The sequence below is a fragment of the Lemur catta genome, chromosome 10 (assembly GCF_020740605.2).
Source record: "Lemur catta isolate mLemCat1 chromosome 10, mLemCat1.pri, whole genome shotgun sequence".
Classification (NCBI taxonomy): Eukaryota; Metazoa; Chordata; class Mammalia; order Primates; family Lemuridae; genus Lemur; species Lemur catta.
The window spans coordinates 28,834,354-28,978,532 of NC_059137.1; the positions used below are offsets into that span (position 1 = coordinate 28,834,354).

General features: G+C 34.4%; 1 non-coding gene across 1 annotated transcript; it reads left to right on the forward strand.

Moving 5' to 3' along the window:
- The first annotated feature begins 77,254 nt into the window (after positions 1-77,254).
- Positions 77,255-77,364, forward strand: LOC123646729. Its single transcript, XR_006737990.1, has one exon. It is a non-coding gene; the product is annotated as a U6 spliceosomal RNA (small nuclear RNA).
- The last annotated feature ends 66,815 nt before the right edge of the window (positions 77,365-144,179 follow it).

The following is a 144,179-nucleotide window of genomic DNA, read 5'->3' on the forward strand; positions in this document are numbered from 1 at the left end:
TTGTACCAGCTTTTGCTCTTGATGGCACATGAACAGCTTCTTAGTACTGGTGTTCCCATATCAGCAAGTATCCCTCCTGAGTGGATGCTATAAAGACAGCTGAAGCTAGGCTGCTTTTCTCAGAGGCCATTGGGCCCATGTAAATTCCCAAATGTTGGGAGTCTGTTTGCTTCCACTATGGTCCTCTTCCCTCATCCTACCATGATGTAGCTGCTTCAACCAGGCTTTGCCAGAATTTTCCAGGAGGGACAGGGGCAATTTCTTGATGTTCAGGGTCCAAATGCCTACAAACTCCAAGAGACACATGTGTTGCTCACCCAAAGGCTTTCACTGTGAGCTCCCTCTGTTAAAATGGAGAGGGCCTAAGTGTTTCTATAGCCTGTGGAAAGTTGGGCCAAGCTCCCCTGCTTGTATGAACTCCCAGTTTCTCTTGGAGACCCTCCCTGCCCATTTGGCTTGTGGGTAGGGAAGAAGCAGCTCTCCATCCTCACAAGAGGAGGGGGGAAATGCTAAGGTGCCAAGACACTCTCCAGTAAAGATAATTCATGTCTCAGAATACTCTCTTTTAAAACCTCTGCTGTTTACATGAGGTGAAAGATCGAATTATTAAGCTCACATACACTTTGCAGCTTTTATTTATTTCCTTTTATTTTCATCTTCTTCTTTTCCTCCTCCTCAACCTCCTTTTTTTTCTTCTTCTTCTTTTTCTTGATTTTGGTAAGGAGGTAGTTTTCATCTATTGTTTTCAGCTTTGGCACTTTAGCTAATATTTCTGAGACAATTGAAAAATATATCAAACACTGAGTATATATTAACTGTGGATATTGGTTAGCACAGGGGGTAGAGTTAAAGACAAGTAGGATGAAACTATTATTTTTTTACTTAGTGTAACTTGTTTGCATTGTTATAATAATGATATTCTTGTAATTTGAAAAACTATTTTGGGGAAAAATGAAAATAAAATAGACTTAATGGAAAATTATTAACAGCAAGGGCTAGGAAACCTGACAATGCACTATTTCTAAGGGGTTTGTCTTCAGGGAGTCCATGTGATGAAATTATCTGTATGAGACTGTAGGTATGCTTTCACATTTTAACTAATAACTCAAATTCAGGAAACTCTCTGTATTTTGATTCCAGGAGGCAAATGATTCCCTCCTTTATCCCTCCTATTACAAAACACAATCAAATGGAGACTCTAAAATACTCTAATACAAATAGAAATCAACAATCAGTAATATCAAGTTAAAATGGTGAAAACTTCTAAAATACCATTGGCAGAGATTTACCTCTGCATATAGAATGATTAACTAGCTTTGGAAGTTATTTAATTAAATAGAAGGAATACTATTTTTTGAAATGGGAAAACCATTTATTTAAATAAATATGACTTTACTGATAAAAAGTTTTAATATGTGGTTAGAGATTAAAATTAGATGGATTTTTCCTAAATTTTATCTCAGCTTTTTCCATTGTTCTTCACATTACTATAAAATGAAAATCCACTCCTGCTAGTCTTTAGCTTAAAAATATTCACTTTTTGCTATTTGCTTGCCAGACAAAATTAACACTCCGTATTATGATGTGAGGAGTCCTTCATTATTAGGTGTGAGATCTCTTTCCATTTTAATTTCATGGTACTTCTCCTTGTGTACTCTATACACTTTAGTATCATTGAGAGATTTACTATTCCCTGAGTTCACCACAGTCTTTTATGTATTTATTCCTTTGCTCATTTTATTCCTTCTGGCCATCATCCTGAAATGCCCTTCTGCCCATGAGCTCCAAATTATCCTTCTATACCTAGCTGTTTTAATTTAGGATCTTTAAAATCGAGCGTACTCCTTCAATGATTAGGAGAAACACAAGATGGAAATAAAGATTTTATTACTTATAGGCCCTGTGGGTACACAGCATGCCTGAAGGATACACAGAGGTCAGTCAGCACCGAGAGAGGGATACGTGGGCCAATGCCTTTATTGTGGTCTAGAGTGCTAACCAAACAGGTTTACCATAGGGAATTTTAATTGGTGGGTTTAAAGCAGCAGGCATGAGTTCCTGGCGGTCACACGGTGCTTGAAAGGTAGGTACTGTGGCGCATGTACACAGTCCATGCAGGGCTGTGGAGGTCCGTGGGACCAGTCTAGTAGATTGTGTCTAGCTGTCCCATAGGGAGGTGGTCACTAGGAGGCAGTTATACAAGGCAGATAGCTAGACTGATCACCTTGAGGAATTGGGAGGATATGTAGAGCTGGAAACTGTGTCAGGGGTGACTGAGCCCTGCTTCTGGTATGAGAAAGTTAAAGTTATATTTAAAATGGATGCCAAGGCCTAAAATTATAAGAATCTGCTACACCAGCTCATATGTAGTTTCTACAAGGCCTCCCTTTAAAGCCCAAGGCAGTTTAGTCACTCCATTGTCTTGTAATTACTAGCTTACAGTAGTTACTTTCATTTACTGTAACAATTTCTTATTCAACTCTATATCCCAAACTCCTCAGTGAGTTCTTAGAGTAAATACTTGATAAATATTTATCAATTTAGGAATAAATTAAGAAAATTAATAACTGTTCAATTGAATAAACTAAAAAAGTTTCAACAATTAAAATTTAATTTTATAGTTTACTTAGGAAAACCAAGATCATTTTGCACTCTATTTCCTTTTATGGTAAAGTCTATTGCATTGGCTAATTTCATGGCAAAAAGTATTCAATAGCCTGTATATATGCACTGAAATTTTATGCAGACCTGCATAAAATCTGATTTTTAGCAAAAGCTAAAATTCTAATGATTTCACTTCAGGACTTTCTGTCACTCTTTCCAGGAATAAAAAGATACCATATTCCTCAGGAAGATAAATTGAATATACTTTTCTCTCTTAAAAAAAACCAAGCATTTTTTGTTTATTTTTTTAGAAATGTCAACTAGTTGCTCTCTTCCAAGACTTGCATAACATAGTTACCTTATTCTTGAATGTCCATGATTTTTAAGTGTGGAAAGATTGTTTCCATCCTGTGAATGAGTGCACCTGCTTGTGAACCTCTGGTATTAATCTTGTCTTAGCCCAAGAGTGGCTGCCTTAGCCAGCTCTGCTGATTTATTATCTCAGATCACTGCAAAGGTGATTATAGCAGAATGGTAAATGATTAGAGAACCCAGTTTATTGCTCTGGGCTGCACCTGCAGCCTTACAATTACTTCACTGGAGGTTTACTACATTTCCCCAAGCTTGTTTTTTCCTGAGCAGAGGTATGTCTCTTGCTCCTGTGGTTTTTCTATGTGGTAACATGATAAGTACAACTGTTTCAGGTCAAACAGCATATTCTGCCTTTATAGTCATCAGAACACTGAAGTAGCACGGGTATTCTGACAAACTGCCGTTGGTCCAAGCTCAGGAAGCCACTGTGCTCTTAGTTTTGTGGAGTTTGCCTTGATGTGCTCTCTGCTAGAGCACTGTAAGCCTCAGCTGGCTGCTATTGCCAGATGCTGTTACTAAGGCAACTTGCCAGTCTGTTTCCTTGAGGCCTGCTTGTTTTCCCAGAGTTGTCTTAGCAGTCTGTATAAATATTTTAAAGATGAAAAAACATGCAGTAGGGAATTCTGAGAAAGACTGTGGTGTAATAGATGACATAGAAGAAACTGATAAAAACAACTAAAAAGAAATAAGGGGGAAAAAAAAAACCTCTACCAAGTCTGACCTTTAGAAATGATGCCAACCACATGCTCCAGGTAATTCAGACTAAGCCAAATCAGAGAAGACACCAGGAAAAAAATGCACATTTCCCCTTCCTGAGACAGTAGTGCAGTGTTGAAGGATATTATAGGAAGACCTTTCAGCAAACCCCTAAAACATACTCTAATTTGGAGAAATGAGGGTCCTGGTGCCATGGCTAGGGCACAAAATGTGTGTTTGATGCTTTCTTTGACTCAGATGCTTAATAATCATCTGTGATTCTTCTAATATGAGAGAGATGCCTCTCTGGAGGCAGAGGGCGTATGGAGGCAAGGTTGGACCATGAAAAAGATGGGAAACAGCCTACAAGAAGCCACTGTTGTAATGAAGCCCAGCACCAGCAAAGGCAGTTGAAGTGGGAAAGGTGACAACACGCAGACTAACTAAACTCTTTCTCTAACCTGACTCCTCAAGTAATATTGTTGTTTAATTCTAACACAAATGAGAAATTCAGAAATAGAAGAACCTTCATCCACTAAAGGAAGTTTACCAATCCCTCCAACCCTCCTAAAATCAAACTAGTCACAATATGCATGATTAAAATGAAACAGATATAAACTAAAACAAACTTTTTTTAATTTTTTATTTTTTTACAGAAACTACCCAACTTTCCTCAGGCTGCTGCATGACTGCACATGTAAATTCTATGTCTTCAATTAGCTTTCTTACATAAATTACAGGAGGAGTTACAAGAAGAATTCACTTGACACTATTTTTTGGGAAATATAGAAATACTAGCCTCTTTTAGGCTTGTTCTCATATAAACTTTAAGTAACCATAAAATAAAAACTCAAAATTGTGCAAAATATCTAAATCAAAATAAGCCAAATAAACCTAGCTTGTATATTTCATAGTCATAGACTTGAAGTATAAAAACATTAACTTACTTTATTTCTAAAATTGACTATAATATGAATCTGAGTTTCCACCCTCGTTCCATTTAGTTTCACTCTTTCTCATCACCCCTCCTCTGTCACAGGCAGCAAAAACTTTAAGGGGAGCGTTAAAGCCTGCCCTGTGAACCAGTCCCTGTCAGTCTATTTCCTCCCCCCTGAAAATTTCAGTCACTGTTTACTCTGACTTCCCCCCACTTTCTCTTCTTATTTACACATCCCTTTATCTTATTTTAAGAAGGAGGAAAAAATATTAGATATTTTATATATATTTTTTGTTTTGTCTTCCTCTTGGTAATTCTTCTAAATCTAGTAATTAAAAACTGGTCTTTTTTTTTTCCTCAATGATATGTTGGGCAGTTGTTGATGAAAGAATATAAAACGTTTCATTTGTTAAGTCAAGTTACTGATCTGCCATAGATTAATAATCCACATGCTATCTTGACAAACACATAAAAGGTGTCTTAAAAAACATATTGGATAATTTACTTCAGGAAATAGACTATCACAGAAAATTTGAGGCAGCATCAACTTGAACTCTTCAGGAAATTAATGCTTAAATTCTGTAAAATAGGAAATAAAAATATGCTGATAATAGATTGAGAGGAAAAAGTGTCTAGCATGGCTAGGGAATGAATTTGAGAGAACAGAGAACATCATTATATTATAGAACCTAAAACTAAATTAGAAGCAATATAATACAAAACTGAAACTGCTGAAAACAGAATAATTGATGTGGAGCATCAATTTCTGTATTCTGAAAAGTATTCCAGAATACAGAGAAAAAGAACAAAAAGATGAAAGTGATCAGAAAAAATGTATAATTTATATACAACTCATATTAATAATCAGTACAATTAAAAGAAAAAGATCAGGAAAACTAATTAAAAATTTAAGGAAGAAAACAATTACGAAGAAAAGTTAATATCAACATGTACAATTATTTGTGACAGGCACCAATAATGAAAAGCAATCAAGTGGATATTTATTTTGAAAACTTTATTAAATTTTAAAGATAAGGAATCATATGAGTATCTGAGTAAAAAAAAGTTAAATGTAATATAAAAATTACAGAGATTTTGGATGTATCTTCCTCAACATCTTTTTTTACAGAAGCCAGAATAAAATGTAATAATTTATAACAGTATTGGGGAGAAAAATTATGATATAAGAAATTCTAGCCAGTGACATGGGAACACATGTGAAGATATCACAAATATATTCTCCAATACACTAGGGCATAGTGTATTGATATATCACCCAATTAATTATCCTTCTTACATTCTAAAAAAGAGAGAGAAGCTTGGACACAGTAATCACAATATTGAGAATCACAAAACAATCGATACATTCTAGTTTATTTATTAGATACTGTTTGCTTATTAACTTGTTTAAAGAAGAATAATTCCTTAAAAAATGACAGATATAAGATCCAACATCTCATAAATGTAAAAGAAATGAAGACATTTATTAAAAGAAGATGCTCATGTTTGGATTAGGAGAAACCTAGAAACCCGTATATTAGAGACTAATATATGTTGTTTATCAGAGCTCTACCTAAAACAAATGATTGAGAAATGATGAGTGTGGTAGACTGACTAATGCCTCTCCTCTCCAGACTCCAATTCCCAGAAATTTTGAGAATGTTACCTTACCTGGCAAAAGAGAATTTCCAGATGTGGTTAAGGGTATGGACCTTGAGATGGGGATCTTATTCTGTATTATCCTAGTGACTATAATCACATCAGTTCTTAAAAATGGAGAAGCTTTCAGGGCTGTAGAGGGAGAGGGAGATACTTCTGTGGAATAAAGGTCAGAAAGATGCTGTGCTGCTAGATTTGAAAGTGGAGGAATGACATCATCAGCCAAGGAATACAGATGGCCTATCAAACCAGGCAAAGGAAGGCTTGTCCCCTGGAACCCATTTTCCTTCTCTGTATTCATGCCCACTCTGCTGACCAAGGTGCTGAAAACCTAAATTATTATACATTCAAGATTCCAATTGTAGCTGGGCCCTTAGTGCAATCTATAAATTCTTGTCTGCATAAGTGTCTTAATCCATTTAGCCTGCTATAATAAAAATATCATAAACTTGGTGGCTTATAAACAACAGAAATTTATTTCTTACAGTTCTAGAGGCTGATAGGTCCAAGACTGAGGCATCGTCAGATTCAGTGTCTTCTGAGGACCCATTAGATGATGCCTTCCTATTGTGTGATGCCCCTCAAATGGTGGAAGGGCCAAACAAGCTCTCTCAGGCCTCTTTTATAAGGGCACTAACCCCATTCACGAGACCTGTACCCTTATGACCTAGTCACCTCACAAAGGCCCCCTCTCTTAATATCATCAAGTTCAGGATTAGGTTTCAACATAGGGATTTTGAGAAAATACAAAGTTTCAGTCCACAGCACCTACTAAGTTCTCTCTCCCATTTTCTACACTGGCAATGTCAAATGTTGTCACTTTTAGTAGATACTGTTGACTCTGCCTGCCTGTCATCTGTTCTGCTTTTTTCTGAGAACATTACCTTGGTTTTCCAGTAGAAATCTATTTTCCTTTCGTATTCCATCTATACCACTGATTTTGGCCTGACCCACCTCAGAGTACCAGGGATGGGCACATGACCCAGGCTTGGCAAATCTATGCCTTTCATAGCACTGGAAATGTTTGGTTTGGAATGAAACCATGACTCAAGCTGTTCCAATGAAAATTGACTGCAGTACTCTTGTTAACACCATTGAAAAAGAGGTATTTCTTTGATTCTTACAATTCACCTTTTTTCTTGTATATGTGGTTATATAATATTATAATGATCAGAGCCCCTGAGTTTTATAGAACACAATTTGGAAAACATTACTTTAAAATATAGAGTTTTATTTTTTTAAAAGTAAATAGTTGAAGGAATAATTTTAATCATGAAATTTTCTGAACTTAAAATTGAAAAGTAGTTGCATATTTGAGAAATTCTTAATTTTTTGTGACATATATCTTATACTTCACTAACTTAGAATTTAGAAGTAATAAGACTCAGTCATGTACCTTTTTTGTTTTTATTAAACTATCTTTAACTAATTAAATTGCTTAAAGATATCCAGAATTTGTTTTTACCTTTGGCTAAAAATAATAAGAGAATCAAATTAATATTTATTCTGATGTTTATTTCTCAAAAATGAATATTTATCTCCATATTGTTAATAGTCTTTCCTAATATTGCCCATTGAACATGAGGCTATGTAATAAAGTGATTTTATGTAAAAATATGTTCTAGGTTTTCCTCAATGATTATACTAATTTCTATATAAAATATTATTTGTATAAGTACACAAATACATTTCATTGAATATAATTAACATATTATATGGGCTTTATATGAAAATTAAACGTTATATTCTTTAATTCTTTCATTATAAACATAAAAATACATATTTTATTTATTAGCCATTAAACCACATCTTTTAGCATACAACTGAAATGGAAAATAAAATCAGCTTGATTCATTATATGCATGCATAAAAATGATTGATAAGGATTGAATTTATTATATTTATTGATTTTATTTTTCCTCAAATGCATTCATGACAAATATTAATAAAAATAGAAATAAGTTAACAATAGTGAATGTAAAAAGTGTACTCTGGAAAAATCGTTATTTTTCTTTTAGACTGTGTCTACTCAGGGAGGTTTATGGTAATTGCATCAACTCCTAATGTTTACGCTAATTTGTTTTCTGTGGGGGCTTATAAGATTGTTAGCCAAACTGACATACTGCCTATGAAAAACTCCAGTGAAATAGGAAATCTCTTGTTCTTGATTTTATAGAAGGATATTGCTGTTGGATCCTATGTTTTGGGATTTAGAGTGGTCATTGAATAATTAAAATTATTTTTATAACTTATTTTTGAATAAATGTGTTGAGTTACTATTTTTTTTCCCCATATGGATAATGGTCTGGTGCTTTAATTATTAAAAAGCTAGTGAATGCCTTTGGAATATGAATGCTGACTTGAAATGGGAGGAGTGAAAATACAGAAAACTTTCTTATTAAAACTTCTAATTAAAAGCTACACATTCTTCATGTTACCCTCTAAAAGGGAAATATTACCCATTCATTTAATGCACCTAATTTCTTGAAAGGTGGCAGGCAGGTGGTTGGTGGAGCAGCGTGGTGATGCTCTTTAGATTGCTTCTGACCCAGGTGCTGGATCCTGTGCATCTGGGGTTCCTGTTTCCTTAGTTTTCTTTCAGTCAGTGTGAAGTCAGCTTTGTTGTGACCCATATTTCCATGGCAGGGTCCATGAAAACATGGCAAGATACTTACCTGACAGAATTCATGGAGCTTAGGTGAGAGGACTTGTATCAGCAAACTTTGAATTTTTGATTCTAGCTCCATTCACAAACTTAACACTATCAGTGTCTCTGCCCTTTTACACATGGTCAGGATTTACATATGCAAGAGGAGTGGTTTCTTGGTATGTCTCTTAGTAAAAGATATTTTGAGAGATCAAAGTTTCATTCACTCTGATAGGTCTTCTTCCCTTTCAATCTCAAGAAAATGATATTGGCTCAACAATAGTAGAGTAGATTTTATGAGGGCTGGAGTTGTGACTGTTGAGCCTGCCAGGGTAGTGCTGAATAGTGTATCTCAGAAGCACATCTATATTGCCTGTGATAGTCAATGTATGTAATTTCAGAGGAAGGTCTTGAATCAACATGTCTAGGCCTAAAATTTCTCATCTATTATTAGATCATAGGAATCAATTGCCTAGCATACTGAAAGATTGTGAGGCTCAAATGAAATGACTTTTATAAAATTATTTCATGAATTTTGAGAGCAAACTGAAGCCAGTCATAATATCAAATGATTTGGGGATTAGCACACGATTAAATAATAATAATAAAAAGAATGCCTTTAATGCCTTTAGATCAATTCACTTTATCTTTGACCATGCTAACCACTCAATTGTCATCTATCTTTACTGTTTTGTGCATTTATTTTACCTCCTTGCTTGCTGAAAACATTTGAATTAACATCCCCTGATGCAGGCTTTAAAGCTGAATTATTACAATATAGAACCTAAGATGCCTTTTTCAAACAGTAAGTTTGTGGTTTATGCAAAGTATTTCTATGTAATCAGAAGTTATATTAGCAGTGTGGTCTTTAATTTTTCATATAATGGCAAATGTTCAGTTTTGTTTTGTGTTTGCCATAAAAAAACACTAAAGATATCACAAGCTAGTAATGTGTAAGATTTGAGTTTCATAATGACCCTAAGAATGCTAATCACTCTAATATGTGGAAATCTCAGTTTAATAAAATTTTCATAAGATAATTTTGTTCCTTGGCAACAAGGATTTGTAAGATCTATAATATGAACTCTTGTATTTGTAGAATTCTTGTATTTGATATAATATCTTGGGATCAAAAATATTTAAAAAATGCACTGTGAGAGTTTCTTTTTATTACAAAGAAGCAGTAAGCAATCTCTGTATTCCCCAATGATGCAATAGCTATTTGTATGGAAAGAAATCTGACACTGCCTGAAGTTTTATTTTTTATGATATATGTGTATATATGTCTTTATTTGAATAAGTAATTAAATTCCTATATAGATAAATTTTTACAATTTGTATTTTATATATATGCAGAGAAGAAGAAATTTAATTTTGTGTCTCTATGAGAAGTTATTGCACCAGAATAAACTGTTTTATTGATTTGATTTGCAAGCAGCTAGTATCATGGATTGCTATTTAAACCAAATTTGCTTATTAGTAACACTAGATTGTTTTCCTCATACTTTATCTTCATATTAATAACATTTTAAATAAATATATACCATCATTTATTTTGGTTTTGGATAAAACCATATAAACATGCTTAAAATAAATGACTTTGAATTTCATAATCACTAGACTGTGAAAATATTGCCTGCTTTTGGGCATTTTAGCATTGCTTTTATTCACACATAAGCTGTGTGGCCCACAAAAATTAAGTCAGTTAAAAAGGAAACTCTGTAAGGCTTCCTTCTAGATCATGAATTCTATAAATCTGTCAGTCTGTTATCTGCTCCTTTGCCAAGCAGGTCTTAATTTAGGTGTTTAATCTCTCTCTGGATTCAGAGCCATTTTTCTCCCATTAATTGAGTGTTTGCTTTTAGGCCTCTATGGCAAACAGTGGCTCTAAACCAAATGATTATAAAGGTGAAATTCTTATGCTATCATTATGTGTATATTTTAAAAGCTGCTTAAATTCAGAAATAACATGTTAATGTTTTTTTTTTGTTCATTTAATTGAATTAATGTTCATAATTCTGAATCTGTTCACAGTTTGATTTCAGTGCCATTATCCTGATTCCCTATTGCTATAGTTTGGATATTTGATCTCTAATGTTGGATGTGGGGCCTTAATGGGAGGTGTTTGGGTCATGAGGGCAGATCCCCCATGAATGGCTTTCTACCATCATCCTCATGGTATCTAGTTAGTTTTTAAGAGCTGGTAGTTAAAAAGAGCCTGACACCTCTCTCCCCTCTCCCTTGCTTCTACTCTCTCACCATGTGATCTCTGCACACTGGCTCCCCTTCACCTTCTACCATGGATAGAGACTTCCTGAGGCTCTCAATCAGAAGCAGATATTAGCACCATGCTTCTTGTACAGCCTGCCAAAAAAACCTCTTTTGTTTATAAATTACCTAGTCTCAGGTATTTCTTTATAGCAACACAAACAGACTAAGATACCTTTTCTGTCTTTTTTAGATTTTTAAAACACAGCTATTTGTTGCTTAGTTTTCTTGCTTCAATATTATTCTAATATAGGTCGGGGGCCCTATCCTTTTATGAAGAAAATAATGTAAAATAGTCACTTGGCACAATATACAATCATGCAAAGTTGTTTCATTTAGATTTATAATTTTTTAATCAACTATGCAGTTTTCATTATATACTGTTATTGACTCTAACAGAATACCCCCAGACTCCAAGATTTGATCAAGCGTATGATTTAAATCTTCCCATCTATATAGCAAACTAATGTATTATATATTTTAATTTTTTGAAAGAGATTGGTTGGAGGAAAAGTGGTGAGATTTTACAACACTTGACCCTGAGTAGCAAGTTGCTACCCCGGGCCTGTCTAAGCTTATTATATTGTATGTGCAGGGGTAGCAATCTCTTCACAAGGAACTATCTTAAAGATGGCTATTCCTCTCTCTGTTAATGAATTCTAGCCATAGCCACTATTCCATCAAGGATCCAACCTGAACGTGGAGAAACAATATCACACATATAGTCAGTATTGTTTGAGATTGTCGAGATGCCTGGAAAACGATCACACTTTGGATTTAGCAGAAATGAAATGTTGTTCTAAAACTTTCTGAATTATTTGTCAGTATCATATAGATACCACATGAACCTGACACAATAGAGCAGTGTTTTTTTTTTTTTTAATCTTTGGCAACTTCAGCACATTAAAGTTAATAATGCAAATGTGTAACAAGTGAAATATCAGCTCATCTCACCTGACTCTGTTTCTTCAGTCACTTTCTTCTGGCTGACAGCTTGGGGACATTTTTACCTACTAAAAAAAATTAAAGGGAAACTTATCAAAGCTTTTTTCCCAAGGAACTTAACTTTGACATTTTACTTTTTCATTGCTAAATTTATTAAGAATCTATTTTGAACTTTGTGGTTTTCAGATATTTCTCATTTATCCTCTCAGGAGAGCAGTTACTCTTTCTGACTTTCAAAACTTGGACTTTCCAATAAAGCTTATGGTTTAAAGGGAATGATTCTTATTAAGGTGTTCTTCTAGGGCAGTAGAGAAGTTTTCATATTCCCTGTTTCCATGAGAGAGTTTCATTTAAAAAAGATTTTCTTAAAAGAAACTTATTTTCTTCAGCCTTCAAAGTAATTTTCCATGTAAGTTAATTGTTGTCAAAGTTGACCATCCAGATGACAGTGGGAAGAAAATGCTTCAGTATTTAGCATAGGCATACTAATTACCGAAATTAACAGTTGTAAGTTTGGGATCAGAGTATGGAAATTCCTCTAAACATTTTTACTGAGTTCAAGTGTAGTCAGTCAGGTTAAGTGATAAACCTACTGCCAGGCAACATGGTTCTCTTAGTCTTTTTATTCTTAATTAAGCAGACAATATCAGGGTAATACTACAAAAATAAAGAGGAAGAATGGGATTCAGACAGAGAATCATCCTCAAAGAGAAAGTCTGTTTTCTGGAGTATCTTTTCCTCTAAAATTCTGACTCCTGCTATTGCTTAAATTAAAGGACTATTTATAAGCTCTCAACACATTGAGTCAGCATTTACCAGAAAAAAAATCTGCATGTTAGTTATGGGGGCAAATTTGTTGAGTAAATGCATCACAACTATGATACATATATCCAGGAGAGATCATGAATATGGCAACTGTGAACAACACTTAGGAACGCTGGGTGGATGAGTGCTGCTACCTTTTGATCATTTTTCTATTGAGCTAGCTGTTCATCTTTTCTTTATTAATTTATAAGCCTTCTTTAATAAGAAATATAGGAGGCATTTACGTGTCATAAAGTTTACTGAGCAATTCTTACTAAGTAGTGAACACTTGTAAAAATCCAGGATTTATCTTTGCGGAACCTTTTCACAAAGTATACAGCATATATTAGTCAGGGATATTTAAATGCATTAAGCTTTTTCTTTTTTTCTTTTTTTTTTTTTACATTGACCAATGCACCTATTTAAAAATACTAATATGCTCAAACAGGAGAATATCATTATAGAAGTTGAAAATGGGAAATTTTTTTTATTTCAAAATATTACAGGGGTACAAATGTTTTTGGTTACACAGATTGCTTTTTATTATGCTTAAGCCAGGGTTATAAGTGTGCCCATCACCCAGAGAGTGTTCATTGTACCTGTTAGGTTGGGTTTTGTCCATCCCTTCCTTCTCTCTCCCTCCCTCCCTGCTTGATTTTCACTGAGTTTTACGGCCATCTGTGCTCATGTGTGCTCATCAGTTAGTTCCAATTTAATAGCGAGTACATGTGGTGTTTGTTTTTCCATTCTTTAGATACTTCACTTAGGATAATGGTCTCCAGTTCCATACAGATTGTTACAAAAGACCTTAATTCATCCTTCTTCACAGCTGAGTAGTAGTCCATACTATATATATATATATATGTGTGTGTGTGTGTGTGTGTGTGTGTGTGTGTGTGTGTGTGTGTGTGTGTGTATATATATATATACACACCACATTTTGTTAATCCACTCATGAATTGATGGGCACTTGGGTTGATTCCACATCTTTGTGATTATGAATTGTGCTGCAATAAACATTTGAGTGCAGGTGTCTTTTTGATAAAATGACTTCTTTTTCTTTGGGAAAATACTCAGTAGCGGGATTGCTGGATCAAACGGTAGGTCTACTTTTAGTTCTTTGAGCAATCTCCGTACTATTTTCCATAGAGGTTGTACTAATTTGCAGTCTCACCAACAGTGTATAAGCATTTAGCATTTTCTTATTTTTCATAATCTTCATAAATATGCATAATCTTTTTTCTATAGAGAATTAAATGTGATTTTTAAATTTTTACACAATAATTTTGTATTCTTTCTTTGCACACGAAGAAGACTATGTTTAAACAAATATTTATTATACTCTGGTTATTACCTTACTGACCCAACAAATATTTTGATGATAGATATATTAAAAAATTAGAACAGTTTTCATATATCAAATATTACTGGGAGAAAACATTAGTTTGCATTGCACATACCTTATTACCATTCTTAATATTATATTTCAGTCATATTAGAAAGTTATATTTCTTTGCAGAACTAGATGGCCTAAATATATTTTATTTTTCAGTCTTTTCCCAAACTATATTCTGTATTATGGTTTAAGAAATGTGAGCAGTCTGTTCAAATGTAAATTTTAGATTTTTTTGTGAGATGCCTGAATATATAGCACTCAAGTCTATCCAGATAAAGTGAAAAGATCTATCATAAAAAAAAATCATATTGTCTAGAAAAAAGTGGGAAAGGGCCTTACAAATTGAGTCAACTTAAAAATCTTAGGACTGATAGTGGAAACAGAAGCTTGTACTTGGGAGTAGAGGCAGCATATTTGGAACCATTTAGAGTCCTCATATGCAACAGAGATAATAGATCAGGAGAAAAATATATAACTTTTGTTCTATAGTGAGATCTTCATATAATATAAAGAGTACTGATACTTTTGGGTCAAGATGGTTGACACAAAATGTTCCCTTCCTACAACAAAGTCATAATCATTTTGCATTTAAATAGACGTTCAAACACATGTACAAAACCATATTTGAAATTAAAAAAGGCACATCATCGTGTAGCTGAAACAGAAAACCCAGAGTAATAAATGGGAACTGAACATGCATAACCCATAGGGAGTTGGGAAAAGATGAAGCAGGCCTTTGGGCTTGTAGTCTTGCAACACTTATGTGGCAGAGCCTTAAGCTAAGAAGAGAACTGAATGTGGATTGAGGATGGAGCCAGGCTCTCATTTGGATGCAGCAAGCAAGATTGCTCTGAATGGGATCTAAGGTATTTCTTTCCATTCATCTGCATAGATATCAGAAATGAACTACCCACTCTGGTAAGGGTGGATGTAGATTTATCTTTATGAGGCCAAAAGCTGAGTCTAAGCATAACTGCATCATTCCATCCAAAACCCGAGCAAAGAGAATTATTCAGATTGTGGTGATTGCAGTTTCCTTTGGGGCCATGGTAAGGGCAATTGCTAAACCTTTCTCTCTCTCTCTCTCTTTTTCTCTCTCTGTGTGTGTGTTTGTGTGAATTAATGTTTCTGTTGATCATTTTTCTATTGAGCTAGCTGTTCGTCTTTTCTTTATTAATTTATAAACCTTCTTTAATAAGAAATATAAGAGGCATTTACGTGTCATAAAGTTTACATTTTTCCCCCTACTTTGCCTTTTGTTGCTTCTGAAAAAATCTTGTCTAGTATCATACTGCTGTTATTCTTCTTGATGTAGACTTCAAGAACTGAGTCTTCCTAGAATAGTAAATAATTCCTAAAATTATTCCTATCTTCTTCTCTCAGGTTATTAACAGAGAGTCTCTTGTTGTTTAGGGATAAAACTGATACAACTATCAAATTACAAGCTTTGCGTTTGATCATATGGACCCCGTTCTTGTATTAATTAGCTTTAAATACTCTCAAATTCTATATTCTACAGTAGCAAAGATTCTTCAGGTAAATATTCTTTATATTTTTCATATCCTATACTTACCTACAATCTCATACCTCCAAAATTATAGAATTACCCTTAAGGTAAATGAATTACCTTTTATTATTGCAAAGAGGTCATGCTGCCTGCTAGGTTACTTCCTAAAATGATCCAGTCCATATTCTATATTGCAAACATTCCTCACATTTTCTAGAATTCAGGAACTTCTGCTAGCTTTCAGTAGTAATATAAATTTTCCCTTATTTTTCTATTTCCATTTTCATTTTTATCATGAATAATAAGGATCAGGTGGGAAGAATGCAACACCTATAATTATTTGACATCTTTATCTTGAATAGTTTATGTCCCATAAACCACATTTATTAAACTTACTAATTATAGAATTAATCAGAGCACATAAACAATTAAGTAGGAGAATCAATTTAAAACTACTAACATGTTCACACTTTAAAAAATTTTCAGAAAATGTTGTCCTATTATAAATACATTGAAGTAAATATTACTTCCTAAAAGTCATTTTTTGCATTATGAATATTCATTAGGGATAATTTTGTAGGAGGTTCAAATTATATGAAATTAAAAATGCGTTTTCATACATATTGAAAATTTCTCTTGTAGTAGACAATATCTTCCTCTGAGAGTTATTTAATTCTCAAAACCAGGTGTAAATGTGATGGTTAAAATTTTTGTGTCAATTTGGCTAGGCTGTGATGCTCAGTTGTTTGGTAAAACAGTAGTCTAGATATTGCAATGTTCCTGTGAAGGTATGGGTTTAATACATAGAAATCCTGCCTGAGTTTCCAGCCTGCTGGCCTGCCCTACAAATTTTGGACTGTCTAGCCCTCACAATCCGTGTGAGCTAATTTCTTAAAATAAATCTTACACACACATGTGCACACATACACATCTTAATAGTATTGGTTCTGTTTCTCTGGAGAATCTTGAATAACACGATAAGTATCTTAAATTGTAAATTTTATGCAAAATCCTATTCTAAATTGACTCAAAGAAATATAGCTGATAGATATAGAAAACTATGCCAAGGAACTATTGATATAAACTCTGAGAAAGTGGCTTAGATAACACACTAAACTTTCACATTTGATATAGTTCTTTCAATCCTATAATTTCTCTTCTAGGGCATGAAGAAAATACAGAAAACTATCTAATAGTTTTATGATAATGTAAATCTGATAGAAGAATCCTGAAAATAACCCTCCATGTTAAACTATAGATGGTTGTCAAAATTAGCCAATAGGAAATCACATCACAAAATGTATCAAAATAATTTACATAGCAATATCAGTTTAAATATTAGTAAAATAATTTTTAGACTGTCTTTTTTATTTCCAATGTTCTAGGAAATTTTCACAGTGTCTTATGCTTGTCCATATGTTGCCCTTGGTTTGCCAGCACACTAGTTCAGTGACATTTATTGTGGCTTGTGAGTATGGTCCTTTGAGGTGAGATAAGTATGTCTTAGTGTCACATAGAATCCTCTATCTTGAGGCAGGAAAGCAAAAACATATTTGGCAGACCACTGTACTAATTTGTTCTGCAGATGTATATCGTAGGTTTCTGTATGAATTAACTAAACTTCCTCATCTCTTCAGGTACAAGGCTTGTAGATTTTCACAGAAAACAAGTTTAGCCCATCTGTTTCAGTGACTCTCACAAGACTTTCATCACAGAGTAGCATAAATTTAACTTCTCCTGTCTCCTAGAGTAAACCTGAGCATACGTGATTATGGTGTACAGGTGATAACCAGGTCAATGTGTCAAGTTACTTGACATATATATTTACTGGAGAATTTCTTACTTCCAGAAATATATGGCAAATGATGATGATGCTGATGACGATATAATGAAAATTACATTTAATATTTATTTAGAGCTTCCTATTTATTTAGAGTCAGGTACTTCTTTACATATATTAACCCATTTAATTTGCAAAATGATCCTCCCTATAGGGAAGATAGTGTTGTTATCCCCACTTTATAAATGAAGAAACTGAGGCACAAAGATGTCATACAACTTACCTGTCATTATGTAGATTCTATCATCAATGTCCACTAGTTTCTGTGTTAGATTTCTATTGTTCTTAGAGGCAGGAACAAGAAACTGCTTTTTCTATGTGATAAAAACTGTAAGATAAGCACACAAACATATAATACAATATTTTATTTTACATTTTATATTTATTTTTACTATATATATATATGTATATATTGTTGCTCTCTTTATAATCCTTACTTCTACACAGATCACACTGCATGAGAACTCTAAATTTTATTAAAATTGGAGAGATATGTATGCAGAATAAGAGCCCATGTATCGAATGCAGTATGGTACTTTGGGTGTTATTCTGCACTTACCCTTTTCAATATTTTCTTTTTTGTTCTTTGATGAAAAGTGAGTGAAGTATGTATAGTTTCCCACGTTAGAAAAATATCGCAGTATTTAGAGACTATGGTCCTTGCTGTCTGACTATTCTGTTAATCATCGTATTTTATTTTTGAGATACTTAGCTTTGCGAATTTTCTTGCATGAACAAATCCAGAAGTGATAGACAGATTTAGAGACACAGGTTGGTCAAACTCAACATGAAATCTATAGAAGCTTATGTACCTTTTCACCTTCACCTTTGCACAGGCACAGCATTACACATGGCTAGTTGTAGACACATTTCCTGATCTTAGAAGCTGCTAATGATCTGACAGAAAAGAGTTTCAGAGGTTGAAAATTCTAAAAAACATGACAAGTTTTATATAATTATTTTAAAACTCACACTTAGTAATACTTTTAGTAAGTAACCTTCATGAAAATGTGTAAAGTTGCATGAAACTGAGACAACTTGTAAAAATATACAGCATAAAAATAAAGGACTTTTACAAGCTTGAAATTCTCCTCTCTCCCATCCTATCCTGAATAACTCCATTTCTAGATGTCTAGATTTTTCACCATTCATATTACTATTTAAGAGTCTTCTTAATATTTTAGAGCTTGAAGAAACCATAAAAAGATTTAGAGAGTCCAGAACTTCACTTCACGGATAATTGAAAAAAGCCCAGAGAGAATTAGTGACTTGTCCAAAGTCCTATTATGGGTTCTTCTATTATAGAAGAACCAGGTCTAGAATCCAAATGCCTGATTCTTGCTCTTTTTGGATCATCTACTTATTTGTAAGCACTATGATCTCAGATAAACAGTTTAGCATTTTGGAGCCTTAGTTTCCTGAGCTATAAAATGGGAAGAATAATCATGATGTGATAATTTAAATAAAAATTCAATGATCTTACTAACTGGAGACTCAAAACTTCAACAAATATAATGAATGGGGGTAAGAAATTGTGAGGAAAGTAGATAATACAAGTTTGATGTTGAAAGCAATTTTCAATCATACATGGAAGAACTGAGATGCCCAGGAGGCAGTTTAAGGATAATACTTGGAGATAGCAAAGAAGATAAATTACTCACAGCTCTACTCCTGATGATCCTGAAAATTTTCCATTTTCTCTCTTTGCTTGGGATACTTGTCATTATTTTTTAAATATTTTATCCATTATTCCACCTAAATATCAAAGCTCCTGTCCTCACATGTCAAATTAAGTCAAACCACTGATGGTTTTCTATATTTTAAAGAAAATTTAAAAGGTAATTATCTTTTTAAAGATAATTTAACAAAGAGGCTTATCATGTCTGTCTTACTGTTTTGCAAACATCTAAGTAGTGAAAGCGAGTGGCTACAATGGGAAACTTAGTAAACATAATGCTAGAGTTTAGTTTGATTTTTTAAAATCTGTTATATCACATCAGTTGAAAGTGTACAAGTAATTAGCTAAATGGTAAGCCTTAAATGTAGATATTAATAGAATGCTGAAGTGTACGAGTACTGCTTGGCAATGCACTTGCAAAATCCATGACCTGGAAGTGTTTGCAAACTTCCAAACCACACACCAAATTATGAAAATATATGAGACCAAGCTTTATGGAACAACTGTAGATTTGCAGTTATAGATGGCATTTATTTCTCTCATTTTTAGTGATTTTTGAAATATTGAAGATCAGAAGATACCTATCATATTTTTTTAAATTTGAAAAACAGTAAGATATAGAATTACAGAGGGAAAGGAGATGGCAAATAGAGGATGCAAATATTATTTAGACCTATTTCTCATATGGTTATTTTTATAAGGCCATACAAATCATCTTTAAAGGTGACAGAAATACATGAAATTAACAGGGTGAGCACAGATGCAGTCAAACATAAGTTGCATTGAGCTCATATATAAATTGAGCTTAGCTCTTCCATATTTTGTACAGTACATTCATTTTGCTCTAACTGACATCTTGTGTAGCTTTCTTTATATTCAAAATTTGTTAGTAATAACCCAAAATATTTCCTCTTATAAATATGAAATAATCAATTATTTCAATGTAATCTCAAGGAGAAGTAATGTATTCATTAATCAGTAGATTAGCCCTTGGTGATTTTCATTTTTTGCCATCCACTACATTTTCACAGAGAAGTATATTTCATAAAAAAAGGTTGTATGGTCATTCTGACTGTTTCATAATGACATGTTTTAAGAACTCAAAATCATAGGTGAGGATTATGGGACAAGGTATAATAAGATCTGAGAAACAAAAACTTGTCTGCAATTTTCATTTTTTTCAACTTGGGTTAGTTGTTTTTCTTTAATAATAGTAAAAGGATTTATTTTTAACTCAGAAGCAAATAATGACAACAAATCAGATTATGCTGATTAATGTAAAGTATAAAAACAGTAAGCATGATAATATGTAATTTAATATATAAACATATTTTAACATAAATACATAAAATGTTAATTAATATAGTGACAACTTTCCAATGTGGTAATAACTTCTAATACTGCTTTGATAAGAAATTAGAGAAATGTTCGGGCAAATATAGTTAAGGGTATTGTTTTTCTTCTTGTTCTGTGTTTACTTTTATGATTCTTGCTTTTGCATTGTATTGATACTCTCTTATATAACATGGTGGTTATTTTAAATAACTTTTCTTCCCTTATCTTTACCAGAATAGCCTCTTATTTTGATGAAGATTGGCATATTAAGGGAGATTATTCTCAATTTTCTAGCAACTGTTGTTTAAATATAAGACTTTACTTAGGCATACAATATTTAGTGTGCATCTGTAACTTGAACTACTACTGTATCTGGTAGACTGCTATTACATCCTTATAATGCAGGACCTAAAAAAAAGTTCATGTTCAGTCAATTTATGCTTCGTGTAGTTGCCTAATACCTTGGCTAGAGGGTCTTTCTTCCATGCCCCATGGTAGGGTGGTGGGTGGGGTTAAATTGACTGCCTTGGAATTTGAATTATGATATCAACTAGGTGTGTTTAACCTAAAATGTCCTCTCTGTTATGTAGAAGTAATCACATCAATGTAAATTTTAGCTCAGTACTATCAAGAGCTCTCTCCAGTATATTTGTGTTTTGTCCTTCATCTAGGTAAAGTCTTCAGATATCTTTTTTCTTGTTCACAAATTGCTGTGTCTAATGTGCTATGTAAATCTTTCATTGAATTTTTAATTTCAATAAATATAAAATGTTCGGTATTAGATGTTCTATTATCTTCTTTTGCACGTTTGCTTGTTCATTTGTCTTAATTCCTTTTGTATCCATCTAAATTTTAAAATATTTCATTATCTCTTTCAGATTTTCTTTTAGTTTAGTTTTTCTATTATTAGAGGCACTAATCCTTCTGTTTATAATGTCTGAAGAATCTCCTTTAGGATGCATTATTCCCCTTTTGGTGTGCTCTGCATTGAGAAATTATTACCTAGAAAATGCTTTTACATTTTTCTTCTTGTTGTCTTGTTGGATTCTCTAAGGCTTGCAACAATTCAGGAATTGTTTTTATGTTCATTTCTTAACTTGAGATTCCTGAACCATGTAGTTAATCTAAATATGATCATTCAACCTGTTCTTGGGTGCATGCTTTTTTTCACCCTGAACTCAACACTTTCAAGGTAGAGATATGTTTCCTTGTCATTTCCTTGGCTTATGGGTGGGTTATTGCTTTACTTTTGCCAGTAAATAGGCAGATATTTTAAGGTTCTGGATTTATGTCAGATTCTCAGTCACAGCTCTTTGTTTCAAATACCTCCATGGCCACCTTTGTTCCCAGAGAGGTGTTAAAACCTCATATAATTATAGGGCCTTCATCTAACAAAATTCACTGATTTGCTATAGCCTTACATTGGTTTGATTTTTATTTTTGGCAACAATAACAACAAAAATATACATACTGAATCCAAAAAGAAAAGATTAAAAAAAAAAAAGAACATATTTTCTTTCTCTCTCTTTTTTTAAAAAAAAAACAGTTATGTGTTTTTCTGTATTTTTACTGCTATATTTGTATTCTATCTACTATTTCTTTGAGTTAGAGAGGGAAGGGGACCATGCTAATTTAATCAGCCATGTGACTTGATCCAAAAGTCAATGGAAATACTTTTAATAGATTGAAGCTTTTATTGTAATGAGAGAGGGATGGAAATAAAGGTGGTTGGAAATTCATAAAAAGAATTTAGACACAGACAATTATATTGGAGATTTTTATCTCACTATAAAAGGTATATCTCTACACATATTTGTTCCTAAATCAGTCAGATAGGTACTACTTACTGGCCCTGTACTTCCTAACCACAACCAAGATTACCTAAAAAGAATTCTCAAGGTTTCCTAATATTTTATATAAGTACACACACACAAACACACACACACACACACACACACACACACACACACACACACACGCCCCATGGAGTACTACTCAGCCATAAAAAGGAATGAAATAATGTCTTTTGTAGCAACTTGCATGGAATTAGAGACCATTATCCCAAGTAAAGTATCTCAGAAATGGAAAAACAAATATTACATGTTCTCACTTATAAGTGGGAGCTAAATGATAAGTATATATGGTCATAAAGTGATGTAATGGACGTTGGAAACTAAGAAGGGGTGAGGGAGGGAGGAAGGTAAGAAATAAAAAATTACCTATCAGGTACAATGTATACTGTTCTGGTGATGGGTATGCTAAAAGCCCTGACTTCAGCATTATATAATTCATCCATGTAACAAAAACACTTGTACTCCCTAAATCTGTTAAACTAAAAAACAAAAAAATATATAAAGCTGGGGACTGAATAAATATATATGTAGTTACGCTTTACATTAGCATTCAAGATCACTTTTTCTCTTTAATTTTTTTATGTATCTTTTTTTTTTGCATGACGTTATTAACTAGCATATTCAGGACATCATTGAGTAGAAATAGCCATTCCTTTTATAGTTGTTCAACTGCACTTCATTGTCCAGGGCATGTGGGGCAATATATGGCATAAGAGTTTAACTGTGGTTTTAATTATACCAAAGCCACTTACCAGGCATTTGATCCTAGGTAACTGAATATTTACTGAAATATTCCTTGCCAAGAGGGATAACAAGAATAAGAATGTATTTCTCAAGGAGCTGGGATGGGGAGTGCTTGATTGATACAAACAAGGAGATGAACAAGGAGAATCCTTAGTTGTTGGAATGACTAGAGGGACTTGGGAAAGAAGCATTAGTTATTTGCTAACATGAAATAAATCAGACTCCAAGTTTATTATCTCATGGTTTTATGTGGGTCATGAATTCAGGCAGGAAACACTATGTCTAGCTTATTTATGCTCCGTGGGGTAAAGACCCTCAGCTGGAAGAATTGAAGGCAGAGTTAGGGACGGGAGCGTCAGTTTGTGGGTTAGAACCATCTGAATGCTTGAATAAAACCTCTAGGCAAGATGATTCACATAGCAGGCAAACTGGCTGTAGCACAGTGAGCCCTTTCTAGGTGGGCCTATCTACCGTGCTTATTAAATGTTCTCACAGCTTGATAACCTGCTTCCTTCAGAGCAAATGATCCAAGAGGGAGAGCAAGACAAAAGCTATGCTTTGACCCACTAGCTATATTGCCACTTAGAAACTATTTGCCCTAGTTTTGTTGGTCACGTAGCATAACTTCTGCAATATCCTATTAAGAAATCACTACTTCCAGCCCACATTCAAGAATTAGGTCCACCTGTTAATGGGAGAAATATCAGTAAAGTTTTGGGCATATGTTAAAACTATCATAGATGGGAACATTTCAAAAGAAGATTTATTAAACTACATGTTATGCATTATGCAATAAAAATACTTCTCTGACTCTATAATATATGCAGCAAAATCTTCATTTCTTATTAATACATTTGTTTTTGGTATCTAGATTCTGTATGAGAAATGGAAAAATGTAGCAAATCCTGCACAATAGTGGATTCCAGCTTCAGATAGAGTCAGTCTAAGTTACAACTGACCTCTGTGATTATCTTTCATAATTCCAATAATGAAAGATTATTTGCTGTAATATCTGGCCTCATGTCTCTTTGCTGTTCACCTCACACTCTAATCAAAGCTTCAAGGTCAAACAAGCTAACATAATAAAATAGGCTTTCCCTTTTTCTTTGGGAATTTACACATGCTGTTCTTTCTTTGTGGAATTTTTCCCCCACTTCCTTTATCTGGTCAACTATAATACATCCTTTAATTATTATTCCAGATGTAAATTTTTTCCCATAATCCTTCCTTTCTGTCTTAAGTCAGGTTCCCAGCTAAATATTCTCTGACTTGGAAATTTGCACGTGGAGGTTTATTGAAGAATACTCTGAGGATCGATGTCTGCAAAAGTATAGGGGAAGCAGAACTGGGCAGAAGGTGTATTGTGATGCCATTGCATCAGAGGCCTTGGATAATCCTACAGGAAGTTGCAGTGGCTGGGGATGGATGCAAAGTGGCCAGGTCTTTATAAACTCATAGCCCATATTGAACTGCCCCAGGAAGGGGGTTGTAAATTTGGACAAGGTAGCTTCCTTTAGCCAATGGCAACTCCCAAGAACGGTCTCAGCTATGAGCTGTTGGTTGCCAATACTCCGCACAGAGTCATAAAGGATATGTCTGTGTGCTTCACCACAGCATTCACTGTGTCTTCCCTGTCTCCACCAGTTTGGGTTACTTGTGCCTCCTTATAACACCCTACATTTTCCCCTAATAGAATTCTTACATTATTTATATTTCCTTGGGTTATTTTATTTAATCATATGTTTTCAGGACCAATCCCAGCATCTACACCAGACATTTGTTCATGGAGATGCTTGGTAAATATTGCTTGAATAAAAGAATGTAAGGGAGAAGTACTGGAGCTGAGATGGTGAGATGAATAGGAAGAGCATGCCAGGTGAGCAAGAAAGGGACAACATGCCAGGCAAAGGAGACAAGTAAGCCCAAAGGCATGAAAAAAAGAACTTTCGGAAAACTATAAATAAAATAGGTCAGTGTGGTTGAGATAAAATGAGAAATGAGGAAATAGCAGACAACAAGGCTGAAGAGTTGAAAGTGTCAGAACATGAATGGCCTTGTTAACTAGGTAAAATGACTTATATTAATATTTATCCTATAGAATCTGCATTGAAAATAGCTTTTAGGAAAAGTACCAGTAATCATATATTCCTAAGTAATAAAACATAAATTTCTTTCCCTCTTTTTACATATGTTTTTGTTTTATCCTCTGTGTTGTTAATATTCAGAACATGAACATGCAGAGGATCAGCTGTAGGTGAATGGATGTCAACTCAACACTACTCCATTTTAATAGGGCATACACAATATCCCTTGTATTGTTCATGGATTTTAGTGGAATTGTTTGGGTCAGTTCACACTGACATATGAACTTGTTATTCAAACTAAATGTCAATGTGAGATTGGAATGCTAATTTGTTTAAGCTGATATGTGTCAATGTCACTCTAAAACGAAAGTACTTCTATTACCTTGCCAAAATAAATTGTCAATACAAAAAGAAAAACAAAAACAAAACTTCCCAAACTGCTTCTGAATTAAAATTCCTTGGCAGATGTTTATTTGGATCAGGTGTTAGAAATTTATCAATTGGCTTCATGCTGTTTGTACAGGAATAACTTTAGGGATATTACATTTAAAGAGGCAAATTAAAAAAAAACTATTTGATAAACCATTTGAATTCTATCCCCAGAGCATCAATTTGTATTAAAATAATCACTACATGCACATAAAATTTGCATAAAAATATGATCAAAATGACACATCTTTGAAAAAATGCACAACTTCCAGCAGAAACAAACCATGTTCAAGTAATAGAATAAATCACATATCCTTGTTGAATATAAAAATGCAATGCTAGTAATGATTGAAAATAAGGATATTTTAGGGCTACAGAGGACTTAAAGAGTTCAATCTAATCCTCATTTTAAAGATGTGGAAATTGAGACCTTGCAATGTAAAATGCTTCATTCAAAGTCATGCAAGTTCATAGTAAATCTAGTAACAGGTTCTGAATTCTGAATCTGAATCCAGTTGTCTTTACGTCTTTCCACATTTTTTCTTACCCTGCATTTGTAAATGGTTAAGTAAATTAGGCTCATTCCAAAAAATGTGTTGCCATTTTAGCTGGGTTAGTTTAGCTGTGACCTATTTTAAAATAAAATTATAGCAATTAGGCATTTCCCACCAGAGATGCAATCACTGAAGCAAAACTGCTAATCCACAGTTGACACGGGTCAATGTCAACTAGAATTATGCCAAATTTCAGTATGACACATTTTATAGTGTGGCAAATAGAAAGTAAATTGATAATTCTAAGCATGCAAGTGTGTTTTACAGGAATCTGATTTAGTTTAATCAGGGTGCAGAAGCCATGAGGACTCTATTTAAATGCAGAGATTTCAAATCCTCTTGCCTTCATTCCCTAAGCTTCAAATTGTTCTCTAGTGTTCTGTTGTCACAGCTTTAAAAACTATGCTTGCCTGATCTAGGAATGAACAATTTCCTCTACTACAGGTCAAATTCACCTGGTTCTACAGGTCAATGTCTTTCATTGTGACTATAATGTATGAAAAATATTTAACTACAATTTATACACCTAGGAGACAACTGGATGTGGTTGCTAATCATTGTGAGTTATGGAAGATAACTGAGGGTAGTGCCTACAATGACCTTAAATTAGCATGAACAGTAGATTCTTATATAACATTTTTAGACCATTGAGAAACTAAAGATCTGTAGATGACACACTAGTTTTATGAATACAAGATACAGGTTGAGGCTCTTCCCTGGAGTGCACAATGTTTTAATCAAACTACATATATAATGTCTAATATTATTTAATATGTGCAGTACAGGCTTGCTGTTATCCTCATAATATGGTACCAGATGATATAAAAGGGATATTGTTATAAAATGTTTCATTTTTCTTTTTGAGATGGGATCTTGCAATGTTGCCCAGGTTGACCTCTAACTCCTGAGCTCAAGCAATCCACCCACCTTAGCCTCTCAAGTAGCTGGGATTTTGGACATGTGCCACTGTGCCCAGCTATAAAATGTTTCTAGTGAAGAAATATTTTAGGAGAAAATTAAATTTCCATAACTCTAGACTTATTCCCAGGTCCTTATGTGTAGGATGCCTACCCACATGTATAAGAGATGAATGGGAACCCTGATGAATGCATAAGCAAGTTGTGACTATATGTGTGTAACATGTGACTATACATGTAGCAGCAAACCAAACACATTGAACATCTAGGTGAATGTGCATGGTTTGCCAGAGTCAAGCATTCATTATATTGTATCAGAAATAATTTGTGTAAATTCTGTAATTGATGAGCAGCTTCCTAATTTCCTATCTATCCAAGATTGCTGATGAAGTAATTTACATTGAGATTATCTATGTCAGAACTTCACTGATGAGGACTTGGAGACACAAAATACAAACTATAAGGATAGGACCTGTGGTAAAAGTGGTGTGTCTTTGACATATGGTAAAAGTGTGTACTATTTTAATCTTTAATGGATTTTGAGTTTTGAGCGATTGCTTTAATATTCTGGGAAACAGCTTATAATAATGTTTGGCTTGTTAAATCCAAAGAAAATAGAAGCAAAGAGCAAGGTTAACTTTTAAATGAGGTGTCTTAAGGAGGACTTTTGATAGTATTTGTTCCTTTTCACATTCAGTTACTTCAGCCTACTTGTTCTTAGATCTTGTACTTAATATTTAATCTCATATAACAGTTGTAGTAGGATTTGAAATTTCTTTAGACTTACTTAAAAAAATGCACGTAGACCATTTGTTGCAATTTGAAATCTTCCACATTGTGTGTGTGGTGGGGTGGGTTTTATAATAAATACTTCTAAGTTCTCTGGCCCTTAAGGCCATCCTATTATGAAATTTCATCATGTTCTTGAAATTGATACTTACTTTGATTAATGCTGAGCAGAACATAGTCACTGGACACCTTAAGGACTTGTCTTTGCCTCCACTCATTTATTCATTTAATTAAAACACATTTATTGAGTGCTACTATGTGTCAAGTAATGATTAAGGAGATGAAAATTCCCTAGTGAATAAGATAGAACCTGCCCCTGTCCTCCTGGAATTAAAAATCTAGTGGGACTACAAAGAGGCAATTACAAGAAAGAGCAGTGAGTTCTGTAATGTGGAAAGTACAGAGTGTTTGTTATAAGGTTGAAAAATGTGATATCTGAGTGAGTCCTATAGTATAAGAAGGAGGCAGGCAGGGTGGCAAGCAAGGGATAATTACAAATTATAAAGGGTCTAGAAGTATAAGAGAGTGTGGCCTGCTACAAAAACTGAAAATGGCAGCTGTGGATAGAGGGTAGCAGTTATAAGGTAGTGGTGACAGATTTGTCCAGAGATTTGCAAGGGTCAGAGCCTGCTGTGGTGTATTGAGGAATTTGAACTATTACACACTTTTAAGTAGACGTAGATGATGGCATAACAAGACTTAAGTTTTGGGGAAAAAAGTCATTTTTACTGCAATTTAGAGAATGCCTTAGAGAGGAGCAAACCTGAAGACAGGAAAAATGAATTAGAAAGTGATTATAATAGTCCATGAGCAAAAAAGATAGTGGTGAGCCTTTTGAACCCAGATGCTACAATTACAATGAGTGTAAACTTTTCAATAGCAATAATAGACATCAGAAGAGAGTAGAATAATATGTGATTTTCAATGTACTATAAGAAAATTACATGAAAATAATAATTCTGGTTTTTTTTTTGCAAAAATACATTTCAAAAATGACAGCAAACTACAACATTTTTGGCAGAGAGAGAGAGAGAGAGAGAGAGATCCTCAGCATCATTTATCTTCAGGCAGAAAGAAAGTGATCCCAGAAGGAAGATCTGAGGTGTAAGAATGAAATGAAGAACAAGAGAATGCATTATCACAACATCAAATGAGTGAAGCAACACAAATGTCCATGGACAAATGAATGGTTAAAGAAACTGGTATATTCATACAGTGAAATATTATGCAAACTTTAAAAAGAAGGGGATCCTCTCACATGCTACAACATAGATGACATTTGTATTTTTGTATTCATTGGTGGATCTTCCTTGCAAGAATTTTATTTTGTGCCTAATGGAGATTTTGTATTTTCCTCGTTCTTTTAATATTTATTAATTGGAATTCTTCTGTAAGGAAGGGGTTATTCTTGAGATAAGCCTGTCATAGAACTGTCTTCACAATGTTTGAACCTTCATCCTTTATTCTTCATTCTCACCTTAGAATGGACGCATCCTATATTGGGCGCTATTAATATTACATTACTGTGATTTCCCGGCCCCCAGGAATCCAAGCTGCTACCACTCCATCAGCCCCTTGGCCTCTAGTGAACCCTCTATCCACTTTCTTCAATAAGAATTTTTTTTCTCCAGGTGAGCAGAGCCCAGAAGAACAACCTCCAGTTTTGGAGGAACTTCTAGCCAAAAGACAATGCCACATGATCCTGAGCTTGGCTGGAGCTCATTTTCCAAAGGAGAAGAAAGTGAGGACAAGAGATGGGATAAGAAGTGATCCACTGAACCCCAGAGAATCTTTCAACATATTCCTAGGGGAAATCAAAATAATTGGCTAAAGAGAAAGGAAACTTATTTTCCAATGTAAATAAAAAATTATATTTTATTATTCAAACTATAATTAATATGTCTTAGGGGGAAAAAACTTTTCATACATGAGGAAAATAAAAAGTTCCTCTTAAAACTCTTACCCAACCTCCAACTCTGCCTCTTCTCAGCCCTTCTCAGTCTGAAGGTATCTATATGGTTACTCCTAGTGACTCCAAAGTGTGGATTGTGGATAGAGAATTCACAATGTCTTTAGACATACATTCAATCTTAACTAAAAATAATGATATTACTAAATCAAAGAAACCTTAAAAAATCACCTTAATAAATCATATGGACCATATTTCCTGAAGCAATGTACCAGGGTTGTCTGGAAAGTATCCAGCCATTGTTAATATATAATTTCCATATTACATGGCTGGATACGTTCCTGTCTCATATGTAATAAAAATGCAATATAATGGCCAGAATATTTATGGATGCAATAAATTGTGGAGTAACACAGAAAAAAAAAAAGAAGAATAGCCAAAATATGGAAGTAATCCACATGCCCATTACACATGAATGGGAGAACAAAATATGAGATCTTTGTACAATGGAATATTGTTCAATCTTAAAAAGAAAGAAAATTCTGGCACGTGGTACAATGTGGATGAAATTTGAGGATATTTTGCTAAGTGAAATAACCAACACAATAGAACAATATCGTATGATTCTACCTACATGAGGTACCTAAATAAGCACACTCATAGAGACAGAAATTTATAGAAGTTACCAAGGCCTGGAGGAAGGAGAAATGAGGAGTTATTATTGAGTGAATACAGAGTTTGGAATGACAGGAAAAATTACAGGGATAGATGGTATTGATGGCTGTACCACAGTGTGAATGTACTTAAATACTATTAAACTAAACGCTTAAAAATGATTAAAATGGTAAATTTTACATTATGTATATTTTACCACAGTAAAAAATGTAATGCAGTGCAAAATAAATGGAAGTCAACTCCTAAAAATAAAAAGATAGTAGTCCATCCATATTAAGGATGTAACTGGAGAATAAAGATATGAAGGGTGGAAAGCAGGGTTGAAAAATATAATAGGTCCTTATGATTTATTGAAACTGAAAAGTGACATGATGTGTGGACAAATCATTGTAAAAGTTCCATGTGAAGGAGGAGGAAGAAATAGAGTTATAAGATTTAGGAGATCCAAAGGTTAAGAAAGTATTTTTGTGACATAATAAATTGAAGAATCCTACCCAGATTAATGATCTCAGGCTCAGATTAGATATTAATATATTGAGCTTATGATAAATGATTAAATTTCATTCAATATTTATTAAATAAATGCAGACAAACCCTTGTATTCTGAAATCAAATTATCCCAATACTATAGTAACTATTGCATTATAATCATCTTTAGTTCATTGTGACTCTAATTCCAGAGTGTTCATGGGTCTGACAACAAATTTATAGGGGGTCACTAAAATTTCATATGAATAGAAACAACTTAGTTATTTCAAAGAATCTTGCAAGTAAAGATCTTTAAGCAGAGCTACATTAAGATTTACAAGATGAGACCAAGAAAAGGTACATGTTTTGGTTTAAATTGACCTTTTCTGGCTAGCTTATTACCCAAGACCTCCTCTCTGTTCCCACTCCCAATCTGTAACATCTAAATTTTCACTCTGGTGCTTTTTTATTTTCTCCCTGTTATGTCCTCACTAAAATGGTTCTCCTTGTCTGTTTAACTTCTACCTCTGTTTCTATCTTGCAGCATTCTCCCATTTAACCCTTGCAGGTGACGAAGCTGGTAGGTTTTCCTGAACATACAGGGCCTGACTGTCTGTCTGCTTTCTGAGAGAGTAGCCAGTGCCTATGAGCTGTGACCTGTGAAGTAACTTTAATGCCTCCAGAGACCTCGACCTTTGATGCCTTTGCCTTAATGAATTAAGTCACTTGTAGAAGAGCCTTAATCCACATTTTTAGCCTTATCTCACTTTCTTCCTATTCAAAATTGCCTTTGTAGGTTCCATTCATTTCTTATTTATGACTTTGCTTGTGTTTCCATTTTCTGAAATTTGTCAACTCTTCATGTTGAAATCTTACTGATTTTTCAAGGAAAATCTAAATTGTACTTCCTCCAAGAAAGTTTTCTTTACCTCTCCAATTAATTTATCTGTAAACAAGTATTTATTTTGTGCACTTGTATCTTTTATTTATATAACAGTAATGCATTTCACTCAGACCCTGGAGCTCAAAATTCATCAAAACGTACTTAAGAGCATTCAAAGCATTTATAGTGATAAATCTTGCCTTTAGACTATAACATAGTTCTTAATTTAATCCCATTTTTTTCACCGATATATTGTAGGTTGCAACTATAAGTTGAAGGGGTGTGAAAAGGTTGTGCTGTTTTAAACATATTCATTGTCCTAATTCCTTACAAACATTCTTGCCCTTTCTGCCTACTCCCCATGGATTATATTTCTTTTTTATTCATTCAAGTACTTATTATGCACTCCCAGTCACTAATCTTACACACATAGATTTATGAGGTCTTTCTATAGTAAAGAGAACCCAACTCACATTTAAGAGGCACCAATTTTCAACCTGTTTTATATTCAGACAACGCTTGAACCAGTCTGAGAAAACATATAATTCATCTCAGTTACATGTCTTTCATGAATACAAATCTTCTTGCGCATGGATATGAACAAGTTTAAAAATGTCTACTTTTGATTCCCAAAAGGTTCATTGAATTGATCCAAAGAAACATTTGGAGATGCTTGTTGAAAATATTCACATGATAATAAATAAAATTAAACTGCTTTACTTCTTCAGTGGTGTTATCCAATATAGGGCTTTTGGTTTTGGTATACCGTTTTTTTTTGTTTGTTTGTTTTTACTTTACATGTATCTGTCTAGTCTAACCAAGATCTCCTCCTGGTTCTTTCAGTTGCCGTGCAGACCAGGGGTAGATGCTGCTTTCAGCTAGAATAGCATGCATGACCTGTCATTGGATAACCTTGACTATTTTCTGTCAACAAACTGGAGTTCCCTCTGGCTAACCAGACTGCTCCATATCATTGACTGACTGAACTTTCCTCAGAACTATTTCATCACAGTCATCTTTATTGGAATGATTTATCCCTAAGGGTTGTCTCGGGGAACATTTTTATCCAAAATGCCTACAGATGCCCTTATTTTTATGAACTAACTTGACATGCTTTAATCAGGACTACATAGATAACTTGCAGGTGAGCCATGAAAACATAATCTTCAGTTTAGTTTATACTTAGTCATACCAAGCATTTTTATATTTGATGGATTTTGTGATGAATGCTTTTAGTGAACAAACAAGCCAGTGTTGGAAAGTGTACAGATATAACCTAAAGATGAAGATCCCAAAGTCAGCTCTTTTTGATGAGTTTTCATATTATGTGACTATAGGAGATCATTGTTTTATTTATTTACTTTTTCCTTAGGAAGTTCAAATTTAAAGTGTTGCTTAAGCTCACAGCTTGGATCTGTCAGAAATGGGAAATCCAGGATGGTGGTAGGCAAATGAAAAAAGAAATTATTTATACTAAAGATCAAATCCTGTTAAAAAGAACTCTAAAGAGACTGGGGTTGTTTGAGTATTCTACCCTAGTACGCTATGAAATATTCCTTGAAGTAAGTGGGTCAGAATTTAGACCCTAGACATTTAATTATTATACATAGTTTTGTTGGAGGAGCATTTGTTAGAATGCTTTGATTGAAAAAAGAGCCTACTTTTTAAAAATCCATTTATAATGAAGTACAGTATTGGCAACTTCTCTTGAGGGGTCACTCAGACCATTTAAAATTGATAGTTTAGCAGAGGTAACCCTGTAGTTAACTAATTTGGGAGCTATTGATTGCCAAAGTTGCTGTGTTCTGAATGTGAACTGGAGCCCTATTTGCCTCAACATTTATTTACTTATTTTTATTTCAGAATATTATGGGGGTACAAACATTTTGGTTATATAAATTGCTTTTGTACTGTTTGAGTAGAAGTTATATGTGTGCCCATCCCCAGATAGTGTGCATTATACCCATTAGGTGTGAATTTACCCATCCCCTTCTCCCCCCTCCCACCTGCTTGATTTCCGATGAATGTTATTTCCATATGTGCACTTAAGTGTTAATCGGTTAGTTCCAATTTAATGGTGAGTACATGTGGTATTTGTTTTTCCATTCTTGTGATACTTCACTTAGAAGAATGGTCTGCAGCTCCATCCAGGATAATACAAGAGGTATTAATTCACCATTTTTTAGGGCTGAGTAGTACTCTATGTTATACATATACCACAGTGTATTCATCCACTCATGTATTAATGGACACTTGGGTTGTTTCCACATCTTTGCAATTGTCAATTATGCTGCTATAAACATTTGGGTGCAGGTGTCTTTTTTATAGACTGTCTTTTTTTTTTCCTTTGAGTAAATACCCATTAGTTGGATTGCTGGATCAAATGGTAGTTCTACGTTAGTTCTCTACGTGTATTCATACTGCTTTCCATAGAGGTTGTACTAGTTTGCAGTTCCCCCAGCAGTGTATGAGTGTTCCTATCTCTTAGCATCTATGATAGCATTTAAAAAAATCATTTAATTATATAGATTTTGTATTTTTTCTCCATGACCAAAATTAAGGGAGGGCTTGCTCTTCTTGTTTGTTAATCTGAGTGGGAACAACACCAAACTCACCTCCTAGCTTGTATAATAAGATATTACTACTCCTGGTCTTAAATTGATCTCTGAAAAATTTATATCTTCTGTCAAGGCATATGGTTTCTGTTGACATTTCAATCTTTATTTATTTTCCACAACTTAATGTGAAGTTAATTATTTCTGGGGACTTGAATGTTGGGCTTTACCTAGAAGTATTAAAAAATGAAACAATTCCTTATGGAATCTCTATGATAGCACTAATAGTCTTCATGAAATCTATAATGCACAGAATCTGAGGGCTAAATAAATGATGGTGGCAGATAGGAAAAGTCAACAGAAATGTATTCCTATAATATTCCTGTGTTTAGAGTTTATATTATCTGTATACTATATATTTTTTTACTTTTATTTTTATAAAAAAGACTTTTCATGATATAGGTTGGTGGTTTTCAACCGCTAATGAGCTGAACAATTACTCAGCATGTTTATTGAAAATACTTTTTTCTAGGCGCCACATCAAGATATTTTTATTTAAAACTTCTTGGATTGGGCTCAGAAATGTATGTTTTAATATGAACTTCAGTGTAATTCTGGGTGTATACACAGAGAAAAGGCTGTGCTGGGGGTTTGAATCAGGATTCATATAGTGGGAGAAGAGTGGGTTTTCCTACCTTCTTTCTGGGGGACATTAAATCATGAATTTTCTAAGAGTTGTGATTTTTATTCATCTCTGTAAGTCACATATTTAGTAAAATTTTCTTAAAGAATCAAGTAAAAGCATTGACAGCATTATTTCTTAGTATTTTTATGAGATTTTTATCTCTCTCTGTCTTTATTTGTATATTTTATTGAAATTCTGGAAAGGCTGAGTCAAGGATGGTTAATCAGATGCTATTTTAATCATATTCTCATCTCTGTTTCTTTGAAGGTTCTTTCAAGATCACTTTGGTAAAAAACATGACATAAGCTGAGTAGACTATTAATGAAGGTCTCTTTGCACCTCTTTATAAAGTTGCAGCAAATCATTTCAACCCTTTTCTGAAGGTCAAGCTTCATGCTGAGGAAATGATTGATTTCCATTGCTTCATCAGGGATGGTTGAAGCCTGGAATAAGGAATTGCTCAAGTGTTTTGGAGTCAGCCTTATATTTATTCCCATAACTTTATTTTATGCCACATCATCACTCAATGATGCTAGCTATGCTTTGAAGTATTTCTCTGATAATTCCTTAGAGCAAGTGTTTAGTAGGTAGGGGATTTGAATTGACTTAAAGCACAATCCCAAAATTATATGGATCTTTCAATGTTTTAATCTATTGCCATTGAAGTGAAAGCTTGAACACAATGTGGCCTAATTCAGCAGTGTCTAATATGTTTAATCAAGAGTGCATTGATCAGTTTATTCATAAATCATTTGATTTTTGTTCAAATAAGAAATTCATTCAATTTAAAAATAAGGATTATTTATTAATTAAATCTGTTATGTAGTTAAACATTTTTCATTTTTGGTAGCTCTTGAATGGATTGACAGTATTTTGATTCATGATAGTAAGGCATAAAATCTTGTTTGAAGGAAATAAGATATCAAACATTAGATTAGCATAGAATGACAATAAGTGAATCATAACATTGTACTGATTTAACACAACTTTTGATGCAATTTTTCTGTTAAATCGTGTTCTATTTAATTAATTGAACATAATTGTATCCCCAAATAAGGAAAGATATTCATTTTTTAAAAATTTAACTTAAAGAACAGGAGATTGACTTCCCATACCCATGAAAGAAAAATGTTTAGGATTCCAGAGAATTATGGGATTTTTCTTGAAATCCGCTGAAGCATTAACCCCAAAATAATTAGCTTGAACTTTGCTGCCTTAAATCTACCTTCCCTTTCCTCCCTTTTCAATGACTATGCAATCAATAAGGAGTGTTAAAATAGACTAATCTCATCAGTACTGAATATAAGTTTAGGAAAATAATACATATTCTTAATTATATTCACAAATATTCAGCATTCTTTCATGTAGCTACAAGATAAGTTGGTGTTGCCTTCTCTATTACTGTTATTAATACATTTTTATGCAACCATGGCTTTTGCTAATAATTTCAATTGAACACTATCCTCTTAGAAACTTTGGAACATTGAGGCCACCTGAACTTTTAATGAGCACTATACATCTATTTTTCTAGTTGCAAATAATATGTATGCTATGTAGCATTTTTCAGTTCATTACTTTATCCAAATATTTTCTACCTTTTGCCATTTTCTCACTGTTTATATCACTGAGACAAATATAGCATGCAGTTTTGTTGCATCATTTATATCAATAGATCTAAAATCTTAATTATATAACTTGTAATTTTATTAATGCCAAATAACTTTTTTAAGCATTATTTTCTTCATTTTTAACAATCTAGTCAAAGATTCTCTTTTCAGGACATCATACTTTTTTTCTCCTTAGCCATTTCTATATTTTCACCACCCATTTTCTTGCTCATATGCCTGGGGGCTCATCACATATTGATATGTTATTTTATAAAAATTTAAATGACATGTAAGATTGTATGTTATTGAGAAATAAATAGGATAAATTAGAATATTTGAGCTTAATGAATGGAGCATCTAGTTTTAAGTATACTTTGTTAACATTGTATGTTAATAGAAATGTCTGTATTCATAGCAAAAAAGATGGAAAAGATTTACACCAACATCTCCAGATGGCAAGAATACAGATGACTTTAACTTTCTTAATTTTATTTATACATATTTTCAAAATTTCTACCACAGACATGTGTGATTTTTATAATAAACCAGAATTCTGAAAATATTGCTGCTCATTTATAGTTGTGCATATTCTGGGCACTAAAATTAAGAATGGCCCACAGAAACAAGAAATCCAATGTTTCAAAGGATTCTATATGGGATGAATTGACCATACTTTAGTGAATTGACCATACTTTACTTCACTTTAAGTGAACTGTGTACACTTCACTTATTATTAAGCCATGAACTACATGAACCATAAAAAATATATGAAAGCTTTTTATGTTTGCCTCCAGCTCCTCCTCACTGACAAGTTGATGAAAATACATCACCTGTGTACTAAAAATGGAAGAGTGTTTGTTCATTCTAGAAATTGTATCTTTAATATATGCCTTACCTCCAAGTTTCTTTTCTAAGATTCTTGCTTATCACATCAGCAGACAAGAGAGTTCTTGGACTTTTGCTAAAGCAAAATATTAATATACTATGTAATAGTGAGCCGATTTCCAGAGAAAGACTCATTTCCCTGTAAATTGCTTGTCATATTCAGTCTTCTTGCATTTCAAATTAATAGAAATGGTTGAGTGATGCTGCAGCTCTCTTTTTCATGCATACTGATATTACTGAGATTCAGTTGTTGAGATCTGAACATCATATGTAGTATTATGATATTTTCTGTTTTTTTTCCACAGGAGAAGCTTAAGTGTTTATTTACATCATGCTCAATATTGTGTAAGGTACCTAGGTACCACATGATTATGCATGAAAGAAAAAAATACTTTTGTGGAGTAGTAAACTCATTGCTTTTAAGCTCTCTCTTTCACAGAACATTTGTCTAACTTAAAAAGATTTTAACTGACTTGTTTAAAGCTTTATTGATTGATTGGTTGATTATTATATTGATAGACATTTAAAGGGTTTAAGGAAACCTTTGAAATGGAATGTGATAAACCTTATTGCTTTAAAAATGTATTGTAAGGGCAGCAAGTACTCCTGAAACTTTCAAACTTATTTTCCAATGTAGCCTATTTTTGCCAGCTGGACTATCATTTGGAGGGTTTTCCCTGACAGAAATGTACACTTAAATTGTATAAATGTTGTATATAGTCTTGATATTTTTTTTTCTAGAGGGTACATGTAACTAGATATGATTTAAGTAGTATCAATTTGTGCCTGGGGAAACTGGTTCTGTTTGTCTGAAATTTTGATAGTTTAATTTTTTGTCCCATTGAATTTACCTAGAGCTTAGTGCTATATAACCAATATATCATGAAGAAGGTATAGTTGGCTGCCAGCTGGTGATGTTGAGGTTACCCTTGCAGGAAGATGTGCAATTGTGTGGCTGTAAAACCACGATACAGGTATATTCTTTTCTATGGTGTACCTTATGGATTGCACATCTGCGGAGTCACTTGGTCGGTCACTCAGTGGAATTAAATTGATTATTATGTGAAAAAGGCTGTTATGGGAATGGATAGGGTGACTTGGGCCATATGTTCTTGAAAAAGACCAACTTTTTAAGCCTTAGGATTGAGAGGTTCATTGCCACCTGCTGTGATACCAATGTGTGTCAGGGGTTAATGCAATCTTCTAACATTCTAAGCCAGATTGATCTTTATCTTTTAAATGTCTCCTGGGGTTTCCAAGCTATGAGCAGAGAGCTGAAGGGCAACAACAATATATTTTTCAAGAGAGAAAGTGAATGTGACTGATTGCTGGCAAGCCACAGGCAGAGAACAAAGGTGAAAATGAAAGTGACACAGGTACATCCCATTTCATGAGTCTGTCTGCAGAACGGCAATGACTCACTTAGCCAGTAACCCAGTCTACTTCACATTTCCTCTATTTTGAAGTTTTATTGCTAAGGAAAATGTGTACATAAATGAATCCACATATATTTTTAATTTTCAATATAAAGAATTTATAGTTGGGAAAAGATTAATGTACATACTACTGTGTGAACATTTGGAGTAGTTTTAACTTTACCACAAACTAATTAAAGGCCATTTAAGCACATCACTTAGACTCCCTAGGTCTTTTTTATCTCAAAAATGTGCTGGAAAATTTAATGAGTTCCTATGTCTGAAACTTGCACAAATGGTTATGAGTGTGGTTTGTTTCTGTGTATGTGTGCATGCATGTACATGAGTAAAGTTCAGTAAAATATAATAAAATTTCTCATTCTAAAATGGAGATATTATTTAGATAAAGTAATGAGCTTAAACTAAATAATGCATGTGTGGATATAAATGTGAGTTAATAAACTCATATAAACCATATCAATATTTCATTTTTAAGGACAAATGCCAAAATTTTATTATATACGTAGCCCACATTTTTATAAAGTGTTGGCTAAAAATGTACTTTCAAAAGAATATCTGTCTGTTTATATGCCAAGAAATGTCTTATTACATGTGACATGTAAAGCTTGGAATTCAGTAACATCTCCACTTCACTGTCATTATATGGCTATCGGCCCTGTACAACCCTGTATATTTACCACAATCTACTGCAAATAATTGTTTGCACCTTTTTATATATATATCAGTTACTACTCAATTTCTTGTCTGTTATTATTCTTAAAAAATAATATTATTGCCTTCAACAATATTTCCTTCAATTTTCTTCATCCTACTTAACATTTCCTATGCTATTAGCTCATCTACTCTATTATACCTACTACCTTATTCCCATATCTCATTTTGTATATCACTGTATTTCTCCGCTCTCTGTAGCAAACTTCTTTCCAAAGAGTTGAATATAGATAGTTTTTCATTTCACAGTTTTCCTCAGTTCACTACAATTTAACAACAGTCATTAAAATGGGAAATGTAATAGAGTCTAGCTTATAGGGTCGTTGTGAATATCAAGTGAGTCAACACCCTAAGCTAGGGTACTCAAAGGAGAGTTTGGCCCATAGTGAGGCCTCATTAAATGTTAGCTACCATCATAACTGATATTGTAATTGGTATGACTATTTCAGCAAAGATTTCCATGTGGGTACTTCTACTCTTCTACTATTGTTTAACCTCTTAGTAGAATTTCAGAGGTTAACCTTTTTTCCTTCTTGTAATACTTCAATTTCTTTTTTGTGTTGTAGCATGATACTCTCCTTACATTCCTCTTACCTCAATAACAGTTTCTTTCCTCCTACCTCTATAAGAGTACCTTCTCAGTCTTGACTACCTCTTCTATTTCTACTTTTCCTTTAAATAGATGCACTTCTAGGGCTATGTTTATGGATCTCTTCACTCTCTCATCTGCATTTTCCTCCTAGATGTCTCTTCCTGTGCCATGGCTTTCACCTTTGTTGTCTGTTGCAATACTGTCATTCAATACTGACACTAAGCATGGGGGTTAATGCAGACCCACAAGTTAAAGGACATGGTCCCCTGCCCAACTGCTCTCACTTCAGATGGTAGCCATGAGTTTGAGGCTCCCCATGCCACCCACACTTCTGACCATTTGGCTGCAAATCTGAGAGGCTCTTCCAATCCCCCTTATATTTGTGAATTCCCTAAAATGACTTGCTGAACTCAGAAAAACACTATATTCATGATTACAGTTTTATTATAAAGGATACAAATCCTTTATAAAGGACCAACCAAATGAAAAGACACATAGGGAGAGGCATGAGAGGGTCCCAAATGTAAAGCTTTCGTGTTCTTTCCCAGTGGAATCAGAGTGCATAAACTTTTGGCACATTCATATGTTCACTAACCAGGATGCTTCATTGAGTTCCAGTGTCTAGAGCTTTTACCAGGGTTTTATTACATAAGCACAATTGATTGAACCAATCCCCATATAATTCAACTCTATCTCCAAGCCCCTTCTCTCTCCCTAGAGATTAGGCTGGCTGAAAGCCCCAACATTCAAGATACATGGTTGGTCTTTTGGTGACCAATGCCCAACCTGAGTCATATTATTTCTTAGCACAAACTCAGAGATGATAAGACATTGGCCTAGGGAAAGAATTTATGAAGAAGACCCCAAAGGCAATCAGCAACAACAAAAATAAATAAACGGGACCTGATCAAATTAAAAAGCTTCTGCACAGCCAAGGAAACTCACGAGAGCGAACAGACAACCTACAGAATGGGAGAAAATATTCTCATGCTACACATCTGATAAAGGGCTGATAACTAGAATCTATATAGAACTCAGGAAAATCATGAAAAAAATCAAACAGCCCCATTAAAAAGTGAGCAAAGGACATGAACAGAAACTTTTCAATAGAAGACAGACTAATGGCCAAAAAGCATATGAAAAAATGCTCAACATCTCTAATCATCAGGGAAATGCAAATCAAAACCACAATGAGATATTACTTAACTCCAGTGACAATGGATTTTATCAAAAAGTCCCAAAACAATAAATGTTGGCGTGGATGTAGAGAGATAGGAACACTCATAACACTACTCATGGGACTACAAACTAGTATAACCTCTGTGGAAAGTAATATGGAAATACCTCAAAGAGCTACAAGTAGAACTACCATTTGATCCAGCAATCCCATTACTAGGCCTTTACCCAAAGGAAAAAAAGACATTCTATAAAAAAGACATCTGCACTTGAATGTTTATAGCAGCACAATTCACAATTGCAAAGATGTGGAAACAACTCAAGTGCCCATCAATTCATGAGTGGATTAATAAAATGTGATATATGTATACGATGGAGTTCTACTCAGCCACGAAAAACAATGGTGATCTAGCACCTCTTGTACTATCCTCGATAGAGCTGGAGCCTATTCTAGTAAGTGAAGTATCACAAGAATGGAAAAACAAGCACCACATGTACTTACCATCAAATTGGTATTAACTGATCAACACTTCCATGCACATTTAGTAGTAACATTCATTGGGTGTCGGGAAGGTGGGAGGGGGAGGTAGTGGAGGTAGAGATAAAAGAATGGATTTGAGAAATATCAAGAAGAAATGTCAAGTATTGTGGTAGGTATTTATAGGAATAATATTAGCAAAGGAAGTCAGGAAATTCCTGAGAGTAAAAATGCTCAAGCTATTTCAATAAGCTTCACTGGTTTTCAGAGCTCAAGGAAGTCACTCTGCATTCTTAAATGACAATAGTGACAAATTGGAGCTGAACAGAAAACTGCATGTTTATGATTGTGACTGCTGAAGGTAATGCCTGCTAAGCAGTTGATATTACAGACACCAGAGCAGGGTGAGTGCAGACTGCTATTGGCATATGGTAGACATTAGCTCATTAAAATATTCAGACTAACAGATGTACATGTTTCAGTATGCTAGGGAAAATATTAATTTTGAAAATAAAGAACTCCTGGGGGTTCAGAAGTGTTTATGCACTTAGTTCTCAATGTTCTCTGATGGACAAATTAGAGACATTTCATTGTGTGTCTGTTTAGACACTTCTGATACAGCTGAGATGTGCTCAATCTCTGCTGCTGAAGCAAACGTGGAGAAAAGAGAATGAGGAGAGAAACATGGTGTGAAGTCCCTGTAATTACAATTTAGGTTAAACATCTGAAATGAAGACACGCTACTACAAGGCCTAAAGATAGAAGACATTTCACATGAAAGATTTAAATAATTTTTAAAAATAAGATTATAGATATACATCTAAAGCTACAGTTTGATACTGTGTTCAAAGTGGATAACAAAATCTTTTCAATTCTGCAACCTATGGCTGAAAGAAATTTCTATTGTAATTTTCCTTTTAAGAAAATAAAACTCAAAAAGACCAGGCAAATTCCTTAAAGTTGTTCTCAAAACAAAACCATAGAATATGACATGATAAGGGTCAGTTTTATTTTGCTCTTTTTGCTTAAATTTAAAATGCAAATTTTCCTCTTTTTCTTTGTAGACAAGAAAGGAAGAAAGAAAGGAAATTTAGGAAAGGAAAATAAAGGGAGAAAAAGAAATAAAGAGAAAAGAATAAAAGAAAGAAAAAACATTTTCTGTTGCACCGAATAAAAGGAAAGAATGATCATTTGAACATATTTTATTTATAAAAGAGGATGTTACATTTTAGCATATTTATTCAATTATCCTAACTAATAGTGTTTATGAAAATGGTGAATACTCAAAGGAATTGAGTTCAGATGAAGACTGAACATTTGTGCACATGTCCCCTACTTGCACCAAATATGTGTGTTTGTGTGTATAAAATACAATATATATATGTGTGTGTGTGTGTGTGTGTATGTATATTGAAAGGAAGAAAAGGAGTCATCTCTAGGGATTAGGCAAATATGCTGTTATATTTATCTGTCATTATGAAGAAGTGTGTGTGTGTGTGTGTGTGTGTGTGTGCATTCACAATAAGTTTGGAAAAATTATTCTCTTCAGTCAATAGACAGCAATTTTGAGGCATCCATCCCTGAAATCAAATGGCAGATAAAGCTGTTTGTCAGAAACACCCACAGTCCAGTGTCATGCCCTTGAGGGAATTATATACAACACTACCAGGACTGAGAACTCATGTACCCAGAAAATAAACTATTTGCATAAGCAAAGGAAAATCTACTAAGATGGACTTTCTCACATTCTTTAACAAAACATCCAAGCTAGGGACACTGTAGTAAAAACTGTGCTGATTGTCAGGAGTGCAGGAATTATCATTCAAATTGAGAAAATATATTCCAACCGGATATACAGACGAACCTCTGTGCTCGTCTATAAACATGAACAGATGATCAAGAATCACCAAATATTTGAGGAAAACAAAAATAACAAACAGAACAAATCTCAAGGGTAAACAGAAGGAAACTCTGAAATAAGCATAATTAATATCATTAGAGAAGAAATTGATGGATAAGAAAGGAACAGATTGCTGAGGAAAAAATAAGCAATTAGCTCTCTTTTTGACATTAAAACAGTGTTTGCTGAGAGAACCTTAATAGATGGGATAACTAATTGAATGGAAATACTGAAAATTAAATTAGTGAACTGGAACATTGAGCCTAAAGTATTCTTTCTGAACACATTTATAAAGAACAAAGAAGAAAAAGTTAAAGGACAAGGAAATAGTTCCAGGAATTCTAGTAGTCATCTAATAGGAGAGTCAGAAAGAGAGAACAGAGAACAAGTGGAGGTAAGGGGTGGGAGACATAGATAATAAAATAAGCAAGATAATAAAATTTCCCAGAATTGAAGAGTCAAGTCTATTTATGTAAAAACCCTTTGAATTCAAAGTGGAATTATAATATGTTATAATAATTTTAATATATAATTATAGAAACATACTGATAATGCCTATTCTTTTAATATTTTAATATCAATATTTATCCAAAATCTTATTTAAAAAAATCAAATAATACAGATGTCTCCTTTTACACTTTACCCAAATCCTGCTACTCTCTTTAGAAGTAGTTATGTTTAACAGTTTAATATGTTTCCTTCCTGAATTTTTCCTGTAACAAATGAGATGCACATATATGTGTGCACATAGACATACATACATATGTATCTTACATTCTGCACTTTATTTTAGAAATTTGAACCTATTAAAAATTTCAACATATATAAAATATATAGAAGTAAATTCAAATAAATGATACCAACAGAAAATGATGTTTAGTCTCTTTGTAATCAGGAAAATGCAAATTACAATGAGAGTTAGACCAAAAAAAAATAATATCTTCTGCTGGCAAGAGTGAGATAATCATGCGTATTTGAACATAGATAGTTGGAAAGAAAACAGTCAATTAGAGAGAAATTTGGCAGTGTCTATCAGCAAGATGCACATAATCTGACTCAGAAATATCACTTCTATGAGTCTATCTAGTTATATTGTATCTATCCTAATAAAGGTACTTTCAAATGCATATTATGTATTTTTTTCATGAGGTTATTTATTTCAGCACTCTCAGAAAGCTAAAAAGTGAACTTGGAATAACATACATGTCTACCAACAGTGGAATATTTAAGTAAAATATTGATACGTACAATGGAATAATATGTAACAATTAAAATAAACTAGATGATGGCCTTAACTGACTTAAATATGCATCATTAAGTGACAAAAGCAAGTTGCTGAGTAATATGAATATGTGTATGTACATAAATTTGCAGAGAAAGTAAAAAAGGATGCATTCCTAACAGGTAGCAGTGTTCACTCACAGAGAATGAAGCTGGGACTTAAAGTGCGGGAGTTAAAGATTGAAAGGAGACACTTAGTAACAAAGACTTGGAGATTAGTCATCATTCCTTCATAAAGTTAAAATAGAAGTTTCAGTTATTTCCTTCTATTGAGTAGATGTCTCTTACCAGAGATAGTCTAATGACAAAGGAATGAGAAGCGGAAGAACTGCCCCTTGATTGAAAAATCTAGTGATAAATCAGTTATGTTTATCTATCTATCATGTATTTTCCTATCTTTCTATCTATCTAGGTTACTGTCATCTCTCTTTCCTCCCTTCCTCCCTTCCTTCCTTTTTCTCTCTCCTTCTGTCTCTTTGTCTCTGCATCTGTCTCTATTTCTGTCTCTCTAAATTATTCTTTCATCTATAAAACTTATGATGGTTTCAGTACTTAATTTACTGAAACAGTAGTACATAGATAAGTCTTTCCATCAGAATGGTTCCTGAGAGGATAATTACATTGATTTTATTTCTAGGAAATAGAAAATAAGTTAGGAAATGTGCAGATGTCTTAGCACACAAGCATCATTTCCTGTTGCCTCAAATATATGCTTTAAACTTACAACTATGTGTACTTCCTCATGTTCTTTATATTTGAAATTATATTCCCTTATGACAGCTCATTAAAACCTTTGTCCCTTTTCAAAGTTAAGTTCAAATATTGCTTTTACCTGGAAATCTTTTTTAACTCCTTTAGTCACACTAAAAATCTTTCTCCTCATCACTCCTGTGGTACTTACATGTCAATAAGGTGCTCGTCAAATTCAGCCTTAATGAAATAGTTAAAATATACATTTGTTATGTTCATTCACTGTGTTTTGCACTTCTTATGCATCATCTCTTAATTCTCACAAGAGTCCTGTGGAATATGGGTTTAGATTTTATATCACAGTATATTTTTAAGAATTTTTTTTGTTTACTCATCTAAGAAAACATAAATATTCTTTCCATCTAGCTATCTTCCATTTAGCTATCTGGCTAAAGTCTAGCCCTGATGACATTCAGGAAGTCTTTGTAAATAACCTCATTGTCCAGCTAGTGGCTGACAAATGCTCCTCTCAGATTATAATTTTAAAGGTTCCTTTATGTATATGTGAACCATTTGCTGGAAGGTGTGTTGAGGGGCTGGGAGATAGGGCAGTGCCAATCAGCAAACGCCATTATTTCCCTGTCCATGAAGCCTCTGTTATCAGTGACTCATTTCATGTTTCAGCTTCTGTTTTTGTCTAGCCTCTTTATCAGGCACAAGTTGTAGCTGTGTCTAGTCTGTGAAGCAGCCCTGATGCCCAGTCTGTCATAGAGAAACCCCTCCTTTTTAACGATATGATTCACTATATTGGGTTGCTTCTTTTTTGTAAGCATTGTGTGGGCTCTCCATATCCATTTATGGACACTGAGATTGTTTCTGTCTTTTGACTACTATAAATAATGCTGCTATGAACATTTGTGTACAAGTTTCTATGTGGGTATATGTTTATATTTCTCTTGGGTACATACCCAAGAGTGGAATTGCTTGGTGATATGGTACTCTATGTTTAGTGATTTGAGGAACTTCCAGACTGTTTTCCGAAGTGGCTGCACCATTTTACATCCCCACCAGCAGTGTACAATGGTTCCAACTTCTTCACATTCTCGTCAACTTATCTGACTTTTTGCTTCTCCTTATCCGAGCAGATGTGAAGTGGTATCTCATTGTGGTTTTGACTTCCGTTTTCCTGATGATTAGTGATGTTGAGCATCTTTTCATGGGCTTATTGGACATTTGTATATATTCTTTAGAAAAATGTCTAGTCATATCTTTTGCCCATTTTTGAAATGAACAGAAGTGGTAAGACAATGCCCTTGTCTTATTTCTGATCTTAGTGAGAAAGCCTGTAGTCTTTCATCATTCAGTAAAGTGCTATTATGATCGACCAATCCCACTATTCAGTATTTATCCAAAGGAAAGAGAATCAGTATATTGAGGAGGTATCTGTAACCCCGTGTTTATTGTGGCACTATTCAAAATAGCCAAGATATGGAATCAACCTAAATTCCCATCAACAGAGGAACAGATAAAGAAAATGTAGTGTATGTACACAATGGAATACTTTTAAGTCATAAAAAAGAATAAAATCATGTTATTGGAGGCAACATGTATGAACCTGGAGGACAATCAGTTAAGTGAAATAAGTCAGGCACAGAAAAATAAATACTGCGTGTTCTCATGCATATGTGGAAGCTAAAAAAATTGAGCTCATATGTATAGAAAGTAGATTTGTGGTTACTAGAAGCTGGGAAGGGTAGGGGGAGAGGGGGATAGGGAGAGATTTGTTAATGGATACAAAACTATAGCCAGATAGGAGGAAGTTCTAGTGTTCTATAGCAGTGTAGGGGAAATATAGTTAGCAATAATTTATTGTATATGTTTAAAAAGGTAGAAGAAAGGATTTTGAATGTTCCCAGAACAAAGAAATGATAGATGTTTGAGGTGATGAATATGCTAATTACCCTGATTAGATCATTACATGTTGCATACATGTATTGAAATATCACTCCATACTCCATAAATTTGTGTAATTATTACCTGTCAACTAAAAGTAAAATGAAAAAAAAAAAGAAAAGTAAGGTATTAACTCTGGGTTTTTCACAGACGCCTTTTATCAGGTTGAGAAAGTTTCCCTTTATTCCTAGGTTGTTGATTGTTTATATGATGAAAGAGTATTGAATTTTGTTAAACGCTTTTTCTTTGTCTACTGAGATGATCACTGATGTTTGTTTTCTATTCTGTTGATATGAAGTATTACATTACTTGATTTTCAGATGTTAAACTGACACTGCATCCCTGGGATAAATCCAACTTGGTCATGGTATATAATTCTCTTTATATGTTGATGAATTTGGTTTGCTAGTATTTTGAGGATTTTTGCATTCATATTCATAACAGATGTTGGTCTGTAGTTTTCTTTTCTTGTAGTGATTTTGTTTCATTCTAGATGATTATTTATTTTGTTTTATATATTAAATTATAATATGGGACATAAAGTATTAATACTATAATAATGATAGCTAGAATTTATTGAGTATAGAATTTGTGCCATGAGCTCTGTTGATCACTTTTACAGATATTTTATCACACAACTCTCCCCAAAACTGTGTGAGTTAGGTAGTATTATTTTTTCCATTATTAAAAATGAAAAAAACCTGAAAACAAACAGAACAAATACAAAAGAACTTAAACAGGTTAATAAACTTGCCTAAAGTCACAAAGTTAGTTGTGGGCCAAGTGTAGAGTTAAATCCAGTTTGCCTGTCTTCAAATCCTATACTTTTATTGTCTTTATGAGTACAATAAGGTAAATAATTATTTAACACTTATTTAATCAGATAAATAAGTAGAATATTATGAATAATTCTTTACAATCTTTTTATTTTTTTGAATTTTCTGATTTTTTTCTTCTATTAATAGTATTTTTTTGCTTTCTTAAAGGTTCCTAAGATTTAGCCTTATCTTGAATAGGTTTTTAATGACATTGGAGTATCTTTTCTTTTTTTGTCTCATTATCTACGTGATATTTTTGGAAGCAGTACAATATCTGAGCTAGTCTTCTGGTATGGATGACAAAACAATTACATACAGACAGAATTGGTGATATAAGGTCATTGACAGGGTAGAGCCAGATTACTTCTCCTCTAGCAAAATGTTAGGCATAAGAGTTGAAATGTCAGCTCACCCAGCATTTTCTCTGAATAGCACATCATTAATTTTTTCTGATTAATTGATTGATTGATTTGATGATCTCTGTTGTAGTGGGAAAAACACTGTATGGGATACACTTTGTTTCCAACTCCGGATCTGTTGTTTAAAATGAGGGATCTATCCTGATTCAAACAAACCAAGTATAATAAGGTAATCATGGAAATTTTAGTAAAGACTAGGTATATGATGACATCCGGAAACCATTTTTAATTTGCTAGTTGTAACAAAAATGCATTGGTTCAAGAAAATGGCCATGTTTTCTAGAGATTCATGCTAAATTATGTACAGTTTATGAAATAACATGCTTGCTAATAAGAAACAAGGGGATACTAAAGTAAAGGAGACAATGTATTTACAGATGTAGAATCTGGGTGATGGTTAAATGGAGATTAATTCCGTGTCTTTTATATATGTTTACAAAGACACATAATTGATGATAGCAAAATATGTGATTTTAGGGCTCAGTATTCTTACTCATAGATAGAAGTAGTTAGGATTAAGAGAGATTATATTTACATAAACACCTTCTAACTTTCGTATGCATCATGAATAATTGCTTAATTAATTTCAGTGGTTCAACAAAAAATATTGAAAGGCAGTCATGTTCTAGAAATGATGGTTACTTTAAAGGATATAAAACTATGGACAGGAGAGTCCTGACTGTGAGTGGATCACAGATTATTCCTTATTCATTTCTGAAGTTGGCAGTTCCTAGATAGAAAAATATTTAGTATCTTAAATAAGTATTAATATATGTTTTATTAATATTTACTCTAGTCAGTATTGATATAACAAATCACAATCATAAGATATCATAAATAAAGTGTTATATGAAAAATGTTGGATTAGGTAATGTCTGACTGGAGACTTAGAGAAATAAATAGAGATAGGTCACATTTTTTGAATCAGATAGATATACCACCTCTAGTCCTCTGTTACAATTATTATCCCAGCTATGAATTATTTAAATCTATCATTGGATGTCCAAATATCTAAAGTATACAGATTAGACACACAGATAATATTTAACTAAAGGATAAATTCAATGTTTCAATCCCCTTTGAGCTTGTTTGAGGCTCTCAACAGCTGCATCTCTACACCATCTTTCATCATTCAAAAGATGCTGCACCATGGTTTCCATGCATCCCCTCTCTTGGACCTTCTTAATGTGATCTGGTTTTCCTAGATTTTTTCTTTTGTGTTGAATGCCTGGATTTGGCCTCACTGAGTGCTCCTCTAGATCTAAGCCTTAGCTGATGGTCTGTCTTGATTTATCTGAGCTGGCTTTTGTCCTTAAAAACTGTCTTTTAGGACACCCTGGGCTTTAAATCTCTATAATACAATGTGAGCCATTCCTATCCCATCCCAGTATCTGAGTGACAGACCTCAAGCTTCCTCAGGTCTCACAAGAAAGCTTAAACGGAAAACCACATTATTTTGACTGTAAGTAGCCTTTTTCAGTTTTCTGGCAGAATACTTTTATAATTAAAAATTTAGTGGCTTGAATGTATATACGGTCCAAATTGAGTTTGAGTGTAGTGGTCACAAGAAAATCAGGTGAGACTATGTTGGTGGTTCCTGATGTGTGTGTGTATGTGTGTATGTGTGTTTTCTTGGTAAATTTCATGAGAAAGAAAACCTTTGAAGACACTGGGAAAATATGAAAAGTTAGAATAATGTAGAAAACCACCCAGAAATATAAGACTCAAAAGAAACACTTTGTCAGAACCTGGGAGGAATTTCGAAGATATTTTAAGCCAAAAGAGGAAGATTGAGATAAATAGTTGTCTAGTGGTCTACTTGTGCTCATAAAACAAACCAGTCTCAATTGATGGAAAGTAAATCGAAGGATGCTTTTTTACCCTATTGATGTCTCTCCTTTATTTCAGAGATTTAAGATACGTAATGATCGGGCAACTGAAACTGTTTCTCTATTTCATGAGTATTGTTTTGAAGGTGATGACCATTCTTTTACTTCCATATTTTTCTGTCTCTTGGGAAAAATAACTCCAAGAAAGCAATAGGAAATAAAGAGCTATGATAAGAAATGGGAATTGGCAATATTACCTGAAAAGTGAATTCTCCAAAATATATTTCTAAATTGGGGATCCTTGGGAATATAGTTTTTTACTTTTGTGTCAGATCAATTTTAAAACAAAATAAAAGCAATAGGCAAAGAAAAGAGAATGTTATTTAAATATAGAAGCGTGGAAAAATATTAATATTTTAATATTAAAATTAAAGTGAAAATTGAGGAGATTGTATGAATAAGCCTGTTTTCTAAATGATGATCAATCGATATCCTAGTAGACAGTGACATATCCAGTGAAGTATCAAGTATCTAAAAAATTTACTTCTGAAATTATTTAATATAGAAGCCAGAAAAAAAAATCAATAAATTGTTCAGTGTTTCCCAAAGAAGGCAAGAAGACAGGGATTCTTTGAAACAACATTAAAAACAACGACAGTAATGACAACCATCAATATAGTGTGGATCAGGGATAGAGCTAAGTGCTTTACATATATTTTCTCACTTAATAAACCAAAATAATGGAAACAGTCTAAAATAAAGGTCTACTGTATAAAAATCGATTAAGATCAAAAGGAAAAAAATGAACTAAAATGGTTCAGTAGCTGGAGGCTAAACAAGGGGACTAAAACTACAATAGGGAAATTAAACTCTGGATTTGCAATAGTAAAAAGAATAGAATGCTATAGTGGCAAATGGAGTAGTGGATGTGAAAGAACTTCCTTTAGAATGAAGAGAAATTTGGATAACAACTGTAATAATTAGAATAGTCAGCCTTGGATAAATGTCAAAGTTAGCACTGTGTTTTCTTCATACTTAAATTTATACCAAATATATATTGTTTCTAGTCTGAGATTAAATTATTTTTATAATTAAAAAGTACTGGTTTGATAGCTTCATTGACATAGTTTCTCTGCTCTCTGGGCCATAATATATGATTTTACTATTTCATGATTGCATCACTTTTAAATTAGATTTAAACGTTTATTTCTCTTAACTATTAAGCATATTTGCACGTAGAGTTTGCTCACAGCATGACCTAGAATTAGGAATTTTGATGTGAATTTTGAGTTCAAGTCCTAGAATGGGATAATGCATATTGAGGATTTTGGTCAAGTAACGTAAAGTTTTTTTGCCTCTGTTTTTCCTTGTCCAAAGTGTAGATAATAACTTCCCTAACCATCACTCATTATTTTCACCAAGTTTGGAGATACAAATACTAGGAAACATTTGCTAAACCCAAAGATTACATTAGTGCTATTGTCAATTACTACTATAGCATCCTGTACTTCTGCAATAAACTGTTCATCATACCTGAAAATGTCTGTTAAATGTATATGTCCCATGTGAGACTACATACTCCTTGAGTCTAAGGTCCAAATTTGTCTTATATATCCTATACCTAGAACTTGACACAAAATAAATGTTAAAAATATTGAACAAATGAGGCCGGGTGCGGTGGCTCAAGCCTGTAATCCTAGCACTCTGGGAGGCCGAGGCGGGTGGATCGCTTGACGTCAGGAGTTCGAGACCAGCCTGAGCAAGAGCGAGACCCCGTCTCTACTAAAAATAGAAAGAAATTATCTGGCCAACTAAAAAAATATATACAGAAAAAATTAGCCGGGCATGGTGGCGCATGCCTGTAGTCCCAGCTACTCGGGAGGCTGAGGCAGTAGGATCTCTTGAGCCCAGGAGTTTGAGGTTGCTGTGAGCTAGGCTGACACCACGGCACTCACTCTAGCCTGGACAACAAAGCAACACTCTGTCTCAAAAAAAAATATATATATATTGAACAAATGAATTTTTAAACTTTTGATAATTGCTAATTTTTAAATATCATATGAGAAAAGTTTTGAAATCCTCCAATCATGAATTTGTAGAGAAGCCTATTTACCCTCATCTATAAAGACACAACAAAAAATGCAAATTTATTTAGCTACTATACGTGTCTGTGATCTCATAGAACTGCCCATCACCAATTCATCACTTAAAAGTGGCCTGTATTAATGAGAGTCCTATTGTTTCATTTACAAATTCTCTCATTATACTTCAAGGAGTTATGTTTGCCAAAGTCTATAAAGTGTTGAAAGTACAGTGAACTCAAAGCTTTACTTGAGCTCCATTTCTAAAATAAGGAAAGGCCAAAGTAATATTTGGTCAGGGTTTGAGAAAAGAGTACCATTAATGTGACAGAATAGTCCATGTTCACTTTGGAGTGTTTTGAAGCTGTGTATTATATTATAGGCTGAATAAAGGCCTTTGCAAAGACATCCATGCCATAATTCCCTGCTCCTATGAATATGTTACATTATTTGGCAAAAGGGAATTCACAGATGTAATTAAGGTTATAAGCCTTAAAATAAGAAAATTTTCCTGGATTATTCCAGCCACTAAGTTTGTAGTAATTTGTTATGGCAGCAATGGGAAACGAATACACTTATCTTATGTTAGGAATGTATACTTAGGCCAGTTCTACTCTAGATTCTAGAGTTACTGGGTCTCTCCCTGTTGGTAGCATTTTCCTTGAAATTTTTGTGTGGAATTTTTCACTATCTGTTAGATAGACCTCTAGACAGAATAATGAGGGTCTAGGGAAAAGGTTTGAAGAAGTCTATTTATTATTAAGCTTCTCGTCTGGGTGTTAAGAAACAGGTAAAAGTAACTCTTGGCACTCCAGTGCAATCTGGCCTAATTCACAGTGGTGTAGAGTTCACATAAGGATTTTGAGTAATAATGTTTATAGTAGTAAATACAATATTTTTTATTTATTTAAATTTTTAATGGTAATAACATTAGTGCATTTTCTCAAAGTCTTCTCTCTGTATTTCCTTTAGGAATCCGAATTGGTAGCAGGTTGCTAGTTGAAGATACAGGATTTAAACTCCTAGGCATCTCTCTTTCCATGTATTAAACATATAAGGATGAAGATCACAATGAAAAATGCACAATTCTAATTTTTATGGTCAACCGTCTTCTCACCTCTTCTCTCTCTCCCATCATATAATTTTTTGTGGCAAGAAAATTAATTAACACACAAAGAAATTAATAAAAAATATGTCTCAGGAAATGACCCATTTGCCCTTGGTTTGCTGTCTCTTTATGAAGCAACTGAACATGCCACAAACTACTTTAAAATCCATTCCTAAAATCCTAAGTATAAAGGAGTAAAATGAGTGTGTGACGTGTGTCTGTAAGACAGACTTTTCAATTAAAATGTCATTTATAAAATTAATTTTTACTGATATTGTTTCTAATGAAGAAACTAATGAGGAATTACAATTTGTGAACTTATAATGATGAGTTTAATTTAAAGTGTAACCCAAAGGAAAATGAACATTTTAAAATATTATTTTGTATTATTCATTATTATAACCAAGTAATAAATATTTTTAATTATTTTTATATAGTTTATTATTCTAGGCATTTGAAGGGAAGATAAACACAATGGAGTGTAAAAAGTAAAGGAAAACATAGTTTATTAAATACTTATATTATTTTATCTAATTCTTAAATAATCCACAATTTTGTGAGTCATATCTTACTGATGAGGAACATGGTATAGAGTGAATCAATACCTTATCCAAACTCATACAGCTTTTAAGTAGTAGAACCAGTATTAATTCTGACTGAATTTTTCCTAAATTCATGCTTTATCCAAAATTAAACCCAGTTTGTAATTTTTGGAAAATTAAAATTTAATTGTTAAAAATGGTTAAAAGTTTAAATAAGACCCAATGAATATAATGCTAAAGATAGTAAAAATAAACTGTAATCTAGTACTGTGTATCTACCCATTCTTTCATCTATTCATTAATACGTCTACCAAATTTTAATTGATTATCTATTATTGTGACCTCTTCTCTGGGATAAAATAGGAAATACAACAGACAAGTTCTTTGTCACATTGATATTGGAAGCTGGGGAAGACAGATAAAAGAAGTGAATGATATAATATTATATAAACTATATAGGAGCTAAGAAAAAATATCAAGCAGATATATCAGACAGAATAACAGTAGTAACAGACTAACTCTAAAATCATAGAGGGTCAAAACCCAAAGAATTATTTTTTCTTCATACTACAAATCTCTCATGTGTAACCAGAAGTGTTCTGTTCTCTATACTCACTCAAAAACTGAGATTAACTAAGCAACTGCCCCCTCAAACATTGCTCTGTTACAATGCCCAAGGGAATAGAGAGTTCCAGAAAGGTCTTAAAAAGATAATTTCACGTAACATAATGTCCTCCAACTTCATCCATGTTGTCACAAATGATAAAATTTTTTTTCTTTTTATGGCTGCATAATATTCCATTGTGTATATATGCCACATTTTCTTTACCTATTCATCTGTTGTCGTTAAACACTCAGGTTGATTCCATATCTTGGCTATTGTGAATAGTGCTGCAATAAACATGGAGTGCAGATGTCTGACATACTGTATCCATTTTCAGTATGTATGTTTCATTTTCTTTGGGTATATATCCAGAATGCCAGATCATATAGTAGTTCCATTTTTAATGTTTTGAGCAACCTCCATACTGTTTTCTAAAATGGCTGTGCTAATTTATATTCCCACCAACAGTGTGTAAGGGTTCCCTTTTTTCTACATCCTCATCAACAATTGTTATCCTTTGTCTTTTTGATAATAGCCATTTTAACTGTATTGAGGTGATATCTCATTGTGGTTTTAATTCACATTTCCCTGATGATTAGTTATGTTGAACACTTTTTTCATATCCTTGTAGGCTATTTGTATGTCTTCTTTTGAAAAATGTTTATTAAGGTCTTTTGCCCAGTTTAAAATCAGATTTTTTTTTCTTTTGAGTTGTTTGGATTCCTTATATGTTCTGGATACAAACTTCTTGTCAGATGTATTATTTGCAAATATTTTCCTCCATTCTATAGGTTGTCTTTCATTAATTTAAATAAGCTAAATACAGAAGGACAAATACTGCATGATCTTCCTCATAGGTGGAATCTAAAAAAGTTGATCTCATAGAAGTAGTGAATAGAATAGTGGTTGTGAGAGACTGGTGAGAGGCATGGGGAGGGAAGATGGGGTGAGGCTTGTCATGGGGTACAGAATTATAATTAGAAAATAAGAATAAATTCTGGTATCCTATTACACAGTAGGGTGACTATGGTCAACAATAAGTTATTTCAGAATAGCCAGAATAGAGGATTTTGAATATTCCCACAACAAAGAAATGATACATTTTTGAGATGATAGGTAATTATTCTGGTTTGATCATTACACAGTGTTTATCAAAACATTACATTGTACCCCATAACTATGTACAAGTATGTGTCAATTAAAAATTTTTAAGAAGATAAATAGTCTACCCCAGAAGTAAATATATCAATTTCATAACACATTGGTCAGAAATTTATATGTCTCATTCCTCATATCCCAACACAAGGGGCAGGAAGTACAATGTTTCCACATGATGGAAATAGGGAGAATCAGAAACTTTTGGTGACTAGCACTGGTATGAGTTGAGTCGGGTGCCCTGGAAAGATATGTTGAAATGGTTAACTCCTGGTACCTGTGAATGTGTCCTTATTTAGGAATAAGATCTTTGCAGATAGCATTCAAAACAGCCCCTCTCACTTTCTTGGTGAATGTGCGCCAGCTTGTCAATATTCCCATTGTGCCGGGCCCGGAGCTGGATATAATTAAATCCTATTACCCAGGAAAACTTGCAGCATAATTGGTCTGACACATTCAGTGATTTATTAATGTAATCTGCAAATGTAATGAGAATAATTGTGCCTAGGTGGTAGGGGATGGATGATATGGTATGGTGCCATCTTGGTCCTCAAAGAGCTTACAGATAATGAAGTTAAGATGAGATTATTAGAGTGGGCATTAATTCAATATGACTTATGTCCTTATAAGAAGAGCAACATTTGAATGCAGAGACATATAGGAAGAGAATATCATGTGAAAATAGAGACAGAAATTGGAGTGATGTATCTATAAGCAAAAGAATATCAAAGATTGTCAGCTGTCCCCGGAAGCTAAGAGAGAGGCGTGGAATAGATTTTTCTGGGGAAACTTTAGAAAGAACCAGCTTTGAAGACTCCTTGATATCATACTTGTAGCCTCTGGAAGTTAAGAAATAGTAAATTTTGTTGTCCTAAGCCATTCAGTTTGTAGTACATAGTTATGGCCACTCTAGGAAACTAATATAAGCACTAATGATTACTAAAAAAGGGTAAAAAGATACAGTTCCAAGAGCAGCTAATGTGTAATCAGTAATGTGTAATCAGAGAAGTTCTCTTTAAGAAGGTGCTGTTTAAGCAGAAACTTGAAAAAGTGAGGAGTGAGCCTTGTTAAAATCTGAGTAAATATGTACTCAATGTCATGTGCTTTGACATTCATGTTACATACGGCTCAATATGCAACAGCCACTTGAATCCATAAATTATATATTGGGGGAAAAAAGCCTTTTCTAGGACTTTCTAGACTTGTAAATTCCAGGATGGCTTAGGAGAGAAATTACGTTTGGTTTATTTCCCTCACACAGGCCATTGTGTGGTTGTATTAGAGGTAAATTATTGCATGCTTAAATCAAAGAACTCTGTAAAATTAAGTAAGAGAAACACTGGCTCTGAAATTTCAAACTTATAGACCTTATAACAAGCAAAATGTTCCTCATCTACAAAGAGGATAAATTAGGATTTAGTTATGTTTTTATTTTATGATTATTTTTGAAATAAAGCATTAAAATAGTTTTAAATATGATTCTGATCCATATCTTACTCAAAATAATCTGAAAAAGTCATCTAAATACAGATGTTCATTGGGCCTGGGAAGAGCAGATGAAAGAAAGATTAAAGCAGAATTTACATAATTTATTAGTAAAAAAATATTAATTTTTCTTTATTTTCTTCCCAAACTGGAAGGCAAAGCCCTTTAACTAGTATAAAGCTGAGGTCAACTACCCTACTTACTGGTGAGCCATGGGGCGTTTGAAGGTTAGACTTATAATTTCTTGGGGGTCAACTTTATCAAAAACTGTTGGGAAAATTAAAAAAATATATAATTTGAAGAAAATCATAATGATGTAGATCAATATAAAACATGGTGGACTTCTCAAAAGTAGGAAAAAATCCTTGTGCAGTAATTGGAAAATTTGCTCATTTTTCTTATCAGGTAGCTCACATTATCACTGGTGCATTTATGTTGTTATTAATGCACTGCATGCAGTACCTTAGTAAAAACATGTTAATGTCACTAGCTAGCTCAGTTAGTGCTAGTCAGCCAAAGTAGGAGATTTGCAGTTATAATTGTTCCTAGTCTCTGGTGGCAGCCAGCACAGTTGGTTTTTAGAAAAATGTTTGTCTACTTATGAACTAAGGTTTTTTTTTTTTTTTTTCAATTCTACTTACACAACAATAAAATTGGTTCCCAGAAATTACTTCAACAACCTCCTGCAACTGCTTAAAATTAAAAAATAAAATAAAATTAAATAGGAAATCAGTTTCTGCATAAGACTTTTCTAAAATAAAAACATCTTATCTTTTGGTGAATTTGTGCAATTTTAGTGTCAATTCTTATTTTTATTTTCAAGGTTAATTTTACAGTTATATATTAAACTGAGATTTTCATTGGTAGGGGTTCCCTAGAAAAATGGCTTATTTTTGCAGACTGGTCTAACTGTTTGACAGCTGTTACTATATTGCAATGAAGCTTTGCCTTTGAATGATACCTGATAGGATTTTGTTTTTATGGTAGTCTGTTAATTTGCCCATGAGAAACCATACTATCTGGTATTCATCCCCTTGAGTTATCAACTCCCCTTAAATTTGAGTTGGGCTTTGATCTGTTTTAACCAAAAGAATATCACCGAAGTGACTCTGTGCCAATTCCAGAACTAACCTTTATTTATGAAGGGATCAATCCTTTGCCTTCCCTATGTAACGTCCTTCTACCTTGCTGGAGAGACCAGCTGATGGGAGGAAAGCTCAGAGAATACACAGAAGGAAAAGCCCAAATGCCCCAAAATCTCAGCTGAGTCCAGCTCTCATCAGACTCAATAGCTGAGCGTAGCCCTATGAGTGACTACTGGCTAGAACAACAGAACTGCCCAGCTAAGCCCTGATTGACCAATCATGAGCAAATAAAATAGTTGTTTGGAATTACTAAATGATGTGGTGGGTTGTTACATAGATACAGACAACAAAAAAGAGTTACAGTGTGGTATTTGGATTTAGCACAAATAGTATTTTAGACTTACAAAATTGTGAGTGGTCATGAGTGGTGTGGTGTGAATGAACTGATAAGTTATCATGGCTTTGAAGCCTGGCTGATAAAAACTTTCCCATGTTTTAACCAAACAATATCATCATTCATTTAGACTTGCTGTCCCCAACCCCCCAGTCCATGACCTGCTAGGGACTGAGCTGCAGAGCTCCACCCAACCCCCCCAAAACACCCCTGTAGAAAAATTGTCTTTCGTGAAACTCAGGAACTGGGGGGCCGCCCAGGAGGAGTTGAGCGGAAGGCAAGCAAGCTTCATCTGTATTTACCACCACTCCCCATGGCTCACATCACAGTCTGAGCTCCGCCTCCTCCCACCCCCACCTCCGCTTTCCTGAAAAAATTGTCTTTCATATGAAACTGGTTCCTGCTGCCAGAAAGGTTGGGGACTGCTGATTTTAGACCCATCAAAGAAAGGACTTGCTGGCCATTTTTCCAGGGCAACTTGATGGAATCAGACATGCTCTAAGGCCGGGCGCAGTGGCTCACGCCTGTAATCCTAGCACTGTGGGAGGCCGAGGCGGGTGGATCGCTCAAGGTCAGGAGTTCGAAACCAGCCTGAGCGAGACCCTGTCTCTACTAAAAAAATAGAAAGAAATTATCTGGCCAACTAAAATATATATAGCAAAAATTAGCCGGGCATGGTGGCGCATGCCTGTAGTCCCAGCTACCCGGGAGGCTGAGGCAGTAGGATTGCTTAAGCCCAGGAGTTTGAGGTTGCTGTGAGCTAGGCTGACGCCACGGCACTCACTCTAGCCCGGGCAACAGAGTGAGACTCTGTCTCAAAAAAAAAAAAAAAAAAGACGCGCTCTACACTGCATCTGCATCTACTACTGTTTGTGCCACTGGAACCCACTGAAAGAACTGCTGTTCTTTGTCTAAACAGTTATGACAGACCCAGTATTTTCTAGGAACCTTTAGGCTTTTCACATATCATTCCCAGAGTGATGAGAACCACTGTATCTAAGCAAAGAACCAGCATTTTAATCCCCACTGGGTCTTGAACAGTCATTAAAATTTCATACATAAAATATATTTGCTGAATCCATGTTCTCTCTCTCAGGGCGACCCTGTCAGAAAGGAGATATTAAATAAAATCCACTTTGTTCACTTTAGAAGCAAGAACATTATATCTAAATATACCATAACGGAAGTTATATAAAAAATTTTTTTGAGCATGGGCTTTCTCCTTCTTTGAAAACTTACACACCATAATGAAGAAAAACAGAACAACCTGAAATCATCTAGATTTGTAGTAGGCAGGATGTTTTTTCTTCAGCCTCTCCAAAATTGCCTATTTAGAGGTGAAGATAATAGTACTTAACCCAACAAAATAGTGAATTGGTGGTTAGCAGCAAAAGTAGTCAATACATTTGCCACAGGAAGTAAATAGATGTTTGTTTAAAATGTGTGCGTGTATGTGTGTGTGTGTGTGTGTGTGTGTGTGTGTATTTTAATGGAGATACATTGAAAGTAACCTTAAGTGTATCTTTTTTAAATATTTCCTGAACAATGCAAGGAATATTAATCTTAAAATAACATTTAAAAAGGAGTCATGTGAAATTCAATGAAAGTAAAATTCAAAAAGAAAAGTCTGATTAAGGAGACTCTTAAGAAAAAAACACAAATGAATAAATGGCATTAAAAAAGTTTCCTTTGAGGTTATTTCCAGATTTGCTTTATTGAGTGAAATATATACAATAGGTGGGCACTTGGTAAATCCCTGGACTATGAAGAGAAAATATGTCTTTATTCAAAATAGAGAAAAAGATCATTTAACTTTAAAATAAAAAATTAAACTCAAAAGAGCAACTTAACTTGTTGAGTTGCTCATTGTCTTAATCTGCTCCAGCTGCTATAAAAATTACCATAGACTGGATGTCTTAACATTTATTTCTCAGTTCTGGAGGCTGGGAAATCCAAGAGCAGGGAGATTCTGTTCTTGGGGAGGGCTCTGTCTTCTTGGTATGTAGATAGCCATTTTCTTGAATCTAGACAGGACAGAGAGCAGAGGGAGAAGCAATGTCTCTTGTGTCTCTGCGTATAAGGTCATAAATCCTATCATGAGGGCTCCATCCTTTTAACCTAATTACTTCCCAAAGCCTCCATCTCCAAATCCCATGCCATTGGGGATTAAGGTTTCAACATATGAATTTGAAGGAGGGGGTTGGCACAAGCATTCAGTTCATAACACTCATGTTAATATGATTCTCTGCCATATACTGGATAAAAGCATATACTTAACACTCTGACGATTTATTTTTATAGGTCCCTATTTTATAATGTTAATTCCAAAGAGCTTGATAATAAATAAATAAATAAATAAATAAATAGTACATATGTTTTTGTGGGGGGTGTACAGTATCACATTAGGGGAAAATAAGATATGAAATGTGTGCATAGATAGCCCCTGCCCTTAGCAAGCCCATCTGTGGGAATGGGAGCTCAAATCAGATGACTCACACACTTGAAAGAATTGCTCTTTCTTTCAAAGTATGGTTAATGAGATGAATAAATTTTTTTTTGTGTGTGAAGAGACATCTCTTTAGGCCACGGTGTAATGAGATGGGAAAAGATTTTGTAAGCTTGTGCTAAATCCATGCAGAAGGTACAACTCAGTCTTGAACGCAGGAATGAATTGTTATTGTCTGTCCAGAACAACAACAACAAAGGCATCACAGTTGAGGATATAAACAAAGGTGGAGTCAATATATTTTTGTTCCCAATGTTAGCTTATTCAATGATGAAGACTCTCTCCTTGACCGAACTTTAGTCAGGCTCCTTTGAACCCTTTTCCCAAGTAGGCCTTGACCTTTGGGCCTCTGTGTTTGTCTTTGTAGTGCCCAGTTTGAGCAAGAATCCTCTCAAGTCCAGTTAGCCAAAACTCCCCTTATTCCTGATGTTTCCTCTTAGCAAGTTTCCATCCACTGACCTCTACCCTGCTCCTTGGCTATAAATCGCCATTTGTCCTTGTCCTGTTTGGAATTGAGCCTAGTTCTTTATTGAGTTCTCTTTTACCTTTTTGTAATAGTCCTGAACAAAATCTGTTTTTACTTTTTTAACTATTGTTTGGCTCTGTTTTTTCTTTAACAACAGCAGATATTATTTGAGGCTAAACACAACAAATGATTTAAAGCATAAACTGCACATTTTTATTGTACATATCAGAACTTCTATTATTAATATATTTAAAACATTTATTAAGACCTGTTACATGCCAGATACTGTTCTATAAACTGAAAATGAAATTTTAGAATTGGAAGAAGATATTTGCTCTTAGCAACCATCAGTCACTTGGAATTCAACCCATTAACCAGGGTTAAAATTTATGACATTAGTGGAAATATAAAGGGCATGATCATCAATCACCTTTATTATTGGTTTGGAGTTTTCTCCCCTCAAAACAGTAGATATTTTTCCACTACAGTAAACACAAGTAAACCTGATTTGTGTTCTTTTGTAGATAACCAATGTTTTTCTGTATGCGTGCCCCACACACTTGAAGGAGGTCTTTAAAAATTTTGTAAAAAATGTGTATTATGAAAAAACTATGCATGGATTTCAAAATATTTTTGCATCAAAATAAACTCATACTAACTTGTTATAACATGCCTGAACAGGATCTAGTTTCAGGCACTAGGATAGATAAGACATTAGTTAGAAAAGACCCCCTATCAGAACAACATGAGTTCTGCTATAATTGAAGTAAAAATAAACATCAAATTTATAGTGAAGCTTGGTTGGAAGAATGGTGAAATCAATGATTATTTAAAAAAGTTAGGAGAATAGTGCCCCAGAGAAATTAGCAGTTTATAAATAGACACCTCATTTTAGGAAGTGACAAGATGCTGTTGAAGATGCAGTCCATAGCGGAAGACCATCCACGTGAATTTGTGAGAAAAAAATTAATCTTGTTCATGCCCTAATTGAAGAGGACCAATGACTAACATCACAAACAATAGCCAACACCATAGACCTCTCAATTGGTTCAGCTTACACAAATCTGACTGAAAAATTAAAGTTGAGCAAACTTCCCACTCAATGAGTGCAAAAACTGTTGTGCCCAGATCAGTTACAGACAAGAGCATAATTTTAATGGAAATTTTAAACAAGTGGGATCAAGATCCTGAAGCATTTATTTGAAGAATTGTGACAGGAGACCAAACATGGCTTTATGAGGATGGTCCTGAAGACAAAGCACAATCAAAGCAATGGCTACCATGGAATGGAAGTTGTTCAGTCAAAGGAAAAGTAGACTGGTCAAGAACAAAGGTCATGGCAACTGTTTTTGGAGATGCTAAAGGCATTTTGTTTGTTGACTTTCTGGAGGACCAAAGAATGATGACATCTTCTTATTATGAGAGTACTTTGAGAAAGTTAGCTAAAGCTTTAGCAGAAAAAGGCCCGGGAAAGCTTCTCCAGAGAGTCCTTCTCCAACATGACAATGCTTCTGCTCATTTCTCTCATCAAACAAGGGCAATTTTAAGACAGTTTTGATGGGAAATGGTTAGACATTCTCTTTACAGTCTGATTTGGCTCCTTCTGACTTCTTTTTGTTTCCTAATCTTAAAAAGTCTGTAAAGGGCACCCATTTTTCTTCAGTTAATAATGTGAAAAAGAGACTGCATTGAAATGGTTAAATTCTCAGGATCCTCGGTTCTTTGGTTATAGACTAAATGGCTGATACCATCACTTAAAAAAGTGTCTTGAATTTGATGGAACTTATATTAAGGAATAAAGTTTATATTTTTTATGTTTATATTTTACTTCAATTTTTCCATGAACTTTTTGAAGTTTCCTTGTCTGTGTGTGTTTGTGTGTATGTGTATTTTAAATATATGTATTTCCCTTGTGGTTCAAATACTGTTACAAAAAAACAGGCAACACTGGACTAGAGACCCTTTTAGGTCATCATATGAAACCAGCAATTTGACTTCTGAAGAAGTTAAAGCAAACACCAATATTTCCGCTAACAGTAACATAAAATCATTTTAACATACTTCATGTCTATGGCAGCATTCTGAACATCTTTCTTCAGTGATTATCCTACTACAGCTTCTAAAGCAGTGTTTAAAATGCTTCTATTTATATCCATATATTTCCTTGTGTCTGAGTTCTCAAGATATATGATGCCAAAACAGACCAGATAAGTTGTGTGCATGTTATATCTGATATAGAGTGTCAGCTTCCTTCAATTCAGCACAATTTTCCTAAATCCGAAAAGCCTGCATGCAGTGTTCTTGTTACATTAACCAAGACAAGTAAGCAATTTTTTCTCGGCTGGTAAATAATTTAAAACATTACTTGGATAATAAAACAGCAAATGTGTAATATGAAGTTAATGGAAAGTTTGCATGATTTAAAAAAAAACAAAAAACAAAAAACATGAAATATGGCCACCTGGTTGGAGATGCATCTCTTAGATTTCCTGGGATCATATTTTCATTCTCATTTGCCATTGGGGTAGTTCTTTCCAAAATTTCAAGAATTGTTTTAATTAAGAGCAACAGGCAGTTATCCCAATGAATTCAGCTGTCACTTGCTTTTAACTCACTTTATCAGTGCCTTTGCTTTACTTGAGGTGAAACTGTTCCCCTTGCTTTTCAGTGTTGCTGGCCCTCACAAGAGCAGAATTTAACTCACAGGTGAAAAGGATTTGCTAGGTTGTCAGTGCATCAAGATTAGCCTTACTTCCTTTTTCAAACCTGGGGCTTTACAGGTTAAGAGGAGCATCCTGGAGGGCCTGACTGCACTAGTGGATGGGCAAGAGTTTATTTGAGGCTGGCATTCAACATTTGCTAGTGTGGTTGAATTTTTTCCCAATTGCCAGATGGTATTTGATTATATAGATCATAAAGAATAATTGGTATGTAATCATGCACCTAATGTCTTTTTTATACTTATTTTGCACGGGACACAAAGATTGGTGCTTCCATTAAATGTAGAAATTAGAAGGACTAGGGCAGAGGAAATGTCATTTTCATGCTTTGAATTTAAATGAAGAATTGAAGTGGATGTTCTTAGAGCTTTTAAACATACTTCTAAAGAGATTATTTTCCCATTTTAGAGGTGCTTCAAAGTCAATTGATACTCTTTGAATTGGTAGAAAGAGGACATTCCAAGGATGATGAAGCAACAAAGGACTCACTAATTTCTTCCTTATTTAGTGCCTCTTGGGGATATTTTATACTACAGTCTTCTTCCAAACATTTCTCTATATCAGTAAACATTTATTAAACATCTTTCAACAGGTAGCTCCTGTGATTGATTCATATTGATGAATCAGATGTGTCCCTTACCCTCAAGGAGCTTAGACTGTAGTGAGGAAAAAAGACATACAAACAAGTAGGTTCAATAGATGACAGAGAGATGTTCAAGGTCCAGTGCAGCTTTATGTTAAGATGGCTAATTTTGCCTAGACCTGATATCAGAAAATGTTTCATATAGAGCAGTGATGGCCAATGTGGTGTACTGCAATGATGGAAGTGTTCTCTATCTGTATTGTGCAATATGGTAGCCACGGGTGACTACTGAGCACGCAGGGGAGGAAATATTCCTTTTCCTCACTCATCACTAGGTTCATGGCAGAGGCCCCTATAATAAAAGACAGATTAATAAGAGAGAAGCATGCATTTAATATAAGTTTTACATGATGCAGAAGCTTTTGTAAGCACATAAAAACTGGAAGAACCAGGTAAATCTGTGTATTTTTATGCTTGGGATTGATGAAGAGGTGCATAGCCATAGAGAAATGTAATTAGAGAAAGGGGGTATGATCTAATGGTGATAAACTGAGGAGAATTTAAAGCCTGTATATTCATATTCTTGTCTGTTTTTCTGTTTCTTCTGAGATGTGGATGTTCCTTCCCCTCTCGTATGAGGGGCACCTCTTGAATGAAGGCTTTATGACCTACTTCAGAGGAAAAGGATTGGAGGAAGGTGAGCGCGACCTTCCTGTTTCTGCTGTTTTCTCAAATGCCAAGGTGCCGTATGTTGGAGTAGTGTGTCCTGAACCCTTTCAAGCATTTGAAATGTGCTATTATGACAGAGAAACTAAATTTTTAATTTAATTTAGTTTTAATTAATGTAAGTATAAATTGGAAGAGTTCCATATGGCTAGTGGCTACCATATTGGACAGTACAGTGATAGAGGGTTTTATGTGAGTAGAGTTCTTTTTGTCTCTATTCTCATTTCTTATATTTTTGTCTGTAAATATATGTCTGAGGCCTGGATAGAGCTCTAAAATATGAGGGAAAATCACTCCTCTTTAAAGTCTTCTGTTTTGAGAAGAATGTGATCTGACAACTAATGTCTCCATTGAACCTCACTCTTCTAACTTATGTCACATTGTGGTGGTTCAAATTCTAGACATGTGGATTTGCTGACTTCTGTTGGTACCACCAAGCTAGTGTCTGATGAAAAATGGTTTTATGATTTTTTATTTCCCCATAGCATCATGATTAGAAGTCTCTTAGTGGTAACAAATTTTGTGAAAGTTTAAAAATAATTAGAGGGGGTTATAATCTTAGAGAGAAAAAAAAAATCTCTAAAAACTGGAAGGTAGATATTATATATAATGATTCTTATAATCCAAGTTCAAAAATCATCCTACTTTTTATTGTTTGAGATTAAAAAATTTTACCTAGGTTTATTGAACTTTATGTGCCTCTTTTTGTGAAAATTTCTCATTTTTCTACACTGATCAATTTGCCTATGTTTATTAAATTGTAAAAACTTTAAATTTTGAGACTTATAATCTTTGTCATATATGTTGCAAATGTTTTCAGTTTGTGTTTACATTTTGTTAATGAATATTTTTTGGAGAATAAAGTATTTAAAAATTTACCTAGTATTGTTCTATTTACCTTCTTATTTTGTTTTACTTTCCTCTTTCTGGTGTATGCTTAGATATACAATACTCTACTATACTATGCTGTACCAAGATTATATTCCTTTTCAATAACATTTTCTTCCACAAATGGTTTCATTTTTTACATTTAAAGCTTTAATTTATCTGGCAATTACTTTTATGTATGATGTGCAGTATGAATCTAATGTTACTTTTCTCTCCAAATGGCTAGCCATTTGTCCCCAAAGCATTCATTAAAACATACATCATTTTCTCCCATCTGATATAAAATGTCACCTTTATCATAAGCTAAGTTTATTATATTCTTGGGTAGTTTTTTTATTTTCCATCTTGTTTCATCGATCTATCTTTTTATTCCTGCACCAGATACCACCATATGTCCTTTATGTTTCTTTAAATGTTAGTGTCAAGAGTGAGATTATACCCTTTCTATCACATCTCTTTAAGACAAGTAGTTCATAGTGGTTATTGTTTTTCCTACACCACTTTTCTCCCTCCTCCTCATGTACTTCAGTGTTTTTTTGGACATAATATAAATTTTCTATTCATTTTAAACTATGTGTCATGTTATGTATTTTTCATTCAAGATTCATTTTGGCATTTACATTAAATGTAATAACTAGATTGAGAACAATGATTTGTGTATATATGTATGTGCACAAACATTTGCTTTTGTAATTTTCAGTGCTTATCACAAATCTTTAATCCATGAATTCCCCTTTGTTGAGTTCATATTTTTACTTCTATTCCTGTTTATATCTTCATTTTTTAAAGAATAATATAAAGACTAAATATAATTTTAATATTTCCTTGTCTAGAAGAGTTATTCTGTTGGTTTAACATATGAAATGTAGCTTGGTTTCATATAAAACTCTTGATTTATAGGTTTTTTTTCCTTCAAAATTGGACATATTCTTTCTATGTACATCTCTTATTCAGCGATGCAGTAGAAAACATAAAAGTAAACCTGATTTGTGTGCTTTTACAGATAATCTGTATTTTCTCTATTCCTGTTTTCCTTTGTGGTTCAAGTATTATTCCAGGGTTTACCTGTATATAGTTCTTTTTTAAAATTGACTTATCCTGGGTTATGACAATTTCTTACTTTTTTATTGATAGTTATTTAGATCAAAATTCTTTTTCATTTGTATTTTTGGTCATCCTTCTGTCGTGTTTTCTTCTTTCTAAAAAAAACCAAATTACTCATATTATGGCTTTCCTTTTGTTTTCCTCATTTAGTCATCTTGATATCTCACATTATTCTTTATTTGCATAGATATTTCATTTGAATTATGACATTATCAAAATTGCAAGTTGCATAGCTAACTAAATACTCTAGAATAATTCTTTGTTGACTGTCACTAATGAGTAATTTAATCTCACTTGTGTACTTCTTTTGAAAATGTTGTCTGTCACATAATTCCAATGTTTTCTATAACTCTGCATGTAATATTTAATAGCAGATAAAACTCTATCCTTCATAAAAATAAAAGTAATATTTTCCCCTCTACAGTAATTGCAATTGTGTTTCTGTATACCTTGACTGTCATAATGCTTAGAAGTTTGTTTCTGTTTCTTTGTTTTTGCTTACCCGAGCAACTGAATTTAATCTTAGATACAGCATAGTTTCTTTTCTCCTATTTATTAAAATGCTGACATTTAAAATTATTTTGATCTGTCTGTTAACAATAATTATTGATGATGGAAATATATATTTATAGATGCATGATTTTTTTGCATGTTTTGCATTCTTTAGGGCTTGTTATTGGTCTGATTAGTTGGTAAGAACACAGGCTCTGTGGCCAGCTGAAATGGGTTCATTTCCTGGTTGTGCAGCTAACTAGCTTTATGACCTTGACCTTGTTTCAATCTAGGGAGCCTCTTTGTGACTCAGTGTTCTCGTCTGTGTTGTGGGGATAATAGCAGTACCTATCTTTTAGCATTGTTTTTAGGATTAATTGATAAGACACACACACACAGCATGGAGAATAAGACTTCATATAAACTAAGCATTTACTAGACATCAGCTGTGATTCTGTTCTGTACATGCTTATGAGATGCTTCCGTTCATCCACTCAGAAGATATTGTTGAGAACTATTACGTTACATCCTTATTCTAGGTACTCAGCTTAGAGTATGAATAAAATAGACAATTTCTGTCCCTGGGGAGCTTATTTGTATTCTAAAGGTAAAAAGAACAATAAAAATATAAATAAAATAAAGATTGCTTCAAGGCCCTGAGTTTGGTCACAGGTAGGAGAGAGAAATTGATTATGTTTTGCAACTTCTAGAAAGAGTATCACCTTGAAGTGTAACAGTTCAACCAAAGTCACTATTATCAGGGTACTTTGTCTGTGGTTTTATGCACAGCTGTAGAAAGTCTAGATCTCTCAAATTCTGGGAACTTTTTACTCTGCTATATTATATTGGAATTTTTTCTTTAGTGAGTTCAGAGAAGCGAGAGGTGGTACCTGTAAGAACTATGTCTTCCATAGAGATGTGTGCTTCAAGGAGAACCCCTAGGGCAGCAGTCCCCAACCTTTTGGCACCAGGGACTAATTTCATAGGAAATAATTTTTCCATGGACTGGGGTGAGGATGGTTTCAGGATGATTCAAACACATTGCATTTATTACATTTGCAGCTGCTCCCCAGCACTAGCATCACCGTCTCAGCTCTACCTCAGATCCCCAGGCATTAGATTCTCATAAGGAGCGCACAACCTAGATCCCTTGTATGTGTAGTTTACAGTAGGGTTCACTCTGACAGGAGGCTGAGTTCAGGTGGTGATGCGAGCAATGGGGAGCAGCTGAAAATAAAGATGAAGCATTGCTTGCTCACCTCCTGCTGTGTGGCTCAGTTCTAAAGAGGCCACAGACTCATACTGGTCCGCAGCCTGGGGCTTGGAGACCACAGCCCTAGAGGACTCAGTGGGGCATTACTAACCATAGTGCAGTTTTTTCACAATGAGATAAAGAACATAGTTAGTCAGAGGCCTTGGGAAACTATCAGGAAAAAATCATCAGCCCAGGATTTGGGGATGAACAACTTTCCATGGCCCACAAATTCAAGAGACATCAACCTCATCAAGGCAATCAAATGGAAGTCAAAGGCTCCAGTGATATAGGAATACACATGTGCATTTCTTCCCAATAAGTGACTGTTAATTGATTGAAATGAGTGTAACTATTAGCAAGGATACTGGTCATATGGCAGGGTGTCAACGGATAATCAACAAGGAGAAAAAGTATATTATAATTACCTTAGGCATCTGATTTTTTCTTTATATAATCTATATAGTGAATACTAGTCAGAGTACCTGGGATCTTTTCTCTCTGTCAGTTTGCTCAGGCAAAGTTAACTAGATCATAAAGGAAACCAACTGCTGATATTGGCTTCATTTACACCATCTTTCATCAGCTGCGTGGTAAAGACTAACCCTATCTTCATAGCCCCATCATTTTCAGACACTGTGGCGAGGTTCTTGATGAATCCATTGTGCTTTAGAGATTAGCAAATGGGAATTATGTCAACACCAACTAGCATGTTTTATAACTGAATGAAACCTAACATGATTTCATGAGTGGTTTTCTTTTGTGTCTTTTAAGATTATAATTTTCCGGGTTAATAAAATATGAGCAACAGTTCCAACACAGTATGATCTATTCCATTCAAAATACTTGCTCAAAAAGATAATTACCTTTTGAATCTTTATGCAATACAGTATAGAAAAGTGAGGTATCAGCAGAATTTTAAAGAGAATATAAGTGATCTTACATATTTATATTATACAATATTCATTCCAAAATATTCCAGTGTCCAAAAAATGACAAATAGATGTGTGAATAACTGAAATTCATGTAATAATACATAGTAGTGATGAATCCAAGTTATTATAGACATTTAATAGAGGAAGGAATGAGGCAAATTTGCCTGGTGGGACAAGGAAAAGGACATTTCAGGTAGAGAGGTGACCATATGCATACTAGACAAGGAAACTACCAAACTATTCTTTGTTTGACTAACCGAGAGAACACTGTTGAAGCTGAATTCTAAGATTCATTTAAAGAGAATGAGGGAGATGAAAAGTCTCAATTGATGAGTTAATTAATTAGTTGGAAAAGCTTTTGCCAAAATCCCAACCATGGAAAGGTAATATGAGATAAGAGAAAATCATGTGGCTGCTAGTCAGAGAGCCTAGATCTCATTTCTCTGTCAATTGCTCAATTTCCTCATCTGAATAAAACATGTGAGCACAGCAATCAATATAACCTTAGGAATGTCACACATTTTTTTTGAACTCTAATGAAAGAAGAGAATTTAATCAATGATTTCTTTTAGATTATGTAATCATGTTCCTTTTTGAATTATCATTAATATCAGGATAAGAAATGATCTTACAACTAACTTTAGTGCTTATAATATTCTTTTATATAATTTATATATATAAAAATATATAAATTCATAATCACTTCAACTGTGATAAAAGAAATCTATATAGAGAAGTACTTACTATCCAGTTGTTTTGGGTTAACATATATTGATAATGTTAAACATCATTCATTACATTATTTTTGTCCAATTTATATATTATATATAAGCAAACATAGTTTAGTAAACTAGCTCTCAAAAAGCCCTGATTTGTAGTACTAATTTTCCTGCTTTGTATACTTATGCTGTGGTCAATTCCAAGGACCAACAGTTTAACCACTGGATAGAAAAATTTCTGAACATTTAATAATTTGGCTTTCCTAAGTTGGCATTGAGCTGGCTCCATCACACTATTGTATGTAGGTGCATATTAAGGGCAGTATTATTCATAACAAATAATATTGGAGTGTTTATTGTGTGCCAGACACTGTGCTATGGGGTTTATGGACTTATCAAAACAACCCAATGAAGAAGGTATTTTTTGTCCCCATCTGAGGACCTGTAGTATAAAAGTCATGAAGTAACTGGCCACAAGTTATATAACAAGTTATATATAAAAGAATAGAGTCAGGATTTGTACCCAGTTTAAGGAAATATTGATCAATCATTCTAAAAGTTTTGTATAACAAAGGTAACATACTAGCTAGAAATGTTAAGATCAAATTGTCTTGTGTGTATGGAATTTGTTTATGAGAAGGGGCAAAAGAGAAAGAAAGAAAGAGAGATTTAGAAAAGAAAGAGGAAAACAGGGAGGGAGGAAAGAAGGAAGGGGAAAAAAAAAACACAAACAAAAAATCCAGAAAATTTTGCTAGTGTGACCTGGAACATGAAGTGTTTCAAGAGATATATTGTCAGAGGATTTATGAATTGTCCAATAATGAACCTGCTCCATTCATCCCTAATAGGACAAACTGAAACAACAAAAGCAATAGCCCTTCAAGACATCAAAATTCCTGGGTCAAGCAGTTGGGTGAGGCTCTTGGGATATTAAAGTTGCGTGGGTATCAGAGGAATCTATTTCTAGGTTTCTGGTTATCATGGAGTAACTCACTGAGCAATTGAGCTCTGACCTTGGTCTTTGTTTGCTCCCTTAGATGAAGAGTTACGAGCTCCCACGTAGGATAAAATACCTTTCCCCAAGCTATCTCATTCACTCTTTTCTGCATTAAAGATTAGATTCTCAGGCCTGTGGATCCTTGCTGGTGAGGATTCCCAGACCTAAGGCAGGGGCCGATGTTAGCAATAGCAGAAACCATAATTCTTATTTAGATATCTGCATCCTAAATCCCACTACATTATTTCTGCTTTAGGAGACTAGATGTCAAGCATGTTTAATGTGATCAGCTCATGCAGGTTAGGAAGGAAATTAGAGATTTTAGCAAGGGGCTGAGAGCTATAAGTCTTCATTAGTGACTCAGACTTACCCTGGGGTTACAACAATCTGTTATAAAAGTCTGTGAGTTAGAGCCAGCTTTATCATCCTCTCCTTCTCTGAGGAGGCAATTGAGGCTCAGAGAAGTTAAATAACTTTTACAAGGTCACATAGTAAGAAAATGTCAAAGTGTTACAGAAATCCATGTTCTTTAACTTCATATAGCATTCTTTGTTCCTAATACTATTTTGGTTCATGGGAAACCATAGAAGTTTCAAAATAGGATATAGTATTGAAAATTCTTATACAATTGACTCCCAGTGTAATTTTTACCCATAAATATGGGAGTTAAAAGTGAAACAGTGTGAGATCAGCTCAAATTTGAGAAATTTGATGTGATTTGATGATGCTTTCATTAGCTAGTGTACTTTCCTCAGCCACATTATGTATTTATTTATTCAACAAACAGTGTTATGTTCTGGATTCTGTCTCAGGAGCTGAAAAATAAAGAACAAGAAGAAATCAACATTTTATAGAGATAACCTTTCAACAACCACAGTATGGCATAAGTTATAAAATAGACAAATTTACAAAGGGAGCACATAGAGGAAGCAAGCTAGATTTGCCTTAAAGATTTGAAAACAGATTCACCAGAGTGATGGCATTAGGAATAGAACTTAGAAGATGAGGAGTTGTGCTCAGGCAGGAAGACAAGGGGTTCCAGGAATGATTTAAGTGAAGCATGAATGGTTGATGAAAAAATTCCTCTAGGGAAGATTGAGCTGGAGAGTTAACTGTGGTTTTGAAGATTTTGTACCATATTAAGGAGTCTAACCTTAATATGTAAGCAGTGAAGAGACATTAGAGTGGTGTGAAATTATCCAGTGTTTCCTTTATTGCATATTATTTATTAATGAACCATATACCGTACATTTAGATACACATGATTTTATGCTATTCCCCAATGTTGTCTATAGGTCTGATGCCCATCATTTTGGAATAGCCTTCCTCTACTTTTATCCCATCTCATTTAATTTTGATGAAAATTAAATCAAGGACAGCACTGAAGGTGGGCTAAAATAGAGAAATATTTGAAACAGAGAACAATGTATTATGGGCTTCTGCAATATTTTTAAAGAGAAATGGTGCTGGCTCAAATATAGCACCAGTAGCAGTAATAGAATGAAGGTCAGGCATTTGCAAGAAACTTCCAGACTGACTGGATTTGTTGATCAAGCATATATTGGCTTTGATAATGTGAAGTGTTAAGGAGAGATGGTAACAGAAAATGGTTGCAGCTTGTAAAATTGGAAAACCATAAGTACCAGCATTCAAAAGATGGCAATAATTAAAATGCATATTCTGATCTTAAGGTGTGAGGCAAAGATGTGGTGTAAAAAGATATCATTTTTATTATTATTGTTATTTGTGACATCTAAAAGTCACATATTTTATGAAATGTCTCCCTTCACAAGGTACTTCAAATTAATATTCTATTTATAAATTAAATATTGCATTTTAATAATATTTATAATTTGAAGTTAAATTATCAAATTGCATGTTTATTGTATTCTAATTGAGCACCAAGTAGATCCAATATGTAATCAACTTCACGGATTTGGCTATTAAATGAGCCCACCTTTAGTTAAAGAAGAAACAAAAAATCAGTTACCTAATACTGTGAGGATTTTTACTATAATTGTGTGAGACCAACTGAAATCTTAGGCTAGGCTTCCTGTATATGATTAACCATACAACTGGAAAAATCAATAACTACATCATATTAATTATCTATGGAAATAATTCAGGAAAAGGATCATCTTTTTAACCTCATATTTTGGACAAGATTACCCAGAAAATGAAACACCTTTGATTTAAACTCAGGCTCACATTGTCTGCCTCCAAAGTCAACACTTGTAAATACTTGCAATTATATGTCTCCAACAGATTGGTGAGGAGGACTAATAAAAATTGTGTGGTGAGTTTGTTAATCAACAAAGCCTTTGGATACATTTTATTCCATAATTAAGCCAGATCCAGTATGTTCTGCATTTAATGGAAAGAACACTTGTTTAAGAAGCAGAACATCCAGGTTATAACAGCTCCATTGCTAATTAGCCTAAGAACTTAGTCAAGGTAAACGCTGTATGTATATTAATTACCTCATGTATAAATTATGAATAATAATACCTTCCTTACCAACTATATACAGATTTTGCATGCCAAAGTCATCATACATGAAAGTAGGTGAAATTCTAAAACAACACAAGTATGAAGCTGTTACAATTGGAACAGTGAACTACAAACTGGGTGTATGACGATTGAGAGGAATAATTGCAACTACATTGTCATTTCTGTGCCTTCCAATTTTCTTTTTCTAGTCTGGCTTCTGTATGCGTAGTTTTTTAGTTTAACTTAGGTGAGAAAAAATATAAACTAAGTGTCTATTTTATTCTAACTCTTCTAGACCAAAGATTAAATCTTTTAAATACCTTGTACTTTCTGTGAAAATAATTATTGGGGACCATTTGTTTACATTAGATAGCAACTGAGTTTATAACAATATCTTTAGCATATTATTAATATATAGGTTGTCATGTGGTGATCGAGTTTAGCATGAAAAGAAAATATTCAAAATAATCAAAATGATGATAGTTAGCTATTGAATACTTTCTCTATGCCAGTTATTAAGAATTTTAATTTGTTACCTAGTTTATTTTTTCTGAAACCCAGGTTATTGTTGAAAAATAATCATGCTCTACACTGCCTAAATAAGTAGTGTTTATCTCTCTGTCTGTTGACTTGGAGTTTGGTTCTGTAACTGGCTCTACCCAAGAAATATTAGAAAGTGTAATATAACCAAAGGCTTCGAAAGAAGTGCTGGCATGATTGAGCTTGCTCTCTTGCAGAGGGAATGACAGGCTGGTCCCAGGAAGAGGATGGTAAATACATGGAATGAAGACGTCACAAATGAGCCGCCACCAGCTGGCTCTCAGCAGATCATCCAAGCCATAGCTGACCACAGAAACGTGCAACAAATAAATGTTTCTTATATTTTACACCTTTGAAATTTTGTGCTTGTTACACACTATTAATTTATTAGTATTGACTGATACAGTGAGGACTGTTATCCTTATTTAACAGTTGAGGAAATTGAGACTGAGAGAGATTAAATAATTTGCACAGAATCACAATGATAAAAAGGAATAGAACTAGAATTTAAATCCAAGTAATACAGCTCCAGTACCCAAAAAGATCAAAAAATTAGTGCATCATATTTGGGTTCCATTCTTCTAATTGTGTATACACACTTAAGAATTATAACAGATGTGTTTCTTGATTTAATTTATTTATATATATTTTCAAACTCTTGTACTGACAAAAAATAAAAATCCCAGAGGATGTTGATAACAAAGATGGTAGCAGAAAGGTGAAGTTGTGGACATGATTTAATATGTAGTTAGTATATATTATTAATACAATTACTAAATATTACATTATTATTAATAATATTTTAATATTAAATATTCTTAAATTAGAAGCATACTCTTTGACTTACTGTAGTTTTATACTTTCATTAAATTCAAGTCTAGTTTTAATCTTCTTTTTCTAATTTGTCTGCACTACCTTTATGAATTATACATTCATACAACTCTTTTATTTAGCCAATATCCCCTTCACCTACCCCTCCCAAAAGGAAAACAGAATTTTTATTCTAATCTCATTATAATTTTAAGTTAATTTAGAGGAAGTCTTAGTGATATTGAACCTTCCCATCTGGGAAGATAATTTTCTTCATTTGACTCATTTTATGTCCTTAAGCAAAGCTTTATAGTTTTATTCAATAAAGTTCCAGTGCATATTTTTAACATTTGTTAGGTTTTACCTTTGTTTGAGGGTCTTCTCCCCGCTCCTTTATTGTGTTATGTCAATCTTTACTCCTGGTATATAGAAAAGCAACTGATGACTTATAACTAGTATGATAATGTCTCCCTCCCGTTTTTCCTGGGACAGAGCCAGTTGACATCTGTTATCCTGCTATAATTATTATAGCATCTCTTTTCATTTCAAAAAAATTGGAGTTGTGTGCTTGCTTCGCAGCACATACACTAAAATTGGAATGATACAGGGAAGATTAATTAGCATGGCCCCTGAGTAAGGATGACACGCAAATTTGTAAGTGTTCTGTATTTTTTATTGTATATTTTCAAACAGCTAGAAGAGAGGATTTAGAATGTTCATAACACAAAGAAATGATAAATATTTGAGGTGATGGATATGCCAATTACCCTGATTTGATCATTATACACTGTATGCATATATCAAAATATGACTATCCCATTTAAGAGGTAATAATAATAAAAGAGATAGGACTAGGGAGTTTTATTTTTCTTTTTATACCATTCTGTAATTTAAAATTTTCTTCATTGAACATATATTAACTTCATAATTGAGGAAGAAAAATCAATATTTTCTTTAATATTTCTGACATTTAACAAAAATTTTTGTTGACATTCTACAAGTGATACCATCCAATAATGTCCCAATACTTTCTTCCTATGAAGACAATTTATATATTTGTAAAAATGCATGACATATTATAACTTGCTGATATATTCGTGCACTACTAATTATCAGTATACAAACACATATTAGTGAAATAACTTATAATTCAATCATTGGGTTAATTGCATTAAATCACAAATGTGATTAAAATATTAAAAGTAAAAAAATCACAACATGGATAATAAATTACCCTCTTTACAACCATCATATTACTGAAAATTTAATTACTTGATTTTTATTAAATATCATATATTTATTATATAATTACCTTTATCATTGTTCAGCTCTATTTCTTTTTGATGTCTTACTAGATTGCATTTATTACTCAAATAGTATTTGTTATTAACTTTTATTTTATATTTATTGAGTGCATCATTTTTATCCTTTTCCCCCAGCCTTAATTTTTAAAATTTATGAAATGTAATGCTTGTTTAATTTAGTTTTGTTTTTTTCATGCTTTGTTATGAAAATATTTAATACTCTGAAGTTTCCTTTCATTTCAGCTTTGACTGCATCTTATATGTTTTGAAATTTATACAGTCTTACTGGAAATAAAAAAGCAAATTGAACATATAATAATTTCTTATCTATCTGATTAGAAAATATTAAACAAATGAAAAAGGGACAGTATATGATAATTATCATTTGCAATCAAATATGATAAAATTAGAAATATGTACCAAAAGCTTATAACTTATTTTTTAAAGAAAATAATTAGAGAAATACCCAAGAAATGTGAAATATTTCCTGATCTTACATACTTATAATTTCTTTCTGCTGCCTTCTCAAATAATTCACATATATATGTTCTCTCTGTTACTATTACTGCCATAATTTGCTTGAATTCTAGACCAAAGATTCAAAATACTATTTATCATTCTGTTCTGGAGCAGTGAGTATATTTTTGATTCTGAAAGTATTGAGAAAAAAAGATATTTAGAAATTTGGCCAGGGAAATATTTGTCGCTCCCCCTAAATAATCACCTTTATATCACAGCCATGTTCATTCATATTTCTATCTAGAGCACAGGGTTTGTAGCTGAATCTAAAGACAGAAAATAGATTTGAAGCAATGTGACCTCTAATCTTTTTTCCTGGAAATCTCTGTTTTTGAAAAGTGAAGTGTGTTTTGTCATGACATAAAACCAGACACAATTTTAACTGCACAGTTCCACCTTCCTCGTGGGTAGTGTTATTTCCTTCCAGATCTGAGAGTAGGATGTTTTTATTTTTTTAAGTTTAAACTTTTATTGTTTCTAGGTAACAATACAACACATATTAGTGGAAAGATAGCAGAGCGGCTTCAGAGATAGCTAAACAGACAAACGTCCTGTTAACCTGGAGGTCTGAAGTTCTCTGTAAGTTATGCTATCATTTTAGTATTGTACTAGTATTGTTATCGTCATAACAAGACTATGTGTGATGTCTTCCATGATTAATAAGTAAACTATTCTAAATCTTAATTCAGAAATCTTGCAATAGTGTTCAAAGAGCAAAAGCACCATTGTTCACTTATCTCTCTTTAATTGCTTTCGTACTTTTAGAGGTGAAAAAATTTATGGATTAATAGATCACTTTCCTCATTTTATACATGAAAGAGAGTTAATAGCTTGCCTTTGGATAAACAATAAGCCATTATTAAAGCAAGTGCTAAAATCTGGGCACTTATTCACTTAGTCTAACTTGCTTCTCACTAAATCACGTAGTTTTTAGTCATTCATGTAAATTATACTAGGAGCTTACTCTACACAGAGGCTGACAGGTAAATTGTAAAGAAGAAGTTTGGAAATACAGAAAGGGCATTCAGGTGATGACCATATATCACATGCTACACATCATGAGACCATGTTACGTTATCTGATACTAACAACCACCTTGTGAAGCATAATATTTTCTCAATTGAACCACAAGAAAAAATGCTTCACATTCAATCAGTTGTTCAAGGTTGCACAGCCAGTAAATTCAGGACCTAATTTTAACACTAAGTTGGAAGGTATGTTGAACTTCACTTCCCATTTTTAGACATCATTTACTTTGTCAAGTCACTTGCAATCCTTGAGCTTTAGTTTCTGCATTCCTTTAAGTTAAAAAAAGAAAAAAGAAAAGATTATTACCTAGCTTATAAAATTGTTGTGAGGGTGAAATGGGAGAATGAATGTGCAAGTGCTTTTAAAATCACACTGTGCTATACAACTGTTAGATATTATTTATATCCTCTTAAAGTAGTCATCATCACCAGGTTTTACCATCCCATTTAGCACTGAAAGGCAGTCAAGCATTATGGAGTTCTGTTCTGACAAGGGAAAGATAACAGCAACCTAAAATGAATGCTTCCTAATCCCCAGCCACTCATCCACGGTTGCTGTGAATTGATAATACTCCTCCGAATTTTCCACTGTAGTTTGCTAGCATCAAACGTGTGATGAACGAGTGAAGCTATTTGGCCCCAAGCAGCATTTATCTGCAGAGGTCCATATCTTTTAGCTTACAAAGTTGTAAAAACAACCTGCCAAGATGAAAGACATAAAATATTGCATTATGTTTATTTATAGCAGGTTATCCTATACTGCAGAAGTACTGACTTTGTTCATCTATGCTGATAGAACACCTGGTAGCCACAGTTGAGCGTGAAAGTAGAGATTTTGCCAACTCAGGAGGGGAGTTTCAGGCAGTTTGCCTTTACCGAAAGGAAAAAGTTTTAAAAGTAAGGATTTTGTTTTGCTTGTTTTGTTGACTTCATTTATAGTTTGCCATTTTGGTTTCCATATATTTATATGTGCTATAAAATAATATATTTTTACAGAATAGAAATTTGTGTCTATTTTGCAGGCAAATTAAACATATCATTGAGGAATTCTGTTGGGTAAGGGGATTTTTCTAAGAATAAAAAGGTCTCATGTTATCAAATATGTTTAAAATAATAAACAAGATGAAGAAAAAAGAATAAATGTTAAAATAGTATTAGAAAAATGTTTCAAACTGAACAGCTTAATGAAAAATCCTAGGGTTTTTTAAATTAAACTATCAATGTATTATACTCCTGATAAACAGGTAAGAAAACAGGCTCAGAGAGATTAGGTGTTTTCTCAATGTCACACAGCTACAAATTATTAGAGGCAGGATATAAAGCATACGTGTAGAGAGGAGGGGGAAGAATTTCATATTTACCATTCTTTTTATATTACCAGAGAATCTTCATTTAAATGAATTATTTGAGAAATTAGGCATTTCATATTACTCAACTCCCAGAGAATGAGTTTTTATTTCTTTATATTCCTACCACCCAAATCTTTAATTTTAGCCCTTGAAAGAAAGTTTACCAAAGATGAATTTCGTATTTATCTTTTCTTTTCCTTGATAGCTTATCATGGAGGTCAGTAGGCTGCAGCTCAACAATGTCTTTAGAATTATACGGGAAGGGAAGCGTTGTTTGGCCCTCCACTGAATGGTCTGCTTGCATTTTTGAATTTTGTTATTAGTATCTATTGTTAGTTTTCAGTGTCCAATTTCCTATATGCCTATTTGGAAAATAATATGCCTCCCTCCTTTCATCACCAGTTCCTATGTTTCTACTTCGCTGCTTATTTAACTCTTTCCAAAGTAAGGGCAATATATTTATAGTTGAGCATCTGAAGATTTTCATGAGATTAAAATGCACAAGATTTAATGCAAAGCAAATTGCTAACTTTGTGACATTGTGGCTAAAAGTTTATTTTTTTTTAATTCTATGTTTTCAGTTATGTTCTGAGGGTTATAATATACACAGATTTACTAAAACACTCTGATAGTGATATGTTATTTCTCCTCAATTAAGAATTTATTTCTCAATATTAATGGTATAAATAATTTTCTGGACCTCTATGTTTAATTTTTTCCCCCATGTTTTTGTCCTTTTTTTACTCCTGTACAAACGATTTTTTATTATTTTTGTACCACACATGGCATTTCAATACAAAGATGTGCTAAATAGAAATATTGGAAAACTGGTTCAAAGTTGTCTCTTTGAACAATAAAAAAAAGTTATAAAGAGAAGGGAAGAGACACTATAGTGGCCACCAGCATAGGGGTTAATTATTCTTCCCCAAGGCAAAAGAGAAAAAGGTTCCTGGGGCTCTCTTCCCTCTGCATTTTGTGCCTTTGATGTAAACAGACACCAGTGAAGATCAGCCACCACCATTGAGAGCAACAGACAAATCTCAAGGTCTGAGAAGGGGAGGGATGCACTCAGGGAAGAACTGAGAGAGATTCTATCCTCTCCCTTCACTTGACATTCTAAATTAGGCCTAGAAAACTTTAGAAAAATGGACATAGATGAGAGTGGTGGCAAATTCTTAATGTCTGCTCAGGACAGGTACTCAGTTTTCAAGGGTAACAGGTAAAGAATGAGTTTTCTTACATTTTTTAAAAGACACACAAAATATTCTGTTTATCTGCAATGCAAAGGACATCTTGCATGCTCATTGTTTTAATTTTCTACGTGAACCCTCACCTAGGATTCATTCTCTTCACTGGCTTTTACAAGATATCATGCCTTACCCAGAATTTAGTGAGTCTCTTAAACTTTGCTGAAGAATCAGGTGGGTGTTGGGAGAGACTCCTTCCAATGATATAACCACATGTAGCACAGTTTTTCACTATTGCTCACTCTTCTACTCACTGTCTTCTTCCAAGTTTGTTCTGGTAAGCTCCCAATTTTTATATTTTATAATGCAGGGAAACTTTCTCCTTCTTCACCGTCTTGGCTCTGGCTACTGGCATTTACCTAAGGAAGCTTTTTAAAACATTTTCCCATAAGATGAATTATTATATTAGCTATGATTATCTGTGACTAGAAAATGATACAATTTTCTATTCACATTTAAAGAAAAAGAAACTAAGACATGAGAAAGTGTTTGATTGCAAGAAATTCTCAGAAGTGTTAGAAACAGGAACTCAGCCACCTAAAAATACTTCATAACAATAATTATTTTAGCAAAGACATAAACATTTTAATAGACTGTGTTGCTCCATATTCATATGCAATTCTTTTTACATTTTATTTTACTTTTTAATTATGAAAATTTCCAAGCATACTGAAGGAAATAGCACAATGACCATCACCCATCTTTAAAAGCTATCAGTGTTTTTCTATACACATTTTATCTGTTCCTTCTGCTGTTTTACTTTTGCTGAGTTATTTCAAAGCACTTCATACTTAAATCCTTCCATCTGCATCTCAAAAAAAGGACAGTTTACAAATCCATTGTGCCTTATCACATCTAACTCATTAACAGAACTGATAACAGTTTATACTCAATACATATTTCAAGTTCCCTGATTATTTAAAAATGTTTCTTTTTCATAAGATTGGCATCAACTCAAGGGCCATTATAACACCTAATATGTATCTGTTTCATATATGAAAGTTTTAATTGTTTTATTCTGGTTTCATATCCTTGAAGCAAATCTGCAAAATTCAAATAGAGCAGAAGAGTAGTGTCCTGTGTCCCAGGGAAAAAGCCAGTTTGAAGAGTGGGCAGTAGGAAGTAGTAGGATGAGGTATATCACAGAAAGTATATCGACAGCAAAATACAATGTTTAAAGGAGTGAGCACTGCCTTAGAACTGGTGCAAATTCCACTGCAGGATGTTTTCAAACTTAGATCTTATTCTTAAATTCCTTCAGTTCATTTTAACTTCTGGGTTACTGTTTTCACTTTTTTCTATGCTCATATTTTTCAGATGTGTTAATTATCTCTTGGGGTATCATTTGTTTCAACGTGATCTTTATCTTTCCTAAGGGAATACTTGTTTGCTGTTGCTAGAATCTGTGACAAAACTGCTTTTAGCAAAGTTTGAATTCACCACAATCTCCTTAGTGATTCTCTTCATGCTTTTTTGTGTACCCCAAACTTGGAATTTGTAAGGACTTTTTCCAAATGTTCCTAGTTGTTCCCAGATTCCCGCTTAATATATTAATAAAACGTTCTCCTTTTGGAATGAATATTGGGAATTTCACAAGACACCTTCTCTCTTTCTGTTCTGATTGTTATTAATGCTGCTATTAATTAATGTTCATGATCCTTGGACAGTATTGATCGTGTTCACCCATATTTGGGTTTGTGTGGGTTACTTCATCACCTAATTCTGTTTATGGTGTTCATATATTTGTTTAGATTTTATTTTCACTATTTCAGTTTTTCTCTTTTTTTTTTTTAAGAAGGATTTTAGGGAGATAGGTGATAGATAAACTTACGAGTGATTGTCATGTTCATGCCACTGGAAGAAGTCTATCCAATTGATAAAAATTGATACAAATTACTCATACTCTGAGGACAATGAATTGTGCTTTCTGATATTTGCCCTTAGAGAACACAAGTTCTTTGATAACACATACCAAAACAAAAATCCTTGCAGTCCTCATTCTGTGTTTGTGTGTGGGCATAGTCAGGAATCCCTGGAGGATAAAATACCTATACATATTAATGTTTGCTTCTAAGTTAGAGTTGTAGTTATTCTGACAGTTTTAATATCACAATAGAACTCTAGATGTAGTAACAGTGAGGTTCAGGAGTGTCACCTTTACAAAGGAATGACTAAATCACTTTGCTACATCCTTTTATGTGGAGGAAAAGCAGGATAGAGTTGGGGACCTTTCCTGCCTATAGTTGAGCTGGGGCACAATTTGATGTCAGCATGATCCCTGCTGGTCTTCATGTGAGTCCAGTGTGGACAGAATGAACAGTTTTCCATCATCAAAAAAATTTGAAGAGATAATGAGTTGATGTAATGATGGAAGAACAGTGCAAGATTTAATCTAACAAATGCCCTTACTACACTACCTATGGCGTATAGCCAGCTATCAAAGTACTGTCACCAGTCTCTTTCCCTGGCTACTTGTAGGGAAGTACAAGCACCCAGGAGTCTGGTAAGACTGAAATAAGGGATTAAAGATATTTACACATTACCAAATATAACTTTTGGATATTTTGCCTCTGTTTGCTACTCATCCTAGCTGATTTTTCTACCACATGGGAATACTTTTAATTTTCTCTGGACCCCAAACTTAAGTCTTCGAATAATGGTCCAACTGACAGAATACAACTGGTATACTGGACGGTGCATTTGATGAGATACGTTGTTATCCTGGGTTTTCTTAGCTTAGGATGTTCTCAGATGATGCTGAGGCAGCATGACAGGGAGGATGTTCAGCAGTTAGGTTTTGCTCAGCTTTCTGGTCTTCCTCAGCAGCACATGTAGTCATGGGCTGACAGACCCAGCATCTTGCATCTCATCGTGTCTGAGGAGCCCTTAAAAAGGACTCCTTCATTAACCCTAACCCTCCTCACCCCTGCAGATTTTTCAGGCATCCTATGTGCCTTTTCCTTTTTCATAAGGAACAGCTGGCACTTACTTTTAAAAACACTCAACATATTCAACATTTTTCAAGTTTGTAGTATATGTAGCTTATGTGTATCTTTGGATTACTTCCCTAGAACTGTTTTAAATGTCTGAACAACTATTGGCATAAACGCTCACCACTATTTCACATACTGATCCACTGATTTTTATTATTTAATCTTTGGATCTTATAAATTGTAAAAGTCACTATGGGTCTCAACTGGTAACTATGAACTTAAATACTTCACAATTTTTAATGAGAATAATTTGTGTGGAGTTTTAATATCTTAACCCACACACTTGATCAGTAGGGACCCAGGCTACCTACGCAAACATTTAATTCTGAATTTTGAAATGCCAGTTGTGTCACATCATCCTAGTTACTGGATGTGTACAGTTTTTTGAGAGGGTAATATTGGAAGATAGTGGAGCGTGGAGCTGAATACTTTCATAGCAAAGTTATAAAGTAAAGGTAAATAAACACACAAGCAATACACAGGTTCTGAACAATGCCAGTACTTGCCTATTATTGTGTGAATCATCTCTTATTTGCCTACCTGAATCTTTCATCAACATTTTTATGTGGAGTTTCAGTGTCCATTTAGTGAAATTCTATCCATGGTGCCAGGATGAATATATTCTCCAGTTTGTCTCCATTGGAAATTGTGGCAAGATGTTTTGCTTGGACTTAAAGTTGTATCAGAAAACAAGAATATTCTACAATTGTCAGAAGGCATCGTCCACTAGGAATTAAAGTAGGACATAGAAAAATGTCTTACTTGTCCAATGCACCAGGCGACTCCCTAGGGCCATAATGGATCCCATACCAGGATGAGACTTTAAGCTGTGACTTCCTAATATTACTCCTGTATCCTTTACTTAGGATCAAGGTGAGTTAATTGAAGGTTGAAACAAAGAAGCAGAAACTGCTACCCAGCTGAGACCCCATATTTCATAGGTAATGACACTCAAGTTCTCCAACTAATGCTCTCCATATGGTTATTAGAATAGTGAAAGAGACTTTATATATAATTAATAGATACACTCCTGGGAGAAAAGGGCCAAGAAAAAAAAAAGAGCACTAAATTGTTTCTAGGGTTGAGTAATTCACACATAGCTCCTTTTCAATAGGGTTCGTTTTTAGGCTTTCATATTAAAAAAGCAAAAAATAAGGGATACACATATTGCAGAAGGAAAATGAAAATTTCCAGAAAGTACTTAACTAGATGAATGGAAATTACTTGGCTGATAAGCATAAAGACATGAGGTGGTACTGAAGATTAAATTACTGGAGTTAGAGCCAAATAACAGAGAAGTCTAACAAGAATAGCAAGTGGTGGGCCCAAATGCCATTTTATTCAGCTAGTGATTGCTACATTTTCTTTCTGAAATGGAGGTTACACTCAGAAGGAATGGTGAAATTACAGTAGCTAATTGAATTTACGACTGCTTAATTGAATGCTTAAAGTAAATTTTTCAACAGGTGTGGAAACTATAATTTCTGCATTTGATTTGGAATGGTAATGTTGATTGTGGGTATGGTGTTCTGGTAATCTTAGTAATGGCAGAGGGATAGTGGCTGCTACATGCATTTATTATCTTTTCCTGAGTTCTACAGAGTATGAGATGAGTTACATCTCTACCCACATTTACTGAACATTTTTTGAACATTCTAAGTGCTAAGTACTTGGGTAAGAAGTAGAGAACTCAGAGATAAACAGCCCACATTCTAGTGAGGAAGAATTTTTAAAATATTGAACTTATATAAATGGCTTGCTAAGCCTATGAGCCAGCATATAGATATTTAACTCTCATCCTGAGTGATTTTGGTTCAACTTTCTGGCCTGTGAAGATCATTTCAAATCCTGATTTTGTCATCTACTATATTAGCTTCTGTCTCCCTTCTATCCTTTCATCTGTAAAATTGATAGTTATTTCATTTACATTATTGTCATAAATTTGTTTGATATAGTTGCTCCTTTGGCATCCATTTTTAAGCTTGACATAAGTTATTTAAAACCCAGTGGTCCCCTGTTACCTCTGACCTAGTTAGAATTTCCCCTCCCTGATATGGTTGTGATGAATTGTTCCTCATCCCAGTGACCCAAAACCCTACGCATCCCATAGCTACTGACTGTGATAAAACCTAATGATCAACACCAGAGTCATGTAAAATAATCCCCAACTTTGAGAGTGTTTTCTTAAAACTAGCCAATCCATGACCCCCATGGAAAAGCCTAAGGAGTAACACTCATAGGCCTTAATAAAGACATAATCCCAGAGGTCCTCTTTCTTGCTTTCCACGGGCTAGTTGTGCTTCCTGCTGCCTGCATACGGCATCCTTACTCTTTCTGGGATCTGCAAGTAATACATTTCTTTTATTTCATGCACTTTGGCTCCATCTCCTCATTGTGTGTTACCTAACACACATGCCCAAATCTAACACCCCCCACCCAACCCACCCCATCAGGGCTATCTTAGAGTGTGGCTACCATGGCTTACGACCACTCTCAACAGAGACCTCAAGAAAAAATTAGAAAGAAACTATAATGATAAAAACTATAATAATTATCATTGAAGTAAATGATAAACAGTTGAATAGCATAGTTTTGTGACTTTGGAATCAGGCAAAATTTCTTCTCCTCAAATTATAATCAGTGAGATGTAGAGAAAATTTACCAACTGCTTTTATCTTCAGTATGATCATATGCAAAGTAGCAAAAATGATATTTATCTCTGAGGCTTTAAGGGACAATTAAACTGATAGTCCATTATCATATGCAAAGTGCCTAGTACATCATAGGGGCTGAGTAACTACTTAACTAACTAACCAATCAACTACAGCATAGTGCCAGAGTCATTCTTTCTAGTTATTCTTTATTCAAACATCTCTTGAATTTGATTGTATTCCAAGTGGTTTACCAGATACATTAAGATAGTTTTTCAAGCTTATAATTAATTAGGAGAGACGGATAAAAAAGCAGAGTCAAATTAAAGTAATTGCATCATGAAGGAAGGCATAGCATCAATCCATTTCATCTACACTTTTCTACATTATTTGCCAATATGTTAGCAAATACTTTGTACTTTTCAAAAAATAGAGATCTACTCCATTATCTGAAGGTGAGGTTCAAATCTCACAGGATAAAGATCAAGGCCTTTTACAAATTTAAATCTATCCTTCAAGACTAATTTTAATTCATCATCATGTACCTTCCTCATATCCTGTTCTTCAGTCAAACCAAGTGCTCACCATTCTACATACTTATTATGCTCCCTCTTGCTGCCATAATTTTGCACATGCACATTTTTTTCTCTGTGTCTGCAATTCTTTTGCTGTCTTTTCTTTGCCTGGAAAATTCATATTTCAAGAATGATTTTAAATACATCCATTTTTATGAAGCCTGTCTGATTTCCTTAGAGAGAGTGCCACCCTCTTATAGGTTCCCCAAACATATCATATAAGCCTCTTCTATGATTAGGAAAACTATCAATCTTAGTATAATTTTTTTCTAATGACAAAGAATATTCTTACTTGTGGAATGTTTAATTTACTTAATTATTTTTCTATTGTTATATTTTTGTATTTTCCTTTTTAACAATTTTCCTCTCAGATATATTTGTTCATGTAGTTTTGAGATAAATGACAGAGGTTGAATTACTGAGTCAACACTGTATTGTTATGGGTAACTATTTTCTATAATACTGTTAATTTGACTGATATTTAAAGACATTGATGCATCTCAAACTTTAAAGAAGAAATCTACTTGTGAATTAAGGGTATTTATATAATATAAATAATCACCATGTTTCTATCTTAGTCTTAAGTTTGTTTTTTGATACATAAAGTATGTTTAATTTAAGAAGATACCCATCTGTGTGATATCTTCTCCAGCAGCTGATATATATTGCTAATTTTGGGAGTTTGATTTCTCTAAGCACGAGAGATTTTGTGGGATTAATGATGCACAAATATTATAATATGCTTATCTTTCTAAAGCAAATGCCTTAGAATTTTCATCTTTAAATGATTGCTGTGGGTCTAAATTTTCAGCTTGAATAAATGGTTAGATATTCAAACATGCTTCCATTACTCAAATACTCTTTGGACCTTTTCTTTGGATCAGTCTTTGAAGATGGGCACTCACAAAAATTGTTATTTTACTTGTATCTCCTTTTTTTCCTCTTAAATAATTTATCATTTGGCTGATAACCTTCATTGTTGATCAATTCATGTTCACATTGTCCAAAGGTTAAACATATTCAAATTTTGAATGTTAAAGAAAATGCAAGGTAAATCCAAAAGGGGACTTCTTAAATAATTTTTAAGCCTCATTGAAGTAAGTGTAACTTTCAGGAAAGACTACTTAAAAGATGACGGAACTCATTTTTTAATTTATTGTGTGTCTACCCAGAAAATCTGCTTTATTGTCTTGGCACTGTACATTTGTATGACATTTCACAATTTTTAAAGAACTTTCACTTACACATTTTTAATTCAACACTCATATCAGCCTTGTAATATAGGCAGGCAGTTTTTAAACATTTTTATTTTACAGATGATTTTGTGACCCTCAAAGTTATTGTGTTCAGCCTGACATCAAATGGGACAGTATATGGTGAAACTGAAACTAGTACTCTAGTCTATTTTTACTCTTCATACTGTCCCCAAGCCTTTAGAATTCCTTATCTGAAAATGCCTCCAGAACTGTGAATTAACTGTCATAATAGCAGACTGTAAATTTCTGTACTTTATAGTAAGTGTTCTCTTGCTTTCAGAGAAATATGATAGACTTCATTTTCTAGTTCCTTTGTAAATTTTTCCACTAGGCTGTATATTATATATGATAATGAACTCTCATGTTATATTGCATATACCAACAATTCAATAAACTTATACTGTACTCTAGGGTTTTAAGCACCACAAATAGTCTTCTGAATAAATAATTATTGAGCTAACTGCTTGTAGTCCAACAAAGACATAATATCTTTCCAAGTCTTATAATAAATTTTTTACCTACGGATAAACATAAAAGATTAAATAGCAAATCCCTTATTGTTTCATGATTCTTAAAGCACTTTAACTACTCAGAAGACATTGTATCTACAAAATCAGTTAGGGCAATTGATTTATTAAGCACCTTGCCACTTTTATGTATGTAACATATTGAATATTTTCAAATAAGATACTCCAGGGAAACTCCTACTTAGGATGCTCAGGAAAGTTTGAAATCTCTAAGGCTGCTTTAGAAAGTTCCATGTTATGCCAGATGGTTTTCCAGAATTCTGATATTATTATGAGATTCCCAGGAGCCTATGAGGCAGATCAGAAGTCTAAGTAGAATCTGGATCCCTTCTGCCACACTCTTCGTGTACTTTTGACTTTCAGAAACTTGATTCAGTTCAAGTTAGCAAACACCTATTTAATGCTTCACTATAAAGTTATCTTGCATGGTAGGGCTGGCAACATAAGTGTGTGGTAGGGCTGGCAACATAAAGGTGAGAAACACAAGGCCCCTACATTTAAGTATTTTATCATCTAATAGGAGAAATAGGCAAATAAACAAATAAACTAAATCTGGTAAGTACCAGAAACATGTGAAAGATATAATACATGAGTGACAAAGAGAATGGCAAAACTATTCAAGAAACAGCTTCAACATCAATCCCTGTTTACCTCACTTTTTTAGCTGGAGGAATTTGGGGAAGAGAATCAGGTTTATTCCACAGAGTGCTTCAGTGACTTTTAAAGCACCAAGTATAAATGCCAGTATGGTGAGGTTTTCTTGGGATTTAACTTAATATCCTGGTATTTCAGATGCTGGAGATAATCATAGGACCTTGTTTAAAAGATGCTGCTAAACCCTTGACTTTAGAATTGGATACCTGCAAGGTGGGAGAATTACCTGAGCTCAGGAGCTCCAGACCAGCCTGAGCAAGAGCGAGACCCTTTCTCTACAAAAAAACAGAAAAATTAGCTAGGCATTGTGGCGCGTGCTTATAGTCCCAGCTACATGGGAGACTGAGGCAGGAGGATGGCTTGAGCCCAGGAGTTGGAGGTTGCAGTGAGTTATGATGATGCCACTGCATTGTACCCCAGCTGACAAAGACTCTGTCTCAAAAAAATAAAAAAGAATTGAAGAATTGGATACTTGTACATTTTTTCCCTTTTGTTAACAAAATAATGTAAATCCAAATTGTTAGTGTCTATTCTTCATATTGTTTTATCAAATATTTCCTTTAAATGATAAAATAAAGTCTAGGTCATTGATAGAAAAATATACTAGTCAGGGTTGAGTTAGGAATACAGATGCCATGCTCAGCATTTTGGGTGGAGTGAGATATTTAAAACAGAGAATTAGAAGTCTATGCAACATTTGAAAGGGCTGCAAAAGCAGAGATCAGGAAAGTTGCCACTGAGAACATCAGCTTCTTGTAGCACAAAAAAATAGATATTCAGGAAAATCCCTGGAATCCTAGAGAAGCTGCAGTTGGCTTGCAGGTGCCACCTGAGAATAATTATTTGTCCCTCTGCCTTTATCCTTCCTAGTCTTCCTCAAATGCTTTTTATCAACAGAATCAACAGAATATAGAAAATGGGATTCAAAGAGAATGAGATCAAATTTTCTCTCTTGCCTTGAAGAAGATGTTGTATAGGATTTATGTTGAATTAAAAAACCCAGACATCACCACTATACAATTCATCCACATAACCAAAAAACACTTGTCCCCCTAAATCTTTCAAAATATAAATTAAAAAAAATTTTTTTTCTTTAACAATTACAGTGCTGCAACTTGAATAGGATCAGATTGGACCCCCAGACCTCTCACCCAAGTCCTTAAATGCACATTTTCAAAGCCTTTATCTTTGGTGAGTCAGACTCCTGAACCATTGCTCTGGATAAATAAATGTTCACTGAAACCAGTAAAGACAGAATTTGATTCTTAAGATTCTGAGTATACTTTCTGAAACTGAATTAGAGGCCTGGGCTTCTTTGTTTGAGAGTTATCTGCTGAGCTGGAAATTAGTCCTTCCTGGCTTTTCATTTAAAATGAGGATGATTCATTCCCTGACTCCTGGGCTGGAGAATTATTTTTTCTAGCTCTTTCTGATGCCTCTCTATTCTGTCTGTTTGATCCTGTCACTGCCATGGGTACTTCTCAGTCAACTGAAATCCTCTTCTTGAACGCCTGCTGATATACAGATTTGTAACCTTTCTTACTAGTGACTTCCACTCCTTGGATGTCACTATGTTCTCCAGAGACACCCAGAACAAGTGTGATTTTTCTTCCACACAGGACTTTGGTCATCTGAAAAGATAGTATTTTGTTAAAGAAAAGTTATTCATGTCATTTGTTAAAGAAGTAAGGAAGACTTTGTTCAAGGGGACTACTACAAAGGAGTTTAGTCCTGGAGGAGAGCACCTCAACTATGACTATGACAATGAAAAGTGGGAATTTTTAGCCTAAGAGTTAGTATGGAGTCAGTGGAAGAAAAATTACTGAGAGAAACAGCAGAGGTGAGAGATTCTGGGTGAGTTGACCTAAGAGTATTCTTAATGAAGGCAGACCAGAGTGATCAGACATCACGTAGAGGACAACGGAGACTGGGGAATCTGATTAGGGATTAAAGGTGATCAGTCATCAAAAAGATGGGGAATTTGGGCTAAACTAAGCAGGATTCTTTCTAAAATTGGACAATGAAGAGATGAACATGGAGACTCCAAAGTCAAGGCCTACTTGAGAAGGGAGTTCAGGGGAGCCTGATTAGAGTTTGATCAGGGAGAGAATCTTTGTTAGTCCCTCTCTTATTCAATAATGTAATATAATTAATCTTACTCTTGCTTTCAACATCTTCCTGGTAAAGATCATTGCAGCAAAGGAAAAATAATGACTAATTACTTTAAAATTGTCTTTCTGTAGGAAGTATTAATACATTAATATGTATTCTACCACTGCTGTCCTCAATGTGGAAATGAAAGTTTTTCCTGCTTTTGTTCTTTTTATGTGTGAACTTTTACACATCTTTTCCCCTTTTAATTTACACAAATTGTTGAGGCAGAATTTTAGCATGACAAATTCACAAGTCCTCAGCATATTTGTTAGGAAAAGTCCGAGTAAAAAAAATCCAGATTTTTTTAAAACACGGGCAAAACACACTACATTGTTTACAAAATTATTTTTACATCTTTCTAAATTGAAGTTTGTATCAATTGGGATTCAGTCAGAAAATAGAAGCCACAGGTTAATTTGAACAGGAAATTTCATAAAAAGAATTATTAACCAATTATCAGGGGATTAACTACTAAGTGTTAAGGATAATTCTTAAAAATACAGGCAAAACAGATATAGGAAACATAGTGACTTTTAGGGCTGATGTAGAGTACTCAAGGAAGACAGGAATTTAGAAGAGGGACCACCTACCTCAAGACCGAGATCAGATCTCATTGGAGAAGGGGTGGCAGCAGCCCACTGGATAGTTGAGTGGTACGTGGAGATTTCACAGCCTGAGGCTGGCAAGCAGGAAACTGCCCATCCGGAGTGCTGACAAAACTTTCCAGAAAGCTGCCCTCTTGTGTGCTGAAAGTTACTGGCCATCTGCCACCAGGGCAACTTCAAGACAGGCTGGGACACCAGCTGTGGTGCTGGTGGAACTTGCTGGGAATACTACTGTGGGATTTGCACTGAACTTCCTGGGAAACTTGCTGCGGTGCTGGTGGAATTTGTCGCGAAGGCTACTGTCTGGGATTACACTGAACTCCCTAGGAAGCCAGGTAGGGTGCTGACAGAGCTCTCAGGTGTCAGGGAAACTCACTTGGAGGTAAGCACCACTGGGTGGCCTGCATGATGGCCAGTACTGTAACAGTAAAAAAAGAGGCACTCAGGGGGATCAGAAAGAGAAGCCCCCCCTTGTAGCATCCCTCCAGCATCATCTACTGACAATTGTAGTTTAAGATCACATCAGGTGGCAAAAGAGTAACGTTTGCAGGGTCTGGTTCCCAGTATCCACAAAGTGGGACAATAAAGGATGGATTGGTTGCTGAGTGGCAGTACATTGATAACAGACATAAAGACAATTGATGGCTTTCATCTGTGGAAATCTGACTTGGTGCAATGAATTATGCAAATTCATAGAAGTCTGCAGACTGAGAAGTAGAAAAAACTGAGAGCTAAAATAGGAATCTAGAGTACAGGTGGCACTGTGTGTACTGAAGGGTTAACCTTGCCAAAAGAGAGGTTTGTCCTTTTCCCTTGGCTCCTGGGAGGTAACATCTAGGCCCTCAGAGCCCCTGCCTGAAAAGAATCATTTTTTACCTGGGGGCTCTGGATCACAACCTATAGTCTCTGCTAACAATGTGATTTATGGTGGGGACATTAGGTCACATGGATCAGCTTGATCTCTGGAAGGGCTGGAGACTAAGGTCAGCCCAGGCAGGCTGTCAGCCATGTCTGTGTAACTGCTTCTCAATAAAAATTTTAGATGCTAAACCTTGGCTGAGCTTTTGTGGTTGGCAATATTCTGTGCATGTATCACACATCATTGATGAGAAGTATTGTCCACACAATTGTATTAGGAGATGACAAGTGGATGTTTTGCACATGGTCTCTCCTGGATCCTGTCCTATGCACTTTTTCCCATTGCTGATTTATTTTACATTTTTTCATACATAATGGTTGTATATATTGTTAGGGTACATGTAATATTTTGATACCTGTATACAATGTGTAATGATCAAATCAGAGTAATTGTGATATTTATCCCCTCAAACATTTATCATTTCTTTGTGTTGGGAACATTACCATTCTTCTAGCTATTTTAAAATATACAATACATTATGGTCAACTATAATTTCCCTACTGTACTATCAGATATTAGAACTTACTCCTTCTATCTAACTGTATTTTTATACCCCTTAACCACCTTCTTTTCATCGCCCTTTCTCTCTTCCTTTCCTAGCCTCTGGTAACTACCATTCTATTCACTACCTCCATGAGATCAATTTTTTTTTTTTAGCTCCCACATATAAGTGAGAACATGCAACATTTGTCTTTCTGTGCTTGGGTTATTTTGCTTAACATAATGATCTCCATCCAGTTCCATCCATGTTGCTCCAAATGACAGGATTTCATTCTTTTTATGGCTGAATGATATTCTATTGTGTATATATACCACATTTTCTTTATTCATATGCTGATGAACACTTAAGTTGATTCTATATCTTGGCTATTGTGACTAGTGCTGCAATAAACATGGGGATGCAAATACCCTTTGATATCCTGATTTCCTTTCTTTTGCATATATACCCAGAAGTGGGATTTTTGGGTCGTATGATAGTTTTATATTTGTTTTTTGAAGAACCTCCGTACTATTTTCCATAATTGCTACGAATAGTGTACTAATGTTCCCCTTTCTCCTCATCCTTGCCAGAATTTTTTATTTTCTGTCTTTTTGATTTGCATTTGCCATTCTGACTGGAGTGAAATGATATCTTGTGGTTTTGATTTGAATTTCCCTGATAATTAGTGATGTTGAACATTTTTTCATATACCTGTTGACCATTGGTATGTCTTCTTTTAAGAAATGTCTATACAAGTCTTTTTCCTATTTTTATACAGACTATTTGTGGTGTTTTATTGCTATTGAGTTGTTCGAGTTTCTTGTATGTTCTGGTTATTAATCCCTTGTCAGATGGCTAGTTTGCAAATATTTTCTCACATTCTGAAGGCTTTATCTTCACTTTTTTTACTGTTTCGTTTGCTATGCAGAAGCTATCTAGCTTGATGTAATCCCATTTGTCTATTTTTGCTTTTGTTGCCTGTACTTTTGAAATCTTATCCCAAAAAATGTTTGCCCAGACCAATGTTCTGTATTATTTCCCCAATGCTGATTTTAATTTGTATTCTTTTGCTGTAATAAATCATAGCCATAGGTATAACTGCTCAAGTTCAGGAGTGTTACTGACCTCACAACTCACAACTTTATGTTATCTATGGCTGCATAACAAATCACTCCAAACTTAAGGAGCTTAGAACAATATACATTTACTGTCTCACAGTTTCTGTGGGTCCAGACTCTGGGCATGCCTTAAATGAACCCTCTGCCTCAGGGTTTCTTACAGCGGTTCCCAACCCTTTTGGCACCAGGGGCTGGTTTCATGAAAGACAATATTTCCTCTGACAGGGGGTGGGGGACGGTTTCGGGATGATTCAAGCACATTATGTTTATTGTGCAGTCAAACCTCTCTGCTAAAGATAATCTGTATTTGCAGTCGCTCCCCAGCACTAGCATCACCATGCAGGCTCCACCTCAGATCATCAGGCATTAGATTCTCATAAGGAGGACACAACCTAGATCCCTTTCATGCACACTTTACATTAGTGTTTGCCCTCCTATGAGAATCTAATGGCTGATCTGACAGGAGGTGGAGCTCAGACAGTGATGTGAGTAATGGGGAGCAGCTGTAAATACAGGTGAAGCTTTGCTCACTTGCTCGATTCTCACCTCCTGCTGTGTGGCCTGGTTCCTAACAGGCCAGTGACCAGTCCACAGCCTGGGGTTGGCGTTGTGGTCCGCAGTTTAACAAGACAACAGGCAAGTGATGAGTTGAGATCATTATCTTATTTGAAGGTTGGAATGTTTCCAAGGACATTCACATGGTCCTTGACAGGATTGAGTTTTTGAAAGGTTGTCAAACTGAGAGCCTAACTTTCTTACTAGCTGCTGGCTAAAGTCAACTCTTAGTTCTTTGCCATGTGGGCCTCTCCATAGGGTAGCTCAACACATGGCATTTTGTTTCATCAGAGCAGGCCTATGAGAAGAACTGGAGAGAGCTGCCAGCAAGATGAAAGTCACAGTCTCTTGTAGTCTAGTTTTGGAATTGACATCCCATTCTTTTGCCATATTCTACTTGTTAGGAACAAGTCACTGGGCCCAGCCCACACGCGAGAGGGGATTGCACAAGCGCATGAGAAAATGAGGATCAGTGGGAGCCATTTCAAAAACGTTCCTACCACAAACTCTTAAAGTATCTTATGAGGACCAAAAAAATAATGGCTATGAAAATACTTAACATAGAGGTGTTTTTGTAATGATTAGTGTTATTAGTTTACAAAGTAGAGTTTTTTAAATTTCTAATTTGAATTCCTATTTTAATAAATATCCTGGTTCTCCCATCATATTTTATAATTGGAAGTTGCCTTGGCTCTGGCTAGTTTTCCTCTGGGGATTAGAGAGAGCCATGCCAAACCCCTGCACACTGTGGGCTAAGGTTGATGTAATTATTTCTAGTGTCAGGCACTGCAGATTATAACTGCATGAGCATAGAAAATTGATTCCCCATTATTATCTATTATCCTATTTGTTTTGTCACTAAGTCTGTCTCAGAGCCAACTACTTGCTGAACTGATGAGAGCCCCACCTTTTGTGTTAAGCCAGTTCCTGTGGTCAGCCTTCTGTGAAAGTACCACTCCTGACACAGGACTTAGTCCTCCTTAATTAAAGTGTGTGTTTGTGTGTGTGTGTGTGTGTGTGTGTGTGTGTCGGGGTGGGGGATGTTGGCGAGGCTATGCCATGCCATATCCCACCTTATGCTTAATCAAGGTTCTAGAATTAGACTGTTATGCCTTGTGGGTGACCACAGCATTTTTAATGTTTCAGAGAAGCATAGAATAATTCAGTGAAATTATATATATATACATATATATATGCGCACACACACATACACACACACTGTGTGTGTGTATGTGTGTGTGTGTTTATGATGTGGAGATAGCAGTGAGTATGGACATTGAAGAAAAATAATCAGTGGTTCTGAAACAAATTTTTATGTACGTCTCAATTGGCAAATTCAACTATGGAAGCTAAGAGTGACTATGAAGTTGGAAAGTTTATTTAGCCAAGAAAAATATTCATAATGATTAACAGCTTTTCTGTAAAGACTAAACTCAGCCTCCTGTGCTATTGGAACTTTGTCAGTTTTTAGGTCAGTTTCATTAACCTTGCTCTCCTTTGGTCATGCTAGACAATTGTTCTCCACAGCAGGACAGGAATTTGTAATGTGCAATAGTTTATCAAGTCAGTTACATAATTTTACCTTTACATGCATGTGGAGCTCCTTATTCCCACTAGTAGTTGTTAAAGCATAATCCTCTATGAGTTTAAATTCTACCCAAACTGAAGAGCTTCTTTTGGTTTGTTGAATAATTTCAATTTTAATAATGTCCTATATTCCCAGCTCAAATTTCATAACATTATTTCATATAAACTGAAAGCAAAGTTCCTGATTTTTTAAGTTATAAATGACAAGGGTTCAATGTTTGGCAAGGCTTTAAAAATGTTTGCAAGGAGGTTTTCTAATTCTGTTATCACTGGCTGGTTTTGCCTTTCTGAATTTTTGCTATTACAAAGGTCATATGAATGATGGTTCATTACCAAGGGGTACATATGACTAAGAAGTGAAAAACTGAATCCTACAAGAATCTCTTCCAGCTTTCAACATTCCAAGCCAGATTACTCCAGTAGATAAGCAATGGTTACCAAAATGTGAAAGATACTAGGAAGAAAACTTAGGAATTGGAATGTTTATAGCCACTATCATATGCCTGTCCCACCATTGTATGTTGAGTACATTGGGGTCAGATAACTTACCATTTTAGTTTTACAGGTGTGCAGATGGACAGGATTCGAGCTCCAGGTACTCTGCTTAACGGAGTATATCTGGGAGCCTCTTGCTCACCTGCATTTGATTTAGATGATGAGATTTTGGACTTTGAGCTGAAGTTAAATAGGATGAGACACAGGAATCTTTGGAAGGGGCAAATGTATTTTGTTAATTGTGAGAAAAGTGATTTGTTAAGAGCTAGAAAGTGGACTGTTTTAAAAATCTAAGATGGCTCTTAAGAATTCCACTCCTTGGCATAAAAGCTCTGTGTAATACTCTCCTTTGAATATGGAAAGGACCTTTGAATATGATGGATGGCACTCTCATTATTAGGTTACATTATATAGTGAACCCAAGGGATTTGTCAGATATAATTTAAGTTATTGTAAAGGAATATTGTCCTGGGTGGGCCTGACCTCATCAGATGATCCACTGAAAGAGAGTCTAGAGGTCAGAAAGATTCTCTGATTTGTCTTAACAAAGTAAGCTACCATGTTGTGAGAGGGCCATGTGGTAAGTGTGGCAATAAGTGGCTGAGAGCAGCCTGAGCTGATAGGTAGCAAAAAAGAAAAAAAAAAAAAAGGGAACTTCAGTCTTACAAATTCAAAGACCTGAATTCTGCTAACAACCATGTAAACCTGGAAGAGGACTCTGAGGTCCATAATGGCATGCGGCCTGGCCAACACCTTGATTGCAGCCTTTTGAGACTCTCAGCAGAAGACTCGATAAGACTGTGTCTGTATTTCTGACCTATGGAAATTGTGAGACAATAAATGTATGGTGTATTTGTTACGCTGCAACACATAACTAATTCTGTAGCAGTCAGTGTTGAGCTAAATAAGCAGAATGAGTAGGATATGGTTTTGAAATTTTGGGGGGTTTGATAAGGAAGTCTGAAATCTGTAGGGCAAGCAGGCAGAAAGGGACAATGATAAGTCCTTTATCAGATATATGTGTTGAAAATGTCTTCTACTCTGTGGTTTGTCTTTTCATCTTTTGGAAAAATGATTTTTGTTTCTTTAAAGTTAGTGCTTGTTGTGTCCTATTTATGATATATTTGCTTAGTCTAATGTAATGAAGCTAGTCACCCATGTTTCCTTCAAAGAGCTTTATTATTTTACCTTTCACATTTAGATATATACTCCATCTGGGGTTTATTTTTTTGTATTTTATGAGGAAGTGGCCATATTGATCATTTTACAATGGATATCTGGCACCATATACTAAGAAGAATGTAGTTTGTTTTTTGTACTCTAGTGATATACTTGTCATAAATTGTTTCTTTGCAATATAAGTATGTATCTATTTCTAGAATCTCTATAAAGTTCCATGGGTCTATTTGTGCTCTTGTCAATATTGTACTATCTTAATATCTATGGCTTTGTAATATAAATTGATAAATGCTATGTATATGTCTCCAGCTTTGTTTTTACTTTTGATTTCCTTATTTATCATTGGCCTTTTTAATTTTCATTAAATTTTAGAATTAGCTTGTCAATTTCTAGAAAAAAATAATTCTGAGACTTTGGTTTTGCATTGAATGTGAAGATTGATTTGGGGATACTTGGCATCTTTATAATATTGAGTATTCCAATTCACAAAAATGGTATATCTTTCCATTTATTTAGATATTCTTAAATATTATCAATATTTTATTTTGTAATATCTAGTATTGGGTCTTGTAATATTCTTTTCAGATTTATTCACAGGTATTATGTATTTTTGATGCCACTATAAATTTTGTCATTTTTAAAATTTTATTTTCTATTGTATTATTATATATAGTCATTCAATATAGTATATATTGACTTTATATCCAGTGATCTTTCTAAGTTCATTCATTACTTCCAGTAGTTTAGCTATAGGTTCTTTTGGATTTTCTACAAATGCACTCATGAACTGTGTGCAGGACGCAGCTGCATTCTAAGAGACCAACCATTAGGAAGCAAATGAAAATGCAGAGTTACTCTGATCTGTGTCTCTTTTGTGTGTGTGTGTGTGTGTGTGTGTGGAGAAACATAGGTACAGATAAAATTAAAATAATCATAAGAAAATCATACAACTCTGTGCTAATAAAGTAAAATCCTTAATGAAATAGAGACTTTTGTAGGAAATATATATATTCCAAAATTGAGCTAAGGATTTCTGCTAGCTTAACTCAACAGAAAACTGAATTTAAAGATACATTGAGCACTGTAGTCTCACCATTCATAGAAAGCCCACTTATGTGACCAGGAAGCTTCCTTTTTTGTTGTTTTTGGATTTTTTTTTTTTTTTGGTTATAGACTGGCATAGATTCTCTTGCTTCTACCTTGCCACCCTACTATGGTGGTATATATGTTAACATTTAAGGGCAGAACATTTGTCACAGTAATGTTAGCTGTGGTACATATAGATCACCTATGCCTGACTAGTTATAAGGAAATGGAATGTCTGAGAATTGTGTACCCTCTACCACGTCTTTTTTGGATAAAGTGTAAATATGTAGATTTCAGCATAAGTATGTTTATGCAATATTTAGGATATACGCATTCTAAAAAAAGTATTGTTTGCCTAAATTTTAAATTTAACTGAGTTTTCTGTATTTTATCTCATAATGATAATTACATGGTGATAGTAGAGTGTCTTCTGCACTTTATAGACACTATACCAAATACCCTCTTTCTTATTTCCAATTTTGTGTATTTGTATTTTGTTTACTTTTCATTGGTAAGCTAGCTAACATTTGATTTTTAAACATATGTCTTGTTTTCAAAATTCTATCCGTAGATTTAATTAATTGTATTATTTTTACATTATCTATTTCCTTTCTGCCTGTATCTTTATTCACTCCTCTCTTCTCTCTCTCTCTTACTTTACTTATCTGTTGTTTGATTTCTTACTTGCATATTTTCAGGCTTAATTCATTTTTAAAACTTTCATTCAATGAGAAAAGTGTTTCCTATCATAATTGCTTCCACATATATTTATATATTTATTTCAGTTGAGTTTTTATACTTTGCAAATTTCTTTGCTCCCAAATACTTCGCGTTTGCACTTTTCCTCTTCCCCAGATTGAGCCTGAGTTTACTGTTTATCCCTTTTTTTACCACAATACATACAGATAATTTTAGTATTAATATTTAGTGTTCCAATCCATAAAAGTGGTGTGTCCTCTCATTTATTAGCTATTCTTAAATTCTCTCAGTGTTTTATAATTTCCTGTACTGGAAATTATACTTTTACTGTTACTGGAAATTATACTGATATTTCTGATTATTATATCTATGCCGTGGATAGTAAAAATTGTTAGAAAAATTTCCTGTCTTTGGTCAATATTATTAAGAATAGATAATTTTCTAATCACCTCTTAAATAATATTAGACTGTATAACCCCCTTTAATATCTCTAAATTAATACATACCTTTTAATAGTACTGTCTTTGGTACCATCTTTTGCCTACAGGTATAGTCCCCAAAACAGCAGTTAATATTTAGTTACTACCCAGATATGGAATGAAAAAGGGAAAATCTACCAGTTTAATTTCCTTTCTATGAAAGTAAATCTACTTTTCTTCTTCCCCTTTTCATGTATTATTGTTGGATATGACTTTACTGTTTTCAACCCTCTTTCATCTGACTTTATAGTCACTGAAACTGAGCACAGAAGGATTTGTATTGTTCTGATAAGTGAACCAAGGTAGGGGGTCTGCCTAAGGTATCCTGGTATTAATAATTATCACATAATATTATGGTGTTTACTGCAGCAGCCTGTCTCATGCCATTCCCCATTATAATTTCAGGAGCTAGTTCTTTGAGCAATTTTCAACAACACGGTAGAGAGATATTTCTCAGAAACATGATTAGAAACTAACACTCTGCAAATTCATGGCTCACCTGCTTTTTTTGTTGTTGTTTTTAATTTTAATTTTTATTTATTTATTTTTTTGGTTAACTAGACCGTTGTACTTAAAATTAAATCCTCTCCTGGGCTCACAGCTGGTACTGCAAACACTGCTAATTGGAGAGACTGAAGTGTGAAACTAAATATATATGTTGTCATTTTACTCGACAGTTTCTGGAAAATGTATTGCAGGTAAATCAGCAGGTGTTAGCAAAGCTTTGGAGAAAGTACACATGAGCATATTAAGCCTCATGATGGATAATTTCCCTGCTGGAGCAAAGCTAGCATCTGACTTTTGTAGCCATTACTGAAGCAACATAGATTTGTCATTCTGAAAACAAATGAGACTTTTCTCTTATGCAATTTTGAATGTTTTGATTGATTTTGGGATAATAGCCCTCTCGATTCTTTCCCAACTTTTTTTTCCTTCAACATTTTGTTCCTTTCTCTTTGACCTAAGAGGAATACCAAATATCTCCTGTCAAATAATCCCAAAATATAATGTTTAAATGGCTTTCTCTGTGTCCATTACACTGAAGGAACTTGATATATGTGTGTCTATTGACCAAATGAATAAATAGATAATCATACTTTAAACTTATTTTGTGGTGCATTCTGACATCTCAATAAGATAGACACGTTTGAAATCAGGCAATTAGGTACTTAGGAGGAAAGAAAAGAGAAACTTCATTAAGGTTCCCTTGAGACCCAGTGCGTTATCCACCTATGTGATAAGATTTTTCTGTTCCAAACCTTTAAATAGCTATTTTTAACTTCCTATTGGAGACATCACTGATTAACTTTCAACTTAGAAGAGACCAAATTAATGACAGTGCTGGTTTTATCCCTGTGACAATCTTGATTTATTTTCTATTCTTTTCTTCCTTGCTCCACAAATTCTGTAAAAGGCAATATCCAGGCTCTCTTGATTTCTGGCTTTTGTTTGGTTTTGGTTAGTCATGCACGTTGACAAAAGGTGGGTAAAGAGAGGGGTTGGGTATTTATTTCCCTTGCTATCTGTGGAGCAGGCCACAGTTTGTTGGCAGCTGTGTTCACCTACATGAGACTTGGTCTCTGTGACAGTTTCTGCTCTCATCAGACACTGAATTACTGTTTCTTCCCCTTGCCCATTAGGTATAGTTTAATTAACAGTTTCATGAACTTGCTAGTCCCTGAAACCTTTATCATTCTTCACTGGTTCCTTAGCCCTTTCCACACATCTGCAAATTATCCTTTCATCATACGGGTTGAGCATCCCTGATCCAAAAATCCAAAATGCTCCAATATCCTAAACTTTTTTGAGTGCTGACGATAAAGGTGCAAGTATAAAATTCCACACCTGACCTCATGTGGTAAGTCGCAGTCCAAATGCAGTCAAAACTTTGTTTCAGGCACAAAATTATTTAAAATATTGTACAAAATTGCCTTCACACTATGTGTATAAGATGTATATGAAACATAATTACGTTTTGTGTTTAGACTTGGGTCCTATCCCCAGATTATCTCATTATGCATATGCAAATACTCTAAAATTCAAAAAATTCAAAACCTGTAACACTTCTAGTCCCAAGCATTTTGGATAAGGGATACCCCACTTCTTCTCTATTTAAACTTTTGAATGTGAAATTATTTTCTGACAGAGTTATGACAGATAAAATAATTGATAGCAGTGTGGGATATAAGAACCAAACCCTTAAAATGCAATTCTGAGTTTTGTTGTTTATACTGCACAGGTAAATAGTTTAATCTCCTTGTCACTGGTAATTGATGTCATGTAGTGGCAACAAATATTTTAAATAATCACCGTTGGTGGCATTGGATGGACAGCCAGCCAGTGAAGGGAAGCCATTGGCACTTAAGAGTTCGTGCAGCATTTGCTAGCTTTTTATCTAAATAAAAGGATGAAAATGGAATATGAATGGCAAAAGGTGTGGATTGTTGGCTATTCCCCATTTTTACCTAAGTATATCTTATTTATCCTTCTCTCCACTGCTGTGTACTTTAGGAGGCTGACTTCTACAGACTACATAACCAGGTGTTTTTTCTGTTTAGCCATTTTGGGGTTTGACCAACAGGAGGAGCTCGGAGGTAAAAATAGCAAAGGTTGAGTATTTATTCCCCTATTACTTTCCTGTTGGGCTATATTTTTAGCAGGGGCTGCACTTCTCTGCAGCCACAGCTTGTCTCTGAGCCCCTCTTCCTTTGTCATAGCTCCCTCTGGGATTTCTAACACATCCCACTCCTTTTATCTATAGGACAATGTATGGTAGCAGCCTCCCACCTTTGCAAAGCCCTGTGTACTACATGATCTCTTGTTGTTTCTGTCAACCCTAATTCATCTCTATAAATTGTCCTTTTACTGAACTCTCTTTCATTAAACTCTTTGATGAGCTATTTTCTTCCTGGACCCTGACTAAGACAAAGTCCCTACACCACAAGATGAAAGCATTGGATATTCAGAGACAGAAAAGCTGAATGGAAGTACTGCTCTCACCTTTGGGTACTCTTTCTGTGCCTCTGTTTTGTTTCTGTTAGCAGTGGGCTGCTACTGTGTGATCTGCATATCCACATCCAAGACTAGGGGTATGGGTGCTGGCCGGCAAGAATCTTTTGGCATCTGGAATTTCTTAGTTTTCTGGGAACAACAGTGACAAGTGATTACACTCTGAGACACCAGTCTTAAAAGTCATAAATGAAGTGGCCGGCCATACCATTTTTTAAAAATAGTGATATATTCTGAGAAAGTAGGGTCTAGACTCAGAAATAAGAGATAGCCAAGAGACATACATCTTAGTTCAGGGCACTGATTGATTATTGGTGAGGGGGAAAATCCCTGATTCTGGCAAAGATAGGAATTTCTTAACTTTGTCCGAGTTCCTGCAAAACATTTTTCAAGTTGCAAGAAAAAACAAGCTGTGAAACAGACAAGGAAGACTTCCTTTGGTAGTGTATGCGAATCATAATAGCTTGGAGAGAAACCTACTTTGAAACCCCAGCATTGGCTGTAGTGAGAAGAGCCAATAGTATAGCAATGGTAAGAAGGGGCTGTGTACCATTCTTGGTATTTGTACTATCAAAAGGAGCAGTTGACAGGGACATTAAGCCAGACTAAACTTGCAAAGACCCATTATGAAGGGAAAGTTCTCAGTGAACTGTGGTTCTAATTTGCATAATATTGATTGAGGAATCAAAACAAATACTATTACACTTGTTAACCCTTTTGGTGTGGCCTGGGGATACTGTTACATGTACTGATCATCACCAATATTTGTTGAGCAACTATTGTATGCCAGATAGTATATGGTACTTATTACACTTTAATTAATGCCAATAACTTTTTAAGTACCTCTAATGATTTTTTTATATATAAAAAAACTAAATCTGAGTGAAATTTATTAACTTATCTAAGTTATAGTTCTAGTAGGTTCTCAAATCTAGATTCCACTCCTAGGATATGCTCAACTCACAACATGCTTGCTGACTAAATGCTCAGTATTGACCTATAATTATGTGTTAGAGGTAATTCCTTTTCTTTCACTATCAATATTTTCATGGGAATACTTTTCTTTATTTTTCTTTTTTGCTTGTATCAAATACATAAATCTTCTATCCCATGAGGAATGAGGCCAACCCATAAAAAGAAATAGAGCAAAGGGAACAAGAGATTAAGAAAGACCTGGCAATATCTTAATAGCTTTTAGACCTTGGATTCATGCAAAACCTAGTTGGTTTGGTTTGCTTTATTTTCTTCAGCTGGTCTGTGTTGTGTTTTTGTCACTGGCAACAAAAGAAATGCTGACTAGCACAATGGAGATCTGGAAAAAAAATGATCATTACCTTAGGAATCTGAATCACTAGCCTAATGATGAGATAGTTAAATTGGCTTCCTTTTGATGGTAGATTGGCTTTGAACTTGTGCACAGGTTTTTATTTTTTAGGCATTTGCTAGTTTGTGAGAACAAGTAAACAAAACACATTTTCCTGATAATTATAGCCAAACACCTACGTTATGAATAGGATGCCTTAAAATGTCTCTTAAAATTTAGCACAGTATTTGAATATTCCTAGGACTAGAGATCTTCATGAAAACCTTTGCTAGGGGATGAAATTCTGTCCAAGAAAATTCTCAAACCTATACCTGAGGGTTCTTTTCCCGATTTCAGGCCTTACAATTGGTAACTGACTTCTCTCTTTCTATATTTCTGAATGTCATCTCCTGAATTCCTCATTACCTTGGCCCTTAACTTTCCACTTGTCACAACACACTCAAATACTCTGTAAAACTTTTGGATATAAGCTCATCTTTTTTGATTCAACTGCTATTACCTGGCATTGGCTTTAATCTGTATATGCCATACCTTCTGGACACATATATTATTCACTACCCTTTCCCCTCCTACTCCTGCCCCTTATTCTGCCATTGACTCTTTCCAGGCTTCTATATCATCAATTATGACATATAATACATTTCTTTCTCCATACAATCTTTCCTGACACTTTGAGAATTCATCTCTCAAAGAAAAGAGCATTATGGTTAGTCTCTGCTAGTGGCTGAAAGACATAGCATGGCATTTAAGACAAATTTTCACAAAACATAGGATGTCTTTCTGCTCCATCAATTTGTGAACTTTATGTGGGTGTGTATGTATGTGTGAAAACACCACTCTTCAGAAACATATCATGGGAAATTGAATCTGATGTCACAAGTCAAATATTCAATTTATAAATTTATTCAATGGGTTAAGGGAAGTTTGGACCAGGACAGTAAGACAATAATTATTGCATACCACAGTTATTTGTTTTTTGGAACACCCTAAAAGAATATAGTTATTAAAAGAAAAAAAGACATGTTATATGTCATTTAAACTGTCATCCACATCTACTTTGTAAAGATTTGGATTGTGGTAGATTAGCAGATGATTTTAGATAGAATTTCTTTATAGATAGCTGGGATTTGAGTATGACTCTCTTTAAGCCAAAGTTAAGGGATGGAGTATGCATATAGTATTCAAAAGGCTTAATATGTGTCTTTTGCAGTTTGGAGTTAGTGGACCTATATATGATGCCCCCCAGGACATGCAAAAGGTGAGAGATAGGTGAGCTGTCTGCTACTCAATGAACAGAAGTAGAGGTAGCTTTGTTGGGGTCAGCCTTTACTCTCTTTGGATCAAATATTGCCAATGGGAGAGAGAATCAAACTGGAATCATTTAAAATCCTGCCTCCAGGATTCAGTGATCACTGAAAGGGGAAAAGATAGCCAAATAATGAATGGCATACATTTAAAATAGACAAATATAATGGCAACAGCAACAATAAAAACAGGCGCTGAGAAAGTAGACCAGGAAAAGGAAGTGCATTTCACAGGTCATGGGAAGTACAGTCAGTTGTTCCTGGTGGGGCATTTGAGGAATTTGGGAAGTACCAAAGAGATAAAGAGTCATAGGTAACATCTGCTCTGCCCAGAGGATATATAGGCAACTTGAAAAAGTAAAGTAAATAAGAACTTAATAACCCCTATGAGGGTTAATTTTATTTGTCAACTTGGCCACAGTGCCCAGATTTTTGGTCATACACCAGCATAGATGTTACTGTGAATTGTTTAGGTGAGATTAACACTCAAAACAGTAGATTTTGAGTAAAGCAAATTACAATACTTTCCATAATGCATGTGAGCCAAATCCAATCAATTGAAGGCCTTAAGAGAAAAACACTGAGATCCTCCAAGGAAAGAGGAATTCTGCCTCAAGATTATCTTTGGACTCAGGCTGCAACATCACATCAACTCTTCCCCAGGTCTCCAGCTTGCCAGACTTCCCAGCCTCTGCAATCATGTGAACCAATTTTTTAAAACAAATTTCTTCTTTACATATACACACATGCTATGGGTTTTGCTTTACTAGAGAATCCTGACTAATACAATCCCCTGTTATCTTCTCTTCATCTGACCATGGAGAAGTCAGAAACTGGTTAGCAATATGGGGTAAAGGAATGGAAGCGAAATGCAAGAAGGACCATTTGTTTTCATCAGTTTCTCACTAAAGGATCCAGATGATGGAGAAGAGGTTTACTTTATATCAGTTTTGATTAATATATGGACATGGACATTTTTATAAAATTTTTTATTGTAGTAAAATGTATATACAAGGAAAAATGCTCATAAGTGTATAGCTTGCTCAGTTTTCACAAACAGAATACACCTATGTAACCAGCACCCAGATCAAGTAACAGAACATTAATACTCAGAACTAAATTTAAAGGACAGAAACAAAGAAAACTTTATGATTATATCCCATAAATCATAATTGTTTAAAGAGAAGATTATGGTAGAGTTAATACTTTCTTCTGATTCTTCATAATGCAAATGCACCAAAGGTGTGTGTGTGTGTGTGTGTGTGTGTGTGTGTGTGTGTGTGTTCTATCAGAAAAGGCTAGCATTTAACTTGAGTATTCAATTTAGGGCCTTAGGTGTCTTCAGACACTGCATGCCACATATTCAAATTCATAATGTTCAAAAGGAACAAATATCCCTTGTCATAGTTTTTACTAAATGCACACTTTCGTTTTATTAATAGCTACTGATTTTCCATCAAATAAACAGAAAGAATCAATTCAGTGAAGCAACTAAAGTGAGTTCAATACAGCAAGTGACTGAAACAAAATTTGATATTTATTGAATTGACTTAATTGCTGAAATGTCTTGTTATTATGTAGAAACAGCCTCTAAATTTATAGATCAAGCTTATTTTTTCTTACTTAGATTGGATTTCATAATAGTTCCCATGTTGGTATCTATGGGTGAAATGTAATAACCAAAGTAATTAAAGAAAAATCACTTTTTCAAAGGACAGAATGGTTTATAATCCATCATAAATGAGTGGTAAAGATCCATTATTTATTAACAAGTCCCTATAATTAATTGTTTAATCTGGGTATGGCTTAAAATACTTAATAACAATTTGAATTTCATGTCTACAAATATCTCATGCTTACTTAGGAAACATTTCCTTATAAATTTCTGCATATCTTTAAAAACTCCAACCAAGTTCTGGATTATTATTTTGCATTAAATTTAAGCCATTTATAAAGATGGCAAAAATGAATCTGTAAAATGCCTATTAGTCAGCATAGCTCCAGGCACACTGGGACTTTTATTAAATATTGTTTGGTGATTTCAAGCTGAAAATAAGGAGAAAATGAATAATGTATAACTCAGTAATTAATGGCTTTAATATCGTTATAGAAAATAAAAAGACAGTAATAAAATGCTCTATTTTATTTATATTTTATTTAATATTGCACATTGTACAAATATTTATGGGACACATTCAGATTTTCAAGTCCATTTTCTATTGTTATTATTATACCATTTTGCATATGATGAAACAGGTCCAATAAGGTACGTAAATTCAAGACCTGTGTTTTGTACACATTTTAATAAATGGGCAAGTTTTATTTCAATTAGACATATCCACTGTTGTTTCCATAGCAGCACAGCAAAATGACAGATACTTCAACTATAAAGGCTGCAAATTCAGGGAAAGAAGAAAACAATTCTAGCTCAAGGCATTAAATTAGCCCATTTTTATCTAAAATAATCATGCCATTTACTAAATGGGAATTGAGAATCAAATTCTAACACTAAATACATTTTAGTTTATTCACAAATTCCTTAAAAATCAAATGGAGAAAATTGAGGAAATATCTCCATATAAGATTGGTCTTGGTTGCTCTGTAATATTTGTACCCAGTAGAAATAGTCTGAAGCCTTCGTGGGATTAACCCAGAAATGAGAATTTTTACAATTAGAGCCCTAATTTATAGACACTGGTGTAATGGAGACTGTAAAACCACCTTCCTTCCACTGGTTCTGAGATATGTCTGGTCTTTAAAGAATGCAAATCATTGTGTTTCTAAAACTATAGTTCCTGCAACTAAGTTACAGGACAGCAAAGAACTTTAGTGTCCTGTAGAATTCCTGGCATTGGAATTTAATTATATAGTACATCTCTTAAGGGTATTAGATGTTTTACTCAATTGTGTGCTATATTGTCAAAGAAGAAAACAGTACAGTTAGTGAGAAATAATAATTCAGTGTAGCAAAATGGTAGTCATAAATATACAAATACCCTTATGTACACAATTAGAAATTGTGAAATATAAAGGAAAACTAATCACCTTTTTAAATTTGCAAGGATGACATAAATCATAAAATAATAAAGCATAAAATGATAGATTATGGCATACATTTTTAATAATTTAAAAAGTAAAATTTGAGGCCTTGGTAAAAAGAGTTATTAAATTAAAAGAAGAAACAAAATAAAATTTGAATAATTATAAAACCACACTAATTTTTAAAGGGTAGACACAATACATTTTTATTTCTTACGTTAGCATATAGTTTTAATTTAACTCAAAATAAATGCCAGTGATTCTGGCATTTCTCCAATTAAAGTTGGGTGAAAATAACCATAACTAAGAATATTTTTAAAGTAGGCAATTAATGGGTTATACAGACATAAATTATTTAAGTTATTTTAAATTTTATTAACACAGGAGACAACTCAAAACTAGCTATTGGTCTACATATGATTTTGAGCATGATAAAGAAGGTATTTTATAAGAATGGGAGAAAGAAGGATAATTCAATACTAGGAATTTTCACAAATATTTAAGAAAAACATCTAATTAAAGCATAACATCCTATAAAATTCTAGATAAATTAAATAAATACACTTAAAAATGAACCCCAAATTTATTTTAAAAATATGGGTAAATATATAACTGACATTTTAGAGATAGATTAAGTATGAAACCAGTAACAAAAGATTGGTATCTTTGTCTCCATAAAGTTTAGAATATTACCATTATCAAAAGCCCCCCAGTGCCTGGAGCTCAGCACATGCTTATGGACCCTTATTTCTTCTCTTAATTCCTGTTAAGTTGATTAGACCAAAGACTGTTCATCAGTAAAAGCTGAAGGACTCTCCTCACTGCATCTATCTTTTCTATTTTCTGGGGAGACTTGGATTCCTAAGGAAACTCTCTCCTGGCGATCATGGTGCGGACTTGGATTTGTACGTAGATAAGGGGATGACATTACAAATAAATAAACAATGGCAACAAAAAACAGCTCATCAAATGAAACAAGATCATGCTTATTATCCAGAACAGGTGTAACCCATTGTAACAGAGTATGTGATAAATAAGCATAAAAACAATATTTCTAATGTATAATCTCTTGGAACTCAGGAAGATACGGAAAAGACAGTAAAATTAGCTACCAGAGCCCATTCTTCCCTTTTTCCCACCCTACCTTTCTAGTGCCATTTTTTTAAAAATCAAATTTCAGGGATTGACATTGTAATTTTTTTTTTTTTTGAGACAGAGTCTTGCTCTGTTGCCTGGGCTAGAGTGCCGTAGTTTCAGCCTAGCTCACAGCAACCTCAAACTCCTGGGCTCAAGCGATCCTCCTGCCTCAGTCTCCTGAGTAGCTGGGACTACATATGTGCACTACCATACCTGGCTAATTTTTTCTATTTTTAGTTGCCCAGCTAATTTCTTTCTATTTTTAGGAGAGACAGCTGAGGCTGGTCTCGAACTCCTGACCTCAAGCTATCCTCCTGCTTGTGTCTCCCAGAGTGCTAGGATTACAGGTGTGAGCCGCCATGCCCAGCTGAAATTGTAATTTTAAGTAATCAAAAATTACTTGTATGTCAGATTCCGTATCTCAGAACAAGATGAATAAAAAAGCAATTTAAAGAATAAAAAGATAATTATTTCTTCAGCAACAGTTAATATTATGCTATACTTTACATATTACATTCAAACTTTTCTTTAGAGTCCTCCAGAGTCCTGTGGTTTTTAATCAAACTAGAGTGTGCATCAGAATCACCTGGAGAGCTAGTCAAAACACAGACTGCTTAGACCCATCCCAAGAATTTCTGATTTTAGGTGTTCTGGGTTTGGGCCAAGAATATGCATTTCCAAAAACTTTCCAGTTGCTGCAGATGCTCCTAGTTCAAGGGACCACACTTTGCGAACTACGGAAAGAGAAATTACACTGGAAGGCAGGTAAGGATAGATTAAAAACCTAATTTCATTCCTTAACAGTGAAGTAAAACTCATGGTCTATTTGATAGAAAATCTAACCTCATTTTCTCATTTGTAAAAAGGGGAAAATAATGCCTAATAAAGGGTCATTGTGAGATTTAAATTAGGCTACCATATATAAAAATATTTAACACAGTGTCTAAAAATGATAGATTATGCCATAAGTATTATTTCCTTTCCTCTGTAGACATGGAAATTCTAATGTTTTGCATAATACCTTTTTATTTCAATGAGTATTAATCTTTGCTTCTATTCCATGTATTAGTTTCTCATGATACATTTTAAATGTGAAATCTGTAAATACTATAATGAAAATGTTAGCAAACACTTTGGCAGGTATTGTAAGCAAAAAAACTTTAAATATTTTAAGGTTGGTTTTCAAGATTGGCACAAATTTGAAAAGTCAAGCTTTCTGATAGTTGTTAAACCTGCAATACATGTAGACTATGTCATTATTTACAAACTATTTCCTCCATTTTCACTTCCATCTGTGGGCCTTGTAAATGACTTTGACCCCAGTATTCTAGGTATAATTTTCAAATTGATTATGTTAATACATGAAGAAAATTTCAAAACAACTAGGAAGAGTCTTTCAAATTTATAAATGAATAGACCTGTCAAAGATATGGAAGAAAATTTTATTTAGGAATTTACACAAAGCTATGTTTTATAAACTTTTATTATTTTTTACTTAATAATACATGCTTATTTAGGAATAGAAAACAATACTTACAAAAATACATTTTTTTCTATTGTTAACATATAGTTTATGTCTTTATCAATGTTTTTCTGTGTGTGTGTTTGTGTGTGTGTTGAGATGACAGAGAAGACAAAGACAGATTCTCTTTCTTATAAGATTGGGCCAGTTGTAAATAGGCGATTTCTTAAAAAGTTTTATCAGGGTATTCTAAAACTACATTATTTATTTCAAATTAGGTTTAGACATACATGTTCATGATTTGGCCACATTTTGATGTAGAGCCAAGGAATGTTCATGAAATTTGAGTCAAAAAGGTGAAATTTCCTTCAGTTCTCCCATAAGCCACACTCAGTGCATTCTCTAGAATCTTGATTTTAAGATTTAAGATGGAGAGGAAAGGTAAAGATATTTTATAAAGGAATATAAGTGTAGAATCCTAGATTCTAGATTGTTATTACTTCTTTCTAATCTTTAAAAGATGTCACTACAATTGTTTGCAATATTTCTTGAATTGCATTTATTAGCACTTTGCAAAACATTCAACTTAGTTTATAGAAATAAATTTTCACATTAATATTTTATCTGATTACATAATAATTTATTAAATGCTGTAATCAAAATAACAAATACAGTTGGCAAAAATAGTCTTGGGAACAAGCACAAACGACGACTGATTGCTACTTATCTTTTGGGTGCAGAATGGCAAGGGCCGCCCAGAGAGCAACCTAGCAGTTGTGACCAATTAGCAGGGCATGAGCATCAAACAAAAGAGAGAGCTTTTACTCACTGTTTACTAAATAAGGTAATATTAGTTTGATTACTAAATAAGACAACATGTGTATGTATACAGTTGACCCTGGAACAAGAAGGTTAAGGGCATTAACCCCCTTCCCCTGCAGTTGAAAGTCCACATGTAACTTTTGACTCCTCCAAAACTTAACTACTAATAGCCTACTGTTGACCACAAGCCTTACTGCTGGCATAAACAGTCAATTAACACATATTTTGTATCTTATATGTATCATTTACTGTGTTCTTACAATAAAATAAGCTGGAGAAAAGAAAATGTTATTAAGAAAATCATAAGGAAGAGAAAACATAGTTACTATTTATTAAGTGTAAGTAGATCATCATAAAGGTCTTCATCTTCATCATCTTCATATTGAGTAGGCTGAGGAGGAAGAGGAAGAGGAGGGGTTAGCCTTGTTGTCTCAGGAGTGGCAGAGGCAGAAAAGGTGGAGTAGGAGGAAAGGGAGGCAGAAGAGGCAGGCACTCTGGGTGTAACTTTACAGAAATATGCTACGATTTCTGTCTGATTCTTTTGCTTTTTCATTTTTCTAAAAATGCTTCTATATGGTACCAGTCATTCTTCTACCCTTTGTTTTAGTTTCAGTGACTGTATCATAGAAGGATCATGTTGTGAAAGAAGTCAAAAGCAGTCTTGAATAATTGAAACCCTGTGCCAGATTGTCTAATGTCAATTTGTTTTGTGGCACTGCCTCCATGTCTTCTTTCTCATCATCTGGCACTGGTTCAGAAGCACTCATCTCTATTAAGTCGTGTTCTGTTAATTCCTCTGGAAAAGTGTCTATTACCTATTGAATTCCTCCATGATCCATATATTGAAACCCTCCTCCCACTTTTTTTTGCCACATCCACAATGTCTTTCACAATTTGCTTGATTATCTCTGTTATAATCCTGTAAGTCAAGCACAACATCTGGACATAGTTTTCTCTAGCAGGGATTTATTGTTTCAGACTTGAAGACTTTCATGGCTTTTTGTACAACAACAGTGACATCTTCTGTGGTATAATACTTCCAGATTTTGTGATGTTCTCTGTATCAGGGGTCTTTTCTATAGTGTTGAAAATCCTTTCCATAGAGTGCCATGTATAATGAGCTTCTTAAAGGTCCTTGTGACCCTCTGATCTAGAGGCTAACTTAGAGATTTTGTGTTTGGGGGCAAGTAGATCACTTTGATGCCTCTCTTACTGAAATCATGTAGTTCTGGGTGGCCAGGGGCATTGTCCGTAATCCAAAGCATTTTAAAAAGGCAGTCCCTCACTGGAAAGGTACTTACTGACTTCTGGAGTAAAGAATTGGATCAATGGAACCAATGCAGAAAAAGGGCTCTTGTCATCCAGGCCTTCTTTTTGTATGGTACAACCCAAAGCCTGGCAGCCAGTGTTTATCTTTTTTCTTCAAGGCATGGGGGTTAGCAAGTTTATAAATAAGGGAAATTATGATAATATACCTGACTGCATTTGCACAAAACAATAGAGTTGGCCTATCCCTTCCTCCCTTAAATCCTAGTGCTCACTTTTCTTCCTTACTAATAAATAGCCTGTGTGAATTTGTTTTTTCCAGAATAGAACACTTGCCTCTGCATTAAAAACCTATTTGAGTAGATATCCTATTTCCTTAATGATTTCTTAATGGCATCTGGAAACCCATTGCTGCCTCTTAGTGGGCAGAAGCTGCTTCTGTTATTTTGACATTTTTTAAGTCAAACTTCATTCTAAAATTATAAAATCATCCCTTGCTGGTATTAAATTCTCCAGCTTTAGATCCTTCACCTTTCTTTTGTTTTAAGTTTTCATGTAATGACTTTGCTTTTCCTCAAAACATATTAGAGTCTATAGGTATGCCTTTCTGTACAATCCTGCACCCATATTAAAGCTGCATTTTCAATGATAAAAAAAAGTGTTTTGCCAAAAGTGCAAGGTTTTCACATCTGCTGCCATAGCTGCAGTCATGGCTTTACAAATTTCCTTTTCTTTTGTTTACAATGGTCCTTAAGCTGGATTCATTTATCCTGAAATGGTGGACATCTGCAGTGGCTGACCTCAATCTATAATACATATTAAGCAATTCAACTTTTTCTTGTAATGTCATGACTTTTCTGTGCTTCTTGGGAACACTTCCAGCCATCACTAGTGGCACTTCTTACGGGTCCCATGGTGTTATTCAAGGTTTACAGTATTGCACTAACCACAATGAAAAATACATGAGAACCACGAGAGATCACTTTTTACTGTGTGTGATATGCAATTTACTGGAGGGACAGCCTGTTCAAGTGGAGATGATTGGCGTCAGTGTTTTAAATGGATACACACAACACTTGAGCTCACCGCAATACCAACAGGAGATGGCTACAAAATTATTACAGTAGGATAGTATGTACTACAGTTAATTTTATACAGTTATGATTTAATACTGCATCTTTACATCTGTTTACATTTCTCTCAAATGAATAGTGTCATGTATGGTCTGTAACTTTGTGTGTAAATTTTGATACATTTTAACTTTTCATAATAGATTTATGTATATTTTATAGTAGTATATGATAAAATAGACTAGTATCTTCATATTTTATGCATTCATCATATACATACCTTCTTTAAAATTTTTTTTCTAGATTTCTAGGCTATATGGTTTGTCTGCAAGTTTTTCAAATTGTCACACATCTCCAAAAAATTTTCCAATGTTTATTGAAAAATATCTGCGTACAAGTAGATTCATGCAACTCAATCCCATGTTGTTCTAAAGTCAACTGTGTATATATATGTGTCTGTAATGTATGTATATATAATATAATATATTTATATGTACATATACACATACATGCACACAGTGTCCCTTGGTATTCATAGGGGATTGGTTTCAAGGTGCCCAGCAGACACCAAAATCCATAGATGCTCCAGTCCCTTATATAAAACAGTATATAACCTATACACATCCTCCATATACTTTAAATCCTCTCTAGATTGCTTGTAACACCTAATACAATATAAATGCCATATAAATAAATAGTTGTTATACTGTATTATATTTATTAGTATTATTTTTATTGTTGTATTGTTATTTTTTCCCAAATATTTTCAGTCCACAGTTGTTTGACTTTGCAGATGTAAAATTCACAGATACAGAAAGCTGACTGTACAAACACACCTTATTTTTCTACATTAATATATGATGTTATTTTTGAAACTGGTCACTAATGAGGGGAAGAAGTAAATATATTAAAAATACTTTATGGCTACTGTCATTTATTTTACTACAATCCCTTAATTTTAAAATTTGTAATTTAGAATTATCTGCCTTGTTGATGTTTATATGTTGTTGAGTAACTTCCTGAATGTTTATGCTTGTCAATGACTTATATACTGGAGAATGTTCTCCTGGTGTAACTTGAATACAAAAGTTAATTTGGCTGTGTTAAGGATTCTTTGGTAACAATATCTTTCCCTTTTCTGCTTCATAGGAAAGGATCCATTATCATTTTCTTTGGGTGTTGTCATGGAGATGTTTTAAGGTACGTACACATTTCTTTGCAGATGTTTTGCTTTTTTTCTCCCTGAATTATTATAATTACTTGAAAAAATACATACACATATACATATATATTTTTGTAAAATTTGCTTAAATCAAGTATTTACTAAGTGTAGCTTTGTTTCAGTTAATCCTACTCTGTGTTTAGTTAATGATGCTCATCTTTCTTGAGAGATGTATACTGAACTGGTTAAGTGCACAAAATGCAGTCTGACAATCTCTGATTCCTGACTCTATCACATAACAACTGTGATTTGAGACAGTTGATTAGAGGCAATTGCTTTGATTTCCTTTTGTTAAATGGCAACAGTAATCCTAGCCCTCAACCCCAGAGTTGCTGTGAGAATTCACTAAACTAACAAACTAATACATTTAGAACACCGTGACCAAGACAGGCAGAGTATAAACCATAAGCAGGAAGTAAGTGTAAGTTTTATCTTCACTTTTTCACTTAATGATCACTTTTTAAAATTCTTTGCAATATTATTTAATTCCTCTTTATTCTTCTTGATCTATTCTTGATGTGTCTTAATTATCTTCTCAAGATTGTAATTTTTCCTCTGATTTGAATTATTGCAATATCCAAACTTCTGTTCAACAATTTCTGTGAAGTTCTTAGTTTGGCAATTGTATTTTTCATTCTCATGCTCTTTTCACATTTCAGATTTCCTTCTCCCTGAGAACTTGCTTGCATTTAAATGTAGCAGTGTTCTTTAAAGTCTTCTTCATTACATGAATTTTAAATTTTCTTCAATTAAAAATGTTTGTGATAAATATTTCAAGACATAACATTAGAAACTAAAGAAGAATGACACACAAATGCCAGAAATGTCAATGATTTTCAATTAAGATATATGCAAATGGGACTTAATTAAAGGATAAGCTGTCATATAATGTAAACAGGGAAAAAAATACAAGCTTGCTTGGAAAATAATTACAGGTGATCTCCTCTGAGCTCCACTAAAACTTGGAAGAGTCAGTGGTTGAAATGCTGGTGGAATATGAAACAGTGGGTGGATATACTCCACACAGTTCCAGTTTTAATGGTATGCTTTTGGATGTCAGACCTCATTTTTATTCCTTTTTTTCTTCTTCTTTCTTTCTTTCTTTTTGAAAATTATATAAACTGCCCCTTGACTGACTTGCAGCACATTTTTTAGTGCAACAATTATCTTTTCAAATTAGGGAGTGTTAGTAGGACTTAAGCAGATTTTCTTCTACTAAATTCTTGATAGAAATGGATTTATAAAGCTGGTTCTTGCTGACCGGTTTTCACCTAACCCATCTGTGCTATATTTAGATACTGTTGAGAATTTCTGGAATGTGGTTGGCACTACTCCTACTTTCTCTTTGATTTTAACTTTTAATTGGTTGACACAATATAGAAATGAGTATAAAGGTATTGGATGCTTCAATTAATGTCCTTATCTTTCTTTGAAATTTTATTCAGTTTCTTCAGTCTTCCACAGTCATCTGTATTTGTATTTTAGTCTATTTTCTAAGCAATTTATCTTGTCACCTTGTTTTATAATATCGTGCCTTCTTGAATTTTATTTAGAATGCAAATCAGAAGTTTCCTAAAATGAACTTCTTATTTCTGAGGTAATCTTTCTATCCTTTAATTGTGCAATGAATAGTTTAAGTCTCTTATAATAGGAAATGTTTTCATAGGCCTGTTATTTTTTATTGTTGTAATATTTCTATATTTGCACATAGATTCCATAATGATTGGATGCCCGCCCCTCATTTATGTCCATAAGCAGAGTAAACAATGTTTTCCTGGTCATCCTCACTATGAACCTTTTTGTTATTAGAACTTTCCATTTTTAAGCAATGTGTAGTTGGGAGGGTGGTAACATTGGACATCCACAACTACAAACCAAGTATTTGATATCCTTTACCTAGTCTTGTCTTATTGAAATAAGAAAGGATATTCTTATTCAGCTGCATAGTTGTCTAATTATATATGCAGAAATGTATCTCTGCATTACTTCAAGAGTTCTATGGGAGGAATTTTTTAAACCAGGTTGTCAAATGGAAATATAATGCAAGCTACAAGTGTGAGCCACATATGTAATTGAGATTTTTTTCTAGTAACTACATTAAAATTAAAAATAGTTAAATTAATACTAATATTCTATGTAACCCAGTATATCTGAAATATGTAATCAATATAAAACATATTTATGTGATATTGTACATTTTTTATAGTATGAACTCTTTACAACCTAGTGTGTATTTTACACTTAACCACATTTCCAGTGCTTAATTTTCACTTATAGCCAGCCAGTGGGTACTACATTGGACAGTGAAGTTTTAACCCCTTATTAGAAAGAATAGATAAAAGTGTAGAAACCAAGACACACTCCTCCCCCCCCCCAGAGATATTTCCATTGCTTTTATGAAGTAATCTGTCATTGCTTTCCCTCATCTGATTTATTTATGTACTAACTAGGTGTCATGGTCCCCAAATTCATGTCCAGTCTTTTTTCACTAGGGATGTGGGTTGTAAGGTAAGGAAATAATCTTCAAACAAAACAAAACAAAGCAGAATAAAGCAAACAAAAATCACCTTTCAGTCAAAGATGTATGCTCTGTCCCTCTGATAAGTGTCTGTCTGAGAAGAGGGGTAGAGTAGGTGAGTGAACATGTCTTACTATGCTTTCCCTGAAAGTGATTGTTCTGCTTCAGAGCTCAATCCCCACTTTGATTAGTAAATATTGGTTCTGGCAGATAATTAAGCAATACACTCACTTCCAAATGCTATTGTGTTTGTGTGTTTCCATCAATTGTTTTTGTGAGTGATTCAATAGGAAAATGGGGAAAGACAAACAGAAACTGCCAAATAGCTACCATCATAACATGAAATGCTCTGCCATAATTCTTATTAAACCAGAAAGATGATTTTACCAAATGGAAAGGTGACTTGTTGCAATATTGATTTCTGTGTTCTATCAAGTTTAATAACAATGCGATGATGATCTTTGCCATGCCCCTTTCACACTAAACAAATATTCAACACTTTGCCCAATTTGTAAATCATATGCCTAAACAGCATTATCCGGGTGGGCATATACTATTCTCTTCTAATTTCTTTCCTTTTCTCTTAATTTAAACATCTTGTTCATTTTATATTCATTATGTTTCTCCATAGAGAAGTAATCTTCAGGGATTTTTTTCTCAATAAAATGCATGAATATGCAACAAAAGAAGTAATTAATTCAATGAATTAATCAAACCATTATGTTTGGTAGTCAGACATGTTATATCATTTTTTTTTTATGTGAACCACCATTGGGAACAATCTATCTTATCTGTCACTGCAATGAATTTTATTAAAAATTAAAAGTCTCCAACCTGTAATAAAGCTAAAGATCAAGGACATGTCTAATAATATTTTATACTCATTGCAGCTGTGCTTTGGCCTTTAAATATTTTACCCACTTACTAGTGTGCCATCTTGAGATATCAAATCCTATTTTTGGCTTAAATCTCTATAGAGAAACAACTCAGAAATAATAGTTTATGTTTAAGCCTTTTGTTATCAAATATTTAAAAGCGAGTTTTTTTAAAAAATGACTACAGTGATATATTTAACAAGATGATCAGAAATGATACTCTATAAAATAGTGAAAAATAGTAAGGCCCTTTTAGTGGCCATAAAGCAAAGTGCAACTCTGTTTTAGGTCTCTAATAAGAGCCTAGAGAAATCTAGTTGGGTGTGATATCACGACAACATAAGATTAATTTGAAACTCTGACTTGAGGAAGGACTATGCCCGAGAAAGCACTCTCTTGAGTATCATGCCTGCCATTTATGGGGTGATCCCCAGAGAAAACTAGGATTGTCTTCAATAACTACGGGCTCTGTTTCAGATGTCTTTTTAGTATAAGTTAATTTCCTGTAAGTCACAATGTTTTTGGGTATGAGAGTGTTCATTAATTCAACCAACACAATACAATTTGCTGATCTGTTCTCTAGGGATATATAAATAAAGCACACTCTCTACTTCAAACAGTTTACAGTCTAGTGAGGAAGGTAAACAAAGAACAGTTCTGGTTTAATGTGATAAGTACATGTAATCAAATTTCAAAAATTCACAATTAAATTTACCATTGAAACTTAGCAGTCATTGAATGTTTCTTTGGGCCAGGTACCATAAATGGCATTCTTTTTTTTATATCTTATCTCAATAAATGCTATGTGGTTGATATTATTGTTACCATTTTACAAATAAGGATGTAGAGTTTCAGACAGTTTAAAGTAACTTACCCAGGTGACTGAACTAGTAAAATGATAGAGTTGGGGGATATCAGTTAAATTTTCTGACTCAGCTCTCCATGAACCTGTTTTTTCTACACCTTCTCTCAAGGTTATATAGGGGTACTAAGACATATTACAAAAGTTACACCTGCCTGGATAGGAGGTCAAAAAAATTATTCCTGGAGGACATACAACATGAACAGGCTTTTTAAAGATGAGCAGGAGTTGTCTACCTGAAATAGTAAGAATGGATTTTGCAAGCAGATAGGTTTTCTGCTGTAAAGCCTCAGCTGCAAGAAGGGGCAAAGTGTAGGGTATGTGGACAGGTGCAGAAATGAGGATGAAATTATGGGTATATGGAATAGGCCATCTATGGAAAATGCATATCATCTGAAGACAAGATAATCTTTCAGATTATTTTTAAGGAAAGATATTGATGTGATGATATATAAATTTTCATTTTTGGAATCTGCGATGGTTAATTTTGTCAACTTGATTGGGTTAATGGATACCCAGATAGCTAATAAAACATTATTTCTTGGTACGTCTGTGAGGGTGTTTTTGGAAGATATTAGCATTTGAATCACTGTACTGAATAAAGGATATTTGCCCTCACCAATAAAAATGGGTATCACCCAATCCATTGAGAGCCCAGGTAGAACAAAAAGGCAGAGGAAAGCCAAATGCTTTTTCTTTCTGAGTTAGGAGATCCATCTTCTCCTCCCCCCAGATATTGGAGCCCCTGGCTCTCAGAGCTTCAAAGTCAGACTAAATCACACCATTGACTTTCCTGGTTCTTCATATTGCAGATGGCATATCATGGGACTTCTTGGCTTCCATAATTGTGTGACCCAATCCCCATAATAAATCTCTTATATATCTATACTTATGTTTATCTACTATGTTAACTCTTTGTCTCTGGAGAAACTTGACTAATATAGACCTAAACAATACAGACTGAACTTAGGGAAGTTATGGGACAATTTTAAGAAAATAAAAATGATAAACATTTGTTAGATTAGATAATTGAGGGGCAATAATTTTTCAGTATTTTCCATGTGAGAGAAAAAATCAGCACATGCATTAAACTGAATAGAAAATAACAAAAACAATAAGAGAGAGGAGTTTGCTTTGAGGTTGCTATCAGAAGGTTGCATGGTATAGTGAAAATCAAACAGGTCTATGTTTGAATTCCTCACCATTAGCTGATAAATCTTAGCCAAATGGTCAGATCCTATATTATAGGGGGTATAGAAGGGCAAGGAAACAAAAAAAAAAATAAAAAAAGAGGAAATTGGTTGGCTTGAGAGTTAACATAAGTGTAGGATCCGTGGTGAAAAGGAGAAAAACAATAGAAAGTAAAGTTTCTATAAAGTTAAATTTATTCTGCTTACATATTGCTTTTATTCTGAAGATATTTTACTGTAAACTAATTTTTCATGAAATTATGGTGACAGCAGATAGTGGTTGAGACTTTGAGACTATTTTTTTTTGTTTTAAAAAGGATATATAATTGGTGAAATAAAAGCTGGTGACCCCATGCCAGTTCCTCAATTTTTATTTATTTTTAAATTGTATTGGTCCATAAATTATAAATCTGGGAATCTTACTCTAACCTAAATTACAGAGAATATTTCATAGTGGGTGATAAAAGCTCACTGATTTTCCAGCCTGTATTATTACAGTGCATGAGGCTGCCTATCCATTATTTTTGCAGAGAAGACTAGTTTACAAAAGATTATTCGATTGCAAACAAACCAAAAACAACAACAACAACAACAACAACAACAAAACAAAACACACAAAAAACCCAAAACTTAAAGAAGGCATCTTCTTTAAAGGTTACAATTATGATAGTTGCCTTGTTACTTACCATTTCTCAGCAGGGATGGCTTTGAATCTTAAGCAGGTGTATGTTTCTTTTTTTTTAGGGCTTCAAACAAACCTGACCTAAATGAGTGTCAGATAACTAGACTGTTAGTGGGGAGAGGACTTCAATTAAAGGTTTATGAGCAGGAAAATAGCAGATGTTGTCTAATAACACTTGCTCAAGGAACAGTCTGGGGAAAACCTGCAGCCTTTTGATGCACCTGCTGAAAGTAGCATCTGGAGGAGCCACCTTTACATTCAGGTGCATGTTGGCATCTATGACAGGGTAACATATATCTATATAATTTATAAGATCAGGAACGATATTCCACTTTGTACAAATCCAGTCTTTTGGAGGAACTTGCCACATGTCATATATGCTATTTTTGATCAAGTTTTGATATTAAACTTGTCACTATCTAGGAAGAATTGATTTAATGAATTTAATAAGAGTCAGGATAAAAATTTTACTGTATCATGTTCATTTATATAATTTGTATGCAAAAACCTGTTCAACTCAACACCCAGAGTGTAACACTTTGGCCCCAACCTGATAGTGGTAGCAGAGAGGTTACAGTCACATCTATTCCTGTTCATGTCTATATCTGTTCTTGTTATAGTTCAGAGAAGCTTGAGTATTAGGGATACCTTGTGGGAATGAAGAGGACTGGCTATTTGTGTTCCAAGGGCACAGACTAAAGCAGCAGGATACTAATAGTAAAAACTAAGCCATGAAGAAATCGTGGACTTTGGAGATATTGCCTTCTTTAAAAACAAAACAAAACTGAAAGTTAACAGTGTGAGGTTTAGGTTTATCCCCCCTATTTATTATATTTCATTGTATATGGGATTATTTTTTCTATGTGAGTCTCTATCATCATGCTCCTTATAACGTGGTCTTTGGACAGCAGCATCTGGATGACTTGGGAGAATGTGAGAAATGCAGAATCAGAATCTGCATTTTTAAGAAGATCCTTAGGTGATTCACCAAAATATTAAAGTTTGAGAGTCACTGCTTTATCACATCTTTTCCATCTTATGTCCCAAATGTTACTTTCCTTAATCCTGCATGCTGGGTTTACGTACCGTTTAATGGAATACTCTCTCATCCTCTGACTCTGGGGTCTCTGCCTTAAAAGATGTGAGTAGGCAACATGTGTCGAGGAAGGGTTATCTCTTGTATACACTTCATTTTTTTCTATCCTTCTTGACTAGGGCTTAATTAGTTCATCATTGCTCACTGCAGCTCAATTCCTTTTTTTTTTTTTTTTTTTTTTTTGAGACAGAGATTCTTGCTCTGTCACCCTGGTACAGTGCAGTGGCATCATCGTAGCTCTCTGCAACCTCAAACTCCTGGGCTCAAGCCATCCTCCTGCCTCAGCCTCCAAAGTAGCTGGGACTATAGGCACATGCCCTGACACCTGGCTAATTTTTCTATTTTTAGTAGAGATAGTGTCTCACTCTTCTCAGGCTGGTCTCAAACTCCTGACCTCAAGCAATCATCCCACCTCGGCCTCCCAGAGTGCTAGGATTACAGGAATGAGCCACTGCACCCTGCTTGAAAGATGGATATTACTTGACAAATTTCACCATAATAATAATTGAGGCTGGGCACAGTGGCTCATACCTGGAATCCTAGCACTCTGGGAGGCCAAGGCAGGAGGATTGTTTGAGCTCAGGAGTTTGCCTGAGAAAGAATGAGACCCCATCTCTACTAAAAATAGAAAGAAATTATATGGACAGCTAAAAATATATATAGAGAAAAAATTAGCCGGGCATGGTGGTACATGCCTGTAGTCCCAGCTACTCAGGAGGCTGAGGCAGAAGGATCGCTTGAGCCCAGGAGTTTGAGGTTGCTGTGAGCTAGGCTGATGCCACGACACTCATTCTAGCCTGGGCAACAAAGTGAGACTCTGTCTCAAAAAAAAAAAAAAAAAAAAAAAAAAAATTCCATCTTTCCCCAAAGCAAAGTTTTATCAAGCTGTGGAATATAGTCTCATGAGCATTTTGTACGAAGTGTTGTCTAACCTCTTTGCTAGGGGATATCTTCAGCTATATCTTGGATCATGCTCCAATCATTCAGTCCTTGGCAGCATAGAGTCACAATGCTAGAACTTTTCCTGGGTCAGCTTCAGGCATGCTAATTTGCGATGTCCCTGGAGGTAATTTGTTGATTTGTCACAGCTATCTTGTTTGTGACCATCTGTCACCTTAGGAGCACATTAGTAGAATTAATTTCCTGTCAGAACTGCGTGTCTTCTCTGAGAGCTTTTCTAGGAGGGAGGCTCCTGTCTTTACTCCTCATAAGTTTTCAGCATAATGAATTTGAATTATGTTATACGAGTGTCAACTCCCACACTCCAGCTCTGAGTTGAGTCTACCCTTATGGGTTCTTCTGTCCTGGACTGTTTGCTAAGAGCAGCCAATGCTACATCCTTTTCTTCCTTTCTTACCAACAGGGAGAATTGCAGAAGGGAAGGTTATGAGGATTCCTGCAGATCTCCTGTGCCACGGGAGTTTTCTTTTTTTTTTTAAACACTGTTTCAGTATAAGTATTCCCATATTATTTGTTCTCATTAAACCTGGCACTTCCTTCTCTGCAAAATGGCAGCTCTCTATAGAGAACTTTGCAAAAGCCTCTCATGTTTTTAACACCTGTGAAGGTTTTCCTTTTTTCTGTTGGTTAAAATTTGTGTACACTTGGGATGCTCTCCACTGTTACTGAATACTCATTTGGTTGCTGCTCAGCTGCTAGTCCAACACCCCAAAGCATTCACTATTTTAATGCTGCAAATAGCAGCTCCTAAGCCTTGAGAGCCTCTTTGCAATAGTCTTTTTCACTATTCTACCTCATAGTCTTGTCAATATTATAACATCTCTGTGGTATGGTCCAGCCATCATTTTCTGGCAATGCAGTTGCAAAGATTATCCCCAGTTTCAAATTTCATATGGTCTCTATGAGCAGTCTCAGTGCTGCTCCCTTGCTTTGGCTGCAATAGAAGTCTGCCCTCCAGGGGTTCTTTCTCAGATAAAGTAAAATGCATATCTCTGAACACTCCCAATATCTTGATCAAAGACTTGGTATCTCCTTCCTGCAAAAGCTTTGATTTTAAGAAAATGTTTGTGTCAATTGATAATGCTTTTACATCAGCTTTCAGGGCTCTTCCTTCTCATATTTTAGAAAAATTTTGAGACTTATTATAATTACTCTCAGCAACTATAAATAATGCCAGGCTTTCCATCTGGAGCTTCCAATCAAGAATGCCAAAGACGCTTTAAAGCTCAGCTAAGAAAGCTAAAAGATTCCTTAAATTTAAAGGTGTTATTCAGTGGATAAGCACAATCAATATTGTGTAAATTTAGTCTTTCCTTCACCTTTCATCCCATAATTTAATAACCACTTATGAGGATAAAATATTATATCAAATGTTAAGGTAGTAATTTAGTCTGAGATGCAGATGGTTTTTGCACTGGAGTTTAAAATAATCCTGGACAAGCCCCAATTTTAACCCACATATTAGATGAGTTTGTTCTGCCTTCCAGGTTCCATTTAAACTGAAAAACTTCTACTTCCACTTAGAATGTATGTATAAAGACACAGCAGAATATTTCCTCCACTCTACTGATGAGATAGACTAGAAAAGCCTAAAAAAAATTAGTTTTTAAATTATCATCAAATAACTGAGCTCACACACTAACCTAATAAACTAAAATTCAGAAGGTGACAAGTCCCTCTTAGGAAAAAATTCACTCATTCTGCTTTCATTGTTAGTGTAGAGGCAAGAGGAGGAATACACTGCCATCAAGGAGGGAAGAGGATAACAGATGAACCTTTTGAAATGCTGGGTGTGTGCGCTGGCATGTTCGTGAACCATGCCTAAGACCAAAAAGAATCTGTACACACCCACAGCTCTTTCCAGTGGGCCTTAGCCAAGTGAACATAGAAAAGATGAGAGGCAGGGGAACTGAAAGACTTTCTAGGGTGCATGTGTGTCAGACGGGCTGAAGCTGAGGCTGCACGAGCACTATGGGCCTTGAGAGAGAATGAAGCGGTGGCTTCCTGTGGCTGGTGATGTCACAGAACAGTTGATAGAGATGCCCCAATGTGGCCCGGGAATACATTGCCTGTGAAGTATAAGGGCTGCACAAATGAATAGAGAGGACCTTATAGGCATTCTGGATTTTATACAGAGTATGAAGCAGTGGCCATGTGCAACTGGAGAGTGGCAGGAGAGTTGAGAGAGAACTCCCCGAGGCATAGGTATGTGGGACTTAATGAAATCTAAGGTCAGGCATGAGAATTGAAACCCCCCATAGGCCTAGTGTTCAATAGGGCAACTATAGTTAACAATAATTTGTTATATTTCAAAATAGCCAGAAGTTTTCAAATGTTCCCAACATAAAGCAATGATAAATGTTTGAGGTGAATCATGTCCCAATTACCCTGATTTGATCATTATACGTTATATGCTTGTATCAAAATATAACATGTCCTCCATGAATATGTACAATTATTAGGTATCAATAAAAAAAGAAAAAAAAGAAAAGAAAAATCCCATAGGCACCTTGAATTTTATCCTGAATATGCTGCAGCAGGACTTTTGTGGCTTGGGGAAGAGCCAGAAAGCTGAGAGAGACTCTCCAGAAATGTAGACACAGAAGGCCTATAGTTGGCAGAATAATGGTCTCCCAAACATGCCCAAGCCCTAATCTTCAGAACCTGTGAATATATTACCTTGCATAGCAAAAGGGACTTTGCAGATATGATTAAGTTTAGGATATTGAGATGGGGAGGGTAGCCTGGATTATCTAGATGTTTCCAATGTCATCACAATAGTCCTTATAAATGAAAGAAGGAGGTAGGAGTGTCAGAGTCTGAGAATGAGATGAGACAAGCAGAGGTTTGTATCAGTGTAATTTCTGGGTTTGAGGATGAAAGGAGTTTGTGGGGTAAGAAATGCAGGTGGTCTCTAGAAGCTAAAAAAGGCAAGGAAATAGATTATCCCCTAATCCCTCAAGAAGAAATGTAGCCCTGCTGACATCTTAGTTTTATCCCAGTGAGACCTATTTCAGAGGTCTACTGGTATATGATCTTTAGAACTGTAAAGTAATAAATTTGTATTGTTTTAAGTCACTTAAATTTGTGGTAGTTATAGTAACACTAATAAACTAATAGAAGATCACGTAAGGCTGAGAGCAGAATAAGAGAGTTTAGAGGAATTATTCAAGCATTCCATATCTTACACTGAGTATGAGGCAGCTGCTGGCAATTTCTGGGATGGCAAGTCAAGTTTGGGGCCGGGAAGTCAAGATAACAGATAGAGAGCTCCCTAAAGTGCAAGGGCACAGATCTGTTGAAGGCTGAGGAAAAGGTAGGAGAAATAAAGAACCCAAGCCCTGTCTAGGGGAAAGTTCTGATTCTGTTAGAATCAGACATTCAAAAATAGTTTGAAGTCTGTTATAGAATGAATCTAATTAAAGCTGCCACAAAGCCTAATCATAGCTCTATATAGACTAGATTTAACTACCCATCCTGTGCCACATACACATAAATTTATAGCCTAGTAAAAGAGACATGCCTGCCTCAGGGCATAAATATTATTTACCTTAACCTTTAATATTATATCACATTTTGACACTCAAAAAGTATGAGAAGTTTGAAGGAGGAAGAAAATATGCTTTGCCAAGAGACAAAAAAGTCAATAAAGACAGATTCAGAGATGGACCAAATGTTAGTGTTACCAGATACTGTAAGCACTTTAGCCTAACTATGATAAATATATTAAAGGATCTAGTACAAACAGTGGACATCGTGCATGGAAACAATAGAGAGACGGAAATTATTAAAAAGAAGGAAATTAAAATGCTAGAAATAAGAAATATAACACCAGAATGATTTTTATGGGCTTATCAATAGATTAAACAAAGCATGAGAAGTATTCCGTCAATTTGAAGACAGGTCAATATAAATGATTCAAACTAAAACATAAAGCAAAGAAGTCAGTGAATGAATAAACAGTATGTTTGAGAACTATAGGAGAATATCACAAAATCTAGCATGCATATGATTAAAGGCCCAGAAAGAAAAAGAAAGAAATGGCACAAAAGAAGTATTTGAATGGAAAGCAACTAAGAATTTTTCAAACTTAGTAAAATGAATCAGACACAGATCCAAGATGTTTAGAAAATCCCAAATAGGGTAAAAACAAAAAGAACCAGCGCTAGGGACATCATAAATTTCTGCAAATGAAGATGAAAACAAGGATTTGAAAGAAGTCAAAAGGGAAAGGTACAATATAGACAGGGAACAACAATGTGAATTATGGCTGGCCTCATCAGAACAAATGAAGGCCAGAAGATGGTAGAACGTCTTTGATGTGTGAAAAGATAAATAAATAAGTAAAGACCTATTAACCTAGAATTGCACATCAAGCAGAATATTTCGGAATGAAGGCAATATAAAGACACTTTTTAGACCAACAAAAACTGATTTTGTCTCCGGAAGACATACACTGCAAAATATGCTAGGGAAATTCCTTAAGCTAAAAGGAAGCGACACAGATAGAAACAAGAAATTGTAGGTAGAAATGAAGAACCTCAGGAAGGTTGAATGTGAATGAAGTACAGAGAGCCTTGTAAAAAACATTGTGTTGTGTGTGTGTGTGTATGGGTGTGTATGTGTATAGGTAAATATATATCTTTCAAAGACTGTTTAAATAAGGAATACTAAGAATATAATGTGAAGTTTATAGTATATGTAGGTGCAAAATATATGACAAAATTTCAAAGGGTGAGAGGATGGTAGGTATTTAAATGTCTAATGTTACAAGATTCTTACTTCTTTTGGAAGAAATAGAATATTTTTAAGGCAGCTAGTGATAATTAAAGATGTGTTTTATAATCTGAATAGCAAGTACTAACAAATCCCACAAAGTGATATAACTAAAAAGATTAGATAAAAATAGAATTCTAAAAAGAAAAAAATACTCAATTTACTCAAAAAAGTGAAGAAAGGATAAGAGGAACAAAGACAGTGATTAACAGAAATTAAACTCCAAGAATAGAAGTAAATCTGAACATATGAATAACTACAGGGTGTCCCAAAAGTCTCCATACAAAGGAAAAATTTTGTAATATTTTTTAATTAAAGGTACATTTAGCTACAATTTCCCATATTCCCTATGTATGGCGATTTTGGGGAACACCTGTATATTAAATGCAAGTGGACTAAGCATCTTACCTAAAAGAAGAGATGATGATCAAACTTGACAAAAGACAGTCCCAGCTATATGTTATTTACAAGAAATAAACTTTATAGACATAAAAGTTTCAAAGTTAAAGATGAAAAATATATATATCAAATTAAGTTGACACAAATCTCAATCATATCCTCAGAGTTCCTCTCAATCTATCAAGGGATATTTAGAAGGATATGTCTTCCTTTATCTACTCTAACTTCAAGTTCCTGCATCTTGGGATGAATTAAGTTTATGTGAATCACTTTATCACTCCCAACATGTTGTCAACTTCCTGATGATGTTGTACTGTGTTGGAAAAAGTCCTGATTTTTTTACACTTCAAAAGTAGTGGCATAGAAAGCAATGGAGAGGAGTTTTTCCAAGAAGGAGTGGTTAGCAATGTTGAATGCTGTTGACAGGCAATCAATGGAGTGTGCACATGGAATAGAATAAAAAGATAATTGCTAACTTTGGAGGTGTTAAGGGCAGAAACCGAATGTCATAGTTTCTAATGTCATTTGAACTCTAGCTGTCTTTATCATCTTTAAATCATCTTTAATTTTTCAGTCTCCTGAAATAACTTCTGCCTTGCCACTACACAATGTAAGGTTACTTTTCACAGTAAGCCAGTATTCTTTGCTGTATAGAAGATTAAAATAAAGTGCCTGTCAAATTTCTAAAAGGAGTGAGGGGGAGGAGTACACAGAGATGACAGCATCCTAATGGCTGAGAAAGCAGTAGTAGGGTGGCGGTGGAGATGGCTAGGGGAGGTGACAACAAGTCCTAAAGACAAGAAAGTGGCAGCGGAGGTGACTGCAGGTGGAGGTGGTGGTGGCATTAGGGTCAACAGAGGCTGCAGAGTGCCTGACAAGTAAGGAGGTGTCAGTGGAGTGGCAGGAGATAAACAAGTAAACATACTGAGAGTAAAGGGTACCAGGAAGGAATTTGCAAATGTAAAAATAACCCAGAGGTACTGAATCAAAATTGGAGGTAGAGATGTGAACAGATGTTTTCTAGTACATATGTGTGTGTATATATATGTGTGTGTGGTGGTGTTTGTTTTCTTACTTGTCTCTACTGAGAGGGCCTAGGAGCAACTTTGCCTCATTAGCAATAAGTGCCCTGAATGCTAAGATTTTTCTAAATACCATCCTCAACTGAAAGGAACTGGGGCTCCTTAGAAAAGTGGTTGACTCTAGAGCAGGGTCAGGGAAAGTACAAGATGAACCTGGAATATCTTATGCCCAAAATAAAGAAATGTTCAGGGAAGATGAGAACATGCCAAAAGGACAGAGGAGCCATTCTGAAAGAAATTCTACTGATAAAATCTGGGAAAATTTGACCATCAAAATTTGTTTGACTATTTGCCAACCATGATAGTGATGATTATTCAGGAATTGCTAGTGGATGCTAAGGCTGTAGGATACGTTTAATTAGGAAAAGGATATTGACATAGTTTTACAGTGCCATCCCACAAAATAATCAAAAAGGGAAACAGTCACTCTTTGGTAGAGAAACCTGGCAGACAACTACTTGGCTGGATGATTGAAGTTAACATAACCAGCAAGGGGATGGGTCAACATGATTTGCCTCCTGAAGTGATGCCCTGAGAAAAGCACATCACTTGAATGATGTTCCAGTCCAGGATATGTGGCCTGAGCCTGGTCAAGAATAAATACTGGATGGACTCTGATTGATGGTCATTTTACATAATGAAATGCTGGTACCCATTACAACTGTCTGCATCATGAAAAACAGGAAAAGACTGAAGAACTGTTCAAGATTGAAGGAGACTGAGGAGACATGATAACCTAATGCAATGCATGACTTTTATTAATAGTTGGGTTCTGTTTCCTGGATGGCAGTGTGCTGTTGATGTTGATTTCCTGATTGGGAAGACTGAAGTGATGTAATGTATAAGAGCATCCTTGTTTATGGGAAATACACATCAGTGTGTTTGGGAATAATGGACAATATGTTAACAGCTCGATAATGGGTATGTGGGCGGGGGGGGGAAGAAAGAGAGAAAGAGAGATGGGAGGGAGAGAGTGAAATGTTAATAATCAGAGAATAAGAGCACATGGGAAGATTTGTACAGTTCTTAAAATCTTTCTGAAAATTTTAAATTATTTCAAAATAAATTGTAAAATTAACTAAATAAAATAACCTGCTGTATAATTAAAAATAACTTCCATAAGTGTGTCATTTATTACTTTTGTATTTGTTGAGAAGAAGTATTCACAAGATAGGATAAACCAAGTAATTTTATATGAAAAAATCAAGTAATTATATATGATGAAATGAATTAATCAATATTACTTTCCACAGAGCAGAGTGCTAGGCTATAAAATAAAAATACATATAGCTTGATAAATAAATATATATTAACTTAAAATATTTTTTCTAACTTCTAGGCTTTGTGATTAAAAATTTACATTTTAGAAATAATTGTTAATAGAACTAGATAATTAATATTTAGAATTTAGAGGTCATGGCTTGGAGTTTATCCTAGAAAACGGAAATTGAAAACAACATGTTTCAATGATTTAGCACTGGAATAAGGTCTTGCCCTACATACATTATTTTACTTGCAAATTGATTGACCAATTTGATCAAAGTAGGAGAAACAGCTGTATTCTCAATGTCAGGAAAAAATAGATGAAAATTAATGGACTCTGCCAAACAATTCTGTTTGGTACAGGATACAAATTAATAATGTGACAGCTATTTCTCTCCACCAAAGTGATTAAATTTGAGGGGGAAACATTTGAAACACTGGCGCCATCTTCATTTTTTTTTGTTCCTAAACTCATAAAGAATTGGTTAAAGGAGTTTCATGTGAACAGTGTTAGGCAAAAGTGAAAAATGTTGAAGAAAAAAATAAAAAAGGTATTGTAGATCATTTAAAAAAAAGAAAAAATAGGACCAAAAGCAGTCTAGAATATGAAATATAAGATTAAACTGAACCATGGGCTTCTGTGTTCACACCATGAAACGCAGTGACAATCATATTTTTTAAAAATCAAAGAAACAAAGACCATATAAAACACTATTAAATAATGACAAAAGCACGCACTGAGTTTTCAAGATAATTATACAAACTTATTAAATACTTGCTAAGAAATCACTGAGTATTATGATTGTAAAAAAATCATAAGTATACTGTGCATAATACTTTCAGATTATTTTAATTAGAGCGGAGAAAGCAGCATTGATGCAGAAACGCCAAAACGTCAAAGACCTTTTACTTAAAATGGAGAAAGAAAATATTTCTTTTTCTGAAATTAGGGAAAAATAATTGAAAGGTAAACTTAATAGTTCAGCCAACAATTGGGCATTGGTGCCCCATGGGGTTAATTCAGTATAATGTGCAACCTTTTCTATGTGAAGAAGATACAATTGATTCATAATTATAGGGCATGTATTCTGAGTCCTTTGAAAAGTAATGGTTATTGACTGATAATTTTCTGCTACACTTTCTATCTCAACCCTATGACCAATAGCCCTCATCTATTAAATAAAGAACATGATTTAGAATTCTTGTGCCCCTGACAATTGTTAGAAGTAAACCTACGATTGAGCTCCATCAGACTGCTGCTTTAATTGATTGAACTGCTTGACACAGAAGAGCCTGAAGGGTGGTAGTGCAAAAAATATGATTCACTGACTAGCAGCGTCATTACCATTACTGGGAACTTGTTAAAATATAAATTCTCAGTCTTTGCCCCAGACTTCCTGAATCAGAAACTCTAGGAATGGGCTCAGCAATCTATGGTTTAATAAGTCTTTAATAAATTGAGAAGCACTACTGTAAGGTAACTTGTTTCTTTTGTGCTTCTCCAGGATGGTGCAGGAAATAACAGTGGTCAACCACTCCTTGAAAATATTTTTTGGCCATGTGAATGCATAGGTGATTATGAAAATTCCTGGTGATGAAAGGTATCTATTGCTAAGAAAAAAAAAATGTGCTTTTTATTGGTATATTCTGCCAAGCACTCCTGGGAATTTCTATTATTTTGTTGGGCAAGGTCGAAGCAAGAAGAATAATTCAAATAAAGCTGATAGAGAGCGAACATTAAAGCATATAAATCATGCACCCAGGCTGAAAGTCTTCAAATTTCATTAATATTGTCTGAATCAGTAATTTAAAAGTGGAGAGAAAGGGGCAGGCTTTTATTCCTAGAAGATGTAGTCTTTTGTTATACTCTGCTATTCCTAATACATGTCTCTATTTTTGACAACTACTGATTGCCCATAAAACACAGCGGATTCTCCCCAGCAAAGTCTCCTTGTTGCTTTCTTGGCACTGGCATCCTTTACTCCATTGTGTTCTCACCATTTCCTTATTTTGCTTCTTCCCATCCAGCTCCTACACCTGCCTAAATGTGTCAATTATCATGATGCACAAAGCATATTTAGCACTCCCTCTAGTGGCAATATAGTGAACAGATCGAGCAGTTGCCCTGGTTACCCAAGGTTTCTTTCACAGCAACTATCAAGTAATAACTAATATCTACTAGGAGCTTATTTTGTGACAGGCACTGTCCTGTGAATTTTAATTTCAATGTAAAATTAAAAATAAGGCATAGGACTTGATGAGGAAAGAAACAAGATCAGAAAATGGAAAATAGGAATTTTTTCAAAAAAGAAAAAAAAATAAAGAATACAGAATATCTTATTTACCAGATCATGAAGACAATAATTGCTTATATCAATATAAACATTTTTACTTTGAGGCATAGTGTTTGAAAATCAAAATGCAAGAAAATATACAGTAAGAAAAACCAAATAAACAGGCATCTAAAGGATTTTCCCATATCTTATAATAATATATCAATACAATAAAGATTATAAGTATATGAAACACAAAAGGGTAAATAATTAGAAACAATTTTACTAACTTTAAAATAATTTCAATGTCATGCCAATTTTCTGTGTCTAAAAAATATTCTCCTAAATACTTATTTATATTTTCCTTTTTTCATGTGCTTGCTGAATGTTATTTAGAAATATATACTTTATTACACTTGCTTATTCATCTTCCGTTTCCCTTTCCATAACAGCATTACAGGCCATGATATACCTTGTTTTTAGATTAAATAATCCAATTACTCTATCCCTAGTGAATATTTAAAATAAGGTTTTTTTTTTGTTTGTTTTTATTGTAAAAAGATTGTTACCATAAAGCTCTGGAATTATTTTTTCTGGATCAATGTTCTGGCTATATCACTTACTAGCTGTGTGATCTTGGCTAAATTATTTGGCCACTTTGTGTATCAGATTCTTCATCTATAAAATAGGGAATACAGTAGTTTCTAATTCATAACTTTGTTATGAGGAATAATAGGGTTAATACATGTTAAATGCTTAGAATAGTGTCCGTGATCATGGTGAGTTTTCAATAAGTGTTACTTACTATTGTTATTATGATTATTATCAGAAAATGAGTATGGAAGGTATACAGCCTCAACTAGTAACTACTTTCATTTATAGATAGTGGAAGGTTGTAAGCTATATTGCAGTTACATTAAAGAACTTTATGAACTTGATTTTTTAAATTTTGGAATAAGAATTGCAAGCATCTTTATACATTTTCCAATAAGCTATATACATGTTTATGTGTGTGTGTGTGTGTATATGTAAGATAATGCCACATCTTGATGATGTGTAAAGTGAGAAATTTATTCATTTATAATTCACTTTAAAAACAGATGAATAAGTCAACACTAAATAGCCAAACCTTCACTGCCTTTTCCCTGGCCCTGGTTCTGCTACCAAGCCAGCCAGTGAAGAAGGAGTCATTGATCCTAACTCCATTCAGCTAAGACTTCAAGTTATTTTCTCTGATCTGAGGAATGGAGTGGACCTGGACCTGCTTCTGTAAGATTTCTGTGTTGCTTCCTCCCTACTACAAAATCTACTTTATGCCAACCAAACCCATAACTGCAAACCAACCAAATTTCAATTCATGTTGAAACATGAATAACCAGGAAGCTCTAAATATGAAATTCATCCTTACTTTCACTGATCCCCAAAAATGTGTTTCTGTCTAGATTCTTTTTCATTAGTACTGGCCCAGTTACTCTGCCTATTAATACAAAAGCATAGCATCTAAAAAATTGAAGCTTTAATCTAAATATCCCTCAAGGACTCACATGCTAAAGTCCTGTTGTTCTTTGTTTATGCCAGTCATGTTTCTTGTGACCAGAAGCCCAGAGTTTTTAGCATAATTCTCTCCTAATATCACCCAGCTGCCCTGATTCCTAAAAGAGATGCTCTGTATTATCCCTGGAGACTCAATTACTGTGTGACTTGCCTATAATCTGGGCAGGTCTCAGAGTAACATCTAATATAATAACACATATTTTTCTAAAATAATTTTTCAATATTGTTTGATATAAATATCAGAGTAAATAATTTCTGAAACCATGAATACTTGGATGAAAGCAATTCACTTATAAAAATACATTAATATGAGAAAATTTATTTTGCTCTAGAAATGTGAAAACTCTTGTTTATAAACCTTTTAGGAAAAAGGAAAAAATGTCAGTGCTTTCTTCCATCTCATATATTCAAACATATTGTATCAAATATTAATATATTGAATCTGAAACAGATATGGTCCCTTGACATTCCTGGATGACCACAAATACAGGAAACATTATTGTTGTTTTATTTTTCTTTATTTCTCTAATTAATTTCATAATGTTTTTGAGACATCTTAGAGGAATGAAGAATATAAAGAAGAATATTTAAAAAGTTATCAAAAATTTCTTACTAAAAGGAATTAGACAGAGTTATTGTTAAACTTAATTCTTTTTTCACTGACCAGACAAATATAAGCATCCCTGAGGGTGAAGAAGAAAAATCAAAAGGCCTAGAAAGCCTATTTGAGGGAATAATTGTGGAAATCATCCATCCTAATACAAGAAGCTCAACAAACACCTGGGAGATTCATTGCAAAAAGAGCATCATCAAGGCACATAGTCATCAGACTGTCCAAAGTCAACATGAAAGAGGAACTCTTGTAAGCTGTGAGGTGAAGATATCATGTGACTTACAAAGGAAAACCTATCAGACTAACAGCAGACTTCTCAACAGAAACCTTACAAGCCAGAAAGGAACAAGGGTCCCATATTTAGTCCCCTTTAACACAGTAACTACCAGCCAAGAATTTTGCATCCTGCAAAACTAAGTTTTATAAATGAAGGAGAGATAAAGCCTTTCTTAGACAAGCAAACACTAAGGGAATTTGTCCTAGACCTAGACCTGCCCTATAACAAATGCTTAAGAGTTCCATACATGGAGCAAACAATTGATACCCACCAGTGTAAAAGCACACAAACATTAAAACTCACAGCTTCAAAAGTTAAAGTGCACAGCTGTTGTAACACAGTAACACAAGGAAGAGAACAAAGCAACTAGGTAACAGTCAAAATGATGACCAGAATAATATCTCATATATCAATACTAACATTGAATGTGGACAATCTTAATGCGCCCCTCAAAAGATGTAGATTGTGTGAATGGATAAAAAAACAAAACCCAAATATGTACTGTCTCAAAGACACCCATTTAACTTGCAAAAATCCCCATAGACACAAGGTAAGGGGATGGGAAAAAATTTTTTGTGCAAATGCAAACCAAAAGCAACCAGGAGTAGCTATTCTTATATCAGATAAAATACACTTTAAGTCAGCAATGATAAAAAAGATAAAGATGGTCATTATGTAATGATAAAAGGATCAATTCAACAAGAGTATATAACAATCCTAATTAAGGCCATTTTTACGTCTTCTTTTGAGAAATGTCTATTCAGGTCTTTTTCCCATTTTTTAAAAGGGTTGTTTTTTTGCTACTGAATTGTTTGAGTTCCCTATATCTTTTGAATATTAACCCCTTACCAGATGTCTAGTTTGCAAATATGTTCTCCCATTCTGTAGGTTGTCTCTTTACTTTTTTTATTGTTTCCTTTGCTGTGCAGGAGCTCTTTCCTTTAATGTAATCTCATTTGACTATTTTTGCTTTTGTTGACAGTGCTTTTAAGATCTTATCCAAAAAATTCCTTTCCCAGACCAATGTCATGGAGCTTTTTTCCTATGATTCATGTAATAGTTTCATGGTTTTTGGTCTTAAATTTAAGTTTTTAATTCATTTTGACTTCAGTTTTATATAAGGTGAGAAGAGCCTAATTTTATTTTTCTGCATGTAAGAATCCAGTTTTCTGAGCACCATTTATTGCAGACCCTTTCCTCATTTTGTGTTCTTGGCACATTTGTCAAAAATCAGTTGGCTATAAATGTGTGGATTTGTTTCTGGGCTTTCTTCTCTGTTCCATTGGTCTCTGTGTCTGTTTTTATACCAGTATCATGCTATTTTGGTTACTATAGACTTGTAGTATATTTTGAAGTCGTGTTGTGTGATGCCTTCAACTTTGTTTTTTTGTTTGTTTGTTTGTTTGTTTTGTTTTTAGCTCAAGATTGCTTTGGCTATTTGGGGTCTTTTGTGGTTCCATACAATTTTAGGATTTTTTTCCCTATTTCTGTGGGGAATGCTATTTGTATTTTCATAGGGATTATATTGAATCTGTAGATCACTTTGGGTAGATGGACATTTTAACGAAATGTATTCTTCCAATCCACAAACACAGGATATCTTTCCATTCATTTGTGTCTCCAATTTCTTTTATCAATCTTTTTATATTTTTCAGTGTAGAGAGTTTTCACTTCCTTGGGTAAATTTATTCCTAGGTTATTAGTACATACAAATGCTACTGATTTTTTGTATGTTGATTTTATATCAGGCAACTTCACTAAATTCATCAGTTCTAACAGGGTTTTTTGGTGGAGTCTTTAGGGTTTTCTCTATATAAGACATTGTGGTCTGCAAACAGGGACAATTTATCTATTTTCTTTCGAGTTTGGATGCCTTTTACTTCTTTCTCTTGCCTATTGCTCTGGCTAGGATTTCCAGCACTAGGTTGAATAGAAGTGATGAAAGTGGCCCACTGTACTGTTTGTGATAGGCTTGTTATCATGTATTGCAGAATATCTGATTTCACAGATGTTTAAAGGATATTGTGATAACTCATGCACTATTTAAGTGATTCTTTCTGAAAATCCTGCAATAGAACTCCAGAGATTCAGGGGTAGACTCTCATTATCCCTATAAATTGGATGTTTTATTTACCTTCCCCGCTGGCTACAGCTCTAATTTATCACAGTGTACTCTGTTATTTCTCTGCCCATTCTAGGGTTTCAGTAACTGGCTGAGGGAACCACAATCTAAGTCAATATCCAATTGCATATTTGACATCTCCATTTGGAGTTCAAGTAGAAATCTCAAAGTTAATGTGACCAAAACAGAACTTTTGATTACTCTTATGACAAACCTGTCTTCACTATATCACTAAGTAAATGTTGCCAACTGTTCATTTTTGTTTCTTATTTTACTGAAGGCCATATTATTATTGTTTGCTACTGTTCAAATTGTGAAAGCCAAAATCTTAGGCATCATCAATGAAGGGATAATTCTTAGCATCCCTGCTGGTTTATCCCCTACTTAAGTGTGTAATGTTAAAGAGTTAAAAGGCTCAGTCCTAGAATTCCCATTATTCTTGTCCTAAATTATCTCACTAGGGGAACTCATCTACTCTCACGACTTTATATGTAATCTATATATTATCTATTTCCTTTATGTCCAAAGCATAAAGAAGTTCCTATGGCTTTACTTTCAAGAACGTACTTCAAATCCACGTCTTCATTTTGTTTACTCTGTAGCCACCCTAAGGCAAGCCCCTGCTATCCCTCTTGGGACTATTGCCATGCCCTCCTTACTGGTCTTTCTGCCTCTATGCTATCCCTAATAAAGGGTATTCCCTTCATTGCAAGAAATATTATTTTAAAGTAAAACAAATCCAGTGAATGATAATTTAGATTATATTAACCCTCTTGCTTAAAAGTCACCAATGATTTCTCATTATATTTATAATAAAATCCAATTCCTTATACTGACTGACAAAGCCCTATATGATCTGGCCTCTGCCTACTTTGCTAATGTAATTTCATACCACTTTCCTCTTTACCCTCTAACATCAGCCATAATGCCCCCCCCCTTTTTCTTTTCCTTAAACATGCCGAAACTAGAAACTATTTCTGGTCTAAGCTCAGTGGTTCCTCAGCCAGAAATTCTCTGATTCTGCATACAAAATACTGACCCCCTCCCTTCCTGAATGAGACAACCAATGTAAAGTAACTCACCCTTCTCTACCTCCAGTCACTGTATAGTATATCACCCTGTGTTATTTTCCCGACAGTACTCTCTGAATTATCTTGTTCATTTTCTAGAAACACATTCCAGGAAGTTAATACTGTAATTTCAGGTGCCTTGTATGCTTTGCTCATTCATGTACCCACAGAACCTGCAACAGGACCTGTCAGGTTTTAGTCTGAAGTGTCAGTTCTTGGCACATTCATGGCCAAGGAATGACCAGACACACCAAAGTTAGGCAAGCATGAAAATGAGGTTTATTGAGGAGAGGAAGATAGGATTATAGGACAAGGGCAAGATGTAGGTTTACAGGGCGAGATACATATGCCACAGATGATGACCGGACCCATTGTTGCAGCAAGGGAGAGCAAAAGGAAGGGCACAAAAGGGGTTGGCTATGGTCTGCATCTTGTTTTATAGTGCCCATATAGGGACCTCTCTCGTGGTTCAGAGATCACCATGGAACCACTTTGATCAGACAGTTGGGAGTCACATGATCTGAGCCTAAACTACGCATTCAGGTTGTTCTAGTTCAATTTCCAGACTCTATGGTACTTATATGGCTTGGCCCATGGGCTAGAGAATCCTCTGCATTCTTTTGCAGTTGTTACATTAAGTTATGATTGACAGATTCATAGGGTAGGGTATTCCCTCCTCTCCAGGTATGGCAGTGGGTCCGGAGATTAGAGTGGGACAGGACCAAGATGGGAGCCACAGCACCCACTTTTGTCCCTAGGAGACCAAGGATCCCTCGCTGTCTACCTAATAGACCTGGCATAAAATAGGCACTTGATACTTAGTTTTGAGTGAATTAAAGAAATGTATGCCTGTAAGTCTTATTGGTCCTGGATCCTCACATTCTTCAGAGTTTATAAAAGACAAACAAGCTTTTATAAGGCTCCAGGCTACCTCTTTTTGGGCTTGTAGGTATTGAGGGATATTGTGGCAGCTTTGTATATGTAAACTATTTGCAGGTAAAGTGCTGTTACTGATGAAGCCATATTTTCTTGGGTCGGAGAAAGGAAGGAAGACAACTGAGTGCAGGCAATCGAAAATTTTTCCTTCTCTGATGAAGGCTGGTGGTAAGCACATAAGGATTTAGCTTCTACATCTCTTCCAGAAATTCAAACCATTCTTTTGCCTTATTTCTTCACCAGGTTCAGATATATGACTCTTTCAATACAATCCTGGGACAATTTATCTAGCATGTATTCTTAGGAATCTAGGTCCCTTCTACTTTATTTGAAACTCCTACCCCTACCCTAGTGATTCTGTGAGTTCTCACAGCCACACATACTTCCAGTGGTATTTCTATGTACAGGAAGGAAAACAAAACAAAACAGAAAACACTACTGAATAATCAATATAACTCTATTATCTTCTTGCTCTTTCGTAATTAGTCTTGTTGGGCCGTTAAATTCAGAATCATGAGTCATTAAAAGACAGTTCCTCTTTTTTCAAGGTCAAATAGCATGAAGCATTGCCAGAAGGGGAATGGGACATTTTTCATTAAAGTCCTCTAATCTAGCAAAATAAAGAAAGAAAAATAAACCAATCATGTTTGCATACTAAAACAGGCTTGAAGTTGATGGTTTTAGGTTTTAAAAAAAAATGCTTCTCCCTCAGAGTTGAGGAATGGGATGGAGTGGGACAAGTAGTGGGGGAGAAAGATAATTTAGTTCTGCCCTCAGGGGAGGTGCACAACTGAGGCGCACAACAATTTACAACCTTAAAGGGTGTAAATCAGTCCATCTTGTGCCACTGGTGAGGCAGAACTGGCATTGCATGGTGTCAACTAGCTTAGTACAAAGTGAGATTCATATAGAATTTAAAAACTCTGATCCATCAGAAGCCCTGAAGCAGCATATTTAAAATGATGCTGCATTCCTAATTCAGATGATGAGTGTGACCAAGGTGAAACAGACAGATCAGCAGTTCTCGTTCTCTGGGTTTCCCTGAGGGTTTTCACAAGTGAGACTGACCCTTTCAGAAATGGATTCTGGCTGGGTCATGATGCCACAGAACATTATATCATGGTAAACAGGCTGGACCTTTCCCAGGGGCTTATTTTTAAGGATACTACCAAGCCAGGCACTGCCAGACAGCACAGAATCCCTTAGGAATTGAAATCAAGGTGTAGTATTAAAAAACTTCCATGCAGCTTCTCACTGATTTTTATATATTTCCTGTGATTTTTTTCTTTATAAGGGAAACCCAGGAAAAATGCTTATAGAGAAATTTAAATTACCTGTCCTTGGTCATAACCGTGTAGTGGAACAGAGAAGAGATTTAAAAAGACAAAGTTTTATGTCAGGGATCATCTTTACCCCTTATTAGATGATCATAGGCAAGTCGTTTAATTCTGTTGAATCCAGTTTCCTTATCTATAATAAGAATGACAGTAATAATAATTCTCATGAAGGACGGGTATAAGAATTAAACCTGACATAAAATCTCTTTGTACACTCTAAATCATCTTACAAACATCATTCGTTATTTTTACTTCTGTTATCACCATTAACATCCTGTAAGTACTGGATTTAGTGCCTATCATCCTAACTTGTTGTCTATATTGTACTAATATTCTGTGAAGATCACAGAATTTCACTCTTAGGGTAGAAATATTCCTGAGCATCATCTAGTCAAAGCACTCATCCAGAAGTGTAATCTTCTCCACAAAGTGCATGTCAATCAGCTGCTTGAACCTGTTCAGTGACAGGGAACTTACTACTTTATAAGG